A 122615-nucleotide genomic window follows, 5' to 3' on the forward strand; every position below is an offset into this window, starting at 1 on the left:
CATGATTCACTCATCAGACTCGACACAATGAGGCTGTAGTTCTGGAGAACTGTAGTGTTTGTTTGAGAGCACAAAGTGAAAGTATCAGGAGCTGGATGTCTGACGTGGCTCCACTCTTCACTTTTTCATGTTGTCACAGTATTTTTAATACTAGATGTTTGGACGTGTTCTGGTTTGGACCGCCTGATCTGTGGAAAGGAGGAAAGAAGTTACTTGTGTTCCCTGTTTCAGTAACAATGATTCCGCTGAACGTGGAAAGGTTCTTCTTTTGCATATGAAAAAAAAAAAGTTAAACTGAGTGGACAGATGCTGTGGTTATAACCTCTCCATGTCCACCCTACAGAATAAAACCACGTGTCCACAGTAATCTGTCCACACGCTGGTGCTGAGTCAGCGTTGTTGTCAGCGGTGTTATAATGTGCTTGTTTTTGTGATTTTCAAATGATTCCATCTGTTTGGGCCCCAAAAGGTGACCATCATGTAAATGAGGCTCCAGACACAACCAAGCTCGGTGGTTTTAAGGTGAAACTGTTGTCATGTGAGCGACCCCGAGTCCACCTTCAGCTTGAATGTCTGTTTCTAGTAGGTGTTGTTCATTCACACCTGTGGGCCTGTCCTGGGGGAAGCTTGAAGAAGCCAGATAACAGTTTCCACGGTAAACAGCAGAGTCATCAGTCGACAGGTCCAACATCCGGACTCAGGCGGTTTTGAAATGCAGATTCCTGCTCTAAGGACTGGTGTGGAGTGTCCTTCACCTGTTTGTTCCCCCTCTTCCTCCTCTTGTCCTTCCTCTCCCCTCTCTTTTTTTTTGTGTTCCCAAGTATGCGCCCCCTCCCCCCTCCGCCAGCGAACAAACACCTGAGCTCAGGTTTGGTTTCGGGAAGGACGTGGATCGAGTGCCGGGGGGGGGGGGGGGTTGAAGTGGACACAGGCGGTCGGTCACCTGGAGGACTCCTCCGGGTCACATGACCGCGTCCAGGCTGGAATGTTCCATCAGGCCTTTGTGGGTTTGGAGTGGAGAAGTCTTAAAAAACATGTTCAGTAGTTTCCTGATGAAGGACGGGGGGGTGGGGGGGGTGGAGCAGAGAGGAAGCTTGACAATACGGTCTTTGTGATGGAATCAGGATGGGATGGAACGCCCACACAGATCAGGAATGGGGGGGGGGGCAACAGGTGGATTCCAGGTGAAGCAGTCCTGACTGCAGCCTTATAATCAGTCGCCCCTTTGAACGGTTCAAGTCCTTTTTGTCTGGAGCTCACATCCTGAGGGGGGCTGAGGAAACATTCACCCGACACCAACCGGCCTCCCCAGTCAGGATGTCCTGGTCGTACATGTTAAAGGAAGGTAAATGTGTGGAGAACTGGAGCAGTTACAAAGCACTTCCAGGATATTAGAGGGGAAAGAAGCCAAGTCAAAGGTCAGGGGTGAGAATTTAGAAAAACTGAGTTGACAGGATTCCTCTCAGCGTTCCTCCACTTGTCGCTCCAGACCCCAGTTTAACAGGACGTTCTTTGCAGATAAATAACTTCCAGAAATGAGCAAAGATCATCTATTCGGTTTACGATGGAAGATCTTGACTTGTGTTCACTTTGAAACCACATGTATCGAAGGCCAGAGAATAAAATCTTGGACACATCCAAACTTTATTGAACTCAAAAATCACTCACATGTCACACATTTCCATCAATTTGTGATATAAAATCCGTTCAGTTGGGCTGATGAAGCCTGGAGGGATCAAGTATCAACTTTTTTGTTTTACACTCATCCCGACGCCCACGAAGACAACCCCCCCCCCCCCCCCCAGATAGACACTTTGTCCGTGGAGGCTCCTGCGAGCAGCAGCAGGACGCACCTCACCAGGTGAGTGGGTGTGCGCCTCGAACATCACGCCTCGAACATGACCCACTAAATGATTCTTTGGTGCAACGCGTTGTGTGAACATTTATTTTAATATAGTCTCAGAATTACACGGCGTCCTCGATCCGCCTCGGTTATCGCGGGTATCCAGTGCAAAGAGCCGGTTCCGTTCAGCGGGACGCGCCGTGGAGGCAGGCGGTGACCGCCAGCGGCAGCAGCAGCGCGGGGACGCCGGTCCTCCCGCAGCCGTTCTCTCTGGCCGTCACGTTCACCGTAGCCATGGGGGTCACGTTGTAGCTGGGCGTAGTGACACTCACGGGGGCCACTGTGGTGTTCATGGGGGCCACTGTGGCGTTGATGGGGGCCACTGTGGCGTTCTGGGCCTGGACCACCTGTAAGAGAAGAGCGCATCACGTCAGGGTTTCCTGGGGGGAGTTTTCTTACAATTAGAATCAGATTGAAGTGATTACTCCAAGACTCTCTCCACCTGTGGGAATTTAACGTCTGATTAAAAAAACACGAAAACAACAACATCCATCTCCGAACCCCCCCACGCTGCTGGAAAAGGCAGGTGGATAGTTAAAAGTGGGGGAAAGTCCTCAAATAAAAGTTAAGTTGTTCGGTTGACTAAAAACAATATTTCTAATCAATCAATTGCAGAAATTAAAGTTCGGAGCCTCGAACGGAGCCTGGAACAGACTAAAGCCCTCTGTGTCCGACCCGGGAGCGTTCAGGGAGCCTCGGACCGACCTGCCACGACAGGAGCTGCAGCGCCAGCAGGAGACCTCCGAGACGAGCCGTCCGCATTCTGAGCATCCGATGAACACAACCTGGAGCCGGACCGCCGCTTCCACAGGACCGAATGAGCCCGGAGGGAGGACCGGGCGTTTTATACCCCGATGACGTCACCGTCCACTCAGCAGCACCTGCTGCTGGAGCCGCTCCGTGCTGCGTTCACGGACTGTCGGAAGATCAGAGAGATAGACAAGTTTACAAATCTGTGAATGGCGCTGAAACTGAAGCTTATTGTCCCCAATGAGTTGATGGAGGAAATAAGAGACAGTTTAACTAATTGGTATTAGTATTAGTATTCATCTATTCAGTAGCACATTGTATGTTAGGTTTGTTTGCAAAAGATATGATTTAATTGTGGGGTTTTTTTAATTACTGTAGTCAATTTAATAGTGCTATTTGACAAGATATTGTGTTTCCCCCCCACTAATATAACCTTAATACTAATGCTACTGGCTGCCAGTCTCAAAATGACTCAAATGATCTTGACCAACATCTCCAGTATTTTGTGCTTCTGGCTGTGTTCTTGAGGAATCTTGAATCTGCAGTCAGATTCCTCTACAGACGTTCGACGGGATTGGAGTCAAGTGACCATAGAAAAATCCAGGACTTCTCCTGAAACTAAGTCCTCCTGGGCTTTTGATCTGGTTGGGAACCTGTGCTTCGATTGTTTCATCATTAGAATAGTTCTTCATCTTCCAGATGTGCCTCTTTGAACATTTGTATCTGACCCAGATGTTCTGAGGTAGTGGAGCTGACCTTTTGGGTCAGCAGTGTTGGACGTCTTAGAATTCAGACGTGGAGCTCTGATGGAGATTTTGGCCTTAGGGAGCTGGCTGCTAAATTAAATCTGAGGGTTGGCTCAGTCCGTGTGTGATTTCAAAGTATGACAATCAGGGTTTGAATTATTTTGAGGCTGCAGCCGTGAATGAATAAAGCATTTTTTTGTTGATAAAGAGTATTTCGTGTTTTAGAACAAATTTTAACCAAATTGTACAACAGCACAATCACCAAATATTTAACTAACATTTTTAAATCAAGTATGGCCTTAAATTTGTTTCAGATTGAAACCTGAAGCTTGAGTGACCCCTGGTGGCTTTAAGGAGGTACTGACTTTCTGTTGAACACAGGACAGACTGGTGGAGACACCAGTGTCAAGGCAGACAGCATTCAGAGTACTGGTGAAAACCTTCAAAATAAACCACAGCAAGAGTTCTGGATAGCATGTTCACACCTGATTTCAAAGGTCTCACCTCTTTTCTCATGAGTCTCACTGATAATTATAGCTCTCAGCTGTATTGAAGCTATTATGCTGCTACACAAGATCATTTAACCAGAGACTCATAGAGTGGGTTAAAGGATATGGTCTAATATTTTTTCAAGTCTTGAATGATTACTTCCTATTAATAAAGGCAGACTGGTTAGGGGAAGTATTCAAGCTTTTTCAGAACAACCTTGATGTTGGTCAGCTAGATTTAGGATATTTCTGCTGCTAGTTATGGCCGAATGAGCCATTTTGAATAAAGGATCTGGAACGGATCTGGACCAGATGAGCTGTTTCATGATCGAATCTGGATTGACTCCAGTGTACTGGATTTGGGGTGGATCCGGGGCAGAGTCAATCTGGGACATCCAAACCTTCCAATAGCCAAAGCTAAAAGGAAAGGAAATAATTATATTTATTTTTACAAAATAAAACAAGGCAGTCACAGACTGCAACATCCTGAGACACCCCTGAATTCAAAATGTTACCCTGACCTACTTTGATAGGTCAAAGATCAAAGCTAGTGCTTCTGACCTACTTTGATAGATCAAAGCAGTAGCTTTGATCTATGGTCTTACACTGGCCTTCTGTCTCGTCTTTCTATCCTGAGTGTACAAAAGTTTAAATTTGACCTTGGCCCAGTTTTCTCAAGGTCAAGGTCATCATCTTATTTTCATCCCCTTTGCTCCCTGAGTCATGAGCTTTGTGTTTCATCTTTCTATCTGAATGGTTGAGAAGATATTTGGTGGAAGAACTAACGGACGAACACACGAACACTGACATTACAACACCCCCCCGCTCTGAAGAGGGATGTAAACAAACACACACACACACACACACACACACACACACACACACGCACACACACACACACACACACACACACACACACACACACACACACACACACACACACACACACACACACACAGCCAAACTCATGCTGCGTTCAGAGTGTCGGACATATGATGATTCAGGCAGCCTACGGCTCAAGACTTGAACTGCATGACCACCAAAACAGGAAAAAAACGACGTTAGTTACTCTCACGACAGTTACATTTTGTCTAGTTAGTATTATTTATGTTTTCATGTGAAGTTTTAGCGTCACACATTTTTTACTTAAATATTTCTGTGTTTTGGCAGGTATGAAGCTCATGTTTACGGTTGTCGTTGTCTACATTTATGACCTAACTGGGTTTCCGTAGTTGTGCTCCCTACAATTTCTTCCGGGCGGAAACAGTTCCTGTGGAAGGACGTAACGTAACCGACTGCAGTCTGACCCAGGACCGACCCAGGACCGACCCAGGACCGACCGAGGCCTTTTCCTTCTGGTGGTTTTCGGGACCACTTCCTGAACGCTCCCCCCGTCTCAATGCTGCTCGGCCGGGTGTCGGCAGCGAGCCGGACGCTAGCGAGATGGGAACGGAGGTCCGCCCGGGGAGGCGGCCTCCTGCACCGGGCTCTGGTGCTCCGCTCGAGCCGCCGCGACGTCACGTCATCCGGAAACAACGAGCCGTCGGACAGCGGCTCCGCGCAGGGGGTGTACCGGGGCTCGGTGCTGCTGCCCCGGACCGACTTCCCGCTGAAGCTGAGCGGACAGAAGCTGCTGGAGAGAGAACTGGAGATACAGAAGGTGGGACAGGCGGGGAGAGCCTCAAACACAGATTAGAGACAGATTATTGATCTTCTAGATCATAATGAGTTGTTAATGGTTGATCAGGTGGTTCACCACCTGTGTTCTAAACAGGAAGGTGTTCAATGATGCTCTGTGGGAACACCTCCAGTGTTTGGTGTGGAACAAAACTGATTTACCTCCCCCAGAGGATTTCACTCACAATCCAGATATATGTTGATGATGACAACTCCAGACACACACACACACACACACACACACACACACACACACACACACACACAGACACACCAGTGTGTGTGTGTGTGTGTGAACAGAAGTGTAAATGCTCTGTCCCTTTGCAGGAGTGTGGATTTGCTGATCTGTACACCTGGCAGAGAGAGAGGAAGGCCAAGAAGGAGTTCTGCCTCCATGATGGCCCCCCCTATGCGAATGGAGACCCTCATGTGGGACACGCCCTCAACAAGGTGTCCGATCCTGTGCCTGTCATGAATTCTTGAACGGTGTTGTACACGTGACAGTAATCGTTTCCTGTGTGATCCAGATCATGAAGGACATCCGTAACCGTTTCGAGGTGCTGAGGGGGCGACAGGTCCACTACGTCCCGGGCTGGGACTGCCACGGCCTTCCCATTGAGCTGAAGGCTCTGGGGGATGTGGGGGCCGGGGGCCTGGAACCCCTGCAGATCAGACATAAAGGTAAAGCCGGGAGCCTGGTGGGGCGTGTTGGCGCCGCAGCAGCTCTCATGTGTGACTTCATCCCATCCAGCGCGGGCGTTCGCAGTGGAGGCCATAGCGCGTCAGAAAGCTGCTTTCCAGCGCTGGGGGGTGATGGCTGACTGGGACCAGTGCTATTACACGTTTGACGGGGCTTACGAGGCCGCTCAGCTCAAAGTCTTCCAGGAAATGCACAAAAAGGTAGAAAACTCTGGAGACATGTCCTGAACATCATAGACAGCCAACAGGGACACCAATGAACCAGATGGCTCTGACTCCATCATTAAAATGACGTTTTTATTCACCTCTGATCTTTTTCAGGGGCTCATCTACCAAGACCTCAAGCCCGTCTTCTGGTCTCCTTCATCCAGGTACTGAGCTGATGCTGTGTGTGAACATTCACTGTGTGTGTGTGTGTGTGTGTGTGTGTGTGTGTGGTGTGTGTGTGTGTGTGTGAAGCACGTGTGTGACTGTCGTGTCCTCAAAGCTCCTCTGTTCCCCTTTAGATCGGCTCTGGCTGAGGCAGAGCTGGAGTACAACCCTGAACACGTGAGCCGATCCGTCTACGTCACATTCCCTCTGCTCACCCCCCCTCCGGAGATCGCCTCCGACCCAGGTGAGGTTAAACACGCAGACGCGTCTTCGTCGTTGTGGAGTCTCTCTCTGTAATGGAGCTTTTCTAACGCGTCAGGGCTGGAGAATGTGTCTGCGTTGGTGTGGACGACTCAGCCGTGGACCATTCCTGCCAACCAGGCCGTGTGCTTCCTGCCTAACGCCCGGTCAGTGGATCCATCCCACGATCACACGTACCCGACACACGAGCAGCGCCAATGCCGTGTTCTCTGACACGCTGTAGTTTCATCAGCAGAGAAACTGGGATCTAATCTAATTATATTATTGTTGTTATATATACGCATTTCATTGTAAAAAAAATTGAATCATCTATTATTTACTGGTAGTTTTCAGAAGAACATAATCAATAGTTATCATTATCCCTTCAACATGTACTTCCTTTAAATAATCCATTTTATAATTTGAGATTATTTGTTTCCCAGCATGTTTCAGCTCCAGATTGCTCATTTCTTGCACGTCACTGCATAGAGCATGTTAGAAATGTCTTTAATAATAATAATAATGGTCCTCATTTAAAACATTTCACTGGATCATTTTAAACATTTTGGGTTACAAATATGAGCAATCAATAATCAAGAACATAAGATAAGATAAGATAACCTCAATTTGTCCCGCAATGGGGAAATTTCCAACGGACCTGCCCAGTTTAAAATGTAATTGTTGTAAATATTATCGTGTGAAAAGTTGAGATGCTTCTGATTTATTGATCTACAGCAGAACCTGGAAATATGAGTTGAATCCATTAAATAAGATTTAACCGTTTAAAATAAGGAAAGTCATTTCATTCTGCTCCTTAAAATATGACAAAAATCATACTTTTCATCAACTCGTAGACATGCAGACTTTACCTGTGTATAATTAATTATGTTTAAATTACGTAAACAATGATGACGTGTGAAAGGAAACGTAAAGTCACGAGGACACACGAGGATGTTTCCGTCTGCAGGTACTCTGTGGTGAGGAGGAAGGACAACCATCAGCTGCTGCTGGTCGCCGCCGGGCGAACCGCCGGCCTGACGGCGCTGCTGAACACAGAGCTGGAGAATGTGTGCACCTACACAGGTAACACACACACACACACACACACACACGGCAGTGTGTTAACGTCATTTCTCCTTTAATTCCAAGGCTCCCAGCTCGAGGGCGGAATCTGCAAACATCCCACAATTCCTGATAAGCAAGTACCGCTGTTGCCGTCCGATCATGTGACCATGTTAAAAGGAACGGGATTGGTCCACACGGCCCCGGCACACGGCATGGACGACTACAGCGTGGCGTCACGTTTTAAACTGATGGTGGTGGGTTTTTAAAAGCCTCTGGTCGTCCATGGCAACGCAGCTCCGTCCTCAAAGAGGAGTCACGACAACGGTTAAACGTCACGAGTCAGTTCACCCCCCCGTCTGTCCTCCTCTCCCCCCTCAGGACTGTCTGGTGGACGAGGACGGCAGCTTCACTGACCTGGCCGGTCCGGAGCTCCGGAGCCTGTCTGTGATGGGGGAGGGGACGGATAAAGGTAGAGTGGGGGGGTCATGTTATGGGTTCATGTTCTTTATTCCTGTTTCACTCTGGGGGGGCCCCCACGTTGTTGTGTACCAGTGATCTCCATGCTGAAGGAGGCGGGGGCTCTGGTGAGGGAGGAGCGCTGCGTCCACAGCTACCCGTACGACTGGAGGACGAAGCGTCCGGTGATCATCCGTCCCAGCAGGCAGTGGTTCATCGACACCGACGCGCTCAGAGACAAGGCCAAGGTGGGGGGGGGACAGGGGCTGTTCTCTGAAGGACACAGGAGTCACCAGCTGCTTGTGTCTGCAGGGGGCGCTGCAGAAGGTGCAGGTGTTACCCGAGTCGGCCCGCGGGGGCCTGCTGGCCACGCTGGACAGACGCACCTACTGGTGCATCTCCAGACAGAGGAGCTGGGGGGTCCCCATCCCCGTCTTCTACCACCGGGAGACCGGGGAGCCTCTCATCAACAAGTAAGATGACCCCCACCACCTCCCCAGACACGCTAAGGCATCACGCTTCGTGTTCATGTTGGGGGGGTCGTGTCCGTGTCTCTGCAGGTACACAGTGTCCCACATCGCCAAGCTGTTCAGGGAGCAGGGCAGCGACTGCTGGTGGGGGCTGCCGCTGGAGGCGCTGCTGCCAGCAGAGGTGCTGAAGAAGGTGGGTGGGCGCTTGAGGAGATGCTGGCCTGGGTCACATGACCACACTCTTAAAGGGGCCGCTCCGGCCTCGGTCACATGACCACACTCTTAAAGGGGCCGCTCCGGCCTCGGTCACATGACCACACACTTAAAGGGGCCGCTCCGGCCTCGGTCACATGACCAGACTCTTAAAGGGGCCGCTCCAAACTGGATTCCCCTGTGTTATTATTTCCACTAACAGTTCTGGTGGGGGGGTGTGGTTTATTTGTTCTATTTATTCACCACTCCTTGAAGGACGGTCTGTAAAAATGTTTCCTGACGTTAACGCGGCTCCTGGAGAAGAAAGGTTTGGAGACCGCTGGTTTAAAGTGTCTAGTTTTTTGATGATGATGAAGATGTAAACCCTTCATCATCCTCATCCTCATCATCTCATTTCTTTCATCCCCCCCGTCAGAGTAAGGCGGGGCCGCTGAGCGACTACGTCCGTGGGGAGGACGTGTTGGACATCTGGTTTGACAGCGGAGCGTCGTGGGCTGCTGTTCTGGAAGGTACGGCCAGACCATGTGTTCACACAGGGCAGAGAGCAGGTGGGTTAAGGTGGACCTGGTTTAAGGTGGACCTGGTTTAAGGTGGACCTGGTTTAAGGTGGACCTGGTTTAAGGTGGACCTGGTTCTCTCTGAAGACCTGATGCGAGGACCAGCTTGACGTCCCTCAGCAGAGACGAGTGTTCTTCCTCCGCTGGGACTCACCCGACCTTAACATTTTTACAATATTAACAATATATTTACACTGAAATGCTCTGACACACAGCTGTGTATGTGTATATTTAAAGATGTTTTCACACACACACACACACACACACACACACACACACACACACACACACACACGTGTTCACCACTGCTGTCTGTCACTTCCAGAGGTGGAGGAAGACTCCGACGAGGCTGAGTCCCGTCTCAGCTGGCTCCCCGCTTCTCTCCGTAAACCTCTGGTTCCAGGTCATTACCCAGAAGCCTCTTGTTCTGACGTCTTTGTTTCCTGAGCTTTGTTTCCCTCGTGTCTCACTCGTCCTCCGTCGACCTTCAAACGCTGTCAGATGTGCAGATCACTGACGGACTAACGTCTGTGCCCGTCAGTGATTATAACCACCAGTGTTTGAGGGTGTGATGAGGACCGCTGTGGAAGTAGTGCATTATGGGAACTCGTCAGGACAGCATGAACCTCTGCTCTTCTCCCTGTGGCGGTTGCTTCTGTCTCCAGGCTGATCAGACGTCTTCCTGCTTCCTGTTTCCTGTGCTGAAAGCCGCTCGTGGTTCTGACGCGGCGCTCACATTTCTGATGGCGCACGCTGCCTCAAACACACCAGCGTCCTGTCAGATCCGTGTGGATGATGCTAACACGCCTGTCAAACGTCTCGCTGCTCATTCCTGGTCTTCATGTCTTCCAGAAGCTTCTGTCCACTAACCTGCTCCGTTCCGTCTCACCTGGTCGTCTCATCATGTCTCCTCTCTCCCTCCAGAGTCCGACTCCAGGGCCGACGCCTACGTGGAAGGGAAAGACCAGATCGGAGGCTGGTTTCAGTCCTCACTGCTCACCAGCGTCGCCGTCAGGAACAAGGCGCCTTACAAGTGAGAGCCCCGCCCACTCGCTGTGGCGAGCAGGAACTGTTAGGATTAAAAGACACGTGTGGAGAAAATACTACATTAGATTTTAACTGTCATCGAATTACATAGTACTGTGTGTGTGTGTGTGTGTGTGTGTGTGTGTGTAGGTCTCTGGTGGTCCACGGCTTTGTTGTGAGTGAGAAAGGAGAGAAGATGTCCAAGTCTGTGGGGAACGTTGTGGATCCTGACGTCGTCATTAACGGAGGGAAGGTGAGGCCGGAGGACGAAGCTCCTGCTGCTATCAGGTTAGCATTAGCGCTAACGCTGTGTGTGTGTGTGTGTCGGTGTGTCTCAGGACGCCGCTATGCCCCCCTACGGGGCGGACGTGCTGCGCTGGTGGGTGGCAGAATCCAACGTCTTCTCTGAGATTCCCATCGGCCCCGGCGCCCTCAGCTCGGCCAAAGACAGCGTCAGCAAGGTAGCGGCGCCGCCGGCCGGCCAATCACACGCGTTCTTCTGCTCGGGTCGTCACGCTGTCATCTCTCTGCCAGCTGAGGAACACGCTGAGGTTCCTGCTGGGGAACCTGCAGGGCTTCGACCCCCGGGTGCAGGCCGTGGACCCCAAAGAGATGCACTACATCGACCAGTACATGCTGCACCTGCTGCGCGACTTCAGCATGAAGGTGTGTTCAGGTGTTCACACGGAGGCAGCTGATTGGACGGGACGGATGGTTAACCCTTCAGGCCCAAAAGTGACATTTTTGTTGCTTTTATGTGTTTCTCTCCCAGTAAATCAGTTAAAAGGATAAATACATGAAATTTCACCAGTAATTTTCTTTCACCTTTATTTTCTAAATTCCTTAATGCCTGTCATTGGAAGCGTATAGAATATAATATCTTATATAGTATAATTATATAGTTATAATATCTTTATCAGAAGTATTCAACTGTACACTAACTTTTGGAAATATTCCATATTTTCTGTTTTTCCCATTGAAAGAAAAACAGGGTTCTAATGGTGAATTACATATAAACATATAATAATAAAAACCCATAATATCTATGGATAGGTCTGAACTAATGGAAACGATCTGATGCACTGAAAGAAAGAAATATTTCTGTATAACTTTTTTTAAACATTTTTATGAGACGACCCTTTTGTGACCTGATTAGGTAATGTGTGTAGAAATGTTAATAGGTCCCTGAGAGTTAACGTAAGGTGTGTGTGTGTGTGTGTGTGTGTGTGTGTGTGTGTGTGTGTGTGTGTGTGTGTGTGTGTGTGAAGGTGACGGATGCCTACAGCGAGTTCGACGCTGGCAGAGCCCTGCGTGTCCTCCAGGCCTTCATCAGCAGAGACCTGTCCAGCTTCTACTTCAGCATCGTCAAAGACCGGTACGGAGGGACAGACGGACACACGCAGGTCCATCACCGTCTCCTCCTGTCTTCACCTGTCCTCTGTCCACTCCGTGGTTTCCCTCTCAGGTTGTACTGCGACCCCGAGGACTCTCTGGGCAGGAGATCCTGTCAGACGGTTCTGGAGGAGCTTCTGGACGGAGTGACCAGATCTGTAGCTCCTATTCTGCCACACCTGGCTGAGGAGGTGTATCTGCACGCCCCCGGACACGACAGTATGTGTGTGTGTGTGTGTGTGTGTGTGTGTGTGTGTGTGTGTGTGCGTGTGTGTGTGTGTGCGTGTTAGTCCAGAGTGTGGAGTTGTGTTTTCTGGAACCAGAACACTAAAACCCGTTCTCGATTCTGCAGAGGGGGAGACGTTGTTCAGGAGCGGTTGGATCAAGAGCAGCTCAGAGTGGCGCCGGCCGGGATTGGTGGAGGCAGTGGAGGGGGCGTGTGCCATCAGGGACTCCTTCCTGTCTGCCATCCCAGGCAAAAACGCAGCTCAGTATGACCTCACCATCGCCATCCAGCCCAGTCTGCTGTTTGAACTCATGGAGGTGAACCAGAATTATGTCCTCACCCCTTCATCACCCATTCTTCACCCGTTCTTCACCCGTTCATCACCTGTTCTTCACCCGTTCATCATTCTGTCTGTGCTGTAACTACCAGTCAGAACAACATCTACAACAGGTCTTTCCCATTCTTCCCAGTCCTTCCAGGAGGAACCCACCTCCACCTCCTCACAGCTGGCGGAGCTGATGATGGTGGGACGAGTCAGTCTGACCACCGAGCTGCCCCGGGACCTGCCCCCGGACGCCCTGATCTGCCACGGGACCTTCCTGATCGATCTGGAGGGTGAGGAAAGAGACCCCACCCCGACACGGAACACAGAGTGTTACACAAACCGGTGAACAGTTCGGCGGATAGCGATCAGAACCAGCGTGTTTCTGAAATCAGTTCATGAAAAATCAACAATCTGGTGTCTCAAATTATTAGAATCAAAATTGAAAAAATCTAGTTTTATGTTCTGAAATAGCCGAGGGAAACATTCTGAACATGTGTTGTAATCCAGGCTTTAGGTTCAGTGCAGCCGGAACAGAGCCTGACTTTGTTAAACCTGTCATAATGCATGTGATTTTTTTATTTATTTTTAAGACAAAATGTGAGTCTTTGTGTGTGTGTGTGTGTGTGTGTGTGTGTGTGTTTCCTGTCAGGTGGGGTGATCCGTGAGGACAGCCCCTACACCATCGCCGCGGTGCCCGCCTCCGGCGCCCGGTGCCCACGCTGCCGCCGCTACACTGCTGAGTCAGCGGACTGCCTGTGCCCACGCTGTCTGACCATCGTCTGACAGACTCACTGACGGGACAGACGCCACGTCGCCACGACAACAAGAAATGAGCTCCGAGGTTTTGTTTCCCTGCTCACCAGGACTGATTCTGGATCAGATTTTGTAATCCCGGTTCCTGACAGCTCAGAGACGGAAACTCAGCGTGGAGAAGCGGAGCAGACCTGCAGTTGGTACGAAACGAGAGAACGGCTCTGCAGCTCGTCGGAGGCGCCAACGCTCTCCTGTCAGGGGGGGGGCATTCGTTCTCTGCATCGGAACCAAAGACGTCTGAGTCGATGTTCACCTTCACGCTTCTGTGACATGAAGAGGTTTTATGTGTAAATAAAGGAATGGACTATCCTGAGTGTCACTGTGTGACGGTAGAGCAGTGCTATTGGTGCATCGGGCTTCTCTTTGTGGAATAAACGGGGTTCCTTGTGAAGTTTTCATACGTTTGTGTGTGAACGTCTGTCTCATCAGAAACGACGTAGATGTGATCTGAACAGAATCCACGTCTGGGTTTTGGAGACACCTCTTTATTCTGCTGGAGATGAACCGAGTGGGCGACAGAACGGGAGGTGTACAGGCACAGCTTTGTATGTAGAAATACAAAATAAGGTCCGCAACACTCTGATACGTCTTCATGTGGGGGGGGGGGGAGCAGGAGAAACACTCATGGCACCAACTTACTGTCACAGTCGGACTGAAAACGAAGGAGAGGTGACAACAGACGCCTCGTCCCTTCGATCCCCACCCAGAAACAGATCAAACACCCTCCTGTTGACACAAACATCCCATATATTTAATGTTACATGCATGAAAGGATGATGGACTGGATCAAGTTCAAAGCCGCTCAAGTCCGTCTTGAATTAACCTGGATTAGTTTCTCACACTAACGTAAACTGAATGGAGGCCGTTCGTCCAGCTTCCTGCAGTGGTTCCTCTTCATCGCTCCGCCTTCAGTGGGTCCACCCCCCCGCCTCAGTCCTCGGTGGCCAGAGCCTCCACAGCCTCCAGCAGGTGCAGGGCCAGGCTGTACTGGGCGTGGTTCTCCGGCAGGATTTCAACCAGCCGGCCGACCAGCCTGCTGGTCTGCGGGAGGGCCACCAGGGGGCACCGCAGCTCACCGGGATCCTGCAGCGCACAAAACGTTTCATCAGTCAGGACCAAACTGCTGAAGAACCTGGAGACACGAGTTTGTTGAGACACGAGCCGTGTCCGGCTGACGTCAGCCTGGTCTCACCATAGCCTTGAGCCAGGTGCAGAGGGTGGGGGGCAGGCGGGCCAGCAGCTCCATGGCGGCCTGCGTCTGGCTCTGGTTGTGGAGCAGCGAGTAGCTGAGCCTCTGGCCCGTCAGCACCAGCAGCTGGGAGCCCAACACGTCTTTATCCTCCACCTCAAACATCACCTGGGTGAGGGACAGTGGAAACCAGCACACGGGGGGGGGGGGATCTGAGTGTCACGATTGGCTGTGAGGCGTCAAACGCTGCATTCTGGGTACCAGCTGAGCTCACTACCTCCTCGGCCCGCGGGTCCAGGCCCTGGTTGTACAGCTCACACACCAGGTGGCGCCTCAGGATGTCGGGGTTGACCTGCAGCAGCGCCGCCAGCTCCAGACAGGTGGAGGGCCACCAGCCGGCCTTCGGTCCGCTGGGGGGGAGGGGGAGGGAGCTGGAGCTGCTGTTACTGTCGATAGCCTGAACCCAGCTGGTCAGCACCCGCAGGAGGAACTGAGACACACACACACACACACACAGGGAACAAGAGTGCGTCAGACGTGGAACCAAACCAGAACGTTCCCTTATCTCAGAAACACTGACCTCCTGCCGGAGCAACACCAGACTGGGGTCCATGTCCCCACTGGGCATCAGCTGGATGGTGGTGAGGTCTCTGAAGAAGGCATTCTTACCCTGACACACACACACACACACACACACACACACACACACACACACACACACACACACCTTAATTCAGTCAGGAACCACCTCTGAATCGGCGTGTTGAACTCAGTGTTATCCTCACCTTGCTGTCGAACAGGCTCAGAGGTTTGACCTTCAGGCTGAAGGTCATGGCAGTGTGTAGCAGCGAGGCTAACAGGCAGTGGTGCTGCACCAGGGGGTAGTGGATGCCTTTCTGCTCCAGGGCCAGCTCAGCGATGGACGCCGGGCCCTCGGCCCCACACCAGGCCTCCTCCACCGACAGCTCAGGAGCAGGAACCTCCTCCACCGCCGAGTCAGCCTGCGTGAGCGAGAAGCTCAGTGTAGAACGGTGATCGACACGTGACAAATTCACTTTATGATCACCACACGTTAACAGTTCACACAGGAGAGCACACACGCCCTGCAGTCTGAGGCGTCTCTGTGCTGAGATCTCAGCGTGTTGAAATCCATCAGCAGCGTAAAAATATATCAAGTATGGATTATTTTACGACTTTGGTGGAGATCCAGATGTGGTTTATCTCCAGTAACAGGTAAAGGTTCTCTCAAACACACCTGGAGGGACCTTTAGGTGCACCAGTGAGTGAACACATTGCTGTAAATGCATAGCGAGTGCTGGTGGTGTTAGTAGTGGTAGTGATTGGCTCGTCCATGCTTCGTCAGGGAACGTCTTTACTTACATAGGATTTTATAAACGACATAGGGCTGTGATTTTTAAGCAATAGTCCAGTCACCTCCATCAGGATCTGCAGCAGCTGGACGCAGCAGCCCATGAAGGATGTCACGGCTTTATCTCCCATACCAACGTCCTGTGTGTGAAAACAGCCTTAGAAAGCATCCATCAAGCAAATCCACTCCACACAAATCCATACATCAAAACTGGGATCAAACAATCTAATCTAAAGTAATGTTTTAGGATAAATAAGGAAACAGACCTACCCGTCGACATAAGCGGTCTTTGGGAGCTTTCCCCACCTAGAAAACAGTACATATGTTACTTAAAGCCCAACAGTCGTGCCTCTGACTTGAAGGAGTTCTCTACACTGAATCACCTTCTCCATCAGGTAGCACGCCGCTGAGAAGCGCTTGACGATGAACGTGCTCCACATCATTGAGGAAATGCCTGTGAGGAAGATTCATGAAGGAAGTCAGTACATACTGATACGGTCAGGATAGGGTTAACCCTCAGCCCCTCACCCAGTTGGATATGAGGACTGGAAACCAGCTTCAGGTGTTCGACAGCCCAGCATAAGAGTCGTCCCTCCTAGGAAGAGAAACACAGTGGTGACATGATTCCCTCTGACACCCAAACACACACACGGAGCTTCACCAACACACACACCGCTGAAGCGTCAGCTTCAGCTTCAGAGACAAACACAGATGTTGTTTAAGATCAACAAGAAGCAGAACCTGACCTGATAAATAAAATGTAGGAAACAACAACCTGTGTGTTTGCAGGTTTACCTCGGGGTCTTTGTTCCACTGCACCACGTACTCCCAGCAGCAGTGAGCGAAGAACAAGTCAGGTGACAGCGAGTTTGGGAACCGCCGACAGACAGACGCCAACAGCTCTACAAAACACAACAGACAGATTTAATGTAGATCAATTCAGACGACACAAAGAGGTTCCAGTGCACTGCAGCAATTACTGCAGGCTGTGTCACCTTTCACTGGATCTATAAAATGTATTGATCACCCTTAAAAGCTGGTTAAAAAGAGTGAAGAGTCAACAGAAGTGATTTTTTTTTAAATTTTGAGGCTCCCTGACATCAGAATGATGCCTCGTGTCAAAGAGAAAACATCTGGATTTGGGAGGTGTTTTGGTCCTGACCTGCTGTCTCCTTGTCGTTCTGGTCCTTCTGCCCCGTTCCTTCACTGCCTGCCTTCAGATCTAGTTTCACGTCTGCCTCCTGGTCGTCTTCTTTTAACAAGACCTCCTTTAGTCTCTCAGGGGCCAAGTTGTGCCTGAAAACCCACTTGGAGACGCTGTCAGCGATTCCACCTTCACAGAGAGACGTGGAGACAAAATCAGACTGAAGGTTATTACTTAGGGGAGGTCACATGTGTCTCCCTACAAACGCCGGCGTTCCTGAGGAAACCCTTGTTCTGCAGCCCACCTGTGCCTCCCTCCAGTAAGGTCTTGATGGAGCAATGAGCAGCAGCGCCCCCTGCTGCTCCCTGAGGAGGGGGCACCAACAGCAGCGTCTGCAGCACCAGCACGTCCTCCAGCTGTCGAACACACACCACCCACTGCTCCAGCTCCAGGGACACCGTCTCCCACTCCGACTGCAACTGGCACACAAAACAGGCTGAGTCAGAAACACACAACAGTTCCATCAGAAACATCAGGATAGAGACGAGTGGAAATGTAATCAGGATGAAATGAATTGATAGAATTGTTTTCATTTTATTTTATATACTGGAATGATCCCCTAGGGGAAATTAATAGCACACTCTAGTGTTAGTAATTCACTTATACATATATAGTGTGTACAGGGTGTACACAGAAAGACTCGTGTCAAATGGAGTACATGTTTTGTCTGACGTTGGTTTATCTGTCGGTCTGTTAATTAGTGAGGAATTCAAGTCTTTTACTCAGTCATTTACCATCATTAAGAGCCGCTTCAAGTCTCACACTGCATGCTGCTTATCAGTGTGTGTGTGTGTGTGTGTGTGTGTGTGTGTGTGTGTGTGTGTGTGTGTGTGTGTGTGTGTGTGTGTGTGTGTGTGTGTGTGTGTGTGTGTGTGACACAACCTTGCTGTCAGCTCGGCTGGTGATGCTCTCCTTGGCAACGCGGTGAGCAACAAAGGCAGCCAGCAGCGCAGCCGCTGCATTGTAGGACTGGACGATGGTGATGCGTACTTGCTGCCACCAGGGGGAGACAGACTGCGGGTCCCATGACTCCTCAACTGCACCTGAGGAAGAGGAGCAGGAGGAGGAAGAGGAGGCGTCCTTTCATTCTTCTTTTTCCACTGGCATATAGAAATGTAAAGATAACTGAATATAAACGCGTACCTTTCATGTTGCTGAGGGAGAGGAGCAGTGTGTGTAAGTTTCTAACAGTTTCTTCTGGTTTCCGAAGCATCTCCCTCTCTCTCTGTAGCCACACACTGAGCAGCAGAGACTACAGACAGGAAATGTCAGAAAAAAGCCTTCATTTACAGTCTTGGCACGTCTAAACGCACATGTTACAATATGCTGCTGGTAGAATTCTTCTGGTTCTGTGCCTCAGAACAGTTTCATATTTGTGGTTTGTGATTTCGCTTTAGATAAACTCGTTATGAATGTGAAGCTATTTCGTCCTCAGTGGTTTCCTGTCTTACCAGCAGCTGCTGTGGACGGATGCCAGCCTGCTGCAGCGTGTCACACACCTGGTGGAGCGGACTCTGTCCAAACAGACACCCCCAGAACATGAAGTTCCCTGAAAAACACACACAGGAACGGTTCTCGTTCTGAACGTGTGAGCCACAATGTTCAGACTGCTGTGTGAGAAAAGGTTTGTGTGTGTTCTAAAAATAATTCTACACCTTGTTTGTGTGATACACACACACACACATGTACATCGAGTGTGTCTAGAACAGAATGCGTCACATCTATAATGGTAACCGGGTCATGTAATACACGGATGTTGCCTCACCGAGCAGATTCCACTCCACCTCAGACGTACGGAGCACCCTCAGCTCCCCGTCTGCAGTGCACTCGATCTGGGTGAGAAAGGCCTGGGGGCGCAGGGGGCAGTCGGGTGAGTCCTGGGCGAAGGAGACACTGGGCCTGGAGGTGAGCTGGGCGTAGCGCTGCAACGTGGGGGCAACGCGAGATAAATCCTCCTCTATGCCTGTTGGGGAATCCTGCTGAGCGAGACAGAATCAGGAATTAGAGCTGTTCACTGAAACAAGCATTACAGCCTGATTTATAAAGTATAGCTCTACAGCTAGAAAGTGTGTGTTTGAGGGTTATTAGAAAACATCAAGGCACACATACAGTATATATAGTACACGCATGCAAACTGTCTGTTAAACGCTTTGAAATGTCTGCTGATGTGATTAAACGCTTTACAAATATAGGTTGATTTATTGATTGATTGAACTAACAATATGTGCTAGAGTGGATCAATAATTTCCCGACAGGGATCAGTCAGTAAAATTTTAAGAATAAATCAGCAACTGTAAGAAAGTCAGCTGGAGTTGAGACAGGACCTTTGCACCTGGATGACTGCCTGCATATAAATGAAGACTTAAAGGAAATAAAAAGTCGTCCTCAGGTGAGAGAAGTCAAGTCTCAGAGACGGTCAGAGATGCTTCTTTCTGTTTGACACATGTGGGCTACAAACTGACTGCAAACAAAAACTAATCCCTCCAGCACCAACATTTTCTTTCGTCCTCATCCTCTGCATTTGTGTGCAAACATCTGTTTATAAAAGCTAACTCTTAACCAGGTGTGTGTGTGTGTGTGTGTGTGTGTGTGTGTGTGTGTGTGTGTGTTGGCTCACATTTGTACAGCAGACCTCCGAGTCTGCAGCAGAGTGCAGGCGCCGGATATCCGTGTAGAGCTGGAGCAACTTCAGCTGAGATGAACAGAACTGGAGTAACGTTGGGTCAACTTCCTCAGGATCTGCAGCGCACGAGCACGCGCACACACACACACACACACACAAACACAAAACATTTCTCTACAGGTGTACATTTACATTTCAGGCCTTTTCCAGAGCAGTAATATGGAAACTACATAAGGAATAAGGAATACAGAACATTTAAATGAGAGGTTTTCTAAACAATTAACACATTCTTTACTTTGCTGCTTCAGTCCATCATATAATCCACGTGTGACGTTAGTTAGACAGGACACAGGAGCGCTCTTGTTTGACAGGAGAGACTCCAGAGCCTAAAACAAAGAGGAAAGACTTCAGTAACTAATGTGATCCTAATACTGACGGTAGAGTAGTGGAGTAGTCCTGAAGGAATGGGTGAGACTGTCTGTGCTTTCTGTCCCACCTGCTTCTTGATGGCAGGATGTTTGATGTCCAACAGCACGCCTCTGGCCTCAGTCTCCAAAACGTCTGGACAGAAGAGAGGATTGAGAGGAGAATCCCATTGATACTAACCTCTCACTTCCTGTGTGTGTGTGTGTGTGTGTGTGTGTGTGTGTGTGTGTGTGTGTGTGTGTGTGTGTGTGTGTGTGTGTGTGTGTGTGTGTACCAGGCTGCAGCTCTCTGCTCCTCAGTAAAGTAGTGAGTCTCTTTAACAGGTGCATATCTTTGGCTCGCTCACTCTTCTTGTCACTGAAGTGAACACAGAAGGAAGGTGTTGACTGAGACGCTGGGAGCCCGTCTTAAGATTAGGAACGTAAATAACTAAATGATTACATAACAAACAACCATCTACAGCATCCAGTCATGCTAAAGACATGAGAGGATGTCTAGAGCAGAAATGCCAATATTTTTCTATGTATACAGGAACCAGGTCACATGACTGATGTCTTCTGGAGTAGACATGAACCACCTTTTTATGAGCATCGGTGTATCATCACATCAGCCAGATCAGCTACTGATAACTGATTAGCTGATGAATCTAAGAGTAAAAAGTAACTGTAACTGTGTTGGTTTGTGAGTTACAACATTAATTATTGAACTTCAGAGCCAACAAGCTACTAGTTCAGGGCTGAAAACACATGTTCAGTGCAGTAATCCCTCGCTTATTCGCGCTACAAAATGCCCGGGCTCACTACATCGTGGATTTTTAGTCAGTAATCACATGATACCGTACACACATACTTTACTTTAATACAAAAGTGCTTTAAACAGTCTATCAGAGTGTGGGAAAAGGTAATACAGACAGACAGTGGTTTAACATCAGTATGGGGAGGGCTCAGAAACGTTTAAATTGTCATAAATAATCAAATAAATAGTTTGTCGCTATATCACGCGTGGTTCCTGAACGCATCAATCGTGAGTAACGAGGGATCACTGTATATCCCTATGCAGAGGCTACCAATGACTTATTACCAAAAGGGGATGCTGATGATATAAGGATGGACAGAAAATACTTGGAAAGATCAGACAGCACTGGATTGTATGTGACGCATGGAGGAGGAGCTCACACCTGGAGTTATCTTGCAAAGAGGAAAATTATGTAAATAAAATGTGGTGTATGCACCTATCAGAAGAAAACCACAGCACATTTAATTTATATACAAGGTCATGGGCGTAGGTCAGAGGTGGTTGCCCCACAATGACCTGTGGGGATAAGAAGCAGTGCACAAAAGAATCGACCCAGTCTACTCCAGGTGCATTCTGGGTGTTTAGGACCTCTTTTTGTGGAATAAACACTTTTGACTTGGAATACTTCTGTCTGTGTTCTTTTCAACTCAAGAACATCTGGAACAGCCTATCGGATTATTTGACACAATTTGTTGGAATATTGATAATTTGGTGGAATTAATTTTATATACAGTATTGGATTATCAGAACAAGGAGTTTGGGGACTATTTTTTCACTAACAATCTATAGTGCATAGTCTATAATCAATGGTGTTGCGTCTGTGTCCCGACCTGAGGGCCAGGTGGAAGGGGATGTTCACCGTCCTCAGCGCGCCGGTGATGGGGTCCAGCAGACACACCTGCTGGGTGTGAACCTGCCGGCCCTGACTGGTCACGTTGTTCACGCCCATCAGATGGTAGCCAGCATACAGCAGCCTGTGGGTGTCCCCCCACACACACACACACACACACACACACACACACACAACAGTATCTTACTGTGTGCTCGTCTACCCAGTGACTGAGTGCACAGACATCACGTATTCGTTGCCTTCACCTGCAGTGTTTTCCCACATTGAAGGCTCCGACTCGAGGCCCGTGCTGCATCGCCCACACCTCCAGGATTCCTCGACGGGGGGCATAGATGACCATGAACAGAGCACGACGCCTCGGGTGAGAGGTGGAGGGGGACAAGTCCCTCTCGCCGTGCTCCTCTAGAACCTGCAGCCAGCCCAGCTGAGCGTCACGGTAACCTGCAGGTGAAAGACAAGCAGACTTTAGCTGCTAGCTCTGAATCAGGACAAAAAAGCAGAATACTGAGGATGGATTTAACGCTTTGCCTTCTAATCACAGACGTGTGAACAACCTCAAGATTCCTTCGTCTTTGCTACTCACCTTTCCACATGCGAATAGAAATGCCCCTGCACAAGTCCAACAACGTGACTCGACCAAAGTCATCAGTCACCCCAGCCAGGGTGCTGCAGGGGGACAGACAGATGGATTCGCCGTGGCGACGAGAGTCTGGGAGACCAAATCTGGACAGCAGAGGTCAGAGATCAGAGAAGGGATGGGAAAAAAAGGACATAACCGACACCAATGTGGGTCAACGTGGACCGGTACCTGATCCCCAGTGGTGTAGCGGGCTCCACCTTGGGCTTGTGTTTCTGAACAACCTCCTCTTCCTGCTTGTTCTTGTTCCAACCCAACCACCCACTGAGTTGAGAGAGACATGAAATGATGGAAATCAAACACATGACACAGACCAACAATGCTTGTATGGATTTAAGAAAGGTGTCCTTTAACCAACATTGTGTTTGATAAAATTTTTGTTTCCAACAGTCTCATTCACACATGGAAGCCAGTTTTAAAAACAAGCTATCAAACCTGGCAGCGCTGAAGAGGGCCGAGGTCAGTTTGGTGGCCACAGCTAGAGCCACATGAGACAGGAGAGGCTGGGAGCTCCCCTAAAACCACACAGAGACAGCAAATTGTCAGAGCACTCTCCAACAGACAGTCAGTCTCACTGTGCTGTCTGGCATGGGGCTGGTGTATAAAATGTCATAAAAACTGTGAAGAAACTGCAGCCTTATTTTTAAGAAGAGCCCCAAAGGTTAAAAAAACAAAACATTGAAAAATGTTAGGTGAAACCTCCCAGAGGCCAAAGAAACATCATCAGATTATTTCTTATGTTCCAACTGTTCTGAAAGTCAGACGTACTTCGGGTCATGTTGTCTGTCCTCACTGCAGGGAACTCACCTCTACAGCGTAGTAAAAGCCCGTGTAGGGCCCCCCTCCTACAGTCACATACTGACTCATGGCGGGGGGGCTGCCTTTGACTGAAGCGTTAAACCCCCCCAGGATTGATGCGTTCTTCATCTGGTCGAACACACACAACGTCATGACGCCTAGCAGCAGGAGAGAAAAGGATTGTGGGAAAGATGGAATGAAGACAACGCCACGTGACAGCTGCTACGTCTACATCTAGATAACATCTAGATGTTTGTCCTGAGGAACAGAATGGATCTGAATCCAGAAGCCTGGAAGGTCCAGTGAGTATGACCCAGTGGCACACGTCACATGATCAGAATCAATGAGACACACCTGTGGGTCACTCTGACCCCCTGACGTCAGGTGAGGAACAGTTTCTTACCCACACTGCTGTGGTCCACAATCGTGTCCATGTCCTGCAGACCCCACTTCTTGTAGGCCAGGGGCGGGGGCTGGATCACATCACTGCCTGCTGCCGTCGCTGGGTGCAAAGCACAGCAGATGCCCCCCTGATTACCGTCCACTAATAACCCTGACAAAGTTTGACCTTCTAGAAACTGTAATTCTGTATGTTTGTGCAGCAGTGGGAATGTTGTGTGCTGCATGTCTCCTTAGTAAGTGAACGCTGTAGCCAAACACACACTGGTTAACACGTTAATCACTACACACTATAGACAGATTATATTATTTATAACTGCAGCCTCACAGCTCTAGTCATACAGTTTAGAAACACACATGTACTTATAGTCAGTAATCCCACTTGGATGTGCTTTAACACACTTTTCCACACTAACAGGCGTACCTCTGGCAACCTGGTTCCTGCAGGCACGCAAGGACTGGAAAAGGCTGAAGCCATCGATGGTGACCAGAGCAGCAGGATAGAGGATGCTCAACTCTTCATGCTGAGAAAGGAATAAAATCTCTATTAAAAACAAAGAAAGTAATTTGAAGTGTAACTTACAGCTGAGGTAAAGCGAGCAGGAGCCTCCAGTTAGAAACGTGGTTATGAGATAAACCGGTCTCCACACTCAGCTGCTCCAGTAGACAGGAGCTCACCTGACAAACAGAAACCTGGTGTCCACAGACAGACAGACAGATACTACATGGATCTTATGGTCTGTTCCAAATACGGGTGAAAATGTAAAAACAAACAAGTTCAAGAATCAATTATGACAGATGCACACCTACAGATTACTTTGAACTATTACTGAACTTTATCCAGGCTTTTAGCAGAGATGTGGACAGACAATTCACTTTCACAGAGAAGACAGTCTGACTTTGTGGGTTGGGGTTAGGGTCAGGTGTGCCCTTTGTGTGCAGTACCTGCTCACTGACTCCAGGATGGCGTGGGATCTCGTAGGTACGACACTTCAGCCGCAGCACTGGGTCTTCATGTAGAAGCTGGGCCAGGAGCAGAACCCCACTCTGACAAGAAAACGGTAACACATTAATTTTTGTTGTTTCTCATTTGCTGGAGCAAAGATGTTTCTTCTGGGTATCTAACAAAAATTAATTACAGTAATCCCTCGTTCCTTGAGATTAACGCGTTCAAGGACCACCCGCGAAAAATGAAATTCCGCGATATAACCACAAACTGTTTGTTTTATTATTTAGGATAATTTAAACGTTTATGAACCCTCCCCAAACTGATATTAAACCACCTTCGACTGGATTACCATTTCCCACACTATTATAGACTGTTTAACACTTTTATAAACTCGCAGGAGGAACCGTGAGTCTCAGAACGCAGTGCACACACAGATGCTGTCAGCCAATAGCATGCGCATACGGTATCACGTGACTACAGCTCATGGGAGACATTTGCTCCTCGCCTCTCGCTCTCTTCCTTGTCCTCGATGAGATAAAACTTACGTCTCATCAAGGAAAATATATTATATATATATCATTTAAAAATCTCTGATGTAGTGAAGCCGAACATATTGTGGCGTGAATAGACGAGGGACTACTGTACCGCACAAAAACTCTCTAGTGCATGAAACTAAAGATGATATTTCAGTTCACATGAGTGAGGTACCTCTGTGTAGAAGCGGACGTAGCCCGAACTGAATCCCATTACCACACATGTCCAGTCGGGACGCCCTGTGGAGCTCCTACACACACACACACACACAAACACATACAGATATTATGACTCGCATTTGCAGATACGCAGACATACTGTACATCCGTATCACCTCTAGTTACCTCTTCTGGCTCGCCAGTGGTATACAGATGGAACTGCTCACACACTCTCTATAGTGAGGGAACACAAAAAGATCCATCTCTGAAGACTTGAACTGGTCCATTATCTGGTATCTCAGCTGTTGCCCCACTCCCCATCAACCACCTGCCCTCAGCATCTTCTTTAAGTCTACTTACCCTTCGTCAGTGCCGAGGGTTCCACTCCAAGACACATCCAGGGTCATCTCCTCTCTGCCGCTGTCGTCTGAACGCCACTTAGCTGTGAGTCAGCAGACATCAACAAGCACTGGTGAAGCTCCTCTGTGTGCTCCACGACTTCTGAGTGTGTGATTGAACAACTGACCTGAGAGAAAGACAGCCTTCTGTTCCCGGGCCACCACTAGGAGGTCAGAGCAGGGAGACAGGGACACCACACAGTCCTGCAGCCAGGCCCCACCCTGCCCTGAGGTCTCTTCATTCACCTGCTGGCAAACAGGAAGTGGAAGGGAACCTTTCAAGAACCACCCAGCGCTCATGTCAATGTCACATACTGTAAACAACATAGTGGTTTTGCAGCTTTTGCGCTCCGCCAATGTATGTGGGGAACGTTCTCCCTCCAATTCCAATTCCACATCAGTGGGTTCCCCCGTCCGCTGACGTTGCCCCAGTTCAGTGGATGAACTTCAGCAGCAACACAAACTCTCATTAGATATTCAGGTTCATTAGATTCTGTCCCTGAAATCTTTCCATCTTTCCATCATAGCACATGCCTAACAGGGCCAAACATTTTGAGCAGCATGATGGTGTTCTCACACTGAGTTCACACGGTAACAGGTCGCTCTTTTTGGAATGTGGGGCATATATCAAATAAACAGAAAATCAAAAATTCACTATTCCAGCTTAAAACTATTTTTGTTATTGTTGTTTGATTTTAATGCATATGTATGGTAATACAAACTCATACCTTTAAGTTAACTGCCTTCAATATTTCATAAATAACATAATTTAAGTGACACATGTTGACAGTGATTATGAATGAAATACAAGTTCTGTTCAGGTTTTTACATGTTATTTAATAATAACCTAAATCTGCTTATGTAGGCAAATACCAGACATGCCTGCATACACAGCGGTCTAGAGATTTTGTTTAAATATTACTTGAAGCTAAGTGATGGCTTATGTCAAAAAAATTATACAATATGGAAAATGCTCAATTTGCCAACTTTGAGGTGCAAAGTTAAGGTTATTGTTCCTGATAGCGTGTGAGGTGGACACATGTGGCTTTTTCAGCCTGCTGCTCTGTCTTCCTGCCAGTGTCTTCCTCACCTGATGTCATTTTAACTCTAAGGTCAAACACAAACAAAATGTGACTTCTGTGACATTTACACCATTAAAGATTAAATTAAGATTAAAGTCTAATTTATTGTACCCAATGGGGAAATTATCTTTTCACTCAGACTATACCGCTATACATACATATATATATATATATGTGTTAGACATGAATACATGCATATCATCTTCTCTCATTAGTTTGGCTGTGAAAACGATTATGCATACAGTACAATGTACACTTTGACCCTATATGACACACACACAATATATAATATTTTTTAGCTTATGATTAGAAGTTATGATACTGACAGTAATGTCAGTTTGCCAGATTGACTTTAAATCAATTCATAATCATAATTTATCTTTCCTTATCCATCCCAGCCCATTTAGAATTGAAAAGGATTTAAAAACACTACTCCCTATGACTAACACTACAGCATTGGGAAACAGGATGAAATACAAAAGGACAAACCGGCATGGCAGAATTGGCTTCGTCCTCTTTGTTGTCACCAGTATCCCAGGATGACTCCCAGTCAGAGGTGTCCCACGACAGCTCATTTTCTGGGGGGGACAGGGGAATGAGTTGTACTGTAGTGCACAGGGTATGTTAAATTACAAGATAAAGCAACAGCATTTCTGTGTAACGTAACAAGAATGTTTGCGAAGCAGAAGACGGTTTATGTCCGTTTTCTTACAGTCACAGAAATGCTGTTGTGACGTCAACTCAGCAAATTAAAATGTGAGCAGAAGAAAAAGTAACAAAACCTGGATCTTTACAAAACATCGTGGTGTGATGTATTGTGTGTTGGTCAGTGTCACTTTGCCACAGAGCGGCTATGACACACTCTATGTCTATAAATGCATCGTATGAACGTGTGTGTGTGTGTGTGTGTGTGTGTTGTTTGTTAGTGGAGCAGCCAGCAGAGACGTGATCAGCTGATCCATGTGGGGTGACTCATAGCACAGAGGGGCAGGAATGTCCGTCATCATCCGTTTCAATGCTCTGCTGCTTTCAGAACAGACAAGACGCTGTGTCCACCTGTCACTTCAGCTTTATCATAATTTATACCAGCAGGAAGGTCATGAAGGAGTAACTAGTGGAGGTCTCCACTGCCTTAAACGTATTGCAGCCACTATTACTTCTTTTAACTGCGTGAACACCTTTATCTTAGTTAGCATCATGTATAACCACAACCTGCAGTCAGAACAAGCTAACCGGGTTGTTGTTTCTTCGTGTTTCCGGTTAGCATGCTGGTTGTTGACTGCTGGTTACCTGTTTGGTTTTGTTCCTCCGCGGGTTTGGGTTCGGGCTTCTGGCTCTCAAACAAGTAGTCCCTGACCGTTTTGAGCTCCTGGAGCCGGCCGAACTCCCATAAGCTGCAAGACATTTCCCCTGTTCCCGTCCGGACTGGGATGGAGAGGGACTCGGATAGCTTGCTAGCTAGCGGATCTACGTAGTTTAGAGTCTACAGGGTTTCTAAGTTCTGCGTCTATCAAACTGTTTGACAGCCTGTGTGCAAAACGACATTTCTTACTAATCTTCAGCTGTCAATGAAAACATTACTAAGATTAATATAGCATTCATATATAACACAAAATTTGGGGTTCCCATCCAAGACTCGATGCGATGTTGACATGCCGACGCAACCACAATTTGCATAATTAGACTTCCGGGTTAGAGATGGTCCTACTTCCTGTAGCGGGGCTGTTCTTCTTCTTTGGTGTTTTTAGAACACTTGTAATCCTTTCACTTTGCATTACTGCCTCCCTTTGAATGCTGCCGGGTTTGTCTGCCTAGAAACAAAGTAACTCAGGTGCTGACAGATTTTGTTTAAATTTTGTGAAAGAATTACCCTTTAACCAAGAATTGATTATTGTTTAATTAAAGTTCAGAATAATTTTGTTGTGTTAATTTTATAGGGTATGATTTTCACATTTTTGTCTGAGAACTTCTAAGATACAGTTTTCAGCGACAAAAACAAATCAGATTGAGTGAATATATGTTTTATCAATTGGTTCTTACTAACAGTAAAAAAATAAATAAATATGTAAGTGTATGTACGTATATCTTTATGCAACAATTTAAAAATAATAGCTGTTCTGGCCCTGCGATGCGCTGGTGACGCATCCAGGATGTACCCCGCCTCTCGCCTGTAGTCAGAAAAGTAGACAGAGTGGTGAATAGAGAGCTTTGCCTTGTGGCTCATGCCTTTGTTTCATCCGCTGTCTATGTGCTCTTGCTCAACAGGTGGAGAAAAAATATAGGACAGGAAACAGTTGTTCATGCACCATGATTTACTTAACAATGTGCTCATTGGTTTGTCGCTTCCAACTGATGAACACAATCAGTTCAGTGACGATGGCAAAAATGGGCGTATTTGTGATTTCAGTGTAGGTAGTGTGAGGTCAGGCAGGATTGATGTCTAAAGGCTTGTTATTCTCTGAATGTCTGTGTTGTAGAGTGCTTGTTAGGGCCTGCAGCTTCCTGCTGTCAGGTCATTATTTCCAACAAGGCCTGTAATGATGTCTTCAAATGCCTAGCAGGCCTTCTCTATGCTAACGAACTCTGCAGCAGCTCCGATGTTCACCTTTTGTTTTTTCACCTTTTGTCCAACATGGTTGAAGACCCCCTTCCAGCAAACAATTTCAGAGTGTGAACTAGTTTTGAACTGCCAGGCAGGAGGCCTAGAGGAAGACCAAAGAGGAGGTTTATGGATGTAGTGAAAGAGGACATGAAGGTAGTTGGTGTGAGAGAAGAGGATGCAGAGACAGGGTTAGACGGAGGAAATTGATTCACTGTGGCGACCCCTGAAGGGAAAAGCCGAAAGGAAAAGAAGAAGACCTGGTAGTGGGAGGGTCCAGTTCACCTCCCAAGCACTGCTGAGGTGCCCTTGAGCAAGGCACTGTCCCCCTTATCTGTAAGTTTCTCATTGGGGAACACCACGAAGGAGCTGCCCACTGCTATATCTCTCGTTTGTGTGCCCTACAGGCCCCTTCCTGGTTCCCAGGCAACGTACCCATCAGCTCCACGTTTGAGAGTCTTTCAGATCATTGTTTTGGTTCAGATCCCTGAACATCTCAGTTTAGATTGTCTCTAAATGCTGCTTCATGCTACACGTCCAGCACCACTGGTGGTGACCAGCTGGTGAACATTTAGCAGCAAATTAGTCATTTGTTTCCTTCAGCAGCTGGTGAAGACCAAAACAGAGCTAAAAGTAGAACGACTGTTAGACTAGGGTTTATCTTCTGACCAAAAACATGACTCAAAATGAATACCAGGAGTAGAATACGGAACATGGAGTCACAAAGTGAAAATACGTCTATGTTTTATATGTGTTTGTCTCCAAGTCAGGTCAATATAGATCATTTTTCTATGAGGCGAATGAGAAGGACAATGATGCCTTGTCTTGGCAGATGTTGATTCATATTCCACTAGGCATGAATGGACCCAAGTAGTTTAATGATTTTCAGCAATATGATGGTTTCTCTGCAGCAGCAGCATCATTGGTAAGAACCTTTGAAATGGGCCACTAACAAGCTAACAGGACTTCCGCTCCAGGGCTGGCCTGTTGGCCGTTAAAGTCAGACATTTGATCTGGAGAAAGGTGTGCGTGCTGGTGTGTGTGTGTGTGTGTGTGTGTGTGTGTGTGTGTGTGTGTGTGTGTGTGTGTGTGTGTGTGTGTGTGTGTGTGTGTGTGTGTGTGTGTGTGTGTGTGTGTGTGTGTGTGTGTGGGTGTGTGTGTGGGTGGGTGGGTGGGTACATAGCGAGGATTGGGGGGTAAAACACTCAAGTTGACACTATATAAGATTGTACGGCTGAACCTGAACTACCACAGACCTGCTCGAATCGGTGTAAAGCAGAAAAATACAGTTTACTAAAATAAAGAAAGTTAAAATACAAGGTTTTTTTTCCATTTTTTTAATGCCTGGAGTAGAAATATAGACAACAGCCGCTAACAGAGACGAGCAGATTGACCAGGGTCCTTCTGTGAGGTTCGACTCTGGAACATTTCTCTACTTGTGTGAAGCTTTAACCTGTGAAGTCCACTTTGACAATCTTCTGTCTGATTCAAACTGACAAGAGTCACAGAGACCAACACGTCAACCCAAGAACAGGTAAGACATCAGCCAATCAGAGGCCAACTGACCTTCTAATCATTCCACATCCAGCACCAGGTATCTGAAGCTCTTCCTACCTACTGTAAGCTCTACTGAATGTTGGTATTAGAATTAGAATGTTAGTTTTCATAACGGAGGAACCTGAATGTGTTTCATTTTTGTAGACAGAGAGAAATTATGTCTCTGTTAGAGAACAGAATATGATTTTCAAAGATTTCTGTTTTATATAAACCAAATTTTTTTCTTCATGAAAGCAAGAGGAACTTGTGTGGAACTGTGTGGAACACATGCATATGATCTGTGAAATGATTCTTTACAGCCTTATGTTGTCTGCATATTTTATGTAATTACATGTTCATTATTTGAATTTAAAGAAAACAAAAATCCATCCATCCTTCTTCAAGAGTACTGTAACTAAATATTAATTATTTAATCCAAAGACTCATTCCTTGATTTTCCTAAACCTTTAATTTATTTTTAAATTGCTGAATTTAGTTACTGTCATAGCAACACTTCATGTGACTTTTCTTTTTTAATGAGCCTGCTTGTCAGATCTTCATTGTCTCATTTATGTCTTTGTATCTTACGGTCACTGAAGGGAGCCCTGACCAGGCTGTACAGTTTTGTTTGTTTGATTATTCATATTTTATTAAAAGTGAACAGACTCATGGCTTCAAATTGCACAAAAATTTGTTTCGACACTCGACACAGTGGGATAGGAAGTGTTTCGGGAACTCTTTAGACAGACGGGCAGATTGCTGACTTGGGGGTAAAATCAGTTTGAATCTCTGTTGAAGTAATACTTCTGTTGAAATATTTATATAAGCATGGTTTTCTATTCCTTTAGGATGTTTGAACAGCCCACTTCACCCCAAATGTTGCTTTGCATTCTGGGTATGACCTTGGTGACATCTGGCTTCCCACAGCCTCGACTACCTCTCAGGTGATTATTCTGAATTCCACAAGGCAAAAACAACCTATGAGTGATCATGTTACAATGATTTGGATTGGCAATCATACAAAATAAATCAAATCAATCAGACCAGTGACCACAGATATTCAATTCTACCCCAAGCCTAAAGTACAGGAAATGTATTTTCTGCAGATTACAAAGACTAATCTTGTCTGAATGCAGACGTCCTGATACGGTGGAACCTGATGACTGGGTCGTCCTCTCTCCCCCCATCTCTCGTCGTGATTGGCACATCCAAACAGTTTCTGCACCCCACCTCAGAGGGGCGGCCAATAGCAGGACTGGAGTGACGAAGACAGAGTGGATGTTTGACCCTCAAAGGACAGAGACGAGGTAAAAGCCCAGTGACAATAATAATGATAATAATAATAATAATAATAATAATAACAACAATAAGAATAATTATTATTACATTATAAATAATTACTGTTGTTATTGTTATTATTTATTATATAATAGTAAAATTAATTTTTTATTATTATTATTATTATTAGTAGTAGTAGTAGTAGTAGTAGTAGTAGTATTAGTATTAGTATTAGTAGTAGTAGTAATAATAATAATAATAATAATTTATTATAATAAATAAATTAGTAGTAATATTATTATTACTACTACTACTACTAATAATATTAAGAAGAAGAAGAAGAAGAAGAAGAAGAAGAACAACAACAACAATAAGAATAATTATTATTACATTATAAATAATTATTGTTGTTATTGTTATTATTTATTATATAATGGTAAAATTATTTTTATTATTATTAGTAGTAGTAGTAGTAGTATTAGTATTAGTAGTAGTAGTAGTAGTAGTAATAATAATAATAACAATAATAATAATTATTATTATTATCATTATTATTATTATTATAATAATATGACAATATAAATGTTCAGAAGAGTGGAAAGCAAAATTCCTGCAAAAGTGGATGTAAAATCTCATTGTGACAATTTTCATCCATTCTACGATGAGCTATTAAACCACAAAGACTTGTTTAAAGGTTCGTATAATTTTCTGTCACAGAAATGGGTTGTAAAATTATGAATTATTCCCCGTACAAGTAAAGATTAGCAAACTTGGGAACAGACGGTGGTTGAGAATCACCACAGTATAAGCACGTAACAAAGGTGTTTTGTGATTGGGGTGAACTGGACCTTAAAATTAATTTAATATGTGGTTTGTTATTTTAGAATAAAACACTTTTTTGTTTAGGATACAGTGAGAGGTTATTACTGTGTTAGTGTTGAAGCCTCTCGGACCAAAAAAACACCAGTAACATGTTCTAATCTGGTCCTTTCAAACATCAGTAACTGTTAATCTGGTTTAACTGGTAGCTGTATCTGTGCTCTGTGCTGCCTGAACAGGCTGCAGTCTCCTGACGTGTGGTCTCAGGGTTCGGCTGTGGTGAGGAGGAACATGGAGGTGGCCGACGACGCTGCCTTCAGGGAGAAGAGTAAACTCCTCACCTCCATGGAGAGACAGAAGTGGCTCAACTCCTACATTCACAAACTCCAGGTGGTTCACTCCTCATGATGCAAAGGCAGTGATGGGACAAGACAAGGTGGACAATAAGACACACTCATTCTGCTTTCTGTTTTTCTCAGTTTCTATCCTGGACCAAAATGTAATAAAGCTATTGATTTGTGAAAGGATGCTGGAATTAGCTTGGAACTGGGTTTTTGGTGTTGGACAGACAGGAATCTGTGGTGGATTTGTGTCCCTGCTTAAAATTCTGTGTTGCTGGATTTGATGCATGAATAAATATTCAAATATTTTAGACAGTAATCACAGCTAAACAGCATAAAAACAGCATCTGCTTTGTGTAGCATCTCCACCTCAAATGCCCTTTCATTTGTTTTTATTTTTCTTCTTTTTTTATTGATCATCTATATGCTGACAGCTGTTTGGGGACCAAAGGCAGAAGAAGAAGTAAAGATTACATTTATAATACACTTTCCCAAACATGACTTGTGTGGTTCAGTGCACACGCACAACAACAACAAAAAAAAAGGCAAACCAAACTGGCTCCTTGTTTTCTAAACGGTGATGACGGGACAACGAGAAACTGACAAAGGGGTAAAAGAAAAGCTGCTATTCCTACTCATACGTGACCATCCTATCATAACCATACTGGAAATAAAAAAATAAATCCTATTTTTTCAAACAAAGCATAAAATGTTGAAATATACTCCTCATAGCTGGAGGTACATTTATTAAAATGAGACAAAGATGGAACTATACATAAAGAATATATTTCTCCTGCCGCCTTGTTTAAGACTAAGTAAATAGTAAAGCTGGATGCTTGAAACGACATCAGACCAAACAGACCAGACGAGTCACTGAAAAGCGTCACCAGAAGTGTTTCTGCTGTAGAAACATCATCCAGGTTTTTCTTGATTTTCAAGTAGTTGTCTAACTTTGCATTCATGCAGAGAAACAGGCTTTGAAGAATATAGAAGATGCATGCATCTGAATGTTGACCTGTTTCTATTTGGATTTTTAATACACACATCAGTATCGTGTGGTTTCAAATAAAATCTTTTGGAGTTTGTCAGCAAAAAGATATTTGACCATGTGAATGTGTGGGTAAATGTGTGTGTTTTTGAGAGATATTCATTGCCCTGACAAAAACTCAGGTTGTTACAGTACAGATGAAAATCTAAACCTATGAAGAACTTCTGTTTAGAGATTTTTCTCTCCTGGGGCGACTTCTAGAAACATCTGCAGGAACACTGTTAACTTAGTCAAGAGTCCTGGACACAGTTTGTAATGGATGAAGGGTATATAGATAACAGCTCCACTTAAGATAAATAAAGAAACATAAAGAAATTCAATTTGAGGATTGTCTACAATGGGCGCCAGCACCAGGAACACTGCAGCTATGAGGACCAGTATGGGGAGGATGATGGGAACCTGCAGAGAGGAGGAGAGGGACACCGACGCTCTGATTCTCATCCAGTTCTTCAGTCATGGTGCTGTTATGTGGTTCATACCAACCTTATATGGTCTGGGGAGGTGTGGCTTCCTTATCTTGAGGTAGATCAGTCCAGACAGGGTGATGGCGTAGAAAAACCAGGCCGTGAAACTGACGACGGTAAAGAAGAGGAACGTCAGACAAGTAATAAGGAGGAAATATATACGTGACGCAGACGCGGCTGTCACCTGAAGAAGTTGACAATACTCTGGAAGTCTCCAGGAATCAGCACCAAGAGAGAGACGGCCGTGGTGAAGATCAGGGCTGGAGACGGAGTCAGCCTGTGGACGTGGACCATGGACAGAACGTCTGGCTGCAAAGCAACAAAGAAGAAACAAAGAGAGAAATGCACCTTATTCATCCTGTGGGAAATTAGCCTTTCACTCAGGGTTTTTTTTTGTTACTATATTGAGACGTGCTTATATGTGTGTGTATGGCCCCTGAAACAAACACACACACACACACACACACACAGGGCCTGTAGGCACGCAGTTAGTACAGGGGGAGGCAGAGTGACGGACAGCTCCTTTAGTGCACCCCAAATGAGCAGCTTGTGGGGGGGCTGCCTTGCTGAAGGGCACCTCAGCAGTGCTCAGGAGGTGAGCTGACACATCAGCTCTAATCAATGAACCACACCTGTAATTCTCCACAAAACATCTTAAACTAAACGATCTAACTTATATTCTGACACATTTCAAGAGCGTGATTTTTTTAGCACAATTTGCATGGGTCCTTTTGCCTTTTTTTGTGTTCTTCATCCTTGGCTCTAGACCACTGTCAATAAGTCACCTCAATGTTGTGTCTCCTGGACATAAAGTTTGCCAAATTTACATCAGTGTGACTGAAGAGCTGGACTACAGTTCTTATGTTTGTTAGTTTTCTCCCCAACAAACCCACAATTCCGACAAAACCTTCTGCACCGTCAGAGACACCAGCGTCCAAAAGGCTGTGGAAGACACTAACCCCCGCAAAAAAGTTGGGCTTTTGAACAGGCTAAAGGAAGGTAGAAGTTAGGGGTCATTATAGAATCAATGAATCTATGATTCATTACATACAGAAAGACAAAAAACAAACAAAACAAAGACGATAGCAGCAATTAGTTTCAACAAAGAATGCAGAAATAATTGTAACTGTCCACAACAAGACGACCGTAAGGATGGAGTCTAATTTAGCTTTATGGATCAGTGAAACAGGAAAAAGAGCCTGAAGCTGGATACCAACATTATCCACACATAATTATAGTAATACTGTAATACTGGACTGATTTTACTGCTAAGGTTTGAACGAGGGAGAAAATTGTGAAAATGTTAATGTCTGCCTGAGAAAATTGTATAAAGTGTATAGTGAGGGGTTTGACAGCCTTAAAACATTTATAGTAATTGCAAAAAAAATTTATCTGACTGCTTTGGGGATTTGGATTCTTGCAGGTTATTTTTATAACGGAGCTCCAGTGATAAGTGAGGGATCGCTGAATAGCAAGTTCTTAATCTGTTAAAACCGGGAGGAGAATCAGCGAAACATAAATAAATGAATGAAACCTGATAATTCTACTTCAACTAAATAATCTGACAGTATTGTTTTTCAGTCAAAGATTCCTCGACACTATAAGTTTATGGTCAATACATTTTGATATCAAGACAGATACACACATACGACATATTAAACATTACACATTGAGCAGTGTCCCAGCATCCAGTGTGTTTGGATCAAATGGAGCCTACTGTAGAGGTACGGTTTCTCACCATGTGACCTTCTCTGGCAGCAACATAACACATACGGCCACCGCTGAAGAAGGTCCCGTTCAGAGAACCAAAGGCGGACAAAGCTGCAGCCACAGACATGATCCAGCCCCAGCTTCCAAACACCTTATTCCTGAGGGGCAAGTGTCAACATCTTACAAATATCAAAAGCATCTTTTCCATCTTTCAGAAGCCGTTTGCTATGATGACGACGTTTAATCAAGAACTAATCATTCTTGATTAAATGTCTGTTTTCAAAAAATACACAGAAAAATAAAAATCAAGTTGATGTTATTTTACTCCACGTTACATCTGTCCACCACATAATCTCATCTAACTGTACAATAAATCAGAATTAAAGCATATAATATCATATAATATCATATAATATCCGTAGCAATGCGGACCCACAATACAGATGAAGTGGCTGAAGATGAAATGGTGAAATTTCTTTCTGGTCTATATTAAAATATAAAATGTATTAACCAAATATCATTAAAACCACATTCATAATAAAGTACATTAAAGAACTGGGAATGGTTATCTTCAGTTTAGCCTGAAGACTGAAGCCTGAAGCCTGAAGAGTTCATTTGACTTACGTCGTTTTTTGTCTCACTTAGCATCTCCTGGAACCGATTAATGACGTAAGCCGAGGTTTACTTCAGAATGTAGTTATCAAACTAGTCCAGAATCAATCGAGATTCCTCAGAGCAGGCAGTAAAACAGCTGAAGTAGTAGTTTTTAATGAGCCTTTAAAATGAGCCTAAACATGTGACATCATCATGACATCATCGAGAGGAGCTGTCCTACCCCCAGGTTACTGCCACCGCACTGGAGGACATGAGCTCCTTAGGCGTCATCACTGTGAGGTAGCTCACGTTCACCAACACGTACAGGCCTGTCACCAGGGAAATGGCCGTGATGATGGCCCTCGGAAGGTTCACCTGTCAGAACACACAATGACGTTATTTTAGTTCAAAGGTCATCATGTGGATGAACCTTAGGTGAGAAAAATGAACGAGACGCTGATCAATTAATAGCTGAAAAAACTCTTCATTATGCAGACTGACACTTCTGTCTATAACAGCTTATTACTTGTTATTTTATGAACTCTTCAGGTACAAATGATCACATCTGTCAAATAAAAAGTAATCAAAGTACGGTAATCAAATGCTGATGCATCAGATAAACTTATTTCATCATCAGATATTTATAGTCAGGTGTGTTATTAGTGGAATATTGTTCAACTTTTGGCAAATTGAATTAGGAGTTGTTGTTTTTTAAACTTCTGCAACTAAATAACATTCAAAAACCTCAAAAATATTCAGCCATGATTAATTTTCACATGACAGTATGAACTATACAAGAGAAAATAAGAACTGAGGTATTTAAAAGCAATAATGCAGCAACAGTGAAGAGTGTAAGGTATGTATTGTGTTTCTCTCCATATCTTCTGCAGAAGGACATTTATGAGTAATTTGGAATACTCGTCTGGTGTTAAAGCAAGTCTGGACGTGATCTGTAAACTCATCTGTTGGAATCCCTGCATTCTGTGTGCTCACCATCCTCCGCTACCACCTCCTGTTATTGCCTCATACTGTAGTGCAGGACATAAATGCAGTGGTAAAATGAATATTATCACTGACCATAATAATATAATAATATACAATAACAGAGATAGGATTGGGGCATGGAATGAAGATGTCAGGTCAGAGACCGGTTATCACCTCTGTCAAGGTTCAGTCTGTCTGGTTCTGTTTGTCAGAGCAAATATGGAAAAACCTTTTTAAAGGAGCCTTATGCAGTGTGTAACATCCCCAGAAAAATATACATAAATAGATTGGATTAATTAGATTCTGAATGGTTCCAAAATACATGGCAGATAAAGACAAGTAAAATAACTAAGATTTCAAGCTTTCATTGACAAACAGTATCAGAATATTTGTGTAACTGGTTGCTTTCTAAAGCAGGAATGCGTCCATACTTCTGCTAAACCTGCAGGAATGTACCGCATTATTGTCTGTTTTTTCCCCACCGTGTGACTGCATAGATCAGAATGCTAAAGATGAAGACACTGCAGCAGGTCTCCATTCTAACAGGTGAGATGAAAAAGAAAAAGAAGAACTGATGAAACATTAACAAGACGCGAGGCAGTAAAACCGGACAATTTCCTTTGGCAAGCCACTTGAACTTTATAATAACGCGACGTCTTTATCTTTACAACTTTCTAGGTTTACATTTTAACTAGGACTAACCATTACTTATGATTACGTGATTGTATTTCCATGTGTGTTTTTATTTTATTAAATGATTGATGGATTGAAAAGCAGTAAGAAAATCTATATATTTTTAACAGTAGACTCTTACTTCTGGGTTTTTCAGCTCTTCAGTCACATAATTCAAAGTGTTCCAGCCATCATAGGACCACAAGCCCTGATAGAAAGCAAGGCCGATGGAGCTGACGCCAACATTTGTTCCCTCAAAGGAATTATCGAAGTTCTTATTGTTTCCCTGGAACAGCAGCACGACACCTTGGAGCGTGATCACTGCCAGCGCTAACACCTTTGCTATCGTAGCGAGCACCTGTATGTTGGTGGCCAGGCGGACACTCAGACAGTTGATTAAAGCCACCACCATGATAGCTCCAGCAGCTATGCACTTCACCAGGAGTTGTGGTGGGGTGCAACCTGCGTAAAAGGGGGCCACAGCATATTCAGCAAAACTCAGAGCCACCCCTGTGGCTCCGGCCGGCCTCATGACAATCATAAAGCTGACAGCAAACATGAAGGCCACCACTTTCCCTGCAGTCCGCAGAATGTAGACGAATTCTCCTCCAGACTCTGGTAGGACTGTGCCCAGTTCAGCATAGCAGAGACCCGCCAGCAAGACCAGCAACCCACAGCAGGGCCATACAACCAGGCTGGCCCCCAGGCTACCAATAGCCGACAGCACGTACTGGGGGGACATGAAAATCCCAGATCCGATCATGGTCCCAGCGATGAACGACACGGCTCCTACGAGCCCCACTTCCCTCTTCAGATGGAGATCCTGTTTGTCTCCCTGCATGGTTGGAAAGCTTCAGCACAAGAGTTCACCGTTTTCACAATGACAGATCATGGCTTCCAGTGGATGTCCTCTGTGTGGACAGATCAATCATAAAACTATGATAAACACAGGTGGGGTGTGGCTATAAATTCGTAACTATATACCGTTTGGCCAAATTTGAGACAGTTCGTTTGCTCCTCTATAAAGTTAGAAATTATTAAATACAAAGTGAGATTACGACTGGTCTGATTTCAGTTCTCACAGATTATTATTGCATTCATGATCTCACTCTTTGATGAAATGCAAACCTCTTGGTGGAGGTAACATCCCACAACAAGGAGGTAGTGAATCAACAAACTGGTCTTGAACTCCTCATAGGAATAGCTTTTGTGATGTTAGCGCAGCCTAACAGTCCCGACTCATCGAGACTCTGCTAGACCTCCACTCGGCTGCGTCCAGATGTTTTACCTTCAGTCAGTACCTCAGTGTGACACATAGTCAATGTCCCTCTAACAGGTAATCACCCACAGGGGTTCCCAAAATGTTCAACACCCCCCAACCCCAAGAGTAACAGTGACATAGACTTGTGACCCCCACTACTCCCAGTGGTGGTTGGAGCACACAACAACTAAACATACATGCATTAATCTAACCCAACTGCATAACACTTTTGTAAGGTTATATATTAACATAATCATTACCGCTGTAAGGATTATGTCTACAATAAATGTCTTTGTTATTTGATTCTTGATTATCTCCCACACGGTGTCTTATGACCGCCACTTTACCGCAGCTTTAAAGTACATGTGATTCAGTCTTATTGAAGGCCTGACTCTACCCAGAGGTGTCATCTCTACAGGACTATATCCATCCTTCTCTCAGAGCACCAGTTACTCATGGGAGTTTAATAAGGATGTTGTAGCTGGGTTTTTCTACTCAGGCTTTAGAATGCATCATAGTAAAAATACAACACTGATCAAAATGAATACTCACCTTCTGAACGAGTGACTTGTCTCTGAAGTCATCCTGTCAGACCTCGGCACATTGAAGACTAATGACCATCACATCCTATCAAACTAGCATTAAACAGACTGTATTATAGTGACTGAAGTCCTACTGATCAGACCAGTCTTAGTGTAAACAGTACGTTGACAATAGTAGGACAAGTTCTACAAGGTTTTGCAGTTGGAACCCATTTTTTCAACTGTATTAAATGTTCTTACTCACCTCTGGACGTTTCAGCTCTTCAGTAACATAGTTCAGGTTGTTCCAGCCGTCATAAGACCACAGTCCCTGGTAGAAAGCAATACCAATTGGATTGATGCCAACATTTGTGTTTTGAAAAGAGTCCTGAAAGCTCTCAGTGTGCCCTCTGATCAACATCACCACGCCTCCAATGATAATGACCGCCAGGGACAAAACTTTGGCCACCATAAAGAAAACTTGGACCGACATGGAAAGGCGAACATTAATGCAGTTCACTGTGGCTAGGAGTATAATTGCAGCTGCGGCCACACACTTCACCAGCAGCGCTGGAGGGGGACAGTCTGAGTAGAAAGGGGCCACGACATACTGGGCGAAACCCAGGGCCATGCCAGCAAGACCAGCAGGTCGAACAAAAAGCACAGAGCTGAATATTAACATGAAGGCCACGACGGGGCCTGACGTCCTGAGGATGTAGATGTACTCGCCGCCTGACTCTCGGATCACGGTGCCCAGCTCAGCGTAACAGAACGATGCCAGTGTGGCCAGCAGACCACAGCAGGCCCACACCACCAAGCTGGCCCCAGGGCTGCCAATGGTGTAGATCACTGTCTGCGGGGTCATGAAGATCCCGGCTCCAATCATCGTCCCTGCGATGAGGGACACCGCCCCCATCAGACCCACCTCCCGCTTCAGCTGGAGCTTCTCTGTCTGGTCTCCCATATTTACAGATCGTCTGTTTTTTCTGGTACCTCTCTTGAGAAGACACTTATCATGTGGCCAAAGTCACTCTTACAACACGGCAAAGAGTTAATAATTATGTGGGCTGGTCACACTGGGGGTGTGAGTGTGTGCTGTGGTGACACCAGTCTGACCAGCGGCTGGTTCTGGTCCCTGCTCTGGTTTCTGGACAGTGATGTCAGCTGGACTCTGCCTGATCATCTCACTCAGTCAGTGCTACTCAGTTGTCTTCAGTTAAACCCCCCGAGACAGGAGTAAACATTCAGTGCCCCCCGGCACGCACCATGTGTGTGTCCATGTGTGTGATTGGTGAAAAATAACCCTACTATGGTGTAGGGTTATTTCACATTTGATTTGAAATAACCCTACACCATAGCAGAAGAGTGTGTGCTCCTACACACTCTATTAATAACAGTTAATGGCACATTACATGTAGACCTGAGGCGCCACTGCCACCTACTGTAGAGGATGTGGAATTACATTTTATTCTAGTAGATCAATGAAAAAGAAAATTTTAGCTTTGCCGTGCGCCCCCCCCCCCCTTTTCATTAGTCCACCAAATATCTTCTTAACTGTTGCAGATAGAAAGACAAAACAAAAAGCACATGACTCGGGCAGCAAATGGGATGAAAATGAGATGACCTTGAGAAAACTAGTTCAAGGTCAAATTTCAATTTTTGTACACTCAGGAACCGGATAAGATAGAAAGACAAGGGAGAAGGCCAGTCTGAGTAAAACCATAGATCAAAGCTAGTGCTTTGATCTACCTATGCACTAGCTTTGATCTATGGTCAAAGCTAGTACATAGCTTTGACCGACCCTAAAAGGTCAACGCTATGCAATAGTCAGTTACTACTTTCAACGTACCCTGACCTACCCTGGAAGTAGATCCGGTTAAGTCGCGGGATACTGCAGTCTCTGGCTGCCTTGTTACAGATTGAAGTGAAATATGCAGTGGGTGCCCCTCTTGTACACACAATGGGTTCAGAGTCTGTTTGTAAGATGAATTCTTTCTAAGTCATTCTATATTAAACAAGAACCAATGCAGTCAGAGACTGCAACATCCTGCAATACCCCTGAATTCAAAATTTTACGCTGACCTACTTGCATAGGTCAAAGATCAATGCTAGTGCTCTGACCTACTGTCATTGATCAAAGCACTAGCTTTGATGTATGGTCTTACACTGGCCTCCCTCGTCTTTATATCTTATCCGATTCCTGAGTGTACAAAAGTTAAAATTTGACCTTGACCTAGTTTTCTCAAGGTCAAGGTCATCATGTCATCTTCATCCCCTCTGCTGCCTGAGTCATGTGCTTTTTGTTTCATCTTTCTATCTGAACGGTCGTGAAGATATTTGGTGGAGTAATGGAGGAACACACCAACACTGACAATAACAATACATCACCGCTTTGGAGCGTCATGTCATTAAAGGGATGGTGACAATATTTCTACTGCATATCAAATCTAAAAATTATTAGATCTTTTTATTCATATGGATGAGTCCATCTATGATACATCAATCAAACGCAATAAGCACAGTATAAAGAGTGAGCCCAGCTCTGTCCTAATGTAGGGAATTCAGTCCATGTATGACAAACACTCCATCCGTCACCCTGCTGCATGACCACAGGTTGAATCTAGGCACGGCGCATTCCAGTCCCATCAGGAAGCTTTATCCTCCCCTCCTGTGATAAAGAGGTGAACGTTTTTGCTGGAGTGCAGCATCTGTCCCGCTCGCTGAGCTCCAGTGATGGCGGCTAACTTGTTAGCATCATAGCGGGAGTAGAGGGACGTGCAGGTCCAGCTGGCCACCTCCCCTTGACCTCCTGCCGCCAGCATGTTACACACTTCACTGTAGAAGTGGGGGAAGGAGGGCAGTCCGTAAAATATCAGGTTCTGGATGCCTTTGATGGTGTACCTGAAAGTAAGGAGTCAGACTTCAGCGTCTCAGCAACAAGGCAAGAAAACACACAACTCAATGAAATCATCTTAAAGTTAAAAAAAAAGTCAGAATTAAAATAACTTGAAAACCAGTGAAAATCATTTGACAATAATTTCTACACACATGTGGATGAGAATCAAAGTCTAACAATATTTGAGATGATTCTTCACAAATACAGCGCTGAGGTCAAAGGTCAAACTTCTGAACTCTCAACAGCTTCTTTCACGTGTTGAAGCAACTGCTGATGTGTGACTTAGAGGTAATAAACAACGCCCCGTCTTTAACCCTTTACTGTCTTTAGTAATACTGTAGTAATTCCATGGATGTGTAGGATTTCTCAGTGGGACCACCTGATGGAGCCGGACTGGGAACTGACCTCTTGTAGAAGTGGAAGCGCTCGGTGAAGAGCACAAACTGTCTGTCCCCTTTCTGGAAGAAATGTCTGGCTCTGGAAACCTCAGACTTGCTGGAATATTCACAGATGCTGGCAAAGTTTATTTCCTCTTTCTTCATGTAGTTGCGTATGCGGACGTAGTCGAAGTACGAGGGGATGTAGATCAGCGTGTGGGACATCAGTGCGTCCCTGTACTGAGGCAGCACCTTATCAGTAAAGAACACAAACCTGCAGACAGGATGGAGACACGCGGCTCAAAAATCTGTTGGGGTCAAACAAGCACTTTTTCAAGAGACCTGAAGTGAGCAGCTGTTTACCGATGAAATATGACCCACATGTTTCTAAATTTAAAAGTTTGTGAAAATACAAAACTATGATTAAAAGCCAACTGGTTGATAAAGCAGCAGACGGGGACCGATCCAGTGTGAGCAGCTTGTCTCAACTTGGACTCGGATCAGGGCTGTGAAAGGACCTCAACCTGGAAGCAACATCGACTGATCATGAAAGATGGTTGTATGTGGGTTTTTATTACACCAGCTCAATTTCCACAAATGACACACAATGAATTCTACATTCACTCACTGGCTGCCAGGGACGTCTTTAGAGGGCTGGGGGACGGTCTGGAGGAGCTTGTCCTCTGAAAATCAAGCTTCTAGTCATGGAATTTATCGTCATGATGATTTCTTTTCTTTTAAACATGAATGACGATGACAAACATTCCCCAGATTTTCCCACCAACATGAAAAAACATCAACAAATCTGATTGTGAGAGTTGAAATGCCTCTCAAACACACCGATGTGTCCTCAGAGGAAACCTCTGCGTCTCGTTTGACGTCATGAAAGCAGAACACAGAAGCATGATGTCGGCTCGGCTTGTGTCATCCATGATGTTCCACAAGCACCTTAGTTCAGAGTGACTAATGCTGGTTGGACACATCACTGAACATGAGAGGTTAGCACTTATTCATCTGACAGATTGTGAGCGTATGCATCCAGGAAAATATTCATCAAACTAACAGAGCTGAACCAGATTAAATCTGGGATGGGTCCAACGTGCCCTAGGCCGATGGAATCCCTTTGACCCAGCCTGATAAGTGGCTAATGGCCGCTTCAGAACGTCCGTCATTTCATCTGTCAGCGGCGCAGAGCTTTGGGTGGAGGAAGGAGATGATAATCTCATCAATTCGCTTGATTTAACAGCCGTGGTCTATTAGACAGGACTTTAAATTTCCTGCTAAACTGACAACTTCTCCAACCGTTTCCTGTGCCGTTTTCATATTCACCTTTATTTTCTGCTCCTCTCATCTTCTTTGGACAAGAGTCACACATTAAGTTTCATCTCATCTTTTCATCAGTGTTTGACCTGACACACTCCAGAAACATCCTGAGAAGCATCACGCCGACGGGACGCACAAATATGAAATCATCATTCTGTTATCGGCTTGGCTGAGATCGCGCCACATGTTGCGTGAACCTTACCGGGCATTATGGTCCAGGAAACTGTCGGAGGAGAACATCTGAAACACGTGAGGAAGCTGAACCAGCACCTGGCAGATGGAACCGGTGGCTGGTATGTTCTTTGTGGAAACCTAGGATTAAAAACCACAAAGAGAGTTATGCTAAAAAAAAAAATTAACTACAAAAAAGTAACATAATTTTAATAAAGTTAATGAGGATTAACTGTGTGAGATCCTGTCTGACTGGTTCTACTGGGGTACAGCTCAGCACCTGTCCGCGGTAGTTGGCGCAGTGTTTGCTGAGGATGCTGTTGATCTGTGGGTCCTGGATGGAGCTGAACACCAGCGTCTGCCGGTAGTGTTTGGCCCAGCTGTTCAAGTTCCACATCCGGACTCTGGAGAAGTCGACCCCGTGGGAGTCCAGCGGTTGTAGGTTCATGTGCTTCATCACGTGCTGCAGGGGGGGTGGGACATGTGAGTAGAAAGGCAAACTCAGGAGCGTCAACAGTCACACGCTGAACACGTGCGTGCTCCTACCAACACGTGCTCCCAGTTCTGCATGAGGAACACGTCCACCTGGTCCAGCACCAGCAGCTCTATGGAAGACAGGAAGTCGAAGTCTCTCTTGCTTTCTCCTTCTGCTCCCAGCACCGTGCGGAGGCCGAGTGGAGACGCGATGATGATGTCTGAGGAGTAAAACGGGGAGTACAGACGGATGCTGCCCCTCAGGATGGAAACACCTGGGGAGGAGAGGAGATACAGAACTCAGGCTCTTCATCCAAACGTGCTTCGACTGGTGTTTGCTGCCCCCTACCTATCCTGAAGTGATCGTCTACGTTGCCACAGAAGACGGCTCTGTAATCGTCTGGTCTCTTCAGATTGGAGGGCTTGTCGTCTGCTTCCTCTCCAAATTCCTCCTTGAACCTCTTCTTGTTGCCAACCAAAACCTTCTTTCCTTTGGACTCCAGGAAGCTAATAAACGTCTGGACGACTCGCAGAGCGCCGCCTCGGAACGGAACCAGAATCAGGGCCTGATGCGTTCATGACAACAGAACACAGAAGAAGAAAGCTGTTTTCAGGCATTTACGGTGAAAGAATTCTGAAAAGTGATGATAGCGATACAAACACAGGAACTGGATCCTTTAACATTTCAATGATTACTGAAAAACTCCTGACATTTAAATATTAAATAGACACAATTTCGAAGTGAAAACTTGTATGTCAGGGAAGAAATTCATCCGAAACTCTTCATTTGTGAAATTATAAGTGCTGGTGATGTTTAGAAACAGCAAATGGAGCTTTGTCCTGACAGCATCGTTCATTCAGCGCCGTACCTTCGGCCGGGTCAGCCCTTGGTCTCTGGGTTCGTCCTGCGGCTCGGCTCCGGCTTGAGTTTGCTGCTCCCTTAGCTGTGCGTTGTGAGCTAACACCTTGGAGTTGGCCTTCAGCACGTGGTTTAGGACATGAAGGCAGTACGCGTTACGGACCTGTGAGCCCCTGGTCAGAGGACACACCTCTGAATAGTACAGATCCTTGTAGGAACCCATTAGAGCGAGCAGCTCATGCTGTAGAGGGCTGACCTTTGAGGTCTGACTCAGGTCCTTCCAGCAGTCTCCCAAGAGACTGTGGAAGATGGGGGGCTTCGTCTCTTTGTGTGAGTGGATGGAACCAAACTTCTCCAGTGGACTGGCCAAGAGTAAAGTACCCAATGTGGGCCACTGAATGAGGGAAGTAGAAATAGATTAGTCAGTAAAGTCCACAAAAAGATGGTGGTTTGAGTCGGAGCGGTCGTTACCCTGATCTGAGACGTGGGTTTCCTGCAGGACGTCATCTTCTGTACGTCGTCTTCATCGAGTTCTGTCTCTAAATGCTGTAAAAACATGTCTGTGTGTGCAGAGATGACAAAACAATCAACTCACATTCCTCAATCTGTGTGTGTATGTGTGTGTGTGTGTGTGCGCAATTTTTACATGTTTTAAAAGATGTTGTAATTTTTTATATCTATTAAACGGAATCAAGTGTTATAAATTTAATAAAATGTAAGTACATAAAATTCAATTAGAGATAACTTTTCATAAAATCTCTGGACATTTGTGTTGAAGCTGTAAAAAAATGTGTGTTTGCATTTTGACGACATCCAAGAGTTGGATAAATTTTAATATAATCCAGTCATATGAAAATCAGTCAGAAAACATACAGCTTCAGTTTATCCACAGTCAGAAGCCTACATGATAAACCTTTACACTGCATTAAGAATATGTAAAGATTCAAGAGGGACAAAGTGAACTGCAGGAGGAGGATGCAGGTCTACCTGCAGGATGTTGGAGATTAACCACGGCCATCAAACCCAGCACCAACTTAGAACTGAACTCCTTATTAACAGTTTCTAAATGAAGACGACTGAAGAAGCAGACGTTCCTGACCTTTGCTGCTCTGGACATCTGCAGTGTCTTCAGGATCCTCTCCTCCTCCCTCCATGAAGTTTGTCTCCAGACAGAACTGGGACTCATGTTCCTTATCTATGAACTCTTCAGGTCCGACCCCGTTCACCTCCCCTTCTCCTGCTTCAGTCACAGCCTCGTGTGCATCCTCAGGATCTTCCTCTCCCCCTCCATCTTCATCTCCACTGCCATCTTCACCATCATCAACCCCATCACCATCGTCTGTAATATAAATTCACAAAACTGTTCACTACACGGTGATATGTTGGCCTGTGCTGTTTCCAGTGTGCAAGAAGTAAACACACCTTCAACAAGTAGCTCCTCTTCTTCCTCTTCATCATCAGTGCTCTCGTCATCACTGGGCTCGTCACCAGCAGATTGGCTGAGAGTTGAAAGAAGTTTCTGATAGGCTGTTTTCTGCTCGGATTCCTCCTCTAACTCCTCAGGCTCAATGTCGGAGTGTTCTGGGCTCGCTGGCTGTAACAGAGGTGAAGACATGAACTGTCAGAAGTAAAGAGAAGACTTCCTGTTGATGTGATCAGGTCTTCCTCGTTAGATGGAAACAGGTACGACAATTATTTAACGCGCCAAGACTCACCAGCTCTACTACTTCCAGTCTCTCAGCACCTTGACCAACTCTGCAAAATAAAAACGTAGTTATTTCTTCAACAAGCACATCAGAATTTTTTGTATATTTTAACATTTTTTCCTATTAACGAACTGGTTTGATTTAGGTGCTTGTTGACATGTTGGGGTTAAAATCAGGGACAGGTAGAATAAAGATGTTAATCTTCACAGCATGTTTGAGCTGAAGTTAGGAGAGGAAGCATTCCGTCAAAGACGTGAGAATCGTATCTAGAATGAAACTCAAAAGATGGAAGGTGAACGTTTCAACCCTTATTGTCCATCAATCAACCAGATCACAAGAATCAGAAGAAACTGCAGCTGAAAAATCTCAATCAGCTGTTATCTTTTCAATAATAAAAATGTTATTTTAACTGGTGGACTCTAAAAGAACCCCTTAATGTCAAGCATTTCTGGGAACTTGAAGAAACACCTGTACTACAACTGGAACCAGCTGCAAACAGGACGCAAAGCCAGACAAACACGTCTGACAGCATCCCAGAGGATCAGAATGTACAGTGTGACTGTTAACGGAACAGGATCAGAACCCCAGACGGGTCAGAACCACAGGAGCCCATTAATCCAGTGTTTTTAGGTCTGCAGCGCTGAAAGCATTGAGGTGAATTTAGGCCTGAATAGAATCAGTTGTTGGACTCCAGTGGAGGTCAGCTGATGAAGCATGGCTGAGGGATGAAGTACATCTGATCTGTAAAGGTTATCTATCTAGAATGATAGAAAAGGGGAAAGATTACAGTCAATAGCAGGGACAGCACAGAAGGGCAGCTAGTGGGGTAATAAAGCGGGTCCACAGGGCAAATGCATGTCTGTTACATGAACTTATTCCGGTGTGTTGTCCTTCTACTCTCTATGATAACTTCAGCTGTGTGTTTATCTGTTAGCTGTGTTTAGCATGTAGCATTCTAAATTACATGCACCACCTTTAGTAGCACCAACACCACACACAGATGAATGTAGGGAAAAATATATCGGCTTTTAAGTGAACACGTTGATTCGAATTGAATCTTAAGGTTGAATAAACACAGCGTTACTGTAGCTAACGCAGACCCTGAGACCAGCGGAACCATCGCTGCTAGCTAACTGCTAGCTAACTGTTAGCTAACTGTGAACATCGCCACCCCTTCCAGACGCGCTGGAGCGGATTTCTCTGCTTACACGTCATGGAACGGATGCTCCTCTCCGAACTCCCTCAAGTGTTTCTTCTGTTTTTTGGATAAATTGGTGAAAAGCTGATGTTTCTGTCTTCTTTTCCCCATGTTGACAATACACGTGTGTTCCCGGTGCTCCGTGGCTCCTGTCGGGTGTTACCACCTCCTACCGGCGCGGAGTGGAACTACAGCCGGACCGCCGAGGGGAGGAGACTGTTTGTCATATCGCTGCGGCCTTACCAGGTTGTCGTGGCCGAGTGGTTAAGGCGATGGACTAGAAATCCATTGGGGTCTCCCCGCGCAGGTTCGAATCCTGCCGACAACGTTTTTAGGTGTGGCGGCAGTTCAGTCCAGAGGATTTCTGGTTCAAAACCCATGTGTGACCAAAAGGTTCAGTGTGAACTGGCAGTGAAGGTGTGGGAGTTCACCTCCTGACACTGTTGAGGTGCCCATAAGCAAGTCACCGTCCCCTTACAAGCTGCCCCTTGGGCGCACAAAGGAGCTGTCTGACGATCCACCACCTACCATTGCACGCCTACAGGCCGTGTGTGTGTGTGTCCAAGGGTCTGTACACACATACTGTATAAGACTGTGAATAGTCTAGGAGTGGAAAAAACAATTTTCCACTAAAGACTGCGTCTAATTTTGATCTTTGGAAATTCAGAGATATGGAAGGCATGTCTTTATGTTTTTATTCCATTAAACGAATACAATACAAGAATGTATCTGCAATGACTCAAACCTTATTCTGATTCAGAATGATAGGAAATCTGTTTGGTAGTTATTTTATCCAAACAGACAAGAGTGGAAATATATCAAATTAAAAATGATAAAAGAAGCTTTGATGCTGAAAAGGACTCCTACTTTTTGACCGAGTCAGCATCTAATGTGTGATTGTAACGCATTTCAAGAGTATTACGATGAACCAAGAAGAAAATGGAATAAAGGTATCCAGCAGGAAGGACTTATGGGTTTAAAATGAACAAATGAATTTGCTGGGTGACAGTAAAATAAGAACACATTTTATACTTTAGTTCAGTAACAACTTGTCTCAGCTTCAGAAAATTAACTATGATTATGATGATGTTATGAATTTGATTCGATGGCCAAGTAGACCTACACTGTAAAGAATGGATAATGTCAGTACCTGACATTTATAGCAAGAAATACACACAGCACCAGCCCTGTAATGTAATCCTGACAGCAGTGTAATAACTCTTTGTTCATACTGCGTCAGCCTGATAAGTTCCTCGTGGCCGTCTGTAATATTTTAAGTGTAACTCTTCAGACAGCACCTGTGCTGAAGCGTATCATTGACACGGGTCTGTAGTCCGTCTGCTACTTGAAAACTAACCTTGATCAATTATTGAACATGTTAATATCAGTTTACTCTTTGACTGTTTTAGCTGTTACCATGGAAACAGGTTCATCATTTATTTAGCATTTCAGTGTCTGGTTTTTGTCCTCGGGGCATTTTCAACTCAATTTCACACATGAATGAAGTTTTTTTAAAGTGATAATTGTATAATCTTATGTCATAGGCTAAAAAAAGAATATCTGACTTTTCTGAATGAGATGCAAAACATGTGAGAGGTTTTTGTCTTTAAATGGAGGGGCTGAAGCTGAAACAGGAGAAACAAAGGACTGGGAAAACGGTTCGCTTCAGGGTGGCGTCTGCCAACAGCGGACGCGTCTTAACGGAGGTGTTCAAGGATGAAACGACCTGGTGCTCTTCAGTGGACTCCTATTGCACCAGCAGCCCCGAGGCAGAGCGGGGGAGCCCACTTCCCGCCAGCGAGGCCAACAGCCACCTCAACGGCCTGGTGGCCGACGAGAGAGGAGCCGACACCGATGACCTGCTTCTGTACGCCAGTGCCAAGAGAGAGATGCTCTTCAGCAACAAACGCATCGATATCTGCAGCAAGAACGGGACCATCAGAGGGGTGAGGAACAAAGTCAGCGCCGGCCAAGTGCTCTTCAACAACCTGTCCAACATGTACTCTGTAAGTACCTGCAGGCGGTCGCTTTGGTGTCGTTCATCCAACTATCTGAGCAAAAAAAGAAAATGAAGGCTTCATGTATGATTATCGAAAGCTGTGAATCCATGTAAAGTGCGTTGATCTTGAGGTCAAAGTCTCCTCCGTCTCCCTTTAAGGGTTCCCTTCGTCATCAGAAGAGGAGACCGTGGGAGAAGGACTGAAGAGATGGGGGCAGAGGTTTCATAAAATATTCTGTTTGCCTCTGCAACAGCTCAGTGGAATAACAGCGTTTTATTCCAGATCATTTGATCCTCCCTGATGAGAGACTTACTCCAGACATATATGGTGAGGAATAATGTGTGCATATCTAAAATTCATGCATTTACATTTGGAGCATCTCATGTAAATGCATAAAACAGAATATTTACATTAGAAAATTTACAGTAAAAACTCTTTTTATAAAGCGTAAGGGTACATGAATGAAAAAACAAAGAAATTATCTTTATCTTTATTATCCATGTCGCTAAAAGGTGAGTTCACTTCGCCGTCTGACACTTAAATTGGTTTCTGAAGAGAATTTTGTATTTTTTTAAAGACTGTTTAGTGAATGTGTAATTGTGAGTTTCACGTCTTTTTGATACTTGAAATGGAGGTGAATGAAGTGAACGTGTGTTTTTTATCAGACTATTTTTTAAAGATGTAATACTAGATTGATTGTGCTCGTTAACATTCATAATTCCACATGGCCTTTCTTTGTTTGAAGAGTGAACATTTAACATATATGATGAACTCACTGCATTGTTTGGAACATTTAATAAACAGTCAAACTGTGTTTACATTGATTTCAAGCGTTCCGCAGTCTGACCTGTCTGCGCATGCGCACCACGGGTTCATTCAGGGGCTCAAGCGTGAGTTACCATCCTAAATGACGCGTATGTTTTTAAATATATAGTTTTGAATTATCAAAAACTATAAAATATGAATCAAACTCATTGTAAAATACCTGTTTGAATCTTGTCTCAAATTGTTTCTCATAATCCCTAAAAACAATAAAATAATAATGACACAATATAATCACTAAACACCATAAAACAAATTCAGAAAAAGCTTTCTGACGGATTTTATGCAGGACTTTGCCACAAAATTGGAATATTTTCCCACTTTGAGGTTCCGACTTGTTGTCAGGAAAAAACATCGGAAATATCTGGTGTCACACAAAATATCATTCGGTTCCAAAATCCTAAAAACTCTACAGATGTTTAAGAGATTGATAATCAATCACGCTTTAAATTGACTCCACATCACATCAGTCTTACAATAAAATTCAACATTTTGTGAATATGCGTGTTTGACACCCTTTGCCAATCTATTTTAATTTGATAAAACAGAAGATCCATCGTCAAAACGGAAACCACTTCTTTTCTGTAATATTCAATTTAATATTTAATATTTCTGTGAAACAAAACGAACTCCTTCCACACCTTGGCTAAATTTGAATTATTTGGGTAATATTACTGTAATATTGTAATACTACTAATAAAAAAACCCCAGAAACAACAAAAAACCAGAGCCCCCACCTAAAACCTTCATTCCTGAGGTTCCGTTCACGTTTTGTTCGTGTTTTTGTGCGTAAAGCTGTCGCCACATCACGGAGGGGGGGGGGGGGGGACGGGGACGGTGGAGGGTTTTCCTATCGTGGGACACCGTCTCCCGTCACACCTGCCTGGCTGTCGGCGCCGCGGCCCCCCGCCCTGCCCGCTCCCCGCTCCCCGCTGAAGGCGCGTCACCTCCCGCGTCCTCACGGCGGAGCCACGTCGTCATGACGCGCAGGTGAATCCAGCATCACCGCGATCATGTTACTGCGGCACTGACCGCACCGCCGAACACCCCCACCCCCCCACCCCGTTCCATCCTTTTGATTTGGACACCCCGACATGCGTGTCCCGGCTCGCCGCGGGTTTCCCTTCGGGTGGGGTGGATCCAAACGGAGACGCGGGTCTCAGATGTAGCTCATCTCTGCAGAGCGAGGTAGAGTCATTTCCTCCTCTTCCTCTTCTCCACGCCCTGTGATCATCAGGCGCTCCACGGAAACATGTCCCCCCCCGCGTCAGCCGCCACGGCCAGCGAAAGCAGCGCGACCCCCGCGTTGGAGGAGGACAGCCGGGAGGAGGTAGGATGGAGGCTCCGCGTAAAACATCTGATCTGATGTCTGATGGGCTGGTCTGGGCCTGACACACACACACACACACACACACACACACACACACACACACACACACACACACACACACACACACACACACACACACACACACACACACACACACACACACACACACACACACACAGTTTTTACAACAGACGTCCATTAAATATAAATCCACCACATTTTTGGGTAAATACTATTAAATATAAATAAATATAAATATTTTCATTTTGGATAAATATTGTGTAGTGTGTGAGGAGACGAAGCAGAATAATGAACTAGTTGGTTTAAGTGTGTTTTATAGAAACAGAAATACACAGAGGTGATGCTTTCCAAGTGTTTCAGCAGGTGAAGGGGTCGAGCTCACCAGTCGTACATCAAAATATGGAGCAGGGATTGATATTCATATGTTTTCTTGTTGTGTAACATTAATTTTTTAAACAGACTAATCTCTCAAGTCCAACAATAAATGTATTAATTCATTATAAACCACACACGAGTCCGCTCCAGAAAAGAAGACGTGATGAAATAAAATACAAAGACAACTAAAATATAAAGAAAAATCTTTCAAGAGTTCAATATTTGAATGATTTTTTGAATAAAATTTAAATTGTCCCTCCCCAGTGGGAGTTGATTTTGTCTGACAGCTAACAGGAGGTCAGCAGAACCTCTAAAACACTTCAGACGTGTTGATGGAGAGAGAAGGGTCTGCTCTACAGCGAGAAAGAGGAGGAAAGAGGAGGAAGAGACCTCACTTAACCCAGACACCATTACGTTAGAGCCATCTAGGGTGTACATGATTTAAACCGGGTTATAATGACAGTAATCAGAATGTCTGACTGACACCCAGAACACTAACCTGATGAATTCTGCCAAACACGAGATCAATATGACTTATTTTGGTTTTCTAACTTTAAAATCACATTTGAACCAGATGACGTATTTAATGACACTTTTCCTATTTGGTGTTTTTTGCCTCGACAGCAGAGACCCGTCAAACAGTCTCTGAGTAAGTCTCTGTGCCGGGAGAGCTTCTGGAAGTGCCTGCTGCTCTCCGTCCTGATGTACGGCTGCGTGGGGGCGATGGTCTGGTGTCACGTCACCAAGGTGACCCGCCTCACCTTCGACAGTGCCTTCAAGGGGAAATCCATGATGTACCACGACAGCCCCTGCTCCGACGGATACATCTACATCCCTCTGGCGCTGCTGGGGATGCTCTACCTGGTCTACCTGGTGGAGTGCTGGCACTGCCACGTGAAGAACGAGCTGCAGCACAAGGTGGACGTGGAGGGCATCTACGAACGCATCCAGAGGATGCAGCAGGCCAAGCCCTGCATCTGGTGGAAGGCCATCAGCTACCACTACGTTCGCAGAACGCGACAAGTCACGCGCTACCGAAACGGCGACGCCTACACGAGCACGCAGGTGTACCACGAACGCGTCAACACGCACGTAGCCGAGGCCGAGTTCGACTACGGTCACTGTGGGGTGAAGGACGTTTCCAAACAGCTGCTGGGCCTGGAGAAGTCCGCCCTCACCAAGATGCGGTTCACTAAGTGCTTTAGTTTTGCCAACGTGGAGTCGGAGAACTCCTACCTGACGCAGCGAGCGAGGTTCTTCACCGACAACGAGGGCCTGGACGACTACATGGAGGCCCGGGAGGGCATGCACCTGAAGAACATCGACCTGAAGGAGTACGTCCTGGTGCTGTGCGACCCGGATCACCACCCCTGGTACCTGTCCCACTACGTCTTCTGGTTCGCCTCCTTCCTCACCTTCTCCTGGCCTCTCAGAGTCTTCACCGAGTACCACACCGCGTACGTCCACTACCGCGTCGAGAAGCTGTTCGGGCACGATTACCTCCCCGTGACGCCGTGCGACGATCGACCGTATTGGCGCCGCATCCCCCGCGTGAACACCATCGACAGCACCGAACTGGAGTGGCACATCCGCTCCAACCAGCAGCTGGTGCCCAGTTACTCCGAGGCCGGCCTGATGGACTTGGCCCAGTGTCCGACCGGCTTCGGCGGGGTGCGGCAGAACTGCGAGCGTTGCCACCGAGCCGTCAGCTGCTCCTCGGTGTTCTCCAGGAGCGCCCTGAGCATCTGCACCGGCGCCAGCTCCCGCGTCCCCTTCAGCGGCAGCCGCTTCTCGCTGGCGCGGCGCTACGGCTCCCAGCGCAGCTGCTTCTGGAGGAGCGGCAGCCTGGACGACCAGGAGAGCCCCAGCGAGAACACCCGCTGTCTGTCGGAGCGCCTCGCCACCGACGATGAGGGGCCCCCGGACTACGAGAACGCGCTGTGCTACCCGGTGCTCATCGTCCACTGCAGCGAGAACTGCCACAACCACAGGGCCTTCCACCGAAACGGCTCCTGCGTGGAGACGTCCTTATGACTATGCAGCCAATCGCAGCACACACACACAGCGGCATTTCCGTAGCTTACACACACACATCAGAGATGGAGCGCGTCATGTGTCGTACACAGAAACAAATCCCGAATGTGTAACATCACCAAAGCAATAACTGGAGGACAAAGCAGCAGGTGTGTGTGTGACACACACGCAAGTCTTAGAGTAGCACACACTGACTCAGTGGGCATCATTGCCATACTTTCCCATCATATGTCCTGTACGTATGAACCTGAAGCTGCAGGTACCTCATGAGACCTTCTCAGAGGACACTTTCTATTCATTCAGTGAAATCTAACGCTAAAAAACATCCGAGATGATCAGCAAAAACAAGCACAACGAGCGGCAGTTTGTTCCATTTAATCTGCTTCTAATTACTGGAATATCTGTGAAAATAATCCCATCTTCTTAAGTAACACAGGGAAAGGAGGAAGATCAATATATCAATCAATATATTGTGATTAGGAATTTTATCATCGTATTTCAGTCAGAAAGGAAACGTTCCACTGAAAGGAGACAGAACAGACAGTGATTCTCACACCCACTGTTACTCTGAGTTTTGAATGTTTCAGTGACTTGAGTCCATTGTTGTGGTTTAACTTATTTTAAATTAACAGTCTCACTCCTGCCTCAGTTAGTGGCTTTCTGCATTTCCCAGAATGCCTTTAGGCAAATGCAAAAAAATAAAATAAAAATGAAATAAACCGATCCAAACATATACAGTATTTTGCAGTAGTTTTTCACATATGAAGTGAGCTGAGGGTAGCAAAACGAGCCCAACAGCTGGGACAGATTAGTAGATCTTGGTGGCTGCATTGCATTCTGGTCTTTTGAGGCTACTGTGGAGTGGACTGTTTGGTATATCTGCTGTGATTTTTCTATAATGACTTCTTTATGTTTGACAGCTGACTGTTGATGCTACATGGCAGCTCCAGAGAGAAATAAGGATTTCTTTTGGATGATGATGGAGAAACTCATAAATCTGATGTTTACAGCTGATGTTTTTCATTTCATCCTGCAAAACGACGCTATAGCCTACACAAATACAGAATCGCTGTCACCGTTAGATACACTCATTACTATTGGGAGCTGAGAATGAAACAGAATCTGACAGTTGATTTGTCTTGAGTGACCCAGAAATTGGAACGCACCCCTGAAATCATGAGCCAGACAGTAAACTAACTCTGTGTAGCATCATTTAAACTAGATGGCCCCTCAACACCTGAGCTTCAAACACATACACTGAATCTTGAAGAAATCAATAACATAATAAATTGGCCAATTTTTTGAAATGTAATGGTCAATAACTTCATAACTGGCCTCTAATGTAATAAAAGTCCTGAACAGAGAATGTAATAACTGTTGGCTACCAACATAATAATAAGGGGTTAGTTACAAATTATATTATTGGTCAAAAATTATTTCATCATCGGTTCAGGACTTTTGTTACGTGATTGGCTTTAACAAATCTACAATACATGTGAGCCTGTGACTGTTGAACCGTTAGCTTGGATCAACTACATGGAGGGTCCTTAAATCCATTTTCATGACTTCTGTCTGCTCACGTCACGTATTTCAAAACATGAAACATACCTGAACGTAAACCACCAGCATACATGGTGTACTGTAGTACATAGTAAAGGAATAATGCTCCTTTCCCATCCATTAAATGGTGATTTTACTGTCTGGTGTATGTCAAATGTCAGCATGAATGAGCACAACTCCTAAACCACGTTTCCTCAGCAGATGCTGGATCTGGACTTTGGATCAACTCGTCTGGAGGACGCCTGACTCTCATCAGTAGAGTTTAATATGCAAGGATAGAAATGCTGTTTACACATGAGCATAATTCATACTTTATTAAACTGAATTTTTTATAATATCAGACAGGATGTTACTGTATACATCATAGCAAATAGCACCATGTTGTTATGTTGTTTTCAATAATGTAGTGACAACAGTATTATGCACTTGAACTGACATTAGACATTATGAATTGTAGGGAAGCTGAATGTTGGTGTGAATTCCCTTAAAATAATAAAGTATTCGAGCTGATATATTCACAGATACATGATATAAAATAATACATGACCGCTTCAATCTTGTAAAATGTTGTGATCCTTCAAATCAAATTGTCTGTATAAACAACTTGACTATCTTTTAATTAACATATGTATTCAGATTTATCTTATGCTGGAAAATAAAATCTACAATAGGTGTTTAGTGCGACCTGATGTGTGATTAAAGCGTGATGCTGGATCGTACTCGCTGGAACGTTGTTGACTGAAGCAGCAGGTGATATTTTGAGAGGTGGAAATAATAAAATCAATGATGGCCTACTTCCTTTTGCTGCTGTCAGATCCTCGTGTACATAATGGCTCAATGGGGAAAAACATTTCTCGTTGGGGCTTTTTATTAGAAGAGATTCACCATTAACACCACTGGTAACAGCAGTACTTTTCAGTACATGACAAGTAAAAACAACCTCTATGAAGAAGGACTGTACAGTATTTCATTTTGGTGTCTGATGGATCTGCGTCTTTTAAAACGGAGCGCATGAATATCAAAAAAGAGACAACTAAGTATAGTTAATAATTTGAACAGTGATTACTAAGCTAATGTCAGACAATTGTATAATTACATATTCTACAAAAACTGAAGCCAACAAATACATTCTGGCCTTTACTGGCATTATTGATTACCTTGTATGAAAGAAAATTTTGATAAAAGATGACAGCAACATTATCATGTGTGTGTGTTCTACCTCGGTGGCTTTATTTTATTTTCCTATGTTATTGTTTCTGGCACCAATTTGTTATAATTAGCTGGATAACATGTCCCTGAGCCGTGAAAGCACATAAGATTGTTGGAAGCAAAATTGTTCAAGATAATTTTTATAATATTTATTATAAAAACAATTATCATAAAATGTATTATTAAAAAATTGTAATAAATGTATCTATTATAAAAATATTATAAAAGTTTAATATGTATGAATGTCTGCTATGAATAACTTAAAGTAAAAGTTTTATTTGTTCAAGACAACATGAGTATCATAATAAGTGAGTGTAACACTACTTGTGGCGCCACTGCCCCCTACTGTAGCGGATGTGCATTACACTTTACTGAAGTACGGCAGTGAATCAGCCAATCACGTTCGGCCGTCACGTCCTCGGGGTCACGCGCGCCCCCTGATTGAGAATCTGTGGGTTGTGGTAAAAACACCCTGATGGTGTCGTTCCCCTCCACGGCGGTAGGTGGAGACAAACTACACCGGTTGCTACAAAAGTGACCCTCTGGTAGCTACCAACGACGTCACGCTACGAGAATGAAAGGTTATTCCATAGGTTAGTGCACTTCTAAATTACTATTGCGTGTATGTAACGTCACGTTTAGCATTTAGCGCTTAGCTAGTCACACGGTGAGGTTTCTCCTGGAATCGTGTTAGGTCCACGAGCCCAAAGCTAGCTTAGCTTTAGCATCAGCGGGGGTTCCACTCCAGCCAGTAAAATGTGAAGATTATCATCCAGTGACGGTAAATGTACAACTTAAAGACAATAAAACAACTAAATCATAATGAATAACATGTTTCTCCGTTAACATAGTGTTTCCGTTCCGCTACAATGACTACTGTCTGTAGTCCAACATCAAACGTAAACATCTAAGGTAGGCAGAAGCCTACTTCCGGTAAGCCAATAAAACCGATCGAACACAATTAATAAAGCAAATTGTGTTCACGTTTTATTTGTTGTTATTCTGAGCTACGGAAACAGTCCTGTGAAAAACATCATCATTATCCTATTGAAACATCGATACACCCTAAAATGTCAGGCTTTTATTTTGTAGTATCCATCGTGTTGTAGGTTAGCATTATAATCCTTTTATTATTACTCTTCACAGAAGTTGTGTTAATGAAATAAAGAGACATTAAGTGTATGTAGATTAATGACTTCATTAGCTGTATGGAAATGTAAAACAGGCTAGTTTTAGTCCAAATTATTCTTTTACATTTATTTTAATCATCAGGAGATGACAAATATTTGTAATGAAGACACCTGCAATATATTAATTTAACATACTGCTGTTTTTCTAGTGACTGGTTGGGGCGCCAACATGCCAAGCTTGGTGGTGCAGGCGCTGGTCATGAGGCAGCTGGGGCGGTTGAACCCACGCCACCTGCCTGCAGCTGGATACGGACTGAGGCTGGCGGAGTGGTGTCCCCGCGCCATACACACACGCCAGCTGTGGGGCTGTGCGGCCTTCGCTGCCATCAGCTGTCACAGACCCACATTCCACGGCAGAGATGCTGTCAGAGGATGGTCGGTACATTCTCAGAGGTTTAAAAGCAAGAAGAAGGCAAGCGCTGCACAGAACAAACAGAATAAAGAGGAGGAAGATGAGGATGAAGACGATGAAGAGGACAGCGACTATGAAGAGGAGGTCGATGAGAACCCAAATCTACCGAAAAATTATAAAGATTTGGAGAAACACGTGCCGTCCTTTCGCTATGATGTCGTTATGAAAGTTGGGTTGGACATTGGACGCAAGTGAGTTTGTTGGATGCTCTCGCAGATTTCTGTTGTCTGAATAAATTAGTGATTCGTTTCAATGAAATAGTAGCCAGTAAATTGAATTAGTAAAAAGAATGTTCAAATGTATTTTCTTGTCTTCTAACAGTAAAATTGAAGATGCCTTTTATAAAAACAAGCTGAGACTAAATGGTCAGAAACTCATTAAGAAAAGCAAAACGGTGAGTGTTATTTAAGGACAGTAACAAATGCACATGAAAACCTTTCTTTGGTTTCTTACCTCTTGTTATATTGTTCTTTGTTAGGTTCAAGTTGGGGACACCTTGGACATGGTGCTGTCGGAGAACCAAGAAACAAACCGGGTCACTCTGATGAGAGTCATTCTCCGGAAAGTTCTTGATCAGTTAACGTACACTGACAAGTACAAAGTCAAAATACGGCGCTGGAATTCTTTAGAACTTTCCAAGGATGAGGCCTTTAAGCCTTGAACATGAAAAGGACACTGATAACTGTAAAGTCATTGACTAGGATTGATAAAAACGGAAGAAGAAATGAACGGCATGCTGTCAGAAACAGTTGGTCTCCAACGAGTGAACAGTGATAGGAAGACCTCAAGCAGCTGTTTGACTGTCGTGTTCCATCTGAATAAATTTAGCACTTTAAAGTTTTGATGACTAATGAAGTGCACAAGACTTTCCTGCCATGTTTGAGTTTTTACCTGAACGAGTAGCTGATATACTAAACTACTCCTAATTGATGAATCCTCTGGGAATTGTTTACTTTGGAGGGGAAAGGACAATAGAACACACGTGTTGTAAAGTTTACATCCTGTTGAGCAACACGCCTTCAAGTCACACCCCACCAAGAACAATTAGCATTACTTTTGAAAAGCAATCATTATCATCATTATTGGTGATTTTATTAGAAATAGGTTATCATGAGCTGTTGTCATGTTAAATTGTCTTTATAATATAAACTTCTATAAGAAGGCTTAACATAAGCACATTGTTATTTAAACAGTGGTGGCACAATGCTACATCAGTAACAGCAATGGAAATCTATCACATGTTTGTGATTCATTTCTATCCAGAGCATATTTGTGATCTATGCTATTTGCTACTATCAATGTTTTAAGGCTACAACATTCAACAAAATGTTAGATACAGTTTGACAGTTCTGGCTGATAAATAGAAGCAGATTTAGCTCTTTATCCAACAATAATAAGACTACATTATTCCAACATTTGCTGGAGCCAAAAGGTAACGTATGAATCAGAAGTACTGAAGAAGCTGGAAACAGCTTGGCTTTATCCTACATAGGATTGTAAAAGTTCAACAATGCGGTTTCAGCTTGTATACTGTGCAATTATATGACAAAAACTAAGAAGTACTACAACTACAACACAGTGCTCGACCTCTTGGCCTTCTTGAGAATGTCACACTTCTTGCGATTGGGGCGCCGGCAGCGTTCATCGATGCTCGGCACACACTCGTAGTGCCACACCTCCTCCATCTTCTCCACAGGATACACCGCTTCCACGTAGTGACGGATCAGTCGGAGGCGGACCGGGTCCAGCTGCTTCTTGTTGCAGGCTCCGGAATGGTTGTACTGGAGACGCAGGTTTTCTTGGGTGAAGAGCTCAGGGAAAAGACGCACCAGCAGCCGGGCGGCAAAGTTCCCAACGGACAGACTCTGCTGGACGATTTCCCGAACCTCTGCGTCCGACAGCAGGTAGACCAGCGGTACGGGGAAGTCAGGGGTGGAGACAGTCAGCTCGTCCAGGGGAATCTTACAGAAGTCTTTGCTACTCTTCTCCGGGGGAAGTGAGGGTATATCCACTTCCTCCCTCATGCCATCTGGATGGAACTGGCTCACCTGGCAGTCGTAGTCCTGCTCCGAGTCCTGACCATACACCTTGCGTTGCTGCAGATACGACCTCCTCTGCTCCGTGTCGCGTCTCCGACACCTCTCGTCAAGTTTCCCCACAAACTCTAGCATCCACACTCTGTCGCTTTTGGCCCGAGGATAGACTAGCTGCACGTAATGACGGATGAGATTCACACGGATTGGGTCGAGCTGTTTTTTACCCAGAGAACCGCTGCAGTTGTACTGCTTCCGCGTGTTCTCATGGGTAAAAAGCTCGGGAAACATTAGCACCAGCAGCCGAGAAGCAAAGTTCCCAATGGACAAGCTACATTCATAGTTGTTCTTCAGCTGCTCTCTGGACAGGAGATACTGTTGGGGAACATTAAAGTCAGGGAGAGGAATCTCCAGGTGGTTGAAATCCACAGCTGCCAGCAGCAACTTTTTGGATTTGCGACTGGGCTTTTCATAATCGCCCACTTCTGGAACTTGGATAGAAGAGATTTCTTCTGGAAGATCAACCAGCTCACAGCTCTCGTCGTTGATGTTGTCAAGTTCACTCCCGTTGCCGTTGCTGTGAGGACCCTCAAGTGCGTCCTCCATGTGCTGAATGCACACTTGAAGCCAGCTGTCCTCAGGTACTTCAGGAAAATTAGCTTCCATGTACTTTCTGATTATTTCCATCTTGTCGGAGTCCAGAATTAATTGCCCTACACTACTGAAACTACTAGAGACCTCTGGCATTTTCCCCTCTTCAAAAACCTCCGGGAAAAGACGGTGCAATAGAAAAATTACAAAGTCTTCAGGGGAAGAAAACTCATCCAGCTCCTCTGTGGCTTGTGAAATGAAAGCAGGGTTTGAAACAGGCTGGCTGCTCTGCTGATCGTCTAAAGGTAGATGCTCCTCCTGGCCCTGCTCATTGATGAAACAGTAAGTCTGAGGATGCTCGGCCTTTATACCAGCGTCTGTGATTGTCTGCTTCCTGAGCAGATGAGCGCTCTCCATGTCCCTCTGAGTCCAGAAGCGGTTAAACAAGTCAGTAATCTGCAGCAGGCATTCCTCCTGCCAGACGCTGTTGTTCTTAACCGAAGGGTAGCACACCTCCACGTAGTTACGGATGAGCTGCAGATGCAGAGACTCCAGCGTTCTCTTGCTCGCCGTGCATTCGTGAGAGCACTCCCTGGCTTTGAACAGCTCGGGGAAGAGATGCACCAGCAGCCGACACCCGAGCTCCCCGGCGCTGGATGTTTGCGCCATCAACTGATTCAGCTCATCGCTGGTCAGGAGATACTCAGGAGGAGGCTGGAACTCCGTCAGCACGTCCGCTGGTTTGATTTGCTTCTTTATCCGCATGACCTCCAGCGTTAACAGGTCCACTTTGCTGTGTAGCTGCGTCATGCTTGAGTTGAGGGTGTTCAGAATAAGAAACATTTTCTCAATCAGTGGATAAAGGTTCGAGTCTGCTGATGAAGCTTGACCTACAGCGTCCAGAGTTGGAGATGTATTCGATGTGCCGTTTTCCTCTGGACTTTGGAGCTTGGATGAGAGGACGCTGGAATAGCTGAGTGGATTCCTGACGCCGTGATTGGCCAGCTGCTCCACACCTGGGGTGCTCCTCTTCTCTGAGATCCTGTGGGAGATGCTGAAGAGAGGTTTTCTGTACGAGGCCCGTTGTTTCTGTTGGATGTAATCCCTCTTCTCTCCAGATGTGGTGAGGCAAAGAGGCTCGTGTTTGCTGTTCTCCTCAATCAAGTACCGTCTCATCTAGAAATAACACATGTACTGTCATATACAGCAAAAAGGACACGTAGACTATCATTATCACGGCTTTTATGGATGAAATGGTTTAAATTTGGCGTACCTCACTGGAGACTCTAACTCTTTTGCTGCTGACGGACTGGTCTGTGTGAGGGTCCACGTCTGCAGACGACCGTTTCCCAGCCTCCTTGTCTCCAGCAGATCCTCCTCCGAGGACTTCAGGCAGCTTGAACGCAGCCAAACTGTCCATCTCCTCCTGAAGATCCTGGAAATGCTTGCGCTCTGCAGATAATGACATTCATATTGTAAATGCAGTCTGTCCCAAATAAGCAAGATGAAAATGTTATAAAACACTTAACCCAGCCTGGGTCTGAATAGAAATATTAAAAGTTATATTGCACATTATTCACTTCAGTGTAAATAGCTGCTTCACCGTTAGTTTGATAAACGTACCTTTCTCAAGCATCGCTTCATCTGAAACTTCACCATACTCAGAGGAATTCATAGCCTGGAAAAATAACATCACAAACGTGAGCTTCTAGGAGTGGTGGTTAACGCATCAACAGTGCTGACCAACGGAACAGAGTACATAGTTGACAAAAACGTAAATACATTTTTGACTAATTTATTAGAAGATAATTTCCTGACATTTCTATGACCACATCATAAAGAAAATACTTGGTAGATGTATGATGATATAAATAAACCTGTTTCATTAGGTTTCAAATAACCTCAGGAAATTCCAGCAAGGAAAGGAAATACCACAATGCTGTTGTAAAAATGATTTCACACACTGTTAGTTGAGGACACGTTTGAATAATTATTTAAATGTTGTTCGAGGAAAACAGCATTTTAAAAGATTCCTTCCTGAATTAAATGATTAGCTGTGAATAAAAAGATATAAGTCATATTTGCAGTATTTCAACCTTGTGGTGAAAACATTGCTGGTGACGATGGGGTGGTTTTTATTCTTGGTTGTAAGGCAGGGGTGTCAAACTAATTTGCACTGAGGGCCACATCAGCATAATGGCTGTCCTCTAAGGGCCAGATTTAACTAATAAATGTAACTAAATATAACTCAGTGTAACGTGAAATAAATGTAACTACTCCTTAATGTTAAATAACTCTGAATTTATTACTTACTCAAGTTATAGTCGCACTAAAAACTATGTTTCTTATAACATTAATTTGTCAGGTTATTAAACCCACAGAACTCCATCAATCAAGGATCAAACTATCAATCAATAAAGAAAAATAACATCAGACACAAGCTAGGACATTAACTTTGTTCACAATTTTTTTGTCATTGTTAAAATGTATTGAATTACTGCATTGTGGGAAATGTAGTTTTTCTCAAAGCACACTTCTGACCTTTTTATCTTTTGACACTCTCACCCTTTTATGCTCCTGCGGGCCACATGAAATGATGTGGCGAGCCACATTTGGCCCCCGGGCCTCGAGTTTGACACGTGTGTTGTAATGTGTTCACATCATACCAACTGGACTTCATGCTAACTTATTAACACATGCTAATGTTTCAGGTTCTTCAGGTAACCCTTATTACACCACTATGCTAGTGGTTATAGCCTGTCTGCATCAGGAACCGGACACACACCTTGTGTGTTGCGGACACACACCGTGTGTGTTGCGGATACACACCGTGTGTGTTGTGGATACACACCGTGTGTGTTGTGGATACACACCGTGTGTGTTGTGGATACACACCGTGTGTGTTGTGGATACACACCGTGTGTGTTAGCTGTGTCGCTCCTGTGGAAACACGCATGTTTACTGACGGCTAGCTGGACTCCTTTAGCTTGTTGCTATCATGATGACAGCTAGCATGTGACCGGCAGCGGTGGAGCCCGTTATAACCGATTATAGCATGAACTCCCGTTATAACGATCAGTTCAGACCCGCGTTGACTCCCCCGGAGCCGCTCCGGGCCCCCCCGGTCCGTCCTCACGCCCCCGCGGCGCGGAGCCGTTAACCAGCAGCCACTTCCTCATTCTTCCGCCCATGAACCTTTGAACCGGGGCGCGAGCCGAAGCGGCTGAATCAAAGTGAACGTTGACCGAGTCTCAGCGCGACCCCCCCGGTTCGACCCCCCAAAGCCCCGGTTCGACCCCCCCGGAGGGAAGCGGCGGGCGGCGTCGCGTGAGCGGCGCCTCACTTTAGATGTGAATTTTAATGACGCGGCGATGTTTGCGTGGACGAGCCCCCCACCCCCCCTCCCATGGCGCTCGGGGCAAAATTAGATGTAAACGCGCGTGACCGGCGGTCGGAGCTCACCTTTACGAGTCCCCGCAGCCCCGCGTGACCGTCAGCCGCGTGTCGGACATGTCCGCGCGGGATCACGGCGCGTCGCGCGGCGACATTCGTTCCTGTTGTTGATGTTTTCTTTTTCTCGCTCGGCTCGTGCGCTGTCTCGCGTGACGTGACGTGACGGGGCGCGCGCCTGCTGTGTCACTTCCGCACAGCTGAGAAAAAAGGAATAAAAAATAAACTCAAATGTAGCAGAAAAAATCAACAGGGAGGAAAACAAACGCAATTAAAGTCAACTTCTACTCCTACATCAAGGCGCCGCCCTTTTGAAAAATGTTTAATTACCGCTGAGCGTCACATGTCGAGACTCACGTGGGCAGCGTGACAGTTAGACCGTTTAAACAGCCGTTAGAGACCGTTAGCCGTTTACCGCCGTGGGAAAGTCAGACAAATAAACAGAAAGTAAAAAAAGATTTATGGCTTCAAATTCGTCAGCGTTCGTTTCGTTGTCCGCAGTAACAAAGGTGCCCCGTGTTTCCTCTAAAGCAGCACATGTAGGCCTACACCGCCCTGATGAATGCATGTTCTCTTTAACTTATGTAAAACAATTAACCATTAAATAATTTCCTATTTTTACCTGAGTAAAGGAATAATGTTCTTTCATTATTAGTATTGTTCGGTACTGTTTGTCCTGTTTAGACCCCCTGAGGGCTGGAACCCATCACTGCTGACACCTGGAGGCAGGTTCACTCTGGACAGGTCACCAGGTGAGGGACAAGCACCCAACCACAGTGATACCTGTCACCAGTTCACCTCACACACACACACACACACACACACACACACACACACACACACACACACACACACACACACACACACACACACACACACACACACACACACACACACACACACACACACACACACTGATGATGATGATAATAATAGTAATAATAATAATAATTGTTAACATATTGCGCATGTAATACAGTAACATAATGGAAGTCTCTAGTCTTAACCATATACAGACATATTTTTGAAGTACAGTAATATTCATTTTAATTCTTATTAGTGATATTTTAAAGTATTCTCTGTAAAATAACTGTACTTGTTCAAGTCCCCCCTGTGTTCAGTAGTCCAGCATTAGAGTTTAGTTCACCTTCAGGGACATCCGACCGACCCTCCAACTCTACGTTCTTTGGGCAACACCTCCCCCAGGTGGAGAATGACTGAAACAACATGAGAATGAATCAATCCGTCTCCTCCACATCAAATGTGTAACCTGTGTACTAATGTGTAATAATGTGTAATGTCTAATGTGTTACCTTTGTACTAATGTGTAATAATGTGTAATGTCTAATGTGTAACCTGTGTACTAATGTGTAATAATGTGTAATGTCTAATGTGTAACCTGTGTACTAATGTGTAATAATGTGTAATGTCTAATGTGTAACCTTTGTACTAATGTGTAATAATGTGTAATGTCTAATGTGTAACCTGTGTACTAATGTGTAATAATGTGTAATGTCTAATGTGTAACCTGTGTACTAATGTGTAATAATGTGTAATGTGTAATGTGTAACCTTTGTACTAATGTGTAATAATGTGTAATGTCTAATGTGTAACCTGTGTACTAATGTGTAATAATGTGTAATGTGTAATGTGTAACCTGTGTACTAATGTGTAATAATGTGTACTGTCTAATGTGTAACCTTTGTACTAATGTGTAATAATGTGTAATGTGTAATGTGTAACCTGTGTACTAATGTGTAATAATGTGTAATGTGTAATGTGTAACCTGTGTACTAATGTGTAATAATGTGTACTGTCTAATGTGTAACCTGTGTACTAATGTGTAATAATGTGTAATGTCTAATGTGTAACCTTTGTACTAATGTGTAATAATGTGTAATGTCTAATGTGTTACCTTTGTACTAATGTGTAATAATGTGTAATGTCTAATGTGTAACCTGTGTACTAATGTGTAATAATGTGTAATGTCTAATGTGTAACCTGTGTACTAATGTGTAATAATGTGTAATGTCTAATGTGTAACCTTTGTACTAATGTGTAATAATGTGTAATGTCTAATGTGTAACCTGTGTACTAATGTGTAATAATGTGTAATGTCTAATGTGTAACCTGTGTACTAATGTGTAATAATGTGTAATGTGTAATGTGTAACCTTTGTACTAATGTGTAATAATGTGTAATGTCTAATGTGTAACCTGTGTACTAATGTGTAATAATGTGTAATGTGTAATGTGTAACCTGTGTACTAATGTGTAATAATGTGTACTGTCTAATGTGTAACCTTTGTACTAATGTGTAATAATGTGTAATGTCTAATGTGTAACCTGTGTACTAATGTGTAATAATGTGTAATGTGTAATGTGTAACCTGTGTACTAATGTGTAATAATGTGTACTGTCTAATGTGTAACCTTTGTACTAATGTGTAATAATGTGTAATGTGTAATGTGTAACCTGTGTACTAATGTGTAATAATGTGTAATGTCTTGTGTTTCAATCAGCTGATTTTGTGAAGACAGACGTTTGTAAGAATTCACGGTTATCCACAGCGATCTGTGGGGCCCAACGTTAAAAGCTTCTATAGCTCATATTCCAAGATGAACTTCTAATGTTCATTAAACTCATATACACACAGTTAATCATGCTGTGTGAACACCAACAGATTAACACCTCAGATGACCGCTGACTCTCTACACATCACATTAATTTGTGGCCTAAAATTAACAGATTATCGGTCAAAATGTAAGAATGCTTTGCTTTGAAATATTTTAAATTGCAGCATAATGGAGATTATGAATATAAATATGGAAGTCAATCATATTTTTGCAGCAGAGGGACATTTGAGTTTTCAGCAAACATTAAACAGAACTAGTTAGTAGAGCTGGTAGATTTTAATCTGGGTGTAATGAACCAGAAACCTCACAATGCCTTCACACCTGCCTGATCTCTCTCTTTCTCTCTCTCTCTCTCTCACACACACACACACACACACACACACACACACACACACACACACACACACACACACACACACACACACACACACACACACACACACACACACACACACACACACACACACACACACACACACACACACACACACACACTAGCACCCAATGTTCTGTACCCAGCCACAAATATATCGATAGAGATGATATAACAAGACAACGTGTGGCTGGTGTATTCTCATTATTCCACTAATGAGCTGTTTCCATGGCAGTCTGATCTGTCAGCCAATGAAGCGAACCGGCCCGATGCGAGACCGAATCACGGCCCAGGGTCAGCAGGGCGACGGATTGCGACGAGGAGCCGGCGTGCGGCACTTAACACCGGGATGAGATCATTAAAATGTCATTTTTGGCCAATATGCTCATCTCTGTCAAGGAGGCTAGTCAGCCATACTGCTCCCATCACAGCAGAATGACTTCAATCCATCAGCGTCACCTATATGATGATATTAGCAGGTGTTTACGGAGAGGCCATCCAGCTGGAGACAAATGGAGCTTCTGATTGGTCTCCACACTCACAGCCATTCAGGCATTTTAAAAACGGACTCATACCTGTTGAGGTCACATATCCCAAAATGTTTGAGTCCATCTGAAATGCAATTAAACAAAATGATTCAGTCACCATTGCATTAGGTTTAATCAATTATTTATCAATTGATTGTAATATCGAATTTAGGAGATCAAAATAAATAGATCAAAATAACAGTCCGGGTGTTTTCCCTGAATACAACACAAAATGCTACGGTTACTGATGACTGCAGTCTCAAGAATAATTCACCCTCTGGATATCAGCCTTCATTAGAGACACGTTTATTAAATCAGAAGGTAAAACATTGAAACACTTAAATGTTAGAGCCTCAGAGTCTTTTTGTGTTAAAGGTTTGAGCTCCATGTTTGAACTCTAAGATATTAAGACGAGACAAGAATCAAATCAAACAGTAACTGTTGGGGACAATGGGCGCTACAAAGAACACCCTACCTGCAATGAAGCATTATGGGAGCTCAGTGATGCTCTAGTGCTTCTTTACTTCCTGCTCCACTGGAAACCTGCAGCGTTCAGCGGGACGGCAGAATCATTCAAGGATCAGGAAACCTTAGGAGAACATCTGTGAGGACGATGAGCTTCAGGTGTCGCTGGATTACCAAATGACCCCAAAGAGACCTCAAAGTCCACCAACACTTGGTTCCAGGAGAAGTCCTGGATTAATCTAGAGGTCGTTAGAGTTGCTGGATTAGAAACTCACACAAAATCTGTGGTGGTATTTGAAGAAGGTGCTTGCAGCACATGAACCATGTTTACTAAAGGGCTGGAGGAGTGGGCTCTTCTGCACCGGGGTCATGGGTTTGAGCCCCATCCACAGCACTTCACTCCGTACTCATCTGGGCTGATCTAATCATTAAAAGGCAGAAATGCTCCCAAAATAATGAAAAAAAAGTAAGCATTCATAAATGTAATCAATCTTAATTAATGGTTAATATATCAGTTGAAATACAGTGAAACAAATAATTTATTAATCACTTATAACACATTAAACACAAAAAGTTGTGGGTTGCCAGGTTGTGAAAAAATACAGCTGGCAGCAGTTATTTTTATATTTGGTAATAATGTAGTTCTAAATTAAAATACATTCATTAAATGTCATCAAGATTGCAATTCTACACAATTATGAGCAATGTTTTATTTTAGCCATCTTTCCAATTTCAACTCAATATATTTTTTTACAACTTTTTTACAACCAAAATAAAAGGACATTTAAATGTTTTATTAAATGCGGATCAGGTCTCCAAATGAGGCAAGCTGTGAAATTGTTACTGTTTGAAATGCATGATGGGAAATTCTTCTTTGAAAGGCAACCTTTACAATTACAAGTGTGTCTGTGTGGATGTGTTATTACTGTAGAGTTTAGTGGAGGATTGAGGGACCTTGAGTTACATAAATGTTGTTTCAGTTTTTTCTCCTCCTAAAGAGATCCTTTAGAAAAACCAGTCGAGACTGAAGAGACGACGTAGGATTCCTCAGATAAAGGGTCACGACCCCAAGACCTGTCCACTGGTCTTACAAACACAGAGTCTGGTGTCTGCTGAGTCAGCCTTTTCTCCATCCTGGTTCTACTGTTCATCTGGGCTATAAATGATGTTAAAATGATGGCTGGTGGCAGCAGCAGCGTTATCTCTGAGGGAATGAGGCTACAGTTTGGGCTCCACATGAAGCATTCAAGCGTTACTGCTGGAGGAGCTCTGCTGTCTTCTGGACTTAAAACAAAACCTGGTTCCCGGAGCGGAGTTGATTTCTACTGGGAGCGTCCGTTTCAGTTTCCGGCCAGACCTCCTCTTTGAGAAAAGTTCTGGCGGCGCCCCGGCCTCCGTCCTGGTTTTTTCCTTTTAACTTTCCGTGTATCTTTCCTTCTGTCCTCTCATGGAGGATAAATTTTGCACGAGGGGCCCGAGGCTCTTCCTGACACACAGCGACGCTCGCTGTACCCGGGAAGCTCAAATGGTCCAGGAAGTGGACCAACAAGCCAGGATGTACGGACAGGAACAGTTCCTACATCCTTCTCTTCTCTTATCATGTATGTCGTAGGTAGAGATTGAGTCATAAACTGGTATTAACATACTGTATATATATATATATATATATATATATATATATATATATATATATATATATATATATATGTGTGTGTGTGTGTGTGTATATGGTATATATATGGTATATATACCATATATATACACACCATATACACACACACACCATATATATATATATATATATATATACACACACACCACATATATATACATACCATATATATATATACACCATATATATAGCATATATATACTTGTATATGGTACATATATGTAGGTTTAATAGAAATATTTCTTCCCTCTTTCACACGACCGTTTCAGACCAGCCGAGGCGTGATGATAAAACTGTTAAAGCTACTGATCTGTGAGAAGCAGATACAAATGAGAAGCCTAATGATGATTCTCACCAATAATAATTAGAATCAGTCAAGACTGTTTCTGTTCAGAATTTCCTGTTTCTTATAAAATTTTGATTTTTAAAAAAAATCTCAGCTGCGTGTCTGGCATCAGGAGGGATCCCAGTCATAGAGAAGAAATCTCCCCCATTTCTCCTCTGATATATTTTATCTTCACCCCTTCTCTCCACAGCTCATCTCCTGTCTCCTCACTACTGACATCAGCCTCAAAACCGTCTAAACTAAAATCCGGATCAAAATCAATTCTTTTTCTAAAACCACTCTGGTAACCCTTAAATAATTCTTTCGTATTCATAAATACATTAATCTTTTATTTTAAATATTTCCATACGTGTTTTTAATGCTAACAACATTCTCTGCCTGGCTTGTACACTGGAACAAGAATATGTCTGATAGAATGACTATCAAACTAATAATGATACCAACGGAATCCCCATTCTAGGTTTTTATGGTCCTGGAATCAAGAATAAAATAAGATATAAAATAAAATGGCTCTAGATACTATAATTTACGCTGCTACCTGCTCATGTGGCCTCAAAGCTACTACTACCTTATTATTACCCCCAAATGTTCAGAGTTCAGCCCGTTGGTCCTTTATACTAAAAGCAACACGCTGAGTCGTGTAGAGATGTTCCAGTCCTCCTCCTCTCTCATCCTGCCGTGTCCTTCAGTGGTGGACCGTGAGTGTGTGTGTGTGTGTGTGTGTGTGTGTGACAGACAGCTGCCAGCGGTGGCCTGGTTTCACACCTTGGCTGTCCCCCCCTCTGCTTACAGCAGCCTGGGAAACCACAGGCCCCCCGGCTGGCGCCAGCCTGTGCAGCTCGGAGCAGGGCAGCCGGCCCGATCAATAACTCTGCATTTCCTGTCCATTTGCTCAGGTCTCTTCATTAATAATTACTGCTCGGCGCAGCTTCAATACGCTGGCTGGCTGGGCCAAAGGGAGGGGCGGCGTGACCTTTCCCCACCCCTGGGGTCGACTTGGATCCACAGACACGATCAGGCAGCGCAGACGACATTACCCCCGATTCCAGCAGTTTCCCCATCGTGGGGAGAACATCACGCCAAACATCATCAAATGTTTTGCAGCCGTGCTTATCGGAGCGGAACACGCCTGATAGCACACGACACGCCAGAGTGTTTGGAGCTGCTCGTCAGTTTGGAAAACACCCAAGACATCCAGCAGCTAGGATTTACGCGGTGATGATCAGGGTGAACCCCAGTGGTCCCAGAATGTAAAATTTTGTTAGCGTAAGTGCCGCTCAGTGCAACGTTTTCTGTTCACGCCACATTTTCCAGGCCACAATAACGATTCCTCAAAACAGCTTAAATGTTCTGTCTCTGCTGATAAGCAGGAAACCGTGTGCCAGGTTTTAAAACGCAGCTCGGCGTAATGTTTTCCTCACGGAACTGAGGAACACGATGCATCAGAGCCAACGCCAAAAAACGATATGATGCTGAAGGAACGTGTTTTAATTTCCTTTTAATGAAATAAACACCTAAACAAACTAAACTCCTAAAGACCTGTGGCGTTTAGGAGTGTGTGTGTGTGTGTGTGTGTGTGTGTGTGTGTGTGAGTGTGTGTGAGTCCAGGTCAAAAGATGGTGACGGCCGAGGCGATGTTCTCCAAGGCGGATCGAGCCTCAGAGGGAGGGAACGCCCGGAGGGCCTCCAGAGCCTTGTTGCTATGGTAACAGCATAAGTCCACAGCAGAGCTCACGCCTTTCTCCGACTTCACCGCCGCCAAAAGCTGTCAAGAGATGAAAACACAGAATAGTTTGGTCACGTCAGCCTCACATTTGTGTGTGAATACAACCAACAGCTGTGAGGTGGAAAAAGTTATTGTCCCCTAAAGGTGAACAGGAAGTACACGGTTCATTATAAAGGTGAACAGGAGGTACACGGTTCATTATAAAGGTAAACAGGAAGTACACGGTTCATTATAAAGGTAAACAGGAAGTACACGGTTCATTATAAAGGTGAACAGGAAGTACACGGTTCATTATAAAGGTAAACAGGAAGTACACGGTTCATTATAAAGGTGAACAGGAAGTACATGGTTCATTATGAAGGTAAACAGGAAGTACATGGTTCATTATAAAGGTAAACAGGAAGTACGGGGTTCTTTCTCTGGTAAAGGTGAAAAGTGTGGAGAGTTTTAATTCCTTGCTCACTAAATGGTTCCATTTAGCATTTTGTACGTTCCAAAGAACCTCGGTGCGACAGTGGAATCATTTACACAATGCTAAATCAGCCAAACCCAACAGCTGAAATGCATGCTGGGTGATTTTGGGCGTCTTTTGACTGCTGATGTGTTGGGACGTGTTTTCGCTGAGGGCGTTTTTAGCTCATGAATTCAGGGCAGAAAAGCCCCCCAGGCCTTCGCTCTCTGAAAAAGAAGTGCAGGTGTCGAACTCAGCGTCTCCCCGGCTGCCCCCCCCCCCCAGAATAAACTCCTCTGCTTCACTTCACACCACCTCATCTGTAACCACGTTTGTCCTGCATTCATTTAATAAATCCTTCAAATCCTCACGACTGCATATCATCACATTATGGGATATTAGATAAAAATGTTAGATCAGCTGAATTATTTCTTTGAATCTTTTTTACCTGAGAATAGACACGTACAGCAGGTGACTGAAGTCACATGTGGCTCCATGTGTCGACTAAAACACATCAATTATCATGATGAACACATTAATATGTGTAAATGCACAAATACGTTCACATTATTCTAAACCTTCATATTAAATTCACTGCAGGAGTTCTAAATTGGTTTATTTCTTTGTGATGGATTTAGGAGAACCCAATCGATCAATCATGTTTAGAGTACATGGTTTGTACAGGTAATGTGTACATCTGTACAGATAACTGCATTTATTTATGTATTTATTTGCTTTTTCGTTTCTTTATTGCCAAAAATAGTAGTAAATAGTGAAAATAAATCTAAAACCTTATCATTTTAACACCTTAGAGGTTTAAAAAGAAAACTCATTCTTGCTCTTCTCTATCTGGAATATTTTCTGTTTGGGATGAACCAAATAAAATGTTGTGTGTGTGTGTGTGTGTGTGTGTGTGTGTGTGTGTGTGTGTGTGTGTGTGTGTGTGTGTGTGTGTTTTATCCGGCTCGCAGCGTTCCTCCACACGTCCCCTCATCTCCTCTCGCTCTGCTGAAGGAGATTCTCTCACAACGCCACCGCCTCAGAGCCTCAGTGTCTCCTCCACAAATAGGCCCCGGTAACCAATCCGACCTGCTCTGGTTTCAGACGGGACCAGATAACCCCCCCCAACACCGTCAGACCCCCTTCCTCTGTCGCACCAGTCTCTTCTTGCACCCCTCTTCTCTCACACGTTGACTTTGGGAAGCGGATTTCTCAACTTTGAATATGAGAGAAGAGACGTCCCGTTTCCCTGTGACGTCTCTGAGATGACTTCTCAGTCTGTTAGCGTGTAAACGCACCGACATGAAACCCAACGTGACCAAATCTGACTAAATAACACGTAACGGTTAGTTTAGCTTCACAGCTCGAACACGTCCCCCACTGGGCTCACCTTTGAGTAATCCAGTCGGTCTCTCTGTCCTTTCGCCTTGCAGAGAAGAGAAAAATAATTACTAGCATTAAAAATGACATTAGAAGTTTCCGAGGATGCTTCGTCATTATGGTGAAGAACTATTTGATGGAGCGATGCTCTGAAGAGAGATCATCTGAACTCCTCAAGTCAAAATACTTCATTTAAGCTTCATTACAACACAAAATAAATGTCATCCCTCATGACACAAGGCCTAAACGTGTTTAAAATGAGGTCCAGCTTCACTTAAAACAGATGTTCTCTGTCATCATCGGTACCTGCTCCAGCTGCTGATGCCACCTCTCCTCACCGATCATCTGACGGTGGAGAAACACGGGGGCCGCCCTCAAACTGAACGACACCGTCTCCCCCATGCTGCCCCTCATGAACGGATGCAGGTCAGAGTTCAGCTACGGAGAAAAGGAGCAGGATGTCAATCAGGTGGTAAAATACGAGCCTGGACTCTGAGTGACCCCGTTAATGAGTAGGATGATGGAGGTTGTAATAAAACACAGGTAGCCTGATGCTGAGACTCGCTGTGGAGGCTCAGGTCTGCAGACAGAAGCAGGAGGGAGTCTCAGCAGGAGGACGTGCCGACAGCACTGACCCACAAGCTTCACCTGAATCAAACCTACCGTCATTAACCGCGCCTATCTTTATTGTTCCCAGTCTAAAATATTTGTCTCTGCTGTGAGAATAGCACCTCAAGTTAGTTCTGTTAGTTCTGGATGGGTTAGAGCAGAGGTGTCAAACCCATTTCACCGACGGTCACATCAGCATCACGGCTGTCCTCAAAGGGTCAGATGTAACTAATAAATGTAACTAATGTAACTAAATGTAATGTAACTAAATGTAATGTAACTAAATGTAACTACTCCTTAATGTTAAATAACTGAATTTCTGACTGATTCTAGTTCCAAACATTACAGTTAGACAGAAAAAACATGTTTGTTTGTTTCTCTGTTCTAACATAAATCCTTTTCATTTGTCAGGTTATTAAACCCACAGAACTCCATCAATCAAGGATCAAACTATCAATCAATAAAGAAAAATAACATCAGACACAAGTTAGGACGTTAACTTTGTTCAGCATGTTTTTTTCAGAGTTAAATGGGCTGAATGACTGCATTGTGGGAAATGTAGTTTTGGTCAAAGCACACTTTTGACCTACAGTATTTTCCGCACTATAAGGCGCACTGGACTATAAGGCGCACCCTCAATAATTTGTTTGTTTTATAATTTATTTCATATATAAGGGACACCGAATTATAATGCGCACACAATAAAAATAAATAAAATGTATTTGATAAACTGCAGCGGCTGTAGTTGCGCAATCCGTCCACTAGATGGAGCCGCGCTGCTCAGACAGTCATGATTGTATTCATGACTTCCTGACTACCTCTGAATGGCCCCTGTTGTTATGTCAATAATCCATTCTGAGCCTCATCAAGGAAACCTGATCACTTGATCACTTTGCCATCTTAGAAAGAAGTCAAGACTCATATTAAAAAACCTGACATTAAAAACTGGTTAAATTCATTACGAGTGCAGTCAGTGCCAACAGAGCGGATTATTTCCTGATCTGAAGTTCGAAGCAGATATTTAAGCTCCGACGTTCGTCTTCGTTTATTAATTAAATATTGTTTCGATCGATCGGTAGTCCAGTCGGAGGTGAGGTGCAGCTATTTGCTGCTTTGTGTCCTAAACAATTTTTAACTAGTTTTTAATGTCAGGCTGATAATTTACTGTCAAACGTGATGCTGTTTTACTCCTAGAACTGACTGTAACGTCGGTGTCTCACCGCCGTGAATCTCACCCGCACGTCGCTGCAGACAGAATACACAACCTGAATGCGCCCCTCCGCCCCCCCAGAGCTATCAGCTACATTTGTAAATCAATGCAGCACACCAGACACCTTTGTCTAGCAGTGACTGCTCTTTATATTTCAGAAAGGCTGTAAGTTCATCTCTGAGGGTCTTTATTCACCTTTAGTCCAGTTTCTCCGTGTGTTTCCACAGACTAATAGAATGGACCGTCACTAGATTCCAGATGAAATCACAATGGGGTTTTTAGACCAATTCAGTTTAAAGTGGGTTATTTCTGACGCCAGTTAGTAAATACTGAGATCAGTCAGTCAGTCAGACTTTATTCATAGAATTGTTAAAAGTTCCTCATGTTTCTCTACGTAATCACCGGTGCTCCTACAGTCTGCTCTACCGTCTGAGAGCAGCTCAGTCAGAGCCGGGACTTCGGTGACGCCCCTTGACTACCGTTGTTAGGGGGCGTGGGCCCGAGTGCCTTGTGAGGGGGCCCCCTGGTGGCGGAGTGCGGCATGACTGGCGGCCAGACTGCCGCCTTTTTTTCAGCGATCATGTTTTTAACCAATATTAATATGAATATTAATCCATATATAAGACGCACCGGATTATAAGGCGCACTACGGGATTATGAGAACATTTTAGGCTTTTAGGTGCGCCTTATAGTGCGGAAAATACAGTATTTATTTTTAGACACTCTGACCTTTTATGCTTTCGCGGGCCACATAAAATGATGTGGAGGGCCACATTTGGCCCCTGGGCCTCGAGTTTGACACATGCAGCTTAGATCAGAACTAGAGGGCACTCCAAGGACAAACACCTCTGTTACACAGATTCACAAATCCCACTATGGTGACGCCATGACTAATAATGCTTCTAGTGTGATGTTAAACCGGTTCATGTTGTCTCCTGTGGATCCGTCAGGGTCAACCCAAACAGAAAAGCCCTGTTCTGTTCAGCTGACCAACTCAACTCGGTTGATAAAAAAAGGATGTCTGGCCCCCACCAGAACGACCTGGAGCCCGAGCGTCCAGGAGCCGCTCACAGGGAACAGGCCGTTCTGTTTCCACGCTCAGGGTCGGGGTCATTTGTTCCCTCAGCTGGTTCTAAACAAGCCGCAGGACTTTTACAGCTCATTACACTCTTATTTGATTAGATCTTAAGTATGTTATAATCCTATTATGCCTTATTTATTTTATGATGTGTGCAATCCAAATTGCCCCTGAGGGGCAACAAAGATGATCCAATCAGTGCAGACTTGTCAAATTTAAGAATAAAAGTGTATTTATTATAATCAAGGATGAGACACGAGTGTGTGCACAACAGGGCACCACTGGCTGCGGCAGAGAGCGTTGTCAGGTGTTATAATAAGGTGTTTTACCTTGAATGATGCTCGGATCGTGAATTTTGGAGTCTGTTTCAGACCTGGCTTTGAATCTCAACAGTACCCTGACACACACTTTTACACAGTGGGATCAGCAAGTAGAAACACGGGTGGAGAGAATTCTTATGTGAAACATGACTGTTTCATTGATGGTCAGAAGCTGATTGGACTTTGGTGCGTGCGATGCTCAGACTCCACCCACCTTGTGACCGAGCGACAGGTGCTTGCCGTACTTGTACGCCAGTCTTTGGGCTTCTTGGTCGTGTTTGGCCAGCTCCATCGCAGCTTGGCAGCTCTTGGCCAGCAGTGCTCCATGGGACAGGAACATCTGCTCCTCCCACGTCACCATGTCGACGTCATCGGTGGCGCCGGCTCCCTGTCACGCAAACAAACACGCCCTGAAACCACAGCAGGCTTCAGCTCTTCCTGCTTCAATTGCAAAACTTAATACTTCAAAAAGAGCACAAAATTGCTTCCTTGGTTTGTGATTTCATGAGTCAGCATATATCAGCAATGTAGCGCCGCGTTTTCCACAAGCTCTTCTGTTATCTGGGAAAGGAGGAAGACACACTAAACCTCTACATTTGTGTTATTTTGTTTGGTAAGTTTACAGATATGAACAGATTAAATAAAGCTCTCTGTTCAAAGCCATGAGTCTGTTGTCTTCTGAAGCTGATCGGCTGAATGGATTTTCAGAATCTCAGTGTTTTCTTTAAATAAATCTTTTCCAAATCTTCAGCATTTCTAAGTTTAGCGTGTATAAAAGTTGCACCTCCTTTATTTTGTAGGTAATGTGTACTGAAGTACTTTTATTCTGAAATTGTTTGCCTTTAACTTCTTTTCCTTTAAGTCCCAGTACTCATTTTGCTCCACAGTATTCAAATCAAATCTGGTATATTTTTCCCAGTCATTCCATCCAAACTGTTCATCCTGCAGAGAGAAGGTGCAGCTCTACCTCAGCAGCGTGACAGTTCTCATAGTAGAGTCCTTGAACCACGTCACCGATGGCGCTGGAGATCAGCTCAACAACCTGCAAAATATGTAAGAACAAACAAAAGATCTGGATTACATTCCCTTTAGGCTTCACCAGGTCATGGAGGTGTGACCTGAACACACCACCTGTTTCTGTTAAAGGAACAAAGGTTAAAGGTGTGATGTGCACGAACACGTCCGTCAGCTGTTAGCGGTCCTGTTCACGTGTTAAAGCAGTAAACTGATAATCTACACCCTCATTATAATCCACTCTGGCTAACAGTGCAGATTTCACTTTAAAAAGCACATGTAAATGAGGTTAATCAGACGGGGGACTCAGTTCATCCGTCACATTTGTAATTAAAAACCACTATTTGCCCTGATTGAAGCGCAGCTCAGCTCTCATGCGAGCAGCTGGTCGGTGAAGAAACCACAGGTGAGACGGGGGTCAGACAGCAGGTGAGGTCAGCCGCTGGTGATCAGGTGATGGGGGAGCTGCTGCTGACCCCACTTAAACACACACACCTAACACACAATTAACACACACCTCACGTGTTCGTCTTTGTGTTTCGTCTCATACTTTGTGCTGAACTGCCTGTTGTACTGCCTGTTGTACTGCCTGTTTAGCGCGGGTCAGAGGACTGTAAATCACCTGTGCTGTATGTCGTGTGTATATGGTACACTGGACAATAAAAATGACTGACTGTCACATGGGGTCTGTTCTGTCTGATGGCTGCAGTGCAGCTCAAGCTTCAAGATGAAATCCGCATCCAGACAGCAGTAGAGTTCACAAGTTACCGGGGGGGTGACGTCAACTCTTTGTGTTTCTTTTTAGAGCCACAGATTTAAAAAAAAAATCAACTTTCCATTGAGTTTTGTGACAACATGAGGACACCTGGATGATACAACACTGATTTTCTTTACCAGAAGCAGTGAAGATTTGAATATTTCCAGCAAAAGTCAATGAAAACTGTAGAAGAGCTACAGATCATTGTTAACAATGGAGGTCTGTTGGTCAGGTCTGAGCTTGTAGTTGCTCGTTTCCTCTTATAGGGGGCATGCATGTCTACTTTATGTCCCACAGAACTGCTGCTGTTCTTCATCGGCCATCAGGAGAGAGGCTGCTGTTCAAAGTCTGGATGGAATGAATGAGTGAAGCTGATCTTTGTCTTTCATTCATAACCACACAGAACAATGTGGACAGGACTGGACAGTCTGGATGAATCGGGTTAAATTCGGAGCTCCTTCAGCTCCTCCCAGACATCCTGGGTTCATCAAAACAGTCTGGAGACGCCGGCCGCCCCGTCAGCCACGCAGCATCCTCTGGGTAACCCAATCCACCCGGGGAAAATATTGAGGAAACCCGAGCTGCGTCCACAAACCTGGAAGGACAACGCGCCTACAGTATTACCAGATGTGGTGTCTCTGCCTGCCCATGGAAGTGGGAGCCAAGTGGGGGGGGGGCTTTTTTTGGAAAGTATCAGATAAGCTCTCCCGCTGCCTCCCCCTTACTCCATTCCCAAATCCAGCCAGATCGTGTTTTGCCGACAAAGTCTGCGAGGAGGGAGAAACCAGAGCTCCACGGTGAGATTACTTTACAGTTTCTACAAGTAGCTGCATAGGTTTCCTCTCAAGGCCACGACACACGATCCCCTTCGTGCTCACGGCCTTCAAAAAAAAAGAGGCTGGTTTGAGGCAGAATAACTTGGGAAGCTGCAGGAAGTTCTCATCTGAGAAGGCTGTGTGTGAAGCAAACCCTCACCAGGTTTTAACGGGTGGACAGGAAGTCACTCGCAGCCTTTATGACACCGGCCCGAGGGCGACTGAGTTTAAAGCTGCAGAAATCTGTTTGTTTGCCTTCTTTTTTCCAGCCTGAGGAGCCAAATCAGGTTGGTTTTAAGTTTTACACATGAGGTTCAGTTTACGCACCATGATGTCAGTCAGTGGAAACGTTTTCTTTTGTTTTTTTACTCTGCTGGGAAACAAATAGCAAAAGAAAAAAAAGCTTTGGAAGGATGCTAATGAAAGATGCGTTCCAGTTGCATCATGGGATACAGCTGATGGGACTCGACCCTCACCGGCTTTCATTTCTCTCATGGTTTACAATCAAAAATGTAACTTTGACGCGCAAAATATTAAGTCACAAACTTTAGCAGACGTGTTTTCTTTAAGAAAATAATTTATAAAATACAGTAATAATAAATATTATGAAGTGAACATCTTCGCTGGCGTCATTCTGAATGGAAACCAGTCACAAGTTAACTTCAGCAGGTCGACGCGGAGGCTGACGCTGAATTGGAACGGCCACAGCCATGACCGCACACGTTCAGGTTAGCTTTTTGCTACGTTGTCATGGAAACTCTAAGAATAGGAGGTAGGGGTGGACTCAGCTCATAGAGAATACGTTATGCAACTGGAAGATACAAAACAAGGAACTGGACACGGAGGTTTGGTTGTTTTCTTATCAGCAGGTCAGAGGTGAAGAAAACCCTCCAGACTGCTCGTTTCTGGACGACTGGTCGTCTGGATGTGGAGGAAACCTGCAGGATGTCCTGGTGTGTGTAGCTGCCTATGAAAGAATACAGTCTGAAGTCTCACATGAAATATGCTTGTGCCTGATTGGTTTTCATGCAATTCTAATTAACTTTATTGGTTTATTTTGTTTTTCCTCACAGAACTGCCACCATAAAGGACGACCTCTTCCGTTTCCTGTCGGCTGTGGGTTTATGGAAGGGTTTAGTTCTCCTGTGTTCAGAATGTTTTATGCAACCTTTTAGCCGTATTGAGATTCCAAGTGGAAAACAAGAAAACGGCACTTCATGAAAAAGACAAACTAATGTTTCCAAAAACTTTTCCGTGGGTGTTCGTGCCATTCTTGATTTGCTTAAAGATCCTCATTAACAAGAATTTAATGTATGTTGAGATGAAATTACATCTACAGACCATAGTTTTCTTGTGACATAATATGATTAAGTTCAATTCAAACCACATGAACTCTCAAAATCCTAGAAAGCCTCAACCCAACAGTTTGGCTCAAACAAATCCCGTTCCTGTAACTCCAGCTCAACGCGACGGACTCCAATCATGTGCACTAATCCAATTCCCCTCGTGTCCAGCAACCAGTGGTGAACGGCTTCACAAACACACAGCTGAGTGTGTGTTGGTGCACACTGTGGCTTGCCCTTGTTTCCTTTTGTTTTGCTAACCTTTTCAAACACGAGTGATGCTGCAGATCGGGTATCCATCTCCTTATTACCCTTACAAACTTCCACTTCGCAGACGTTTCCTGTGGTTGCGTCGGATGACAATCACACTCCTCATAAACAGAACGGAGGACTGTTTGGGGGTCGACACACACACACACACACACACACACACACACACACACACACACACACACACACACACACACACACACACACACACAGCCTGGAGCATTGCTGAGCAGTACTTTAGTTTGACGGTCATTGTTCTCACCTTGACAACGAACAGATGCTCCACAACTCCGACCCGACGGAGGCTGACTGGCTCAGTGTGAACGCACAATGAACGTGATTAAATCATCATTAACTCGGCTCATCAGCGGATCTGCCTTCACTTCATTCTCACAGTTGTTTTTGCCGTCTTCAAGGGAAACAACAATATAAATACCATTACTGTAATTTGTAGCTTAACCACACAGTGACAATTATCTCTCATCGAACTGATGCAGCGACAAATCCTAATGAAAGTCAATTATCCCTGTAAAGGAAACACCAAACCTTTAGCATTATCTGGTGTTTACAGAGTAAACGTTGGTTACTTATTCCTCCTGATATCCTTCACACACATAACAAGCACCATGGTGACCGCTTACACCATATTTTAGGAGGGTGTCTCTTGGCTGCCATGGAGCAGACATAAATCCGAAGTGAGTGTGCTGAATATGAAACATCAGGGAAGATGATAAGACCCTGTCCTGCTGATGGCACTGGTGTGGTGGGGGTGGGGTAGAGGGGGGAGGTTATTTTGATCCACTCAGGGAACCGCATTCTGACAGAGTGCCGTGGTGACAGCATCTGTCAGCGCGGGGTTACCAGTCTATTTAGCAGATATGATCTGTGGTGCACTTACACGACCACCGCCATACACGGCCCCAATCTGAGATTGAGATTCCCGTGGTGTTCATGTCTAGTGTGTCTCCTGAGCAAAGCCATCACATGTAGGAGGCTGAGCGGAGCAAACGTCCAGACGGAATCCTACAGGCCTGCTCAACCAAAGAACACACATCTAGTTCACATGAAGGCTGCACGTCACAGGAGACACAGAACAGGTCATCAATAATCGATAACGATTGAAGGACGAACAGCTGACGCCTCCTAAGAGAGGTCTTTACCAGTATTTGGCCAGATTATCCTCATTAAAGTACCACAATGAGAAATAAAAGCCAACGCCATAATTAATTAATCGACACTACAGGAGATGCTTTTATAGTCTGGAAAAGTTTTTATGTCAATGTAGAATTATTCTGTGCTCCCTGTCAGTTACAACAATATATACGTTGTATATACTGTGTGTATACATTATATAATAATAATATGCAAATACTTGCAAAACAGGTTTATTTCTCCACATATAAGTGATTAAAGTTCTTAAAATGGCACAAGGCAGCACCCCAGGGTGTTGGAGATCTCTACAGAAGGTCAAGCAAAAAATATTGAGCAGTTTTTCTGTTATGCCCTGCAGACAAATCCCACTCACAGAATGAGCCCAAGTTCAACCCGTTACCATGGAAACAAAAAGATATGACAAAAGTTCCAAACAGAAAAAGGCACTAATTTAGCGCTTAGTTGTTGTGTGTAGTCGGCTTTATTAAAAATATTGAATAGTATTGTAGACTTGCTCTGGGAATAAAACTAACAAGCAGGATGATCCTCAATCCAACGTGAATCCATGGAAACGCTAAAAACAGAAACGCCAAAGGTGCCACCTCAGGTCCTGAATGATGTGAGTGAAAAGTTTTGTGAAAGTTGGTTATGAAATGAAAAGTGATGGTCCCAGGGACAGAATCTATTCCTATCAACCCCTAAAGTCTTCTTCTGGTCAGTCCGTGCAGGACTAAAACAAAAACCAACCCTAACAGCTACTTGTGAAAACAATGTTCCAAGTGACCACTAGTGGCGCTGTGGTGCCCTGCTGTAACTGTGGAACATGTGACATTTTTCATAATATTTAAATATATTGTATGAGTTGTTTTTTTTATTGACTGACCTCCATAAACATCCTGTATCTGGGCCAATTAATCATTGGTCTTTGTCCTCTCTATGTGGATAGTTTGATTCATCATGCCCTTTTGGACTCTGGTCTAAACTCTTCGTGTTGATCTGCAGAAACTGATGGAGGCAACTGAATAAATCTGACATGCGTCTGGTAATCCACAGGTCTTGAATTAGGCTAACTTTTATCACATCATTGTCCACTGGAACGATCCAGTTTTTGGCTGGTGATCCCCAGACTGGGGGTGAATGAGCTGGACTCTGAATGAAAGCAGATCTGTGAGAAGTGCAGCGCACTGTAAAAACATCAGATCGCTGATTCAGATACGATACAAACATGAGGATTCAGCGGATAATAAAGCTGTTCCACTAAATGAGGGACTCTGCTACACAATAACATAAGAAAACACAAAGAATCAATAAAGTTCATGATCAATGAGAATATCTAATCATCACAGGTGTGAGATATTGACTATGGAGGTAACAGGAGAAAAGATGAGGATGGGGATGAGCACCAACAAAGCTGCAAAGCCTTCTGGGAGTTGAAGTGAGGTGTGACATTTCAAACGCTGCTCAGACAACGTACCTTGGTGTTATCCAGCTGGGCCAATCCCGTACAAGCGCTGGCTAACAGGAAGTCTCCACTCAGGACGGCCATCTTATTTCCAAACTGCATGTCCTTCAGCGGGCCGTCCGACACCGTCCACTCTTTCAGGTTGACTATCCCACGATGCACCAGGAACGCCGTGTGGATCAGCTCTGTGATTTCTGCCAAATTCCTCTGGCTGGGAAATAGAAACCAAGAACAGAGTTCGAGCAACTCTTCATGATCTTAAAATCATGAAGTTTGAAATGCTGTAACGTTCACAGACCATAAATAAATCATGCAGAGCAAAGGATTTGTGGGCTGCAATTTCATACTTTCAGCAAAAAGAGAAAAACACCGATGAAGTCAACACAACTGTGAAGTTCAGATTGTGGAGTAGTGTGTGTGTGTGTGTGTGTGTGTGTGTGTGTGTGTGTGTGTGAGACTGTTCTTACAGCGTACCTCACAATTACAGCAGGTTTGTCCATGACTACAATTTGGTTAAAAATCCTTCTAAGTCGACATGAACTGGCAAACACATCAGACATTCTCCACAGCGCATCGGGGCCAGTGTTGGAAAAAAAGAAATTAAACTTATCATTAGCAAATAACAGCTATTCCTGATTATTAGAGAAAAGACATAAAGTGGTATTTGCATAGAGGCTTTCAGAGCAGCCTTAGGGAGGATATAATCAAATGTTGATTCAGCCATTGGTGGGGGATAATTAGAGCCCCTCTCCATATGGAAGGAGCCCGCCGCGCTGCGACAGGAGGGATCCATCCAGACAGGGTTGGGTGCGTTGATAGCCACTTACGACCTTCTTTCATCCGCTGTGAGAACCTGATGAGCCAGACGCCTCGCGCTCCGACCCCTTCCTATACACACACACACTCCAGCATACACTCACACACATGTCTAGCAGCCCAGTAATTGCCATGTTCACTGTCGGTGTGGAAAAGATGTGATTAAAATTCAATAATGTCATTTAATTCTCTTCTCAATCACACCCATTGTCTGGTTGGTTTCTCTGCTCGCTGACACGCAGCAAAAACACAGTCGTGTCCGGATGAGAGTTTACAAGTTCAGGGTTTTAAATGAAAGGAAATTAAAGGACTGGCAGGCTCAGAGTGATGGATACACTCCACCGGTTTCAAGAGGAGAACTCATTGTCACAACAATAGGGGGGGGGAAGGAGCCGCGGATGAATTCAGGTCATAAAAATAACATTATCTGTTTTATTCAGTCTGATTCAGAACCATCAAAACCACCTGACAACGACACCGTCAAAACAACAGTCAACTCCTGGATGGGCTTAAATACGACAATATATCAAGGTAAAGCAGATACTGCAAGTTTAAAAAGTTAAAGAGAAGCGTTCATGTGTTCATCGGTCGTAAATGTTGTATCTCATGTGATGGACGCTCTCAATCAGCACCAGACTGGAATGACTTCCTGCTCCTATCAAACCACTGCATTCAAGACAATCTGTCCACTGTTTTCATGTAATCCTACCAACAATCAACCAATCCAGAAGGAACAAACAGCACAGAATTTTAATGTAAAAGTGAATCAAAATTCACTTTGACAATGATCAAAATGAATTTTAGTTCAATGCGGTTTTTTGAAAAAAAAAAAAAAAATCATGAGCATCTAGTTTTGCTAAATCAATCAAATTAAAAGGTATTTAACATATTTTTTTAAAAATATTTTCACTGCTGGCTGTAAATCAGGGGGGTCAAAGTCTTTTTCACTGAGGGCCACATCAGCATCACGGCTGTCCTCAAAGGGCCAGATGTGACTAATAAATGTAACTAAATGTAACTCAGTGTAATGTAAAATAAATATCCCTACTCCTTAATTTATTACTTATTCAAGTTACAAACATTACAGTTACACAGAAAAAATATGTTTGTTTCTTCAATAAAAAATCTTTGACGGTAGACAATGTTATCCCCTTCAGCTGAATGTTGTACACATTATCACAACACACAACACCGACACATTGTGTAAAGTATTTTGTCATGGAATTATATTTCATTCGTTGCACACGGAACAACAACACAATCAGTCAGACGGTGCACACGCATCCCAAAGCCACCAATCCAGCCCTCCTGATCGGTGGCAGTGGTGCTGGGGAGGAAAAGGGGGGACCAGGGGGACAGTGTATAAATAGCTTTGGTGCCCAGTTGCATAGCAACCGATGCCATCGTGCTGAGGTGTAACGCCCCCCCACCACGCCCCTTGTCCTAACTGTTCTGTTCCATTTTCCTCCCTCTGCAGTCAGCCTCAGCATCAAACAGCCTCGTGCCTCTGAGGCGTCCTGTGTGTGATGTGTGTGTGTGTGTGTGTGTGTGTGGGGGGGGGGGTTCAGCGGGACGGCGCGCATTTGTCACACACATTCTATAAATTATATAAATATCTATAAATCCATTTCTCTATCCATCCATCTATCGCTAGATATCTCACTATTTGTTTATCTACATTAATGTCCTTACATACGTCAATCTCTAAATCGGTCAATATCTATTAATCCATCTATCACCCATCCATCTATCTATTCATCCGTCCATCTACTCATCCATCCATCCATCTGGAGCTGAGGTGAATCATCAGTGTCAGACAGCAGAGTAGGAAATGCTTTACAAATGCTGCCTGTCAGGAGGGAGGAGACCGTCCCCCAGAGGTTTCAATCAGCCCCCCCCCCTCCCACCCCCCCGACTCCCTCAATCATTCCATCTCCTCCATCAAGGAGGTGCTAATGAGCACGGGTGAGGTGGGGGGGAATGCAGGGGGGGAGAACAAGATAGTGCAAACGAGGTGATCATGCTGTGTGTGTGTGTGTGCGTGTGTGTGTGTGTGTGTGTGTGTGTGTGTGTTTAGACAATCCATTACGCAGGAATGCAGGAATTGTTGGGTTGTGGGCCCCCAGTGTCCCAGCGATAGCAGCAGCAGGTTGTGACATCAGGTGTGTGTGTGTGTGTGTGTGTGTGTGTGTGTGTGTGTGTGTGTGTGTGTGTGTGTGTGTGTGTGTGTGTGTGTGTGTGTGTGTGTGTGTGTGTGTGTGTGTGTGTGTGTGTGTGTGTGTGTGTGTGTGTGTGATGGATTGTGAGGTTCTCTAGGAGCGACCAGGTTGGATCAGAACTGAGTTCCTCAGAGGAACAAGGTGAGATGTTCTGGAGACTCTGATGGTTTGGACCCGTCCAGAGGAGAGATGGTGAGGGTGTTGGTGAATGGATGATGAGGATGGAGCTACCAGGAAAGAGGACCAGAGGAAGACCAGAGAGAAGGTGGATGGATGTAGTGAGGAGGACGTGAGGACAGCTGGTGTTAGAGGGGATGAAGAAGATAGTCTGACATGGAGAAGGACGACACGCTGTGGAGACCTCTAACGGGACACGACCAAAGGAGAAGATCTAGATGTTCCAAATGCTACAAGCTCTAGACTGCTGCATTTCGCAGAAATGTCATAGAAGATGCTGTAAATTCTTTATTTTATGCTACAATAACACTTCATGCTCTACTCCAACCTCTTAATTAAAGCTGGGTGCCAAAATAGTTTTTGATAATTAAAAATTAGTGAAGTAATTATGTATAACATTAAATTGAAATGATTTGCTGCCAACATCGATTGGCATTTCTTTGAATGAGTGGACTAAAGATGAACTAAAGATGTTATGGGTCACCAGGATTCCTCTGCACATCACTAATGTCTACTCAATGTATAAGAGAAGTATAATATATATATATTTAAAGTAATTCACATCTCAATCAGACCGGCAGACTAAGATGCGAGCATTCTAGGTAAAACCTGGAAAATGTACATAAACCCTATTCAGAACGCCCCATTAGAGAAAATACTGTCAGGGTGGTGTTACTGTAAGAAGTGGCAGCGAACATGCATCAAATGAAACCTGATGACTACAGTATATCCAAATAAAATAAAAAAATATGGCATCTTGTAACTGTGGCTTTATTCACACATGGAGTCACGTTTGCAGGATGATGTGGTGCTACATTTACAGGAAACGATACAGACGATAACCACAGAGGACAAGATAGAATTGCCTGAGGAAAAGATTTTATTTCACTATTTATCCTTCGGTAGCCATGTAAAAGAGACAAAAGTGGCATCACCTTTCTTGGTCTGCTTGCCATGCACATTTATGGCTCTACAGTGCAATGTTACACATGTTTACTGCCCACGGTTTCCTCCCAAGCAGGAAATACTGAGAATGAAAATGGAAGGCAGAAAGACTGTCAAACTAATAGCTGTGGATTTTAATTAGCAGCTTGGTTTTAATGTATCGCGTCAAAGACTTTACTTGAGGGGAACTAGCTGTGGGATGACACGGCCATAACTCTTCAGACAATGCCATGTGACTGAAAATCCTAAAGGGCAGAATGTGTTTTATAGAATATTTTGTCAATTAGCTCCCTCATTTCCTCAGAAGCAATTACAACTGATGACATTTTTCACAACTCGTCAGTCTTTAAGGAATCTCCTGCATTCATTGATGCATCGTTTTGATGATGCTTGCATCATCTAGAGTGGTTAGGTCACACAATAAGGACTACTCAGGATGTGTAACAGATGTCAGGGTGTGACAAACATCCATACAGCAAAGCTACAGTGCACACACACACAAAACCTACCCAAACCACTGTGAGATAACTTCAACCCCCCAGCCAGAGTCAGCAGCCACAGGCCGTTTACCTCGGGTAGATGCCGCTGACCATGTCTTGAGCCGTCAGGTGGGACGCCGCCGGGCTCGGCCCCGCAGCTTTGGACATGAGCAGAACGACCAGCCCCCTCATCTGGAGGCTGCTCTTGCTGTCGTAGACAAAACCTCTGCAAGAGAACACCAGAAAAACTTCAGTCCGTGTAGTCGTAAAGACGGTCTTGATAGTCACCGTTTACAAAACTCATGGTTTGTTATAAATATTATGAATCTGAATTACTGAAATAATAAACCACACAACTTTAAAAAGACACTACTGGTCACGCTTTCACAAAAACAGAGATACCCCTTTTGACATCCAGCAACACCCTGGACATTGTAAAAAGACTACCCTTCTTGACCCGTTAGGGGTCTCCAAAATGGGTTTCCATCTTTTAGATAAACACTCATATTTATTTGGCAAAGTTTTTTATGCTGGATGCTCTTCATGCTGCAACCTTCTGTTGTTATCCAGACTTGGGTCTGGCCTACAGTTGACCCTGTAGGGCTGCAGATCCTATATAACCTATTCACCCTGAATTGGTTACCACCACCTCATCTCACCAACATCGATGCTAAACACTCCGTTATGTTCACTGACTTGTTGCTTAGCTTGAAGGTAAACATGAAAGCTAAATGATAGACAGTCTAGAGGTGAGGGACAATCCAGCGTGGTCCCATCATTAGAACTAGTCAGATGACCCTTGGTAAGTGTAAAAATATTGATTATATCATGATGGGTAGCACTTTTGCCACTCAGCAAGTTGGTTCTGGGTTCGAGTCCCACTCTGTGTGGAGTTTGCTTGTTCTCCCTGTGTCTGTGGGTTCTCTCCGGGTTCTCCAGCTTCCTCCCACCTTCAGAAACATGCGCTTCAGGTTGATGGGCCGTTCCAAATTGACCGCAGGTGTGAGTGTTTGCGTGGTGTAGGAATTCAGCTTCCATTACCATTTTTGCACAATAAGGAACATTTAAAATTAAAGCACAGATCCATTTCAACCATTTTGTAGTTACTGTACTTAAACAGCGTTCATCCTCCACATTGGGTTGATGCTATTTGATCTTTTCTAAGTCGACTCTGATTTGTGTCAAAACGTTTCCATCCTGTTGAATCAAAACATCAACTGACACACAATGACACCAGACAAACTGTTATCATTAATTTAATACATTTAAAGACGTTTTTACGGCGCATTATAAATGAAAAAAATACAATTGATTGATTTTTCTCTGCAGGACTTTATGTTTCTTTTGGTTTTTGGGGGAGGTGGCGGTAACAACCTGACACTGAGCAATGCACACACACACCCACGAGCCCCCAGCGGCGGCTGCCTGTGTGGTGGGTAGATTAAATATCTTTTTACCCTCTCTGGGGAGCGGTTAGACGCAGCACCTCTAATCCCGTCCCTATGGGAGCCCCTCGCGCCATGAATCAAGCTCTCGTTAGGGGCTCCGAGGCAGACAGGCCGCCACGCCCCCCTCCGCTCGATGCCCAGACGCAGGCCTCTCCACCCCCACCCTCTCTGACCCACCCCTGCACCACAGGGGGAGGTGGAGGAGCACGAGTCAGAGTGGATGTGAGAGATAAAGCGTGAAGAGAGGGAGGGCACAGAGAAAAGATGATGGAGGAAATATATTCAGCGTTCAAATCCTGAAAAGAAAAAGAAAAAACGCGCCTCACACTGCTTCCCTGAATAAAACGTAAAATATAGCTGACTTCTCTCATCACGGCTCATGAGATTTATTTATGGTCACTCTAAATTTTGACTGGTAATCGGGTTTAGCCTGGCGCAGGGAGAAACGAGGAGGCATCCGTCACCGGCTGGAGAGCTGGAATTATGAAGCTGGGGAGTCCGGGGTAAGCCAGTGGCCTGAGGGTGGCAGATGATTAATATTTATGTCACTATCCACACCAGGATACATCAATCAATCACGAAGGGGTTGGGCACACATGATGTGGAGAAAGAGACGGCGAGGGCTACACAGAAGGAGAAACGGCCGGCTGTCGTGTTAAAGGGTGGTGGACGGGTCAACACATCTTTTGATCCGCACTCGCTATGCACAAATTTGGGGATTTGATCCGTCCAGTGCAGCGGCTGGTGTTAATGGATGCAAATGTATGATCACAAATGTGTAGTGGCACATTGATCCTCTGTCTGCTCTGCCCAAGGAATGAATGGATGCACCCGATGTAGCTGTGCTTTCCTGTCAAGCCAAGCATTCATCTTTACTGCACACAGAAGATGATTTATAATAATATAAATAATAATCATGATGTGTTTAGACGATCACCAACTATTCCAGTTTCTCTCTTGCTGTGATTAAACTTTGCAAAGATCAAGTAATGGTTTCTCAACAAGAGTGAAGGTTTGCAACACAAAGTTTCATCAATAATGATAACAATAATAGTAATAATAGTTTTTCTCCATGTTCTTCTTACTGGTGTGAAAATGGGCAGCTTCGGTAGAAAAGGCCTGACATCCTGTGCTTGAATGCACCAATCAATAGTGAGTTACTTTGGGGTAACATCTGCTGACACATGTGGGGGTGTCTATTGGAGGCTGCTGTCACTCAAACCTGATGAAGCAAACACCCACAGAGTTGTGAAGCAGCCGACCAGCTGACGTTAAAACGGGAAACCAGCACTGGTGTGTTTGTATGCAGTGATGCTCACTAAAACCGGTTGTGTGTGTGTTCGGTTGGGTGAACGCATCCTCTGTCTTATAAGCATTTTTCATGAAGGTATTGCTTACATCCATGTGTTTCTGGCCAGACATCCTCCTCTGATGCTGGTGCAACCAGCAACCAGTGAAACCACTGGTGTAAACGTGTGTGGCACCACAGGTCTGGTACGAGACACATGTAAATTATTTGTGGTAAATCAATGATTTAAATAAAAATGTGCAAATGTTTCTTGACAAACCTCAAAAGGCGGTTTCGGTCAATCTCACACACATTGTCCTATGGATGATTGTTTAAAACAATAAGGCTTCTTTTTCATTGTGCAGCGTGATCAGAATGTTTGGTGCTAACGTGAATCTGAGACATTTTAATGAGCTGAGACTGTTTTAAGAAATAACAAAGCCGAATATCTCTAGGCATTTTCTCACTTCCAAATTTACGCAGGATAATCCTCATCAATTATTAATCAAGGTTTTAAAGATCAAACTTTTGATAACAAGACAAAAAAACATTTGAATCCTAGTCTAAGTCAAACTCTCAAGGACTTTCCTTAAAGCCAGTAAGGTTTCCTCTCCTGGGCCACAGTCTTCTTGTTGTAATTCCAGACTTTGGGGTAAAAGTTAGCTGAGCTGCAGTTTTTTGAGAATGAAAGGAAAAACTGAAACCCAACTCCACGAGGGTCTGTCTGCTATTGTGGATATTTTTATCTTCTGCACGTCTAAGGCTGAGACACAGTGGGAAATACGAACCAGCCAACCCAAGCTGACAGTGAGGAGTCAGACTGTCAAGAGGTCTGCTCCTCCACCCCCGCCCCCCGCTATAACACCCAAATGGATTGTCATATCAGATTTAGGTGTATAGGTTATTACACCCTTGGGCTCCTGTTTCCAACACACTTGTCTGCATGGCAGATTGAGTTTGAGGACTCTTTATCTTTTGGTTCTTGAACTTCCTAATTTCTTTGGAAGAACATTAGACACCTAAGGGCACTCCTCTGAAAGTGAAAATATTTGAAAGGTGTGACCTCTTCCTGCTCTTCCAACAGTACTACACGCTTACAGACTCGCAGTTGCATCAAAATTGGTGCAAATACAAATATATACAAATATATATGCCTGTTAGGGTTACTCTTCAGTCTGGGAACATCTCATCAGGCCAAGACTTCTAACCAACAACAAGATGACAGTAAACTGTCTGCAGTTGTTGCATATGTGTAAGTTTCCTTATTCAGATATTCATGTCAGAGAACACAAACAGGATTCATGACCCACATGATGTTAGTGAGGTAGAACAACAACACACACGAGCACTGAACTGAGAAAGTAAAGCGTAATTCAATGAAGATCAGATTCGGTGTGTAAATGCTCCTGACTGACCCAACAGCACTGGGTGAGCAGACTCTAGTTTGGATCAGAGTTCGGTCTCATTTACAACCACATAACAATCATAGCAGTATGTTGTACAGATATTTCATCCCATTTTAAGAGGTGTATTTTTAGAGTTTTAGAGCTCTGGAGCCAATCCAGAGTGGGTCCCTGTTTTGTCTCATGGAAGGCGCTCGCTGTTGATGTGATCAATGGTTCTAAAACATATCTTTGACTAACAAGGAGTAATAGCACAACAAACTATGTAGGGGAATAAGAATGAGAGTGCTGGCTAGTGAACCTTCTACATTTCAGATACAACCCAGTCTCCAAAATAGAAAGGTCAAAACGTTAAAACCCAGACCCACGTGGAAACAGCAGAAAGACAACACTTCAGACTAGACATCCTGTTCAGGCCCTCGTACATCACTGCATTAAAACCAGTCAGGATTCTGTAGTGACATCATGGAAGCATTGAAATAGCGTCAGGAAGTATTCCTGAGCTCATTCATAATCATAGTAATAGTCAACTTTATTGTCAAATGTACCATATATGCACGACATACAGCGAAGATGAAATTACAGTCCTCTTGGAGGTAATACTTGGAGGTTCTGGAGCGGGACAAGACAATGAATACACTGTGCACCTTTTATGACAGCATAACTCTGTAGTAAAAGTCTGGTTGCTAAACTGGACTGACTGCAGTCCTAACTCTAAACCCACTGAAATATCTGGCTCACTATGAAATGTAATGTATGACAAAGGCAACATTTAAATATGTTTTTGCCATTATCATTTACATTTAGGGTTCAATGATTCGTAAACAAGCTGTTTTTATTTGAATTTTATACGTTTACTGTTTTGAAAATGGAGTTGTACTTGAAAGAGATCAGTTTTGCAAATATTTTGTGAGGCAGATATTTTCCTTCCTCCAGGGTCCCTTTAATAGCTTTCTGTGACTGCAACTAATTTGTCCATTAATCACATATTTGTGATGAATTCCAGAGTAATCCATTGAGTTTCTATCAGGACAGTCTAAGAACTGAAAAAACAACAACCACAAAACGAACCAGTAAGCAGCTGGCCGAATACAGCTGGTCCATTCAGCAGGGATCAAACTGCTTCCAGTCTTTGAATGTTTTCAATCCATCGACAGAACAGAAAAGCTTCTATCCTAACTGCCAAATCACTTCTGCTTCACCACTCTACCGGCAGCATGCAAATCAACGCTAAGTGAACAATGGTTTATGATTAGTATCACAACGACAGAATGTAATACTGATTCAACCCTGAGGATTGTTCTGGTGATTTCCAACAATATAACAGAACCGAGAGACAAAGACTGGACCACTGTAAGAGAAAAGTTCTTCCAAGCCCTTAAACCCATACTTTAATACAGTATATAGACGATAAATGTAATATACACACTTGACTATTTTTGCAAATACATGCTTATTCTGAATTTGTTGCCCATAGTACATCTTAAACAAGTTGGAACTGAAGCAGGTAGGAACTATGCAAAAAAACCTGGTTGGATCCTTGCACAGGTAAAGAGGCTCATTACTGACAGACCAGACCTAAAACTATCACAGAGCAACAAAAGAGCAAAGTGCAGGTCTGGATGTTCCTCACAAATAATTAATGATAGCAACATGATCGAGTATAAAATGGGTTTCCACAACAGTCATTTACTCGTGAAGACAGAAAAAAATTCACCACTTCACGTAGAAATAAATAGTATCATGTTCTAAACACAAAATAGCAAAGAATTTAATGATTTTAAAATCTAAAACCCATAATATCATTAAATGATTCAGGTAATCTAGAGAAATCTCTGCACATAAGGTGTAAGGAAACCTGTTGCATTAGAAAAACCTTCTATGACATGATCTCAGAAACTCTTTGTAACCAGTTTATTGATCAATAAGAATGAACACTTTTTATCATTCTGGTTTATAAATTCAGAACTAAGCGAAGCACCTCCAGCAAAACAAGGTAAACCTCTACCAATCCTTCCAGGTGTAACTGCTGGAGATTTACCCTCCACTCTCTGAGCACTCTGGGTTTTATTGTGTAAGAGGAACCACAAAATGTACCTGAGGAGCCACAGACAACAGGGTGTGTGCTGTATACACAGTAAAGACCAGGGATTCATTCACGACTGAGGCAATCACAAACAGAATACAATAAATGACACCAATGACTGATGGTGGCTGCTGCTGAGAAAATATTGATCGCAAGTGATGTGTGATAGGAGAGTTTCAGCTAAAATGAAAGGAAAGGTGTACAAAACTGTGGTGAGACCAGCGATGTTGTTTGGTCTAGAGACAGTGTCACTGAAGAAAAGACAGGAGACAGAGCTGGAGGTAGCAGAGATGAAGATGCTGAGGTTCTCTCTGGGAGTGACCAGGATGGATAGGATCAGGAATGAGTCCATCAGAGGGACAGCACATGTTAGAGGTTCTGGAGATAAAGTCAGAGAGGCCAGACTGAGATGGTTTGGACATGTCCAGAGGAGAGATAGTGAATATATTGGTAGAAGGATGCTGAGTTCTGAACTGCCAGGCAGGAGGCCTAGAGGAAGACCAAAGAGGAGGTTTATGGATGTAGTGAAAGAGGACATGAAGGTAGTTGGTGTGAGAGGAGAGGATGAGAAGACAGGGTTAGATGGAGGACACTGATTGGCTGTGGAGACCCCTGAAGGGAAAAGCCTAAAGAAGAAGAAGAAGAAGCAATAGTTTCTTACGTACATACTTGTGGAATTATATAACTAGTGGGAACCCGTGGAAATTCCATGATAAAACAATAACATCAGACTTGGTTTGTTTTCTTCTCCGTCACAAGAAAACAAACCTCTGTGTGTGACGAAGCCATAACAGCTCCGTGTGTGTGGGACGGACGAACGTAAAGACGAAGGCCGCAGTGGCATTACAGTCCGGCCATCCGGTTAGACGCCGGCTTTGTGAGTTGGGTCCTGGTGAATGAAGCATCGGGGTTCCCCACATGACAACGTGAGCTCCGTCACAATCAAAGAATGTAAACCGCTACGTTTGACGAAGCCAAAACGGCTCCGTAAGTGAGAGACATGGACAAATGTGAAGACCGGAGCTCACTCGGCTAGCGGCCCCAACTTCCGGCTAGACGTCCCCCAAAACTGTACACAAGAAAACTTTTGTTTTCTTGTGTACAGTTTGTTTGCATTATATGTCAATGGACACTAAACAGAAAATAGAGTATTTTTTGTGGTGACAGCTGTTTATTTAATTCTCAGGAGCTCTTCACGTGATTCCTTCTGGCAGATGATTGGTTGGGCGCTTGATTGACAGGTAGTGGGTGGAGTTAAAAAGCTTGACAGCCTTAGACTTTTTCCAGTGAGCTCATTCAGACATACAGGTGGAGATGAAGGTACTACACGAGGTCTTCCTGAAGACCAGATGTGTGTCGGTAAACACACACAGCAGCGGTGTCATTACTGCTGACTCAGCGGTGTTGTTACTGCTGACTCAGCGGTCTTACCTCGCCGTGTTGAGTAACGGATGTCGGGTCCCGACCAGCTTCCGGACGTGCATGGCGACGTTACTGAGCTCGTCGCTGAGCAGGCAGCGGAGGCTCATGAAGGAGGTGGGGTACCCGACCAGCTTCTCCGCGTCGGACACCACCTTGGTCCAGGTCGAGGCTCCCGGGCTGGAGAACAGGCTCAGCGGCCTCCGTCCGGGGCTCCGGGGGGGTCTCCAGACGAGCCGCGACCAGGTAGCAGGAAACACTCTACAGCAGGCGGTCATGTCTATTCTGATGTTACAGGACCGCAGGAGGGACGACCATCTTTAAAATAATCCCGACATCAAACCAGAACGTTTGAAAAGTCCTTAAAAAACTTCACATTTGGTTTTACTCATAAAAACGTTCAAATCTCTAGTCGAATACATCGTAAATACTGTCATTGGGACGTATGGTTTACATTTCACGACCTGCCACAGTGGGCCGCCATCTTTGATTACGTCATCACGTCTTCACGCGTCAGGATTGCTTAAGCAACTTCCGTCTGAACACCCTTACAAAATAAGAGAACTGTTACGTTCAAAATTTTAAGAATTGAAGTTACATACCGACTTTAAGTCTGCATTATTTTATTTGCAAGATGGAATTTAAATGAAAACTTAACCTGTCACTGCAGACAATGGGTTGCTGTCTTATTTATTTAATTTAAATTACATCTAAATTAAACTATGGGTTTTCATGAGGGGCAGGACACAAGTGGGACATGTTCCAAAAATAGAACTAGTGAATATTTGAGGAGGTACAGGAGGGGAGGGAGATCCCTTAATTTAATTTCACTAATTTCAACAGACATGTGTGAACTGTCAGGAGAGGCAAACCAAACAAATATTTAGGGGTTCCATAAAATGTATATCTGGGTATCAATTAATCAAGAGGGACTGTTGGGCCTTAGTAGAGGTACGCAGTCCAATGAGGGTCCATGTAGTTCTCAGTCTCTCCAGTTCACTCAGCATCAACAACCAGATGTCGCTCAACACCAGGTCCACTGCAGTCCACTGGGCCACCTGGTAAGTAAAGCTTCCTAAAACCATCACTTCAGTTGGATGAATGTGTTCACATCAGACAGGCTGTCTGGTTTTGCAGTCAATGATTACGTGCTTACGCTTGAATTTATTCAAAACACTAAATATAACTAAATATATTATGAAATAATTTTGCACACCACTGACATTTTTACTGACTGCATGGATGCTTCCCTTAAAAAACACAACAGGAACAAAAAGTTCTAGAGATGACTAACAGTGTAGGATACAACCAACAAAATGACAACATTCTGAAGCTGACATACACTCCATCCATTGGAATTGTTAGCTGAATATAACTCCATGATAAAGGCCTATTAATCTAACAATTTTGAAAATGTAAATTATACAAAGCATCAATTTATCTTCAGCATTGATGTAAAAATACTATAAAATGGAGTAGCAGTTTACTGCAGTACCCAGAAAAGTAATATGAGGACACAGATACTATTATTTCTCAGTTCTCTGATTGAGTGCAGCGGCAGCCTGTGATTCGCTGCTTTAGTAACAGAGGTGATTAAAATGATCACTTATGTTTGTCTTTAGTTCACATTAAACCCATCAGTTTAATGTAGTTTGATTCTGATATCTGCTTTATTTTGATACATGAGCTGCGGGTTTGACGGATGGATGGATGGATGGATGGATGGATGGATTTTATCATGTATCTGACTCTGAATTATCACAAACATTTCTGGTACAGTTTTTTTAGGAACACGCTCAGGGATATTTTACAGCAGCATGGAAACCTTCTGGAATCCTTTCCATAATGGAAAAAAGTCACGTAATCGAGTCAAACCTTTCAGGAATGAAAATACACATTTTAAACCAACTGTTTAAATTGTGAGATAAAAAAATATCCCCTCCATTGTTTTGGATGGTGTAACACAATCCCTGTGACAATATGACAGTCCCACAGTGTGAAAGGGGAAATGGCTCACCAGGGTTCGGTTTAACAATGCTTTTTGTTGAATCCTTTCCATCTGCTTATTACTGGAATAAAGAGAAAGTCTGTCAGGGATGGCTTCCATAACATAGAGCTGAGTCTGCCTTACAGAACCGACTCACAACACAAACACATTCATGCAGAATGTGCTAAAGGGACACAGTTAATGACCCATCCGCTCTCAGCGTCACTGGTAAAATAGGTAACATTATCTTTTGTGTTTTTAGACATGTAATATTCAGATAATATTGACACAGACGGCCAAATGGATGGTTAGATCTCATCTGGTTACTGTTTAGACACAAGGAATACTGGGATGCAGGTGAGCTCATCGCTGTCAGATCAATACAAACCACATCTCACCAATTTTTTCTGGCTCAAATGAGTGTCACTGCATCAATTGTAGCCCCCCCCATCACTGCCAGTAGCTTCCCACCTGCCAGTTCATTCTTATTCCACGTGGAGTCAGAGGACAGCGTGTAGAAACAGAAACGGGTCTGTTTATGTCCTGTGTAGAGAGCGAATCTGTTTAGCAATGGCCCAATTTGAGAGTGTATAGAATGGAACTAGCTACGTGAAACAGGAAAAAAAAGATAAACATGTGTGACCATATATCTGAATGCATGTGTGTATGTATTGTATGTGACCGTATTCTGTGCATTTTGATTTTAGACGTGTTTCACTGCAGTTGTTTTCGCTTTTATTTGCAGAAAAATCCCAGTGAAGCTGATTTCCTACACAGTGACATTATTTATTAACCCTCTTAAGGTGTGTGGACACCAAGCAGAGTTTAAATGATGCTTTATTACTGTAATATATGTGAGATAAAAAGTGTACATTTAGTTTGTTGGAGTCTGTAAACACTTCCCTATTCAGACTCTAGCAAGATCAGACATGTCAGGATGTCAACAGACCTCTCATCTGACTCCCTGTATGTGGATTGATTCTCATGTTAACTGCAGGATGTTTTATTATACAAAAATAATTATAAAAAAATACTGTTGTTCTACTCATTCTTGTTGGCACACATACCAATAACCCTTTTATTTAGGGTGAAATTATTATATAGCCCAGTTTCATGTCCAGCTAATGTCAGGTGAAAGCTGTGTGTGTGTGTGTGTGTGTGTGTGTGTGTGTGTGTGTGTGTGTGTGTGTGTGTGTGTGTGTGTGTGTGACAGATGTGCTGTCAGAAGAGATTTAAAGAGTTTTAAAAATCAGATGAAACTTTCTGGATTTTCAGATTCATTATGTCCATTATGTCCATTATTTTCATATTTATTATTTACATTATTTTCATATTTATTATTTACATTATTTTCATATTTATTATTTCATGCTGCTGAGGATCATGCTGAGAGAGTTTTCAGTTCAGTTTTGTTCCATATTGTGTGAAAATAGCTTAACAGGGTGGATTCAAGAAATGTATGAAAGCTGAATGAGAAACTCATTCCATTAAATGTGTTTGAGCCACAAACTGAAAGAAAAGTGTTCAGTTCATTTTAAAACTAATTATATCAATCAGCTTAGTGATTAACAAAACCACTTTTTGTGAACCTCTGTGTAACAATGCCCCTCAGAATTTCACCATATATTCTGTATCTCCTTTTTAGTAATTCTGGATGTGGTGTTCAGAGCGGTAAAGAACACACTGCAGACTCACGGTGTGACGTTCACGGTCCGGTCTGACCTGCAGGACACCTGAGAACCCTCTAGTCCCCCCTCGTCCCCAGAACTCCCGGGAGCGACTGAACTGAGACACCTGTAGGCGCTCCTGCGTCATGACGCGGTTACCTGACGGAACACTGAGGGGGCCCCTGAGGGCCAAACGGGGTCTCAGAGTTTCCTTTGGACTTGTTTCAGGACACAACTCTATTCACGTTGCACTCACACACATTTTATTTCCTCTGTTGCAAAGAAAGTTTGATCAAACTGCGTTTCTGCGCGCAGCTGAACGCACAGTCCTGATGAAGATGATGATGATGATGATTCCACACCAGTCCTCTGGACTCCCACCAACAAACAACGCGGGTCTGGATGGAGGTGCGGGCACCTGTTTGCTGCCTCCCCCCGGGGGTGACGCGTGGAGTGGATGTGGCCCCTCTGATCGCGCTCCAGCGTGGAAAAATGACCGACCTGTGATCATCAACGCGTCATATAATGTTTCAGCGGACGCCCCTCCCCTTGTCTCGTTTTCTGCCCCCACTCAGCCTCTGCTTTGACTCACAGAGGCGGCTTCACCACTGGCGTACGGACCGTGGACGATCCGGGCAGAAGATGGCTGTCTTAGCCGGGCTCCGCACGCCCCAGGCGGCGTCGCCGGCGTCACTCGGGCCGCTGAGAAGCTGCGAGACATCCGCCGTCTGGCGACTGTAAACAGCCGCCGCTCTCACCCCCCCTCCTCTCCCGTCCTCAACCGCAAATATTGACAGAAGTATCAGAGAGAAAACATGGCAGAGATGGAAAAAGAGGGCAGACCCCCGGAAAATAAAAGGAGCAGGAAGCCAGCTCACCCGGTGAAGAGGGAAATAAATGAAGAGATGAAGGTAAAGAAAAGCGCGTCTGTGCCGGTTTGCGTGTGTGGAAACAGTGCGTGAGGAGCGTGTGCGTGCGTGGAATCACCCACCAGCTGGGCTCAGTGAACAAATAGGACGCACTCATAGGAGCGCACTTGGGCTGCACGATGGTCAAACTTTGATTTATGATATTTGACGTGAGTTTTATTGTGATTGGAGCGGAACCGCAGCCTCAGCAGCGCGCCGCGCCGCGCCGCGCCGCGCCGACACCGCGCCGCGCACAATGGATGCGACACCCCGAGCACTGCTGGTCTGGGAGGAAGTTTGGAGCCAAGGAGGGATACTGTGGGCTCCTCGTGTCACAATGTGGCGTGTGGATGGCCTGTTTATGGTGGTTTGTGCCAGAGTTAATGGAAAATCCGGTCCGTCAGTGAAGGCATCAGCAGCGCCTCTACTATTACTATTAATACTGTTAGAGCAGCCGGTGTGCGGGGTGAGGCTGGATCAATGGGGGGACACTCGCTCAGGCCTACCCACGGTGTTTGAGGAGGACTAAGTCGACTGCGTGGGCTGTCGTGTGTGTGTGTGTGTGTGTGTGTGTGTGTGTGTGTGTGTGTGTGTGTGTGTGTGTGTGTTTCACCCAGAGGCGGATGATCCAGATGTGCGTCTGTGAGCTTTTACGCACTAGAGGAGAGCGCATTGTCTCCCGCGTTCTGCCCATCGCAGCATTCACACACACGCGCATACACACACACACACACACGCTCTTTCTGTTTGGTTTTTTTTTTTTTTTTTTTTGCTCGCTGTTCATTGTGATATTTGAGCTCCGTGCGGCTCATTGTGGAGAAAGAAAGTGTTCCTGGCTGGCGGTGTGTGAGCAGGGCTTTGTCTACATCTCTTCATTGTTTGTACACATTTTGGCTGGAGACTCAGATGCACTCAGACGCGGAGGGGATCACATCGGGAGTGAGCGTGGAAACAGATTTGAGGATGTCAGAAACAGATTTTCTTATCAACCCTATTAAAAAGAATCTTTTATGGTGCTACAAAATATATTTGACATCAGTGTAAATCTTCTGTCAATGAACCATCGTTATTGTTATTATTATTATTATTATTACATTAAGAAACTGCAGTAATATTGCAGTATTGTCCATGAATTAGACAGTACTGTATCTGAATCAGTTTTTTCCTTTCGCTCCACTGAACAGATGAAAACCTTTTTAGTCCTGTTCTTACTTGTCACCTAAACAATAACTGCAGGTCCACAGAAAATTGATTTCTTTTATTGACAGACTTTGAACTTCGATCGACTTTTTGTTTTTATCGTTAAGAAAAACGTTGTGATGCTAGAAATCCAGTGAAGCGTCCTCCAGCTGTCTGGTCCTGATGACAGACAGACGAGATGGAGCTGGATGGGGGCAGGGTCCCTCCATGGAGAAAATTCCCTATTTCTTATCAGGGGAGCACTTGAGGTGGTCTCAGTGGAGCATTTAGATGGAAAGAAATCCTTAGAGGCATTTAAGGCACAGCAAGTATTGTGTAGTTGGATTTTCCTTTAAAAAAATCCTGTATTTTTCACTCACTTTTCTCATAATTAAACAGAAAGTCATTTATTGCTAATCTTTTTGGAACCACTGAAATCTATTCTAATCATCAAGTAATTATATAATAATCAGTTAACAGCCAGAAATTAATTTTCAGTTGTGCATTTAGATCATAGATGTACATTTTGTAGGAACTGGAGTCTCGACAAAATATTGAGATGTCAGTTAAACACAAAAGCGACAACATTTGTAGAATTTACAGCAGAATATTCAGCAGTCGTGTTGAATTGTTTCCCCTGCAGGAGGAGAAGCTCCTCTCGACTCCACACCTCCATCCAACGGAGCCGCAGATCAGACCCAGGTGTCAGAACACGTTCAGATGCTGAACACGTTCACTTGTAGCTCATTATGCAAGTTTCATCTTCCGCTGAACACACACACACACACACACACACACACACACACACACACACAACTGTAAACATCTTAATTGCCACTACAATTTTAATTTAACCCGTTTGCTATATTTACAGTACTGTTGTTTTTTTAACTTTCCTACTTTATTACAGTATATTATTCATTTTTACTTATACATAAATAACAGTATAGAAATAAACATAGTTCATTACTGCATGTTAGTAAATCTCTTGCTGTATATTTACAGTATATTGAATCTACAGTGTATTTCCTGTTTTTTTTACTATCTTTCCAGCGTGACTGATGACCAGATGTACTTCACACATGCCCCCCATATGCCCCCACAACCCCCCCCATTTGCCCCCACATACCCCCACACCATCACTCATAACGTTTTAACATGTCGACTGTAGACTGCCCAGCATCTAACCTCTGACCCCCCCCCCCCCAAAGCGCTGCCACTAAGACTACTAGGAATAATATTTATTAATTATACTGATGGATAGAAATAATGAAACAAGAAGGAGAATGGCTGATACGCTTTCACAAAGATAATGGTGGTGTGTTTGTGATTTTGTCTGTGTGTGTGTGTGTGTGTGGGGGGGGGGGTCTTCATCATAATTTTATACAATAGAGGAAATAACCTGACATTCATGCTATCGTGTATCATGTCCCTCATATTATAGCCCAGTTAACAGCACCTCACTGTAAATGTACATTTAATTTTACAGTGTGTGCATGGAGATGATAAAAACACACCTGAGTATTATGAGCTGAGGAGTTACACGTAAATACCATCATGGTGTGTTTGCTGGAGAATAGCCTCCTCAGAACAGTAAATATATAGAGTTAGAGTGTGTAAAGTTTTATGAATTGACGGGTGGTGGAGTTTTTCTATTAGGAGCAGGCAGAACAAAAAGACTCTGTTTGTTCTCTCATCTTTAATATTTCAGACCAAAGTCAGAGGAAAAACACACACAGACACACAATGTACCCTTGTGAGGGATCATACTCCTCTGAAAAACCCAACAGTCTGACAGTGTTTCCTTCATCTGGCTCCTAATGTGTGCCATGGTAAAATAAGCCCCGGTGAGTAATCAAGCAGGAGGAGGAGGAGCGGGCACGGGGGGGCGGGGGGGTGGGAGAGGCTGCAGAGCGGGCTAAGGAACACTGGAGAAAGGAATGTATACAGTGCTGGGCCGGCTGAGCTGTAGAACCGTAACCTGAGCGTCTCTGCTGGATCACATATCAAGGAAAGTCGAGGGAGATGAAGAGGAGGAGGAGAGAGGAAGAGGAGGAGAGAGGGAGCACAGGAGTGGAAAAGTGGAGGCGGCACAGGGAAACTTGGCGTGTGGGTTTGGGAATGTTATCACGGTGTACAGTGACCTGCGCTGGTTCCTGCCCACAAGGTATCCAGTTCCCACCGTCATCATCATCATAGCCCCAACTGGGTCTGACTGGACAGGCACAGTGGATTCAATTAATTGTTATCCACTATTCAGTTTGTATTAAGGGTACAAACGGAATCAGAATGGATTTAAAATTCCTCGTCTTTAATGAAAAGGCATTTGGAACTCAGGTCCCCTCAAACCGAGGCAGCAGCCCAACAGCAGGAGAGGACAAAGTCTAACAACCGGTGGAGCTCACTGAAGATACGAAAGGCTGGCAGGACGGAAACACGCTGGCACCGAGGGCTAGGGAACAAACCAAACGCCACGTTAGGATGGGATAATGAGGCACAGGTGACACCAGTCAGGGTGGGGTTGATAATCGTAAGGGGGAGGAACAGACAGGGGGCAGGAAGACCCAGAAAGGTCAAGTGGATTACAAAATGAATTCAGGAGACACAGAACATGACCCCATCATAGACTCTTAACTCAGTAGAGAGATTTTTTTCCGTTTACTTTTACTTCTCATTTATTCACTAGTTTTGATTAAAAAATGCATTTAGTCATGAATAAGTAAGTAAATACACCATAAAAACACAAGACAATCCAAGTGGAAAATGTATCTGCTCCAGATTAAATACAAATGTCAGTAATGTCAAAATGTGTGCAAACATTCGATCTAATAAAATAAAATTAATTCAACAATTTTTAAAAAAATTGTAAGTATGATTCATGTATCCATTAAAATTAAAACTTTTGGGATTTAGTTTCATGTGTCAATCATCTGTAGTTTACAAGAACAGAAATATAATTTAGAGATCTGTTGTTGAGATATAACTTCTAAATTTGAATGACTGAATATGCATGACCTCTGCTGCATTGTGAGGTCATCATGTGGCTAAATACTTTGATTTTCATGGCATTAGAAAAAATGCTTTGTAATTTTGATGGGAGTGAAAAAGTGATTCAGAATCCACATCCGGTCCTGGATGCAGTTCAAAGTTTGATCCAATCTTCAAACAGAAAGAAACAAAGTGGGAATAAAAAAAAAAACTCAAAAGAAAACTAGATGAAAATGAAGCTTGAAGAATCTGGGTGATCACTAGTTACCATGAACCAATACCACGAGGCTTCGTTAAACCAGATGTTAATGGTTCTACATCCAGGGTAGGACACGGACGTCTGGAGCTTCTCCTGCACGCGGTCAGGGTCGGTGCTTCTGCTCTGATGAGCAGCCAACCCGCTTCAGATTCCACAGCGTTAGAATGAAGACAGGTTGGCAGGAAGTAGCGGAGGCACAGAGATGCTGCTTTCATCTGCATGACCTGTCACTGAAAACCAACATTTCAGAGTCGACTCAGACCACCAGCACCTCTGAACTTCTACCTGCAGGTTGACCTTCTATGTGAGTAACCCCCCAACGGGTTAAATAAAGATTACTTTGGTTATTTCTGTTGAAACCCCAAAAATCTCAGGAGAACATGTTCAATTTATTTCACCATGCGTCCGATGTGTTTCTATATCCAGCTGCTGCTCAGACACCGGCTCTAAATCCGACACCCAGGAGCCTTCAGGCAGGAGGAACGCTGCTGTCACACCTACAGACACGAGCTGCCCTCATTAAAAGCCTTCACCACCATCCAAAAGAGAGTGTGACAAAAAAGCTTTGCCTATAAAGTTTAGACGGGGTTTTAATATCTGTCAAAAACATCTGTGAATATTTTAATAGTTTGGTTCTGACTCTGTTTGAGTCCAGAACGTGTCGGACTAACGGTCTTACTTTGACCTGGTCTGGGGGATGAATGGATGCTGCTGACTCCAACCATACTCTGCACCTTTGTGCCACAGTTATCCATTGACCGCATCGCCACAGGGGTATTTCATAACAGACGGATCAATATCACTTGTCATTCTTCATCAATAATACCTTCCTAGAGAGTCAAAATAGCTGAAGCTACGTGCAAATGGGATCCTGGAGCAGCATTCAAACACAACATGACGTGAACAGAAATAATGTGAACGTGAATATGAACAGATAAATTTTGCCTCTCTCGCTCCCGTCCCACAGAGATCTCTACGCCGCGGTCTGACTTCTGATCGTATCTGCTGCGCTGGTAATTGATTTTGCATCAGATAATTAAGTCACTGGACAAACCCGTTGGCTGCAGGCGGTGGAAACACACTCCAGGTTCTGTCAGCATGTACTGTATGATGCAACAGCATCTGTGTTTTTAAAGTGAAAGGTATTTTATTGTGAAAAGACACCAGATTTATCCCAACTGAGACCAGCCGGTGTTAAATTTAATCATCTGTCCAGTCTGATATTCCTCTAAAGGCAACGGTCACAGCAACTTCCTGCTTGACTGAGAATCTCGTAATTGGAATTTCTCTCTGCTTCTTTCCCATCAGAACAAGTCATTCCATTCAGAAGACTCTCAGATGCGTGTTTGTATTTTGCCGTTAAGTTTTGATGGTCTCAGACTGAGTCAGACGTGTTGGTTGGAGGTGAAGCTCTCAGGCTCTGCTTTATCGACAGCAGACGTTTGTAAGTGACTCCTTGATGCAGTGAATGAGTGTTGCTGCTTCACTGTAAACCGGGACCAGTAATAAAATAATGAAGCGCTCATCTCTGTGGTAACGTGCTGTCGACTTACACTGCAGAGTGTTTGTGTTTGTGTTTGAAGGCCTGTAATCTGATTCTACACGCTGTTGTTGTGAGCTGTCAGGCTGCGTGTGGGTCCAACGCCCAGTAGGGATTAACCAGTAGGAAATAGTAGGTAGAATAAACACTGTGGATCAGGACCGACGCTGTGTGGAAGCTGCTAGTTCAGTGACCTTTGACATGTAGCATGTTACAGATAATCTGACCTGATTCATCTTCAGATGTGTCCGTAGTCCCACAAAGAACAGCTTTTTCTGTGCCTTAGAGACACGCGACGAGCTGACAGATGATAATCCAGCCCACAGGTGTGAGGTGAAAATGTGCTGCATGCGTTGGGATTACGTTTTAGTTTAGAATACAGAGTTTAGGGCGAGAATCTCTGCTGCCTGCACAGACTCTGGACGTATAATGCTGCAGCCCTGTGCTGCTGTTCAGTGACACACACTAGTGTTGTGTTGTTTACCGGTAATCCACCATTCCTAGTGTTTAAACTACAAGGTGGATCATATATGAGATAACTTGTTGTAGAGACGTGGAATTTAACTCAGTAAATTATTTTGGGGAGACCACTTATTTGCTTCCTTGCAGAGTATAAATTAATCTGAGGCTAATGCCAGCAGGAAGTTAGTTAAAAACTAGATCAGGTTCTTTTAGTTTGAGTTGTTTTTTAGTGCATCATTAAACAGCACACAACACATTAAACAGTGAGATTTAAAGAGAATCAGACAAACTGTGTTCCCTGCTGTAAATTTTGATACTAAACTAAGATAATTACAGTATTTTCCTCACTTTAAGGTGCGTCTTCAGTGATTGGCCTATTTTAAAACCATTTTCATATATAAGGCGCACTGGATTATAAGGCACGCTGTTGGTTTTTGAGAAAATTAGAGGCTTTTAGGTGCACTTCATAGTGCGGAAAGTACTGTACCTGTATACGGTAAATGTATTAAAGTGGCATCAGAGAATGACTTGAGCATCTAAGCCAGCACTGGAAAGGAATGTTTTTCATTGTAATCCATCAAATTTCTGCAGTTTATCTTTAAATTGAGTAAAAACTCACAGCAGGAAACTAAAGTGAAAAAGATTTTTGCCATTTTGACCAAATTAACATGAAGACAGACTATTGTGGTTGACAAAACTAACAGAATCTCTGTATTTTGTCCCACACACAACAAAAGAGAATACTCGTACGTCTCTCTGCTCCTGGTAAACCTGGTTTCCACGGTGATGCAGGTGAAACATTTTCCACCTATCAGATGTGCTGTCGGAAAGCGTCTACAACACCTACACACATCAGGAGTGCTGCGGTTTGTGTTTGGCTGCACCGATAAGCTCCAGCGCTGGTTAGCATTCTGGGATGGAGTCCTTATCAGAGGCTTTATTATTATTACACCCTGCTAATGTCCTCGTCTTTATTGTGCTGCGATGGAGGCCATGACTCTGTCTGCTCGCACACCATGCAGACAGAGCTACAATTAGGTAACCTGTATGGGGGAAAAACCTACATGCTGGTTTTCTTTTGACTGGCAGTGCAATATGTCTCCCTAATTAGCAGAAGAAATGTGTTGCTGTGGACGAATTTAAGGAGCCGCTCTCGAATTTAAGGTCTCAAGAGAAGCATAGAAAATTCTACACGCTAACAGATTGTGAAAGTTTTATGCCAAGTGCCCTCAAAGCTCATTTATCTACATCCTCTTCTCCAAATGTTAGGATACACACTTGCGCAGCATTTCTGTTTTAGACGGTAGAAGCCTATTTGAAGTGTCTACAGCCTTTATGTGCTTCCATCATTTCCACCTCTGTTTGTTACGGTAGCACCTCCGTTGAAACAGCTACACTTTTAATGATTGTATGAGAATTAAATGACGTTGGTGCCAGGTCTCACCACACATCGGTTTGTGTTGCAGAGCTTTGCAGAAAACACCATGAACGAGCTTCTGGGCTGGTACGGCTACGACAAGGTGGAGCTGAGAGACTCAGACAGCCTGGAGATCGGAGAGACGCCTCAGCACATCTCTGTCCTCAAAGGTATGGAGCTCACACTGCAGCTGGCTCTGGTCCATTCTGGTTTTATCAGTTAATGTCATCACAAACATTGGTTTGTTTGCTTTCTCAAAGACGGATTGGGTGGGAGGTTTGGGATTATGACAGATGAATCCATCAACATTTGGAGTAAATATGAATGGAGGATAGAATCCAGGAGGATTCACTTGAATTTAAAAGGAGTCATGTCTGGATTTCTCTTCTCCGTTGTGAGATTTGGTATTTTTCTTATTGTTATCAGCCATGCTTGGTTGGTTTCTATTGTTACCATTAGAAACCTGAGGACAGCCATTCCTTATGTCCTGCTGAAACATGGATTAGGGTTCACTGTTATTAAAATGGTCCGATGGGCCTTTGAGCTTGAATGAGCGCCCCTGTGGTTCTTTTTTAAATGACTTCAGCTTTTCTGCCTGGAGTCAGCATTTTCACACACTTCATTATCAGCCATGAATCAGGTGCTACATAGAAAGATAATAAAATTAGTGGATAACATACGACATGTAATATGTTGACTATGTATAACAGCTCTTCCTCTCCTTCTGTAAACGTGCCAAAGGGTCTATATATAGAATAGAGCGTTGTCTGCCAAAATGATTACTCATTTCCATCAAAATGTGAGAACAATGGGACTGTTAGCTTAGGTTAGCAGGACTGTCCGTCTTATGTACAGTTGCCTCCAATCAGTCACAAATGATCACAAATCGGAGTGTGTTTTCAACTTTAAACCTGTGTTATTATCATTTTTGGCCACGAGCTACACACACTAAACACGTTTACGTTTACCGACACACTTCATCCCATCCCAGTCCAGGACCAAAGGGATGTGAGCCTTCATTCTAAGCCTGGTATTAACTCTCCTTACACTTGGTTTATTCCCTGAGGAAGCGTCTGTGTCGCTCGCTCAGACGTGAACGGCTCTGTTCACCAGTGTGTCTGCTATTTGGAGCTTTACTGGTGTAAAAGCACTTTATCAGATTGTTTTCTACTAAACAGTGGCAAGAGCAGTGAGAGTGACAGTCACGATACGTTTGTTCATTTAATTAAGTGCTAATATAAGAAATAATTTCATCTTTATTGTTGCTTATTTAGTCTTTTTTTTGCTCATTTAATTTTTCCTGTCTAGAAAACTTGCTGCCAAAAGCCCCCCCTTCAGCAGAGAGCCGTGGAGGCTCCCCGAATCGAGCCAACAGCTCCCAGTGTTTGCCAGCCTCCAGGAACGGAGTGTCAGAGCCCCCCACCACACCCTGCACCTCCACAGCCAGCATCAAGGAGCACGGCAACCTACCCATCATGGTCCCCATGATCCCCCCACCGCTGATCAAGCCACCTGCAGGTAGGGTTAGGGTTAGGACACCCCATGGGAAGACATACTGCAGACAGTTAAGGCTTATTGTGTTACAGAGCAGAACCTCGAGATCCCAGTTTAATTTGTTCTGTGACTGAACTCACATCTCAGATGAATTATCCCCATTGAAAATGGGGAATGTTAATCATTAATCATTAATCAATGTTAATCATTTTAATCCATTCCAGCCTTGTAAAAAAGCCCTAAAGCCCCAAATTCTGGAAAAAAATGTACATATTTTTATCAACCAATAGACATACAGACTTCACCTGTGTATAATTAATTATATATAAGTTATGCAAACAATGAGAAAGAATGAAAAGAACCGCAAAAGTCACGAGATCACACGAGCTACGTCTTTACTCCACCAACGAGAACGAGATGCGGTCTCACTGATGTTGTATCCATCCACCAACACGTGGTAAAGAACGAGATGCGGTCTCACTGATGTTGTATCCACCCACCAACACGTGGTAAACAAAGAGATGCGGTCTCACTGATGTTGTGTCCATCAGCCAACACGTGGTAAAGAACGAGATGCGGTCTCACTGATGTTGTATCCACCCACCAACACGTGGTAAACAACGAGATGCGGTCTCACTGATGTTGTGTCCATCAGCCAACACGTGGTAAAGAACGAGATGCGGTCTCACTGATGTTGTATCCATCCACCAATTTCTTCCAGATCCAGTGCATGAAGCTTCAAATACTTCCTGATTACAATAGTGCATTTTTAATTAACAAAAGATCAATATCATTTTCATCCATTCCTCTAGTTGAAACACTCAAACAGAAGAAGTAGAATAGATTTCATCCATCGCTGTTCTCCAAACACTGAAAGCACAAACTTGCGTTCTAATTCTGACTTAGCAGGAACCAAACAAGGCGCCTAATGAGCTAGCTACCTGCTGGACACCTTATTTCCTTCCACCTGCCCGAGTGTCAACACAACCCGTCAACTCTCAGAGGAAATGTCCGTGTTCCTCGGCCAGACCGGGGGCTTCATTATCCCTGGCGTCTGCTGGGGCGCAGCAGGTTGGCGAGCCCCGGTGGAGGGAGCGAGCTTCCCTGGCAATGCCCGAGAGGAGTCCCCGTTGGCCCTGCCCAGGCGGGGGAACAGATGGTGTGGTCCCAGCACCAACCCACCACCCTGCCCACAGCCCCTTCAACTCGTCCCCGTCTTATCCCCACCCTCACAAAATACTGAATTATTCATGTGCCCTGCAAAATCTGACAAAAGACCTTTTGAGCTGCAGGTACGGAGGACGGTGGTGGCATTTAGTGTGGAGGCTGCATAATTACTGACAGTTTTTTTGTTGCCTCTCGTGCAGATGGAAGCACTTTGAGATGTCGAAGAGGAAAGAGGAGGAAGAGGAAAAGTCTTCCTCCAGATATAATATACAGTATTTGGTAGTTGGTGTGAGAAAAGAGGATGCAGAAGACAGGGTTAGATGGAGGCAACTGATTCGCTGTGGAGACCCCTGAAGGGAAAAGACGAAAGGAAAAGAAGATTTTCTGCACTATAAGGCGCAGCTAAAAGCCTTTGATTTTCTCGAAAACAGACAGTGTGCCTTATAATCCAGTGCGCCTTATATATGAAAACAGTTTAAAAATAGGCCATTGAAGGTGATGCGGCTTATGATCCAGTGCACCTTATACAGTATATGAAAAAATGTTTTGGAATAGGCCATTCATTGAAGGTGAGCCTTATAGTCCAGTGCGTCTTATAGTCCAGTGTGCCTTATAGTCCAGTGCATTTTATAGTCCAGTGCGTTTTATAGTCCAGTGCGCTTTATAGTCCAGTGCGTTTTATAGTCCAGTGCGTCTTATAGTCCATAGTACCCTGTAATCCAGTGGGCTTTATGGTCCAGTGTGCCTTATAGTCCAGTGCGCCTTGTAGTCCAGTGTACCATGTAATCCAGTGTGCCTTATAGTCCAGTGCATCTTATAGTCCAGTGCGTCTTATAGTCCAGTGCGTCTTATAGTCCAGTGCGTCTTATAGTCCAGTGCGTCTTATAGTCCAGTGCGTCTTATAGTCCAGTGCGTCTTATAGTCCAGTGCGTCTTATAGTCCAGTGCGTCTTATAGTCCAGTGTACCTTATAGTCCAGTGTGTTTTATAGTCCAGTGTGTCTTATAGTCCAGTGTGTCTTTGTATGAAGATGTAGTGATTTCACGTTGACCTTCAAACCTGCAGCACATCCAATAATCCAAGCAGTGTTCGAACCCTGGTTGTACAGGCGAACTACAGTGCGTGTCGTTTGCCCATGGGCACTTCAGCCGTCCAGATAAACTCCAGTTGCTGTAGAGACCAAAGGAATGAGATGGAATAAAGAGAAGGGGGACATAAAATATGCACCTTTAGTCTCTGTGCTATCTTTTGGGCCCCAGGGAGTTATTCCCTTAATTGTGAGTTAGTTTGTACTTAAAATCCGATGGCTCTGTGGATCCATTAAGCTGCACAAGAGGTGAGCAGTCTGGCCAGTGTTTGATAAGGAGGTGAGTGGGGGTGAGAGGCTAATGGGCTTGTTTTTCCTTCCCCCCCACACCCGTGCTGTCATGACGTGATAATTGGGAGATACTGGAGCAGATCTGGGAGCATCTCTCCCACGGCGACAGCGACGGCACTAAAAGCCTGCAGCTCACCGCCAGCAGTCACAGTTTGCCAGAGAAAAGGCATTTCCCTGTCACAGAGGGCCTGTTAAAATAATTTGTAGCCCACGCTGTGATGCACCGAGGGCGGCTGCACATTTACTCACAAGTTTGTTACAGCTAACCATAAATCACAGGAGACAAAACAGATCCTTCTGACAATTATCATTAGGTCTTTGTGAGGAATTTTTTGAGGCCCCCCCACCCACACAGGTCATGAATAAATAATTCAGAATTTACTGAGAAATAAGCTTGAAGTTATACGCAGTATTTAAGTTTCAACTTATTGAGTTTTCATACATAACTGCACACACAAAAACCTACACGACAAATGTGACATGAAGAAATAAATCCTGAGTTTAACATTTAACATGAAGACAAAGAAACAAACTTATCATCTGTAAAGAAATGATTTTATTCCTAATGATTTCAATGCTTTATGTTTCCGTTTGACTGGCCGGTTCTGAATCCATTACCGTCACAAGGTTCATTTCCTGTCATCTGTTCACCTGTTTCTGTCTGTAAACTGACTACATTCATAAATTCACAAGCTTTCAAGTAATCCTGTTGAAAAATTAAGGAACAAACCAACCAAGGAATGCAGGTAAAACAACCTTTTAGATCAGGAGTAGCAAACTTGTTGAGAGCTGAGGAGCAGCTGTACTAAAGATTATATAAACTGAATAAAATTATATAATATAAAATTATAATATTATATAAAATTAAACTTCATGTGATTTGGTGATAATTATAAATATATAGTTTTACAAGTTTGGTGGGCCGGATTATGAAGCCTAGCGGGCCGTAAATGGCCCGCGGGCCGTGGTTTGCCCATGTCTGCTCCATCCCACCAATCACAATCACCTAGAATGACGAGGAGTCAACGTCTGGACCTTTTCTCCAGTTACTGATTGTATGTCCAGTTTTGTCTGGGATGTAAATATTAGATTGTCAGAGCAAAACCTTCTGTGTATATTCATTTATGGTAGATTTCACTCATATATTTATATATTTTCTTTCTCTTACTTTAAAGTGTCCTCATCATAAATTATTTGGCAGACAAATTAGGACAAATCCCTTTTCCTGCAGATCGGATCACGTCAGATAAGTGTGATATCAGTCAGAGTGAAGGCATTTACTTTATGAAATGATTGCTGTTAGAATGATGTCATGATTTTTATGACTCATGAATGCACTGACATCACCAGGGAGACTGGATCTTCTTCAGTGTGAACACCCGGCGTCATCAGGTTACACCCTCCGTCCACTTCAGATCCGTCCACGGTGCTCGGCAGCCAGCAGGCCTCTGCCGTCCCTCATCCGGTTCTGCTGCCTTCATTTTAAAGCCTAACAGCGGTTTTGTGGTCTGAGCCTTGAAAGGAGTTAACCGGCCCAGCAGCTGGGCTGAATCAGCACAGTTGATGCTTCTTGGTCCTTGTGTTTAATACATCTGGTCTTCACACAGACCTAAACGTCTAATACAATAGATGTCACGCTTGTTTGAATACTGTTTTTAAATCAGAATCAGTCTCATAATGTAACCAGTTTGACGACACTTTGAGTGTTCTATAATTGAGCTACTTATTTGTTTTTGTTAATTATTATGTGAAATTACAGGACTTTATTTAAGCCCTGTGAAATAAGGCAAACGTTGTAGGAAAAACTGTTTATCCTTGTGAAGTTCTTTTCTAGACCAGAGCTCCACCCGAGATGACTGTCACTGCTGGTTCTGTCTTTTCAGATGACGATGTGTCCAGCGTTCAGATCATGTGTGCCTGGTGCCAGAAGGTCGGCGTGAAGCGTTATTCTCTGAGCATGGGGAGCGAGCTGAAGAGCTTCTGCAGTGAAAAGTGTTTCGCTGCCTGTCGCAGGGCCTACTTCAAGAGAAACAAGGTAAAACCTCCTGATCATCAGACATGACATGTTTATAGCAATGTTAATATCATCACCGAGACCCAGACCACAGCAAAACACATGTATGAACCCAATAGACATATCCCTATGGTGCTTTGGTAAAATATATTGCAAAAATACACTTATATGAATAAATAAATGACATTTTTTTCACGTGTATGTGTTGAGTTAGCATCTTGAATCCGGAAGCAATTAGTACAGATTAGCATAGAAGCATAGTGCAGTATTTTTCGCACCATAAGGTGCACCTAAAAGCCTTTGATTCACTCAAAAAACAATGGTGCGCCTTATAATCCAGTGCGCCTTATATATGGAAAAAAATTTTTTTTTACAATAGACCATTCATTGAAGATGAGTTCTCAGATGTGTTTTATAATCCAGTGTGCTTTATGTATGAATTTTAAAAATAAAATAGGCCATTCATTGAAGGTGCGCCTTATAATCCAGTGCCCTTATAGTGCGGAAAATACTGTAATCATAGGGACATTACTAGACTGGCTCAACTCTAATATTGAAAACCAACATTTTCTATTGGCCAAAAAACCCAAAAAACAATAGCAAAAGTACAAAAAATTGTTTCAATACTTAATGCTGAGCTTCATCGCTCTGTCTCAAATCACTTGTTGCTAACAGGATACGCATTTGAGTTTAAGTTCACTCATGGAGAAACTGTGTCTCCACACACCCAACAGTGTGAACACACTTCTACACTGACACTGAGCAGGTTGGGTATGGAAGTAGGCAAGCATGTGATTTGAGACACAGCACATGTTTTTCAGTTTAGGTCACCAACTTTTGCTGAAGTCTAATTTCTTAGTGTGGTTTAGCTGCACTGATGAAGGAAAAGGGAATGTAACCCCACTGTGTGTAAATGATATTCTATCATTCTGGTGATACTCAAAGCTTGGTTTTTGAGACATAGGATTCATGGCACCACAGTATCAAGTCAAGACCCCAGTGAGGTTACATTATGTTCAAATATAGACTCCAAGGTACAACCCTAAATTTAGCAGTGAAACTTTAGCTGGAAAGGTCATCCCACTTCGTTTAATAGAGAGAAAAATACTTTGTGTCTTTTCACAAGAAATAATAATACGTCTTAAAACTAGACGGTAAAGAGAACAAACCTCCATCAAGGCAGCTCAGGTTTCCCGTTATGTAGGTGGCCTTGAAGGCAACAGTCACCTGACAATTCACCTCAAATATGAGGACTTGATCCTCACCTATAGAGAGAGTTAGGACCGTTGTTTTCATCTGTATTACTTTAGCAGAACACCTAGAATAAAGATCTTTATCAGCACACGGTCCATTCTGCATGTGACTGATAAAGTTTTTAAGATTGAATGCGTTTCCTGTCTTAGCATCAGAAATGATTACACAGACTGAAGTGAATTTCACGTGAAAACACCTCCAGACATCTGATCGTGAACTGACACTGTCACTGTGGCGCCGGAGGAGCACGACAGACACAAATGTTGTTTTCATGAAGCCGCCTGATGACTGTAGTTAAACCATCTCCTTTCTGTCTTATACCAAAGCTTGGATATGTAAGGAATTACGCTGTGAGTATGATGTGTTTTACTCTCCTGCTTGTCTGTCCCAGAGTTCTTCATCTAAACATGATCACTGTTTTAAGCACTGCACTGGAGCAGGAACGAGACAGAGGCGCACCCAGAGTATGTCCCCTCATTTCAGTTAGTGATTTGTTTTCTGACACTTCCTCCCAAAGCATGAGAATCAAGCTGAGCCTTGCGTCTACTGTACTGTTGCTCATACTATGTGTTTTTCATTTTCTTCCCTCACATTGTAGCTCAGTTTTGTAGTTATCATCATGCACAGTGTTAAAGGATGACGATGATCTGGTGCTGACAGGAGAGCGTGATCAGTGATAGAGCTGCGTAACAGATTTGGACTGATTTTATTTGATGCTTGAGCTCCAGAGGAGGTCAGAGACAGAAGTCATGTCTTCCCAAGCAGCTCTGACATCAGATGTTCAGCTGGTGTGACCTAAGGTCTCCATAATGAATCCATGACCCTTCTGAAACAGACATGAAGTCACGTTTAGATGAGTGAGTGACCGCCTCTATGATGCATCTGTACTTAAATCCAGACGTTACATCAGTGTTCATGCTGACTTACTGTGATTGTAAAAAATATAGTTTTTACCTGACAAACGCAGGACATTCAAGGGAAAAGAAAAAATATTTTGCAGGTCTTGGTCTTTATTTTCTAAGAATTTATTTAGTCACATGAGTTGAAAGAAAAGTTTTCCTCATTGCTCCAATACATTATAAATTATTGTGATATCGAGCAAATTAAATCTGGGCAATTGGTAACTTTTTGCAAACTTAGGGTGTGTGTGTGTGTGTGTGTGTGTGTGTGTGTGTGTGTGTGTGTGTGTGTGTGTGTGTGTGTGTGTGTGTGTGTGTGTGTGTGTGTGTCATAAAGCAGTCAGAATATACCAAGTTTTTATAATGACGGATTGTCTTTTATAATAAAGACATAATATGCATTTAATTACTGAGTCATAACTTAAGACATCTAAAACGGTACTTCCATAATTTTGCGCTGTAAAGCCGGAGCTCTGCATGCTGAGTTTGGGAATTTATCCCAGAACTCTCGACTTGAATGCTAATGCTCATTATTTAGCGCTGCTACTGCTGCTATAGGTGCTCAGTGGAATATTTTAGTGCATGAATTATCTATTTCTTGTCACACCTTATTAATTTACTGTCAATGCTTTTTTCAGATGGCTTAGTCTCGCTTTGACTGACGTTTCACACACAACAGAATTTCATGATAGTGTCAGAAGAAAAGGCCCAATAAGAAGACACAACTAGTGGCACAACTAGTAATTTTATTTATTCTGAATTAGCTCTGAGAACATAAAAAGAAATAACTACTAAAACGTGGCTTTTGCACTGGAACCAGCCAAGACTTTAAATCTTTAAAAGTTTACTGATTATTTATTATATTAGACGTTACTTATTTCTTGACTGGCATCAACATATTTTAAGATTTCCTCACAGGTAAAATGATCCTGCTGTATGGAATGATAAACTCATTGCCTCCTCAGATGCAGTGTTTATTTCTTGTACTTTAGCCACCATATGTCTTTAGCTGACCGATGTACAAATGAATTTAACACTTGAAGAAGTGATAATATAATTTTGCAACTAAGAAGATAAAATTATTTGGACATAATTAGATCATCATCCGGATTGTTTGCAGTATTAATCTTCCTGTGATAAACAACACAGAACTAATTGTCAGCGGCAAAGTTATTTAGCTGCAAGTTAGTGAGAACAATTAGACAATCCAGTGCGTTAAATGGTCTAAGTGGAATCAATCAACATGACGCTGATGTCATTTATCGAGATCAATAATTGTGAAATGTGTCATAACCAGAACATAAATGTACAAATACTGATGGAGCACCAAACCTCGGTGTTTTTGCATGAATTTAAAAGAACAAATGACATTTTTTTCACATTAATATCGTCCACAAATCGACAGTACATTCCTGTCGGAGGCCGGCCGGCCTCGCTCTGGCTGTTTCCTCCATCCATCAGCAGAATGTTCACATCATCACAAACACAGGAAAGGCCTGCTCTGCCACAGCTGCTGGGATTCTATATTTTGTCTGGCTCCGTCTCATTCATGCAGCCCATTTGTGAAAGCGATACCCACGTTTCTCTTCTCCTGCGCCCACAAGGCTGGCCACAACAACGCAGCCTGCAGGCTCCTTTTTCTCAACAGAAAAAAAATATTGTCCTGGCTGAGAAAGAGTATCTCATGTCTGTGTGTACTTTGGATGAAGGGGAAGGAGACGTGGGGGGAGGAGGAGGAGGATGTGGAGGGGTGGGCGTTGTGTTGCAAGAAATATCCTCAGCTGCCTCATCCATGAAACCCAATCCCCTTCTAAGATGACTGGTCGCTACTGTCTCACAGAGCTGCATAACCCTTTGTGAGGTTATGATGGGTGATTGATAGTTTTACTCAGGTTAATCACTTACTCTGTGCCATAATCTCCTGGATTAGCCTGTTTGGAAGGAGCTGCTTCCTCATTTCTTGCACTGATCAATTCCTCTGCCTGTCGCCTCTCATGTTCATCCTCGTTTTGACCGTCCACCATTGATCCACAGCCTTTTTTTAAAAGTGAAATACACTGCAGCTTACTGTGTGTGTGTTGTGTGTGTGTGTGTGTGTGTGTGTGTGTGTGTGTGTGTGTGTGTGTGTGTGTGTGTGTGTGTGTGTGTGTGTGTGTGTGTGTGTGTGTGTGTGTGTGTGTGTGTGTGTGCCTGGCACCGCCTTGCATGCACTGCAAAAACCATTTTGAAACAGCAGCTGAATGCGTACATGTGAACATCTGGGCCGGTGTGGAGGCTGAAGTGAGTGGAATTGAATTTGAAGGTGGAGTTTTGCCTTCAGCTCGTCGGTACAAGGTGCTCCACGGTCACGCTTTCACTAACACGCCACCTCTTGGTTCCTGTCTCTATCTGACGCCCACACACACGCCGATAAACGTGCTTGCGCATTGGCCACAGTGCCAGGATTCACTTGGGTAATTAGTAGTGATGAATTACCCTGTGAGGGTGGAGCGGGGTGGCAGAGGTGTTGGCTGGAGGATGCTTTGGTTCTGCTGTCGTCTACATGGATTTAAGTTTGGATGTCTCATGCTTCATGAAGTTTGTAGCTGCAGCATAGATTGTGATGAGATTTGGAATCTTAGATGAAAAAAAAAAATCAGGTATATTTGGGCAGCTTCAAATAAAAAAATTGAGATTTAAATGTGTATAAATGACTTAAAAATTCAGTAACCTAAATTCTGGGCGCAAGGTTGTGAGTTTGATTGTTCTCTCACACTTGACTGACGTAACGGGGCTTTGGGGTGTGGCTTTTAGTGATATTCTAGTCATCGACTGGCATGTCAGGACTGAAAAACAACTTGAAGGGAAACTAATTCAAAATCCTCTTGAAAAAGATGTTCAATCAGGAGAACAAAGATAACCGTTTATTTTCGCAGGTGATTGGTGATAACTCGTCTGTCAGAAAGCCTTTGTGCTTTAACTCTTCAGGGAGATTGTAATCAAGATCTGCTCTGAGCAGCAGAGAAACATATCCTGCTGTGGAGACGTTGATGGTGGTGGTGGCTGAGTGATAACGGTGGGAAACCTGGAGAATGTGTGAACTTAAGCTGACAGAGAATCATCTTTAAAACACAAGATGATCAGACTCAACATGACCACCACATGGGAGGCAAACATTTGTATTGCTCTACTCCGTTACTTGTGTTAACGTCATGGGATCGTTTTAGCTTACATGTGTGGATCGTTGGTGTCACACTATTTATGTTACTCAGAAGAGGCGTCCAGACGCTTCTTTTATTTATCCCATACGCAGTTATATATATATAGCAAATACCCCAAAACATGCTCTTTGAATTTGATCCGTCCCTGAGAAGCAGTGGACGAGTCTGAAGGCATCTAGTGAGCAAATGTGGGTCCAGAATCACTGAGGGCTCAGTTAACAAAGGCAACAG

General features: G+C 44.2%; 10 protein-coding genes, 1 long non-coding RNA gene and 1 other non-coding gene across 25 annotated transcripts in view; 7 read left to right on the plus strand and 5 right to left on the minus strand.

Annotated features, from left to right (window-relative positions):
* The first annotated feature begins 5153 nt into the window (after positions 1-5153).
* Positions 5154-13819, plus strand: iars2 (isoleucyl-tRNA synthetase 2, mitochondrial). Of its 2 annotated transcripts, XM_068338181.1 has the most exons (24): positions 5154-5547; positions 5892-6014; positions 6092-6245; positions 6316-6464; positions 6585-6634; positions 6770-6879; positions 6955-7042; positions 7843-7958; positions 8025-8194; positions 8319-8409; positions 8493-8644; positions 8709-8869; positions 8957-9059; positions 9495-9588; positions 9962-10039; positions 10561-10669; positions 10813-10915; positions 11001-11123; positions 11197-11328; positions 11931-12037; positions 12128-12273; positions 12407-12597; positions 12751-12895; positions 13255-13819. In XM_068338181.1, the coding sequence occupies exons 1-24, from the start codon at positions 5287-5289 to the stop codon at positions 13386-13388; spliced, it is 3090 nt and encodes a 1029-aa protein (XP_068194282.1). In that variant the 5' UTR covers positions 5154-5286; the 3' UTR covers positions 13389-13819. The 2 variants fall into 2 exon arrangements, with proteins under 2 accessions (XP_068194282.1, XP_068194283.1); XM_068338182.1 differs by lacking the exon at positions 9962-10039.
* Positions 13820-14145: 326 nt separating this feature from the next.
* rab3gap2 (RAB3 GTPase activating protein subunit 2 (non-catalytic)) lies at positions 14146-28489 on the minus strand. 4 transcript variants are annotated; one of them, XM_068338179.1, is made up of 35 exons: positions 28120-28489; positions 27319-27407; positions 25876-25993; positions 25710-25791; positions 25536-25583; positions 25366-25441; positions 24654-24755; positions 24133-24232; positions 23713-23811; positions 23319-23467; positions 22947-23026; positions 22683-22775; positions 22458-22597; positions 22120-22315; positions 21855-21998; positions 20504-20586; positions 20300-20364; positions 20099-20189; positions 19798-19919; positions 18946-19156; positions 18632-18729; positions 18324-18432; positions 18063-18223; positions 17425-17599; positions 17139-17309; positions 16772-16878; positions 16505-16571; positions 16360-16430; positions 16247-16282; positions 16042-16116; positions 15393-15608; positions 15188-15277; positions 14885-15097; positions 14611-14775; positions 14146-14501 (listed from the first exon to the last, which is right to left on the minus strand). In XM_068338179.1, exons 1-35 carry the CDS (start codon positions 28232-28234, stop codon positions 14349-14351), a joined length of 4110 nt encoding a protein of 1369 aa, XP_068194280.1. In that variant the 5' UTR covers positions 28235-28489; the 3' UTR covers positions 14146-14348. The 4 variants fall into 4 exon arrangements, with proteins under 4 accessions (XP_068194280.1, XP_068194278.1, XP_068194279.1 ...); XM_068338177.1 differs by having other exon boundaries at positions 15988-16116; XM_068338178.1 differs by having other exon boundaries at positions 25876-25996.
* Positions 28490-31840: 3351 nt separating this feature from the next.
* pth2 (parathyroid hormone 2) lies at positions 31841-33497 on the plus strand. The gene is made up of 3 exons (XM_068339260.1): positions 31841-31908; positions 32101-32271; positions 33301-33497. The coding sequence occupies exons 1-3, from the start codon at positions 31841-31843 to the stop codon at positions 33467-33469; spliced, it is 408 nt and encodes a 135-aa protein (XP_068195361.1). The 3' UTR covers positions 33470-33497.
* Positions 33498-34618: 1121 nt separating this feature from the next.
* Positions 34619-41620, minus strand: zmp:0000001267 (b(0,+)-type amino acid transporter 1). Its single transcript, XM_068339261.1, has 6 exons — positions 40922-41620; positions 37460-37593; positions 36653-36782; positions 35099-35223; positions 34934-35021; positions 34619-34849 (listed from the first exon to the last, which is right to left on the minus strand). The coding sequence occupies exons 1-6, from the start codon at positions 41618-41620 to the stop codon at positions 34619-34621; spliced, it is 1407 nt and encodes a 468-aa protein (XP_068195362.1).
* Positions 41621-43099: 1479 nt separating this feature from the next.
* On the minus strand, positions 43100-49804 carry utp25 (UTP25 small subunit processor component). 3 transcript variants are annotated; one of them, XM_068338551.1, is made up of 12 exons: positions 49671-49804; positions 48472-48511; positions 48179-48350; positions 47856-48095; positions 47228-47316; positions 46767-47150; positions 46247-46463; positions 45970-46172; positions 45704-45886; positions 45455-45564; positions 43958-44203; positions 43100-43557 (listed from the first exon to the last, which is right to left on the minus strand). In XM_068338551.1, the coding sequence occupies exons 1-12, from the start codon at positions 49769-49771 to the stop codon at positions 43302-43304; spliced, it is 2241 nt and encodes a 746-aa protein (XP_068194652.1). In that variant the 5' UTR covers positions 49772-49804; the 3' UTR covers positions 43100-43301. The 3 variants fall into 3 exon arrangements, with proteins under 3 accessions (XP_068194652.1, XP_068194653.1, XP_068194654.1); XM_068338552.1 differs by lacking the exon at positions 43100-43557 and having other exon boundaries at positions 44020-44203; positions 45657-45886; XM_068338553.1 differs by lacking the exon at positions 43100-43557 and having other exon boundaries at positions 44061-45359; positions 45657-45886.
* A 102-nt stretch (positions 49805-49906) lies between these two features.
* On the plus strand, positions 49907-49988 carry trnas-aga (transfer RNA serine (anticodon AGA)). Its single transcript has one exon. It is a non-coding gene; the product is annotated as a tRNA-Ser (tRNA).
* Positions 49989-53734: 3746 nt separating this feature from the next.
* Positions 53735-56242, plus strand: LOC137611371 (transmembrane protein 151B-like). The gene is made up of 3 exons (XM_068339521.1): positions 53735-53812; positions 54194-54196; positions 54833-56242. Exons 1-3 carry the CDS (start codon positions 53735-53737, stop codon positions 56240-56242), a joined length of 1491 nt encoding a protein of 496 aa, XP_068195622.1.
* Positions 56243-59453: 3211 nt separating this feature from the next.
* On the plus strand, positions 59454-61479 carry mtres1 (mitochondrial transcription rescue factor 1). Of its 3 annotated transcripts, XM_068339474.1 has the most exons (5): positions 59611-59792; positions 59863-59944; positions 60351-60804; positions 60935-61007; positions 61092-61479. In XM_068339474.1, exons 3-5 carry the CDS (start codon positions 60371-60373, stop codon positions 61272-61274), a joined length of 690 nt encoding a protein of 229 aa, XP_068195575.1. In that variant the 5' UTR covers positions 59611-59792; positions 59863-59944; positions 60351-60370; the 3' UTR covers positions 61275-61479. The 3 variants fall into 3 exon arrangements, with proteins under 3 accessions (XP_068195573.1, XP_068195575.1, XP_068195574.1); XM_068339472.1 differs by lacking the exons at positions 59611-59792; positions 59863-59944 and adding an exon at positions 59454-59604; XM_068339473.1 differs by lacking the exon at positions 59863-59944.
* A 141-nt stretch (positions 61480-61620) lies between these two features.
* On the minus strand, positions 61621-66847 carry bend3 (BEN domain containing 3). 5 transcript variants are annotated; one of them, XM_068339467.1, is made up of 4 exons: positions 66700-66847; positions 64861-64915; positions 64511-64689; positions 61621-64413 (listed from the first exon to the last, which is right to left on the minus strand). In XM_068339467.1, the coding sequence occupies exons 2-4, from the start codon at positions 64910-64912 to the stop codon at positions 62182-62184; spliced, it is 2463 nt and encodes an 820-aa protein (XP_068195568.1). In that variant the 5' UTR covers positions 64913-64915; positions 66700-66847; the 3' UTR covers positions 61621-62181. The 5 variants fall into 5 exon arrangements, with proteins under 5 accessions (XP_068195568.1, XP_068195567.1, XP_068195570.1 ...); XM_068339466.1 differs by lacking the exon at positions 66700-66847 and adding an exon at positions 66155-66432; XM_068339469.1 differs by lacking the exon at positions 66700-66847 and adding an exon at positions 66133-66431.
* A 6038-nt stretch (positions 66848-72885) lies between these two features.
* On the minus strand, positions 72886-99047 carry pdss2 (prenyl (decaprenyl) diphosphate synthase, subunit 2). The gene is made up of 8 exons (XM_068338984.1): positions 98585-99047; positions 91020-91154; positions 86305-86503; positions 80447-80521; positions 79694-79867; positions 76569-76700; positions 76273-76308; positions 72886-74470 (listed from the first exon to the last, which is right to left on the minus strand). The coding sequence occupies exons 1-8, from the start codon at positions 98848-98850 to the stop codon at positions 74315-74317; spliced, it is 1173 nt and encodes a 390-aa protein (XP_068195085.1). The 5' UTR covers positions 98851-99047; the 3' UTR covers positions 72886-74314.
* On the plus strand, positions 81560-84078 carry LOC137611425 (uncharacterized). 2 transcript variants are annotated; one of them, XR_011038625.1, is made up of 3 exons: positions 81560-82047; positions 82932-83018; positions 83139-84078. It is a non-coding gene; the product is annotated as an uncharacterized lncRNA (long non-coding RNA). The 2 variants fall into 2 exon arrangements; XR_011038624.1 differs by having other exon boundaries at positions 82935-83018.
* Positions 99048-102718: 3671 nt separating the features above from the next.
* Positions 102719-122615, plus strand: part of sobpa (sine oculis binding protein homolog (Drosophila) a) — a 38671-nt gene continuing 18774 nt past the window's right edge. Inside the window, exons 1-4 of the mRNA XM_068339505.1 lie at positions 102719-103137; positions 111029-111149; positions 112288-112497; positions 116901-117052. Of these exons, the coding sequence (XP_068195606.1) occupies positions 103042-103137; positions 111029-111149; positions 112288-112497; positions 116901-117052 (579 nt within the window). The 5' untranslated portion in view covers positions 102719-103041. The remainder of the gene's footprint in view (positions 103138-111028; positions 111150-112287; positions 112498-116900; positions 117053-122615) is intronic.

The sequence above is a fragment of the Antennarius striatus genome, chromosome 17 (assembly GCF_040054535.1).
Source record: "Antennarius striatus isolate MH-2024 chromosome 17, ASM4005453v1, whole genome shotgun sequence".
Taxonomy (NCBI): domain Eukaryota; kingdom Metazoa; phylum Chordata; class Actinopteri; order Lophiiformes; family Antennariidae; genus Antennarius; species Antennarius striatus.

What these genes read in the sequence shown, in the direction of transcription:
- iars2 (XM_068338181.1), top strand. Translation starts at nt 5,287, where the DNA reads ATGCTGCTCGGCCGGGTGTCGGCAGCGAGCCGGACGCTAGCGAGATGG. An exon ending in CACGTTTTAAACTGATGGTG is followed by an intron (nt 8,195 to 8,318) that starts GTGGGTTTTTAA and finishes CTCCCCCCTCAG; the next exon opens with GACTGTCTGGTGGACGAGGA. An exon ending in AGGAACAAGGCGCCTTACAA is followed by an intron (nt 10,670 to 10,812) that starts GTGAGAGCCCCG and finishes GTGTGTGTGTAG; the next exon opens with GTCTCTGGTGGTCCACGGCT.
- rab3gap2 (XM_068338176.1), bottom strand. Translation starts at nt 28,234, where the DNA reads ATGTCTTGCAGCTTATGGGAGTTCGGCCGGCTCCAGGAGCTCAAAACG. An exon ending in GCCCTCTTCAGCGCTGCCAG is followed by an intron (nt 22,776 to 22,946) that starts GTTTGATAGCTT and finishes CTCTCAACTCAG; the next exon opens with TGGGTGGTTGGGTTGGAACA. An exon ending in CTTACTGGAGGGAGGCACAG is followed by an intron (nt 17,310 to 17,424) that starts GTGGGCTGCAGA and finishes CTCTCTGTGAAG; the next exon opens with GTGGAATCGCTGACAGCGTC.
- pth2 (XM_068339260.1), top strand. Translation starts at nt 31,841, where the DNA reads ATGTTGCTTTGCATTCTGGGTATGACCTTGGTGACATCTGGCTTCCCA. An exon ending in CAGCCTCGACTACCTCTCAG is followed by an intron (nt 31,909 to 32,100) that starts GTGATTATTCTG and finishes GTCTGAATGCAG; the next exon opens with ACGTCCTGATACGGTGGAAC. An exon ending in CCTCAAAGGACAGAGACGAG is followed by an intron (nt 32,272 to 33,300) that starts GTAAAAGCCCAG and finishes CTGCCTGAACAG; the next exon opens with GCTGCAGTCTCCTGACGTGT.
- zmp:0000001267 (XM_068339261.1), bottom strand. Translation starts at nt 41,620, where the DNA reads ATGGGAGACCAGACAGAGAAGCTCCAGCTGAAGCGGGAGGTGGGTCTG. An exon ending in CTGCCAGAGAAGGTCACATG is followed by an intron (nt 35,224 to 36,652) that starts GTGAGAAACCGT and finishes GTTGCTTTGCAG; the next exon opens with CCAGACGTTCTGTCCATGGT. An exon ending in AGTATTGTCAACTTCTTCAG is followed by an intron (nt 35,022 to 35,098) that starts GTGACAGCCGCG and finishes TACCGTCGTCAG; the next exon opens with TTTCACGGCCTGGTTTTTCT.
- utp25 (XM_068338551.1), bottom strand. Translation starts at nt 49,771, where the DNA reads ATGGGGAAAAGAAGACAGAAACATCAGCTTTTCACCAATTTATCCAAA. An exon ending in AAGGGCTGACCCGGCCGAAG is followed by an intron (nt 46,464 to 46,766) that starts GTACGGCGCTGA and finishes TGAACGCATCAG; the next exon opens with GCCCTGATTCTGGTTCCGTT. An exon ending in CGCTTCCACTTCTACAAGAG is followed by an intron (nt 43,558 to 43,957) that starts GTCAGTTCCCAG and finishes CCTTACTTTCAG; the next exon opens with GTACACCATCAAAGGCATCC.
- LOC137611371 (XM_068339521.1), top strand. Translation starts at nt 53,735, where the DNA reads ATGTCCCCCCCCGCGTCAGCCGCCACGGCCAGCGAAAGCAGCGCGACC.
- mtres1 (XM_068339472.1), top strand. An exon ending in GGGTTGGACATTGGACGCAA is followed by an intron (nt 60,805 to 60,934) that starts GTGAGTTTGTTG and finishes GTCTTCTAACAG; the next exon opens with TAAAATTGAAGATGCCTTTT. An exon ending in TCATTAAGAAAAGCAAAACG is followed by an intron (nt 61,008 to 61,091) that starts GTGAGTGTTATT and finishes GTTCTTTGTTAG; the next exon opens with GTTCAAGTTGGGGACACCTT.
- bend3 (XM_068339466.1), bottom strand. Translation starts at nt 66,193, where the DNA reads ATGCGTGTTTCCACAGGAGCGACACAGCTAACACACACG. An exon ending in CGACACAGCTAACACACACG is followed by an intron (nt 64,916 to 66,154) that starts GTGTGTATCCAC and finishes TTATTTTTCCAG; the next exon opens with GCTATGAATTCCTCTGAGTA. An exon ending in GAGTTAGAGTCTCCAGTGAG is followed by an intron (nt 64,414 to 64,510) that starts GTACGCCAAATT and finishes TGTTATTTCTAG; the next exon opens with ATGAGACGGTACTTGATTGA.
- pdss2 (XM_068338984.1), bottom strand. Translation starts at nt 98,850, where the DNA reads ATGACCGCCTGCTGTAGAGTGTTTCCTGCTACCTGGTCGCGGCTCGTC. An exon ending in CCGTTACTCAACACGGCGAG is followed by an intron (nt 91,155 to 98,584) that starts GTAAGACCGCTG and finishes GTTCTCTTGCAG; the next exon opens with AGGTTTTGTCTACGACAGCA. An exon ending in GTCAGCGGCATCTACCCGAG is followed by an intron (nt 86,504 to 91,019) that starts GTAAACGGCCTG and finishes TCTATTTCCCAG; the next exon opens with CCAGAGGAATTTGGCAGAAA.